Consider the following 121,896-nt stretch of genomic DNA (forward strand, 5'->3'; position numbering starts at 1 on the left):
TGGAAAATACATATGAACACAGAGTTCTTTAAGTAGGACACCAAAGGAGGGATCAGACTGATCACACCCTAGACTTATAATAAGCAGACCATGAGCACAACCTCATTCCTCAAAAGCACAATTTCCATGTTCTCAACACATTGGCAATCTTATTTTAATTTTCCAGGGTCAGAATTGTGGCTGGATCATTTTTGAATCTCTGGTGTCTAGTATATGGTATATGCATAAAAATATGTATTTCATGGAAGTGAAATAAAAATAACTAAGTCATCTAGAGGCAGATAGGTACCTGCTAGGTAGCCTCTTCCACCCAAAAAGCTGCTAATTCAAGGGTGGGGGTAGTGGTGAAGGGGAATATAACTAATCTTTCTATCTTTAAAATTGAACTGAATTGTTCATTTTTCATTTCATTATTTTAGTTTTATGGAAACTAAACCCTGTTCCTTCAAACTTATAAAATAATATGAAGCCAAGTGTGGTAGCTCATGCCTGTAATCCCAGCACGTTGAGAGGCCAAGATGGGAGGATTGCTTGGGCCCAGGAGTTTGAGATTAGCCTGGGCAACATAGTGAGACCCCATCTCTACAAAAAATAGAAAAATTAGCTGGGTATTGTGGCATGTTCCTGTAGTCCCAGCGGCTTGGGAGGCTGAAGCAGGAGGATTGCTTGAGCCCAGGAGTCTGAGGCTGCAGTAAGCTATGATCGTGCCACTGTATTCTATCTCTGCCAATAGAGAGACACTCTGTCTTAAAAAATAATAATAACAACAATAATCTGATATTCTACCAAAATAGTTAAGACAATCAAAAATGACGCATGTAAATAGGATGTCCTAGCCACTGTGACAACCGTGCAGGATATAACTCTGTATTTTCTTTCATGTTTCTATGTTGCCCTTCATGGTTTGGATCTAAAATATAACCCAGAACACTACTAAAATTATTCAAACCCCTGGAGAAAAGTAAACATTTTACTATAACTTTTTCCCTGACTGGTAGTATATCTTTTTTTCATTCATGTACAACAGTTTGTCCAACAAACCTATATTAAACTGAGTAAACAGGCACTTGTGGGGGAGAGAAAATTAGGCTAAATTATAATAATAGTAGCTACCATATAATGTTTTTAAGTCTCCACTTCTGCTCTAGTGTTTTACATGTATTATCTCACTAATGATCACAACAAACCTATGTGTTTGTTACTAGTCTTACTTCCACTTCACAGATGAGGAGAGTTAGAGAGGTTAAGTCATTTCCCAAAGCCACCTGTCTAATAAGTAGCAGAGCGGATGCTCAACCCAGGACTCTGATGTCAAAGACCAGTTCTTTCCTGTTCGTGCACAGAGATGGAAGCAAAGGAGATGTGCTGTCTTATTCTAACCATCAGTTTGGATGGTCAATGAGACCTGTGCCTAAAACAACTCGAAGCATTCTAAGGAAATATAAAAGAAAGTGTAAGATGGCCCAGGGGCAAAGGGCTACTCTCTAGTAAAGTAAATCAACTATACAAGCAAAGTAGAACTTTGTAAATCCCAGGCCGGAAAGAATCTGCAGTTTTTAGTCATCCCCACACTTCCTCCCTTTTTTGTGTGTTTTTGTTCTGCAGCTGGGCTGTCCCCCAGGGCATTCAGCTTTCCATAGATTTCTTGGCCTCTGTAGAAACTTATCCTTCTTCCCTCTTAGTTAGCTGAGTCTACGCTGGAATTTTTCAAAAAATATCCTAAGAAATGAAGGGGACCATGGACAAGAAGGAGGAAGAAGAGGAAGAGGAAGGGAGAAAAAAATTAAGACAGCAATAAGAAAGGACATTTGAAATTGTGGAAATTAATGTTTACAAATGCCAACTTTTTTTTTAGCAACTTGTTTTGTTGCTTTGTTTTTATTTGTTTTCTAGTCCTAAGGAAAGCTAACTCAGAGATCTGTCTATTCAATTTAGTAAATTTAAAGATCTCAAGTGTTTTTCTTTGCCTTTGGGGATGAAAGTAGGTGGTAGCTAAGGTTTCTTTGTGCCTATTGTGCATATATTATATTACTTAATTATGACCACATGATGAAAGTGGTTTTATCTCACCAGCTTTTTATGGAATAGAAAACTGAGATTTGGAAAAATGAAATACCTTTATTAAGGACCCTTAGGTTGTCAGAAGCAGAGATGAACAGGGTTTCTGACCAGTCTTTTCTCAGAATTCCACTTTGCAACCTTCAGAACTCTCCCTCTTTTTTTTTTTTTTTTTGGTCCTATGGCACTTCCTTCTACCATTCAGTCTTTTGCCTTCTCTCCTGCACCCATAGCTCTTCCAGCAATTGAAGCAAAAATCTCAGCTCTTGGGCAGTATACCTAAGATTTGAGGCTTAGAGGTTACATGTGTAAACTCTCAGAATTCTTGGGTTCAAATCCTTATGGATTCTGCATTTGTGTAACTGTATGACCTTGGGCAAATGCCTTAACCTTTCTGGGATGGAGTTTCCTCGTCTGTAAAATGGGGATAAATAACGGTACTACCACCTTACAGGCTGAGAACTAAATATGTAAGTACTGAAGTGAAGTGATTGGAGTGGTACCTGGCACAGATTAGCATTACATAATTATAAGTTGCCATTATTAGGGAAGTTGCTGTTATTAGGGAAGTTTTTGCATGAGAAGGAATAAGAAATTAACACTTTTTCTAAAACACAGCATATCAGTGTTCACTTAGTCATTCTGCTGCTGATGGGTCAACTCTGTGGCTTGAGATAATAATGGTAAACAGCAAGGAATATGGAGAAAAAAAGGAATATCTTAGAATTTCCAATGTCAATATACTCTATTATATTGCTCTTTGAAGTAATGTGTCATCTGGAAGAAAGCAAGTCCTGTGTTGGCCATTTTTTGAGTGTGTATATTTCTTTGAGCAAATTAGGAACTCTAGACAAACCATTATATCTCTTGGGGCTAGAACAACCTTCAGAGAGTTGATAATTAAATACTTTCATTATACATAACCATAGCCTTTCAAATACCTTTTTTTGAGACATGGTCTCACTCTGTTGCCTGGATTAATGTGGAGTGATATCATTGTAGCTCACTGTAACTTCAAACTCCTGGGCTCAAGCAATCCTCCCACCTCAGCCTCTAGAGTAGCTGGGACTAGAGGCATGAACCACTATGCCCGGCTAATTTTTTCTATTTTTTGTAGAAAGAGGGTCTCACTGTTGCTCAGGCTAATCTCAAACTCCTGGCCTCAAGCAATTCCCCCTCCCCACCCAAACTCCACCTCAGCCTCCCCGAGTGCTAGGATTATAAGTGTGAGTCACCACACCAGCCCCAACTACCTTTCAACTCAATACAAATGTTATGAAAGTACTTCCAGAAAGGGCAAATTGAAAAATAGCCCCAAATGTGAATTTTTACCCAAAATGGACTCTGCTCTTGGAAGACAGTGTTGTTCTTTTATTAAAGAGATAGACAGACAGAGATAATATATAGATAGATGATAAAACTATATATATTTATATATATATATATATTTAGAGAGAAAGAGGCAGAGAGTCAATTGTCTATCTAAAGAAAGAAAAGATAACATTAGAGGGTGGGGTAGAAGACTTTTTATAATGATGCTCACTTTAAAAAAAAACCTCATTATATGTGATATAGCTTCAAGTCAGGCCTGTTTTCAATGACCTGAAGGATTTAAATGGGCACTTTTGAAATAGACTGATTGTTTGGGAGATAGGCTGGCTAGGAAAAGTCAGCAAGTCTTTGACTTAATAATATTTTAAGCATAATTAATAATCCCAGTATACCATACACTGAGTTCACATGAAACCTAACTTCTCTCTTACCTATAGAACATTCCAGTTATTCTTAGAATATATTGGATGGGGAATGAACAATTTCGTTTTTTGTTTTTTTTTTGAGACAGAGTCTCGCTTTGTTGTCCAGGCTAGAGTGAGTGCCATGGCGTCAGCCTAGCTCACAGCAACCTCAAACTCCTGGGCTCGAGCGATCCTTCTGCCTCAGCCTCCCGAGTAGCTGGGACTACAGGCATGTGCCACCATGCCCGGCTAATTTTTTATATATATATCAGTTGGCCAATTAATTTCTTTCTATTTATAGTAGAGACGGGGTCTCGCTCTTGCTCAGGCTGGTTTTTTTTTTTTTTTTTTTTTTTTTGAGACAGAGTCTCGCTTTGTTGCCCAGGCTAGAGTGAGTGCCGTGGCGTCAGACTAGCTCACAGCAACCTCAAACTCCTGGGCTCGAGTGATCCTTCTGCCTCAGCCTCCCGAGTAGCTGGGACTACAGGCATGCGCCACCATGCCCGGCTAATTTTTTATATATATATCAGTTGGCCAATTAATTTCTTTCTATTTTTATAGTAGAGACGGGGTCTCGCTCAGGCTGGTTTTGAACTCCTGACCTTGAGCAATCCGCCCGCCTCGGCCTCCCAAGAGCTAGGATTACAGGCGTGAGCCACAGCGCCCGGCCTCAGGCTGGTTTTGAACTCCTGATGTCTAGTAATCTGCCCGCCTCAGCCTCCCAGAGAGCTAGGATTACAGGCGTGAGCCACCGCGCCCGGCCCAATTTCGTTTTTAAATTCATTCAAATTCCCCCGGTCAAAATTTGGAAATTTGAAAACCACTGACATAGTTTTTCATGGCTGTCTAGTAGTACATTATATAGACATGATACCATTTATTTAATCAGTCTCCTTTCCTTGGACATTTAGATTTAATCTAAGTGTTCACCATTACAAGTGCTGCTGTGATGATCATCTTTCCTTTGTGCCAGCCACTATGCAACATATTTATTTCCTCAGAACAAATTCTTAAGATGTGAGATAAATTTTGTGTTTTTTTGAGGTTTTTGGTTCCTATTACCAAGTCACCACTCTAGAAGGTTTGCTCCGTGGCCGTTTTTGAGACAGTTCCACACTTCTGTGATGGGAAAACATGGATGGCTATGTCACATGAAGGCTAGCATTCAGCTATCAGCCCAGCCAGCACCCTCGGACAGTGGCTCATTCAGGAGACTTAGAAAAGATACAGCACAATGTCCTGGCTCCTGCCTCGTATCTTAGCTGCTATTGTGGCTAAAAGTAGCCCTCCTGAGTGATTGCTTCCAGGAATGTCTATCCAAAAATCTAGCCAGGACTGTATGCTGCTTCTGGGAACTGACATATGTCACATACTGTCCCCTCTAGGGCCCATCAAGGCATAGCTGTGTCTGGTAGTCAAGGGAACACAGGGCAGTGCGGAAATGCTTGGTCCAAGATCATTTTTTTATAGAATTCAACATGAAAATGTTCTGATATCAGACAAAAAAAATGTACTGACCTATGTGCCCAGTAATAAAGAAATTAAAGCAGGACTAAAAAAACACCAAAAAAACCCCGAATCATATAAGGACACTGGAGTCATCCAGAGAGCAAAAAATAAATAAAGAAATAAAGAAATGAAAGAAATGCCTTTTCTTCCCCTCCCTCTTTTCTTGGATTTTCATGGAATGAAATGTGTGGAGAACTCTGAATAATATGCATTACACGCTCATAACATATTTTAGCCTTTTAATACAGGGAGGGACAGAAATCATATGAAGGGGTGGGATTTTTGCATGTAAGACCAACATAAGATGCTTTTTGGCTACCTAAATATTTTTATATGAGAGTAGCAACCCATACTGCTAGCATTAGTGCACAAAGTCACCTTGTTTTCAAAGAAATCTGGTTGACTTAGTGAATATTGCTAGATCATCTAGGATCTGTATAATGAATAGTAGTAAAATGCAGGGCTCTTCACCTGTGAGTAAAGCAGAGTAAAACCACTTGCTACCATGAAAGTGTAGAATTTTGAAATTGGAATTGATTTTATATTTAATTGGTTTCTCAAATCCTTTTAAGAACATAGTAAGAAAAGGGACTATAAGTATATTCAATAGAGATTTTGTCTCAACTCTTATTGCATAAATTAGAAAACTAAGGCACAAAGAAGTGAAGCGAATTTCTGAAGGTCACTTAGCTAGCAAATGGAAAGTGTGATGTCTGACTACAAAGTAAAACTCAATTTAGTGTCCATCCTTTTATTTTTTTTCCCTCTTGGCCTTCGCAAACAACTCCCAAGGAATTTGCAGTCTTTACATATATGTGTTCTTCTCTTGAGGCAAGGTAGTAAATAGGTATAATTAGTAGTAAAAGTATAATTAATAAATAAAGGTGTTTATTTTTTTCCTCTCCTCTTTCAATGTGCCTCCCATATGGTGCAAATATCCTTATCTTCTCAAAAGCCTTGAGTATGTTAAACGTGTCTCCTGACTGTGTGTCTATCACAGCAATCACTCTTCATGCAGATTTGAGAAAAGCTAACTAATGTCAAAATTAATTGGCAGGCGGGGAAGCAATGAAGAGACAGAAGGAATGGGACATTTCCTGACGTTTTTGACATGTAAGACTAGGGGCAGTGTTGAAAAAGGCAGCTCTTTAGTAGAAGACGGATCAGAAAACGAGCTGATGTGAGAAGCAATACAGTGAGGATAACAACTTCTTGCTGTTGTTTACCATGGTAACCAACCTGAACAACTGAAACCAGGTCCAGCACATAGTGAATGCCCAGTTAATGTCTGTGGAATAAAAGTACAAAGTCTGGAACTCAGGAGACCCGGGATCTGGTTCTGGCTTTCTCACTAGTCTTGGTCAATCCACCTTTCTGAGTCTCAGTTCCATCATTTATTACATGAAAGGTTTGAATTAAATTATTTCTATGGTAGATACAGATATTTTTTTCTGCCAGGCTCCGGCTTAGTGGGGGACCTGCCCCTGCAACTCCTTTATCTACATAGTTACCATGGGACCACACTACTGAACACCAAATTGGTAAAATCTGACCCTGTCCATGGTCAGTGTGGATGAGTCAAGGCACAGGCATTCCCAAGCTGGGCCAATACGAGTCTTTTCCAAGCAGTTTCAGAACCTGAGCTTTAAAAAGTAATACCAGCTTCTTTCTGGTGGCTGAAGCTGGGGATATACTAACCTGTAACCAGTTAGTGCCCATTTTCCCCCAAACTTGATCTGAGTAGTAGAAACAACCAACAGACAGCGAGAGACAAGAAAGAAGCATACACAGAAGTAGAAGAGACAGACAGGAACAACTTTTAAATCCATCATCCTGGTTGAACCTGAGGCCCAATGCATCCCTGTCCTTTATGTAATGAGACGCCTCAGAATCTTTGCATTAAATTCCCCATTAAAAAATAATAAATTAGCCATTTAGCCAATAAACTATTAATTGAGATGAAAATAGTTATATGCAATACATTCTAATATCTTTTTTCATTTCTAAAAATTGAAGATTTTAAGGATTGTGAAGGCTAGAGAGGTAGCCAGATAAGAACATTATGTTTACACAGGAAGCAAGTTACCTGGAACAGACTTGAAAACAGAAGATGTTCTGCTGAAGGGAGATTTCCTAGAGTGGAAATCAAAGGCATATTTGCACTCAGGATGTCAGGGAGTTAAACAAAGTATCATCTGACCTAAAGGTGAAGGTGAGTTATGGAGAATCCAGACGGAGTGGATACTATTTCCACAACCCCATATTTTTATAAGCATTGCATTAAAATATTATTTACCTTCATCACCGAAATTTTTTGTTGCCCTTTTCAATTTTGAGCTTGAGGTGAGTACCTCACCTCATCTTAGTCCCAGGTCTGAGACAGGGGATTCCATCTGCACAAAAGGTCAAAGCAAGGGTATTGGCAAAACATGAAATAGTAGAAAATTATAGAAACTTTAGTAACATGGTAAGCCAGATTAAATAAAGTATCAAAATGGTGTATTTATAGGCCTGATGCAATGTCTCAGGCCTATAATCCCAACACTTTAAGAGGCTAAAAGGGGAGGATCGCTCGAGCCCAGGAGTTTGAGATGGGCCTGGACAACATAATGAAACCCTGTCTCTACAAAAAATTTTTTAAAAATTAGCTGGGTGTGGTGGCATGCACCTGTAATTCCATCTACTTGGGAGGCTGGAGTGGGAGGATCACTTGAGCCGCGGGAGTTCAAGGTTACGGTGAGCCATGATCAGACTGTTGCATTCCAGTGTGGGTGACAGAGTGAGATCCTGTCTCTATTAAAAAAAAAAAGTTATATTTATAATTTGCCTTCTTGCACTTAATTCATGTCCTCAAGATGTCCTCACTCTGTAGTAGACTAGTTTTGCATTCTCAGTGGGTGACCTCAGTATATATTTTGAACAATTACTATGGAAGAAGTACTGGAAAGGATTGGAAGAATATATCCTAAAGGTTTTTATAATAAAATGCTGGAAAGTTTCAATCTTAACGCTGTGGGTCTCCCTTGTCACACCGCATTTTTACTGTGATTTACAAGGAAGAGGCAGAAGACCCCTCCTGCCATATTGCAGTATTATCATAGATGAGAGCCATATTCTCCTATTACTATTGTGTCATTTGGTTTTAAGTGTGGATCTGAACTGGGATTGATCTAATACTGATCTAACAAGAAGCCATTTCTAAAGGAGTCTCTGAAGAAGCACAGACAGACCAAGTCTCCCAGTCGGATGCAGACAGCAAAGAAAAACTAACCCCATTACTCCAGTGGTCCCTGAAGGAGGTGGAAGAACCCAAAGAGGTATACAAGATGATGATCCATTGAAGTATAAGGAGACAATATTAACACTTTTATTTTCACTTGTTTTTTATTGCATTCACTTTTGAAATTTTATTTTGGACTGTTTTATAATGAAAGCAATACGTTGATAATATATAGTAATATATTTAAATAATTTAACATTGATTTTATTTAAAGATGCATTAAAACAATTACCAGTAGGGATATATTCCGTTCTTTTAATGATCTTGGGAAGAAGGATAATGAGATTGACAGAATTATATTGTATAAATAATGCTAGATTTGGTTGGAGTTAGACAACATGAATTCTGATCCTAGTCTGCTTCTTACTAGTTTATGTAAACTTGGGAAAATAACTTGAGCCTTTAGTTTTGATTTCTGCTAAATGAGTATATGAGGCTTAAAGGAAATATGTATACAGGATTGAGCAGAGTATGGGGTACCTAAAATTTTAAATAGTATATCAATTTCAGATATTATTATTAAACACTTTGATTTTATTAGAATCTCCATATAAACATACTACATCCTATTACTAATAGGCTCATAAAAGGGGCAATATTCAAATCTGTAAATTAAGTTTTCTTAGATAAAAAAATATTCATCCAAGTCTCCTAATCTAATTATTGGATATATTAGTAATATTAAATATTACTAATATTCCTTAGGCAGTTTCAGCAAAATAAAGGTTTTCCTTTCTTTCCTTCTATTGTTATCCCAACAGCACCTGCTCAGTTTCATTTTAATCCATAGCTTTATAAAGAGACATCCAAATAATATTATTCACAAGATCCTTCTACAAAATATTTCATGACCTGACGTAGAAAACTCTGGCAAGAAATTACAACCAAATGTATTTGATTGGCTTGGATCTTTATACTACTTTAAAAAAAAAAATGAATGGGCTGGCCTTAGGACAGACAGAAAGGAGTTAGAAAGAAAAGTAGACTTTGGCTGGAAAGAGAAGTTCTACCTGTCCTTGTATCTTTATTAGGGAGCAAATTCCCATGCCACCCACCAGAAAGGAACCTTAACTGGAGCCTGTGTAGCACTGCTTCGTAGAACAGGGGGTTTCTCAACCTTAGAGCTATCAACATTTTGATCAGGTAATTTGTTGTGAACGCTGTCCTTCCTTAGTAGTATCCCTGGCCTCTATACTAGATGGCATTGGCATTCTCTTCCAAACCCCCCACCCCCAGCTGTGACAAATAAAAATGTCTCCAGACATCACCAAATGTCCTGTGGAGCGAAATAGCCCCAGGATGAAAACCACTGTCATGGAATGATCCTCATTATATGCTCAGGATGAAGTGAGTCTAATGAATTGGGGAGAACTTGAAACCCACATGCAAATATAACAATGTTTTTGCCATTAGTTTTTAAGAGTACTGTAAATATTTGGCAACCAGCGTGCATTATACCTAAAAGCACAAATCAGAGGGTGAGTATAGAGTCGATCCATCTTTCTTTTTGAGAGTTCATATATTTTACAATTTCTGTGGCATGGGGGGATGCCAGGATAGTGTTCCCAAGTTGGAAGATGTCTATATGTGGGTGTGAAGGCAGTGGCTGGGACAAAGACTAGGGAGGATGAGGAAGACCAAATTCAAAATTCAGTGGGGATATAAGCAAGCTCAGTGTAATTGGCCATTGGGTTGGTGGCATGAGAAAGTCAGAGGGTAATTTTCCCCTTTGTATCTCCTTCTTTTCTTTTTTCTTCTCTTATGCCTCACTTCTGTCTTTTCTCCCCTTGTCTGTGTCCTTCTTATGGTTCCTTTCCCCTCTGTTACTATTAATATTTTAGTCAAGCTCTGGTTCTGAAAGCCCAGTGTCGTGGCTGTGACTGGGGTTCCAGAACCAGATGGCCTGAGTTGGAGTCAGGGCTCTGCCACTTTCTTGCTGTGAAACCTACACAAGCATGTGTTTTCATTGCTTTACCACTAAAATGGGGATGATACTATTACCTCTCTCCTGTTGAGAATAGCATCAACATATGTAAAGCACATGGGAGGGAGCCTCAGGCATGCAGTAAGCACCTAATAAATGTTAGCTATCATGATTATCTTCACATCCTCCTCCAGGGAAGAACACATAGAGCATTTTTATATAAAAGAATCTAGCAACATTTATCCACTTGTATTTATTGAGAGAGTTTTATATATTACTGGTTTGGGAGAGGAGGAAGTTAGGTATCTGTTTCATAACAGTTTGAGCAATAAGGCTGGCTTAACACCTTTGTGCAGGGGAAGCCATGCTAAGGGAACACCGTGGACAAATGTACACTTTGTAGGAACAAAACAGAAGTATTTCCATTGAATTTCTCCCTGAAGTAATGTGTATTGTTATTGCTAGTCTGAATTCAAGGGACACACTATTTCTGTGTGACTGGAGAAAAAGCAAATTTTAAGATTACATAAATAAAAATAGAACATTAAATATAGGAAAGAAAATTTTGAAAAGATTTCCTAAACAATACCTTTATTTTTACCTATTATTTTTCTTAGAAAACACAGTGACCCACTGATAATACTGTTTAATAAATAGGCATTTTCTTGACGGTTATTTTACAGCAACAGCTAAGAAAAATGAGGCCAAGAAAAATTAATGAGAAACTGATAAATTAGGGAACACATTGAAGAAAAAATGTGAGTGAAATTAAACCTAATGATTAGAGAAATAAAAAATAAAACAACAGTAATATACAATGTCGGTGGGGTATCATACTGGCAAAAATTAAGAGATTATTAATATCTGCTTGGGTGCTGGCATAGAGAAAAAGTTATTCTTGTGCACTACTGGTTCAAAAAATGATCAAAAAAGAAACAATGTTTTTGAAGGATGATTTGGCATTGTCTTTCATTATTTAAAATTCTCATTCTCTTTGACCTAGCAATTTCACTTAAATATATATTCCTAAGAAAAATCTTTGCCCTTAAACCCAAAGATAAGTGTACAAAGATGTCCACTAAAGCATTGTTCCTAATGGAAAAAAACAAAACCTAGAAACAATCAATAACTGATGTCTGTTTATAGACAGAAACAAATAGCAAGAGATAAATAGCATATACCCACATAATAAAATACTACATAACTATTTAAAAGAATGAATACTAATATCAAAAATGTACATGGCATGTTAAAAAGTAGCAGAATAATATGTAATACTAGTATTTATTATGTGTGTATGTATAAATACGTAGAAAAGGATCTGAAATTGTATACTTGTATTCTAAACTGGTAATAGTGGTCACCTTTGAGAAAAGTGGGATTGGAGTCCTCACTTTTTCTCTGTGCTACTTTTTTTTTTTTTTTTTTTTTTTTACAGAGTTCTAAGTTTTTATAAGGAGCACTTGGTTTAATTTAAATATGAACAAAAAAGGCAGTTTAGCATTTTTGTCTTTGCACTTGGGGTTTACTGGGCTGATATATGGAACTTTCAATCCCAGTATATCTGATTTGAGGTAACTGACTAGGTCTTGGGATTTCTTCATCTTGACATTAATTATTTGGGGCTTTTAAAAATTATTATTAGGAATTACACATGATGATACAGGTACACACGAGCTTCCTTCAAATCTCTGGTAGGCAACAGGCATTTCTATCTATCAGTATTATTGAGGGTGCAATACTAGCCATTTTGGGAAGATTGAAGAGAGCCTAGAAATTAAGGCTACTGTTTTCTTAATCTGATATTCAGAACACACACTAAAAACCTAAGGAAACCTTTTGGAATAAAATGAACACAACAAAAATATAGATTTTTATGTGGATTCAAAAGAGACAAGAGAAATAGAAGGCCTAGTGAAAACTACATTAGGATGGATGAGAAGCTGGACAGGTGGCCTTGGGCATTTAGAATTAATACAAAAGGCAACCACTGTCAGTTCTTGAGCTGGAAATCAAAACAAAGTGCATTATGTAAAAGGTTATTTTTTCAGAGTATTTAGGTACAAAATTAGGAGATTGCTGAAATAAACCAGAAAGAGCCTGTATAATAAGTAACTGCCAAAACACATAATTGAAAACAAACAAGTCAGCTACATAAGCACCCATTGGGCCACTTGTGTGGCATCAAATAGATATTTTCCCAGGGAAAATGAAGACAGGTGCTGGTGAAAGGGGTGACACATTTTAATAGGCTGAAGGCTGGGGAGTGAGAGCTTCATCCTGATGAGGTTTCATCTTGAGCATTCTGGCTTTGTTGTTACGTAAAAGTGTACAAAAAAAAAGAATCAATCATTTATCAAATCTCTCTTAACTCTAATTGGCCCTTTGGAGGTTGAAGTTATAACAATATACAGCCATTAGCATTTTTTTCTGTTCACATTCTCCTTGACTATATAAGTGAAGTCAATTTCAAAGATGGTTTTTTCACTTCATTGTCATTATTTATGTTCTACAATAATGCTTTATGGTAACTCACCTATTGTTAATTCTATATTTTATGTGAAACAAAATCTGTTGCTCTCATAGCACTTTATTCATAACTTTTATAGAACATAAACTAGTAATTTACTAGTTTATATGTTCACTCGATTATAAGCTTCTAGAAGTCAAGGACTGCTTTCATTTCATCTCTATTACTGAGCCTGGCAAATAAAATAGTCAATAAACTAATGTTCCTGATATATTAATAGATATCTTCTGTGAGTTGATCAAAGATGGACCCTTTGAAAGTTGAACCTGAATACCACTCTCTAATGAATTCTAGATGGCTCTGATAGTTTTCTAAAGGTTCTCACTATCCTTTATTGATTGAGTACTGTTGGTTTTATAAAATAGGATAAATATCAGAAGCAAAGGTGATGAAAAAAATAACAAAACCAAGAAATACTAATTGTTAGAATCTAACAAGTTAGATTGCAAGTGATTTTCAAGGAAAGTTGATATTTTAGGTATATACAAAGTAAAAAGAAACTGGAGTCATACATAAATACAGTTTAAAAATTTGGATGAAAGCATGTCAAAATGTCTAATGCCATTTATACATCAGCATGGATAGGAGCTCCAGACATATAAATTCAAAATACAAACTAAAAGTCCTACTGGAGCAATAAATTACTATTACCATAATAAAATACCATTTAACAAGCACCCATCTGACACCTCACTTTACAAGTTATTGTACAGAATTAATTTGATACATATGAATACTGAGATTTTATAAAAATTTAGAATGCACGGTTAACTGAATATAAACATTAAACAAATACACAGTTAAGAATAGTATCAGAACAAGCCAAGAATAACCACATTTCTAAGATGTAGTCTGGACCAAATAATGTAAGATTGCAGCAAGCAATTTTATTTCTCAAATCCATTCTAAAATGCTTTATGAGAAATGCCAGGAGATACAGAGTCACGCGACATTTAAAGACAGGGATATGTTCTGAGAAAAATATTCTTAGGCAATTCTGTTGCTGTGTGAACATCATAGAGTGGACTTATACAAAGCTAGAGAGTATAGCCTAAAACACACCAAGGCTATATTGTTTAGCCTATTGCTCGTAGGCTATAAACCCAAACAGCATAGTACTGTACTGAATACTATAGGCCTGTAGTCCTCAACACCAGGGCAGCGGACTGGTATGGGTCTGAGACTTGTTAGGAACTGGGTTAGGAACTGGGCATTACAGCAACATGTGAGCAGCAGCTGCCAGCGAAGCGAGCTAGGGAAGCTTCATCTGTATTTACAGCCACTCCCATCACTCACATCATCGCCTAACCTCTGCCTCCTGGCAGATAAGCAGAGGCCTTAGATTCTCACAGGAGCGCAAACCCTACTGTAAACTGGATCTAGGTTGTGGCTCCTTATGAGAATCCAATGCCTGATGATCTGAGGTGGAGCTGAGGCGGTGATGCTAGCGCTGGGGAGCAGCTGCAAATACAGATTGTCATTAGCAGAGAGGTTTGACAGCACAGAGACCATAATAAATCAATTGCTTGCAGACTCATCAAAACCCTATCAGTTAGTGGCAAGTGACAATGTAATAATAGAAATAAAGTGCACAATAAATGTAATGTACTTGAATCATCCCAAAACCATCCCCTATTCTCCTATCCTCCCAACCCCCCTCCCCATCCACAGAAACATTATCTCCCATGAAACTGGTCCCTGGTGCCAAAAATGTTGGGGACCACTGATGTAGGCCATTGTAACACAATGGTAAGTGTTTGTGTATCTAAACATATCTAAGCATAGAAAAGAGTACTGTAAAAATACAGTACTATAGTCTTATGGGACCACCATTGCGTATGTGGTCTGTCATTGACTGAAATGTCATTATGTGGCACATGACTGTATTTAAATAGGCAAGAACAATAAGACAGGCAGGGAGAGATTGTTCGAAATGCATGGCAGCTTGGCAGGGACCCAGAAGGAAGTCTGGGATGATATAACAAAGGAAGGAAACTTAAATAAATAAAGATTGGCTAAAACCCATGAGGCAATAGGGGTGTGAAGTGTTTTAGGGCTTAGTGATAAAGAGCTTTAGAGTTGAAGGTGGCAGTCTCTAGGATGAAAAAAAGCCAGTGTCTATTTAGGATTTTAAATCTTAAGGAGAATGAAAGTATCTCTTTCTGGTGAGGTAAAGACTGGCCAGATGTCACTGAAACTAAAATTTTTCGCATTTTTGAAACAGAATTTTTCATTTTCATTTTGGTGGTTTTTTTAAATACAAAAGTATTAAAGATAATACCATAGGATTCCAAAATGGACACATTTGGGGATGCTAATAAGATTGGTGTCATTAGAGGAAAACAACAGCAGTTAATTTTATTACTTGTTATGGCATTTAGTCATATTGTACCTTGTATTAACTAAATGTTTCCTTTTGGTTCTATGTTTCCCCAGCTTGATTGTAAGTTTCTGGAAAGTAGGCTTCCTCCCTGTATCTAAAGTAGTCCTGTGGATTCTACCTCCTACGTATGTTTGCACTCATCTTCTCTCTAGCCCATGAGGAATGCCCTCATTTTTCTCTCCTGTAGATTATTGCAACAACCTTTTTGCTGGTCTCCAAAATCTTACAATATAGCTTGGGAGGCAAGGAAAACCAAATGGAAACATTTAGATAGTACAAAATGTTATACAAAAAACACAAAAATTATATTTTTAAAAAATAACTGCTATCTTTTTCTTTGAATACTGACATTTCCTTTAGCTCTCCTCCCACCTCTACCACCTATATCCTGACTTTGAATTATAACTAATTATAACTATTAAATTACACACACACACAGAGCCAACACAGATAGAGGGCTGGAGAGGCCAGTGTTGTATGTAAATGCAGGGTCTTTTTCCTTTTGCTCTTTAAAACTATAGTAGACTACACCAAATTTACAACAAAATGCAAAGTTTTAAGAATGTCTGAGTGGGTTGTATAAAAGCACTAGGCTTTACACATGCTTAATGAAGTGTGATAAAATCCTATCAAAGTGTGAAGTTGCAGTGGGAAGATGAGGAAACCTTCAGATAAGCCAGAAAGAGAGAGCTAGAAAAAAAGAAGAAATCTTTGTTGGGAAAGTTGAGAGATTTGAAAGAAAAGAGGGAAAGGGGGAATAGCCCTTGAGGACCCAGTCCCCTGACTAAGAGTCCCAGGACTGCAGGAACTAAAGGGGAGCAGAGGGTTTAATCCAGGGATGAGCAGAGACAAGGTGCTGAGTGGTCTAAGTCACATGCCAGAAAAAAAGAGGCTAAAAGGAAACAGAAACAAAAATCCTGTTGTTGGGAGAGGCGACGTGGGGGAACATAGAAAAAGAGTTGGAAATGGTGATGGGACTATCTTACTTCTGTATACTTGGAGGCTGGACAAGCCTGAAGAACCATACACCCAATCAACGTTATGAAGGGACACTATTATAGATTAAGTGATTATATACAACAGGGCTTCTTAAGCATTAATGCTTAGATGAATCATATGGGGATATTGCTAAAATACAGATTCTAGTTCAGTAATTAGAGCAAGCTGAGGTGGAGCCCAAAATCTTGCATTTCTAACAAGCTTCCAAGTGAAGCTTTTCAGCTTTGAGTAGCAAGGATTTACAATATTAAACATGAGCACTTAAAGCATTTTGAGAAAATAAATAAATGAATTTGTACTTCCCAATATAGGTATCTTCTGGGGAGTTAATCAAAGAATTTAATTATGAAATTGTCCTCCTGTTTACCCTTAGTTGATGGCAGTGAAGAGATAAACTGAGATCAAAGCAGGAAATACAGTGCCCCAGTTCAAACCCATAATAACATAACCAGGAGCATAATCACTGTTATATGTCTACATTAATATTATAATAAGATAACTACCTGTGTTATTTATAGCAACATAATTGTACATTAAATTGTCCCAGAAAATTTCCTGTGATGATTGAAATGTTTTATATCTGGACTGTCCAATATGGTAGCCACTAACCACTTGTGGCGATTGAGCACTTGAAGTATGGCTAGTACACCTAAGGCATAAATAGTCACATATGGTTAGTGGCTACCACAACCATCAATATCTGCTAGAATTGCCCAAAGACAATCAGATATTATCCAACTCCTGGCTGAAGTCATCTTCCTATCAATGGCCTAGATTTAGATACACATTTACACAAAGAGACTCCACATGTCTTCTACATGTGGAGAACTGATGTTATAAGGGAACTTAGTACCTGAGACCCACAGAAGGCAGCTGATAATAAGCAAGGAATTTAATTCCTCCCTTATTTAAAAAGTACGATTCTCCTGCCAAATTATAATCCAAAGTAATAATGTCTTGAAATAGAAAGTCTATCCTGACAAAGATCCTACCTTTGAGAAATTATATGTAATACTGAAACACACACACAAACACATGGGATTTTCAAGAAGATGATTTGGGTTTGAGCTCTAGCCACACCCTTGTAACCTCTGGCAAGCACCTAACCTCACTAATCTTCAGTTCCCAAGTCTCTGTAAAGTGGAGTTGATGATGCTACCTACTGGGCAAGGGTGTTAGGAAGGTCAATTCCTAAAAGGCATCATAAATTTTAAAGTCCTATACAATAGTTTATTAATACTCACTAAAAGGGAAGTCAAGGCCATATTTAAAGCAAAATCCAAGGAACTGCGTAGAATTTTTTGTTGTACTAAATTTGTGTTGCACATGGCCTTAAAGTCTTTTGTGGATAGTTCAATCCTTCATATTTGTTGTGGTGGGATATAACCTTTAAAGAATGAGCATGCCAAAGCCATTTGGGAGAATGATGGTAAGGGAAGAGAGCTTTATTTAGTAGCGTGGGGTCTGGTAAGCATCCTCCCTGCTAAGATTATATAGAAAATAAAGGAAATAGCAGACTGCTCATTTCCCTTGTACTTGTCCTAATCTCGTGGAAACTTCCTGTAAAAGGCAGTTATAGCATTAAAAGTAAACTGATTTCACACTCACCGGATACTACCAGACCAACAATTATAGTCCTTAGGGAGAAAAAGAAAACAGCATACTTATCCTTTATACTTTGTATTAGTTTGGAAGAACATGGAAACTCTAGTGATGGAGAAACAGATTCCTGCCAGAGGGGAGGAAACTATTTAGAAACATGGTTACCATTTAGTAATTCTACTGAGAGGCAGAATTCATTAGCCAAGAGACTGGTTACACTAAAAAGCAAACAAACAAACAAAAAATCATTAAACAGGTACAACATGAAAACAGAGAGTTCCTGTTGTTGTAGGCACATTTTAACAGTAGTTTTAAAATATAAAATTTTAATAACATCTGCTAAGAACTAATGTTAAGGGAATTTTTAAAATGGAAATGTGCACTTGTATTTTATGTGCTATTAGAAGTTCAAATGTTGGGATGGCTGTTTCCTCTTTTGGCTTTTCAAGTGTATAAATATCTGCTGAGAGCTTACAGTATAAAGGACAGTGTATATGAAATTCTGAACTGCAGTAGTGTTTAAGTCATAATAGGAGACTCCTGATTTCCATGGCAGTATCAATCAATACAGCTTCATTTTTATATAATAGACACGGCTTTGGCATAATATTTCACCTTAAAAGCATTGATTACTTAAAACCACTGCTAAAGAGAACACCAAAAGATATGAAGTGCAGCCTCTACCTTCAAGTCCCTTAAAATTTAATTGGTGAAAACAAACATAAACTTATAAAAAGCTAAAAAAAAAAAAAAAGACAATTATCAACACAAGGGCAAATTGCAAAGTCAAAAATAAAACAATCTGAGAAGACCAATTCTGAGTTCACAAGATAGGTGATCACTAATGGGCAAAGTAGTTTGGAAACAGGGAAGATGCTTTGATTTGCAGAAACATATGCCATTTGCCAGTGTCTTGGTGAAAACAGTGCAGGTAGTCCACCTTTTGCTGTCCTTGTGAACCCTGCTCTGAACTCAGAATCCACTTGTACCTTCTTAACTTAGATGATATCTTACACCAGAAAATAGTCAGCAATTGTGCTGTCGCTCCTCCTTTTTTGGCCCATGGATGCTATTCATAATTAATCACCTCCAACAGGTCATTAAGTGGCTGTGGCTAATTCCTAAAGCTGAGGACAACAGGACAGAGAGCAACCTGTGAGAACCAGCCATTGTGACCAGCTTCCTTCCCACAGGCCTACCACCTAAGGAAACACAAACAAGGCAATACAAGTGTCCCCTTTTTTGCTGACCCCTGACGTACCCAGAGAATCCTTCTTGATTTGTAATAACTAAATGGAGTTGGAATTTAAGGTGACACCATGATCTGTATTTAGCTTTTCATATAGATTTTCAAGTCAGGCTGGATTCACCTTCCCTAGCTGACATTATCCCTCTGGCCTTGAACAGTATTTACCTCAACCTATGATGTGTTTTGGGCCACCCTTTTTTTTTTTTTTTTTTTTTGGCTGGTTTCAATTAGGGATGTGCTGGGAGAGAGGATAACAAGAGTAGTTGTGAGGAAAGAAGAAGACAGTGAAGGACTACAGCAGCCAAGTATCTAGCATACTTCTGAAAAAGTAGACTTGTTGGCCCCATTAGAAACCTGCTGATCACCATTTCCAGACTTGAGTATAGGAATCTGCATTTTAAAGAAGTATTTGCAGTGTATTAAAAAGACACTTATGGAGGCCAGGCGTGGTGGCTCTTGCCTGTAATCCTAGCACTCTGGGAAGCTGAGGCCGGCGGATTGCTTGAGGTCAAGAGTTTGAAACCAGCCTGAGCCAGAGCGAGACCCCGTCTCTACTATATAAATAGAAAGAAATTAATTGGCCAACTAATATATATAGAAAAAAAAAAATTAGCCGGGCATGGTGGCACATGCCTGTAGTCCCAGCTACTCAGGAGGCTGAGGTAGGAGGATTGCCTGAGCCCAGGAGTTTGAGGTTGCTCTGAGCTAGGCTGATGCCATGGCACTCACTCTAGCCTGGGCAACAAAGCGAGACTCTGTCTCAAAACAAACAAACAAACAAACAAACAAAAAAACACTTATGGAAAATTTAAAATATATAAAATAGTAAAGAGTGCTCATCATCAATCTGCAACCAATCTTGTTTCATCCATATCCCTATTCACTTCTTCCTATTCTTCACCCTACTGGATTATTTTGAAGCGAATCTCAGAGATCATATAATTTCATCTGTAAATATTTCAGTATGTATCTCTAAAGTATTTCAGTATGTATTTCAGTATGTAACTCTAAAGGGTAAGGATTAAAAAAAAAACCCACAAACCAATACTTTAATACTTGTTCTCATCAAATCTCCAATGAGTGTTCAAATTGCCCCAATTGTCCCAAATTTTAAAATATTTGTTCAAATCAGGACCCAAATAAGGTCTCAGAAATTGTGTTGGGTTGCTATGTCTTTTATACCTCTTAAGATCCAGATACCAGGATAGACCAGGTGAAGCCTCTTGAGTTTAGGGCACCTGCTGATTGAAAGTCAGAGTCTGAGACTTTCTGTGCCTCATTGTAGCACCATTTATGACTGTTTCAGAGTAGAAGACTCAGCGTCCAGCTCAGACCAAGGCAATTTTTTAAAAAAAGTTGGTAAGATCTCCAAAAGCTGGGTGAGAGGAGAGAACCGCAAATGCACTGTTAAAAAAAAAAGGGCAGATCCTATCATAAAAGTGGCATGGAACCACCTAAGGCAATGAATGGTTTGGTGATTGTGTCTTGGTCATGAGGTTAAGAACAATTTCAAAAGCATTAATTTGAGTGGTTGATCACACCTTGCTCCTTTAGGTAAGCAATGCTGGTGAAAGTGGCTAGCACAATGCCTGGCACATGACAACCAAGATGGTTTCACATCTCTTCCCAAAGCCTGTATTGACAATTTCCTGATGCATTAGAACCTCACAAAGACACTCATCTTCAAAACAGAAAGAGGCCTTTGCAAGTGACCAACTTACCTTGTGCTTACTTAATCATAATGACTGTCATACTTATCAAAAGATAATTGATTAATGACTTTCTAAGGACCAGGCCATGTGTGGTAGCAAGGGTGGTACACAGAACATAATGGATAGTTATTTGTTGAACAAGAACACTGTATGCTTTACTTTTAACCTTCAGAGCAATTGCCACCAGTTAGACTTGAGTTATTATGTTTTATAAAATAATAGTAAGAGCTAGGACTTACTGAGCTCTCACTGTGAATTCTTAATCTAAGTACATTATGCATATTATTACCTCCTTAATCAGTACGACAGCTCTGTGAAATAGGTACTATTATCCCCATTTTATGCAGGCACACAGTTTCAGTAACTTGCCTAAGAACACAGATTATAACTGATGGGACTTGATTCAAATCTGAGCAGCCAAAGTGGTTAGCAGCAGTAGTCCTGCAAGGAGAAAAGGCCAGTACCAACACTCCCACTTACAGGTTCTGCACAAGAACAAGTTCAAAAACATAGGTTTAGAGGTCAGGCCTGACTATCACAGACCCCGCACTGTTTTCCATCACCACCATTGCCCCTTCCTGCTCTAGGTAAGGACAATGCTGCTACTGAAGCAAGAAGTAAGTTACATAAAGAAACCTCAGACATCAACACGGAACAGCTTTCTGGGCGCACTTCCTGGTTTAGCTCCTTCGTTGATTCATCAAACATGTATTAAGCACCTACTATGTGCAAAATACTGTTAACAGGCTAGTGCACACACTCATTTCCAGAACAGCAATCCTTAAGCTTCCTGGAGACGGATGGCCAAAGAGGAGAGCTGGCTTTTTGGGGAGTTCCTCCCACTTTCTTCTTCCTCAAGAATTGTTCTCCTCACTGTGGCAGGAGCAGCAACCTTCATTCTCAGGTCTGAAAATGAAAAGAAGAGCATTGCGCGCAGTGCTAGACTGATACCTGGGGAGATGTGACAGGAACTTGGGAGCACTTGGGATTCAGTCCCCCAGGCCAGATAGCGTATAAGGCTGGCTTTCTAGGTAGAGAAGAGATAATAAAATTTGCAAAGCCAGGATCTCTGAGTCCTCTGGTTGGGCAGACCCTAAGCTCCAGCCTGCAACCCCAGCAGGTTTTGGTGCAAAAATCTTTTGAGATGAATGCATACATTCTCCTCTAACAATGCAAACGTGACAGCTGTCGATCCAATACTCGGTCCGCCTCCGTTCGGAGCAGTTCTTGCCACAGAGGCATCTCCTGCGCTATAGTTATGCAACCTCACTCGCAGCGGGAGTTATTTCCTCTGCTTTCGGCTGCGCCAGATTCATGTAACACGCCTACCCCGGGCTTCAATGGAAGTCGTTCTCCATTAACAATCACTCCAGCTTTCAGAGATGAATGCTCGGCACAGCTTACCCCTTGCGCAGTAAGAATCTAGGCAGCGAGGTATTAAAACTCTCTCTCTCACTCTGTGTGTGTGTGTCTCTCTCACACACACACACACACTCTCCTGTCGTGCATGCAGCTAGGGGACTGCAGCAATGCAATCAGAGGGACAGCAGGCGGAGCTCTCTTTGCACAGTCCCTGCCTCTAACCCCCACTAACTAAAGATGAACTCGTGCCAGTTCCATTCTTTGCTCTGCAAGGAAAACACACACACGCGCACACACACACGGCAGAACACAGAAGCCTCCAGATTTCCCCTCTGAGCACACTGTCTTTCTGGCCTCTTCGTTCAAGCAACCCAGAGATTCCATGCCGAGTAACGGGGAGTAACGCGCCACAACAATGCAACCTCCCAAGCAGCTCCCCTGGCAGCTCCCACCCCCGCCCCCTTTTGCAGCGTGCCAAGAGTTTGGAGCGCGCGCACGCACACAGAGCTCGGTGCAGTCGATATCCCTCCGCCTCCCTCCTCCTTTCCCCGCTCAAGTGGCTCGACAACGATTTGGGAAATGAAGGGAGGAGGGGACTACTTTCCCGAAACTTGCTATGCTGCACACGACTTCGAGTAGCAGTGATTCGCCCGGAGGCCGCAGCTTTTAGTCCTACCCACACACCCTCACAGCCCGGGCACCGCGCTCGGCGGCCCCACCCCGCGCCTGCTCTGGCCTCGGGGGAAAGCGAGCGGCCGGGAGAAGTCGGGAGGGACTACTTCGCCTCCTCTCGCGGGCGCCCCCGGTTCGGGCAGCGGCGGCGGCGGCGGAAGGAGCGGGCGGCGTGAGCGCTTCCGCCGCCCCCCTCGCTGTTCCCCTCTCTCGGGCGTGAGGAGCTGGCCCGCCGAGCTGCTGGAGGGCACGGGCTGGCGGGGGACCTGCGGCCGCTCTCCCCCTCTCCCGCCGCTTCTCGGGACCCTGTCTCCCGCGGGCCTGCCCGCTCTTCTCCGGCCCGGGTGGGAGCTATCGGCTCGCCGTCCCCTCGCCTCACACGCGCCCCGCCGCCCCCTCCTCCCCCTTCAGGAGTCGTCCCGGCGGGAGCGTGTCTGGAGGAATCCGCCGCCGCGGGGCCCCTCGCCCGACGCTGCTGGTCCTGAGGACCGACCCGGGCGCCGCTGGGGCTTGAGCAGGCAGCCGGCGGCGAGGCGGGAGATGGTGGGGTGTGCTCCGGCAGGACCGCGCCGCCGCTGCCCGGAGCCTGGGCTCGGCACCCCCCCGCCGGCCCCCACCGAGCGCAGCTCTGCTTCCTCCTCGCCGCATCCCTGAGGGAAGCGCCGCCTCTGCTCCCGGGTTCTCCGCCCGCCCGCTCCTTCCTGGCCGGACCCCGCCGCGCTCCACCCCAGTGGCCAGAGGAGCAGCTCTCCAAGCCAGCCTTTGCAGCCCTCTTCTTTTTCCCTTTCCACCCGGCCGCCTCGGGTCTCTTGGCTGGGCGCTGAGGTGGGGGAAGAGGCTGGGGTCGCCACGGCGGAGGTTGCTGCCGCCACCCCCCTGCGGGGGTGGCCGGGGTTCCCGGCTGGGGGGGCACCGATCAGGGTGAGGCATCCACCATGGTGAGGCCCCTGAGCCGCTGCCCCCGCGCCCCCCCGGCCGCCGTTGCCTCCTGCCCCTCGGTGCTGCTGCCGCTGCTCCCCCGCCTGCTGTTGCTCCTCCATCTCCAGATCGGATCACGGTGAGGGAAAGATGAGCGAGGAGACGGCGACTTCTGACAACGAGTAAGCGCCTCATTGATCTTGATTACTAACCCCCCTCCCCCAGCCCTTTCTCGGCACTCCCCTGGACCCCGCCGAGACTTGGGTGCCGGAAAGCTTGCAACCCCAGAGAGTTCGGTGCATCTTGTTCTGGAGATGACTGATTTTCTTTAGCCATTTTTAGTGGCAGCACCCCTCCCCAGCCTCCCGCATTTTAGTTGCTTTCTGTTGAGGAAGGGTATTAAGTGTTGGGTTGGCAATTGTATGTCCAGAAGATGGAGTAATGTGGATGGATGGAAGTGGAGTAGAAAGTGTCCCTTTTGCCTGGAAGACCCCGGCCCGTCCTTTTTCACTAGCGTACCAACGAACACACCTTGAATGTCCATCCTGCTTGCTTTATAGCTATTTAACTTGGAAACTAATGTGTGGGAGCACCTCCTGCAGCAAACTGCCCTTGAATCTTAATTCGGTGAGTCAGTGACTCTTAAATGCCGATTAAGCCTTCACCCTCTCCCCTCCTCCTTTTAAACTTATGACCTATACGATTCTTGTAAAAAATAGGGTTAGGGAAACATTTTTAGAATTTAATAGGATTACGGACACCTGGAGTGTGGGAGATACTGAGCTAGTGTTTACCTTCGCGAATATTGGACGTGTGTTCCTCAGGAACATAGAAGTATTTTGAATGCTCATTTTTACCCTTTGGCTATATTAAAACACACCATTTACGTTAACTTAACCGAATTTACATTGCTGAACATGTGAGTGGCTTCATCAATTTCTAGAGCATTCTGGTTTAAGTATTTGCTTATTTGGGCTGTCCTTATGTTTTCCAAATGAAATACTTTGCCTTTGAAATATTTTGCTTTCACGTAACAGCTGCCTGGAGGAATAATTGTGTGGAAACAGTTTTCTGTTGAGAAGGAATATAATTCATGCAGAATAATGTTGGCATCCGTTGTCTTGTAATTAAGTTCAAGTTTTGTTTCGCTTTAGAGGGTTGGAAAGAGTTAAGTGAGTTGGGACCAGTCCTTAGGATGCATTCCTTTAAATAAAATGCATTCCTCAAGTCTGACCTTTTTGAGAGAACTTTAAAAGCCTAAAACGAAGGCCTGTTTAACATAAAATAGCTTGAGAAAGGCCAAACAACGTTTCCTTTCCCCCAACCACCCCCCCCTTCCAAAGCACCCGCTTCCGATGAGCGGGTGTAGAAGGAGGTAGATTGCTGCAGTGTCAGTGCAGTCTAGAAGCAGAAGTGGCCGCCATGTTCTCTCTCTTTTTGTGAATCGTCCTCATTTGCATAGCACACTCTTCATTCATAAAAAAATAATTAAACATCCATCACCTTGGACATCTTGAAAGGATTTTCTAAGAAAAAATTCAAAGCTTGTTTGTCTTCATGTAGATTTTTGAGTTAAGGAAGTAAGGAGAATTTGAAGTTTTAGGTTAAATTTAAAAACATACGCACACACAAACAACTACCCCTGTTCTCTGAATGTTGACACAGTTATGTGGGAAATATCAGTTCGGGGAGGTGCTGGGATCACGTGATCGCCTCCATTCATAAAATACCTGGCTGTCCATTCACAGTGCAGTACAATGTCTCGCTGCTTTCCGCAGATTAGATCTACTTTGAGGGAAATCAAGAAGTAACTCAGATAATGGTTGGTTAGGAGAAAAACTTTTATTGGTATCTTTCAACCAAGTAGCTTGGATCAAAAATGTTAAGTTTTGTTTCAGAGATGGGAAAAGACCAGCCTAATTTTCTTTTTAAGTGGTGAATATCTCCTTGTAGCTGCAGCTAATAGAAGAAAGCAGATGGTAGAGTGTAAATTGACACAAATGTAATATAAATTGTTTCTAAATTGGCCTTTCTTTGTTCTTGCTATGGATAAATTGAGAGAGCAGGGTTTTGTGTGTGTGTGCAGTGATATTAGTGAATGATACTGCTGTTATACTAAAATGAGAAGATATTCCCAGTGGTTTAATCCCCAGGATATTGGTATTTGAAACACCGAATGGCAGTCTTGACTGGGAGGATTGGTTTTTTATTTTTTTGAATTCTATATGTATGTGACAACTTGGAAATTACTTCACTCATCCAGACTTTTAAAATTATGTTTTCACAAATTTATCCTGCTTTATTAATGTTATTCCCTAGCAGTTTTGTAATACTGTTGGTTTTGGTATGTAATACTATTAGTTTTAGTATTTTTCAGCATATAATATATTGGTATGAGATGTTAACTCTTCATGGGGACAAAATCTTAGGGGTGTTTTACTTTAAAAAACTATTTTATGTTAGAAAGTGGTGTGTTCATCTGGTAATCAATTTTGCTAAAGCTGATGTTGTTTGCTTGTGCATTAGCTGAACCACAAATAGTGAACTTCTTTGGAATGTAGCTTTTAATATGATAATTTATGTCTCATCTTTGATATATGAAGTAATGTTTTGGAATGGAAATTTATTATTTATAATCATATATTATGAAGAAACAAAAGAGATATATTACGGCAAAAGCCATAATATAGTAGGCCATAGCATAGTTTAAAACTTCCCTATAATGTGGATTTTATATGGGCCTTACATATATTTTTTTCCCATTTTTTCCTCTGTTTTTTAAGCTACAGTTCATAGGAATCTAATTACAGTAGAAACTGTTCTTAACACGCTTTCTTTCTTTTTCACCTGATTTCAACCTTTAAAAAAAGTGAAAATCACCAGTTTCTTGGGAAACCATTAGTCTTTTCTAGGTAGCCATTGTAAAATCCAGTAAGGCCTTTAGAGACCTCTTTCTGAAATCCCCTAGGACATGCTCTGTGATTTGACATTAGAGTTCTGGGTAGAAATAGATAACTCCTAGAGGTTGATTGTGAGTATATATTTAATAAATAATTAGTGGAGGATCTATTGTGTGCAAGGCTTTGTCTTAATGCCAAACCAAATGAGGAAGAAAGGAGTTAGAATAGGATAAAACATTTGTGTTAGACTGTTTCAAATTCATGTTTAAAAATCTTTTCAAAAGAAATAAATAAATGTACTCTAGAGCAAAATGCTTTCTGTCATAAATAGTAGAGAAAATAGCCACACATGATTTTTTGTAGGTAATTTTTCAGTTCACAGAAATTGTTTAGTATTTCAGTCAAATGTTTCCAGTGGATGCAACCATACCTCATTTACATGTTGAATTCTCCTTTTTAATAGTGTTAAACATTTAAAGGCATAATATGTCATTCTTAGAGGGTCTTTGTCTTTTGATAGTAAGTGTATATAGCACTCCGCGTCCTTTTGCTAATTTGTCTAAAGCACATAGAGGAGTGAAATGGCTGAAATGTAAGCATTTTGCTTATTAGGCTCATAGTAGCTAGAAACACTTGCCATGTCAGTATTAGGCTTTCTAATAATAAATTGCTATTATATTAGATTTTGGAATTAGGTTAACTAGAATTAGGTCACTTATGATAAACTTGGTATCGTGTAATCTAGGTTTAAGCCATTTTCCATAAATAAAAAACAGATTTTTGTGGCTGCATCTGTGCTTCATAAAAAGTGTACCTAGTGGTGAGTTATGCTGAGGGTGTGTGTAAATAAATATATATTCGCCCCCATAACATCTTATGTATGTATAATTGGAAAACGTTCTAGAAATAAATATAAGCATTGGAAAGTTATGTAATATTAAATCAACTTATATTTATGGTGTATACATAATATAAACATACTTAAAATTCAATTGATCTATGTAAATATGAGCTAAATGATGGCTCACCTGCTTCAACTTCATTTCCCTCTGCTTTCCTATTTAAAATTTTTTTAAACACAATATACTACCCTGCTTAGAATAATCCCTTCCCTCACAAAACTTTTGTGAATCATTTTCCCCCAAAAGACCTTCTCACTTACACTTTATTCCTCCCCCAACATGCCCTCCTCTATATTGCCTCTGTGCTTGTTACATATTTATATTAGTTTTAAAAACATAATATTGTAAACTTATTTCTATGTTCCCTATTATATAATCCCCACTTTCACACAATGTTTGATGATAGATGCTCTATAAATGCAGTTAAATTAATTAAGTCATTACTTCATATTTGTGCTTTCTATGAATTTATGCATTTGAAATCATTAGCTGTGTTAGCAAAAGAGGCTAAAAAAGAGTATGGGAAAAGTAAATTATTACCCTTTAAAGAATGTTTACCTTATTTATTTTTTTAAGGCCAAAATTGGCCTAGTTTTTGATAGTTTTTTTTTCTGCAAGTTTTAGAAGTAACTTAGATAGGGCTTAAAACTGTTCTAGATGCCATTGGAATATTTGGATGTGCTTGGCCTCTGAGCTTTGTTGGTATATCTGAAGATCCAAATCATCAACCAGGAGGTAGACATTTGTGTCTCTGTCTTTTTTGGCATAGGAAGCTCCAAATTTAGGAATTTATAGCTTTGGCCATTTGTCAATTTTAAGTTCCTCAAATCTCTCCCCCGACCGCACCTCTTTTTTCCATAGTGCAAACTGTGAGGAAATGACTAGGGGATAAAGAATTTGATATTGATCAGGAAAGGATAAAAGGCAGTAGGTTCCATAATTTTATACTGCAGCTGTTGGTGACTGAGAAGCACCCAAGGGGAAAGGATAATAATCCAGCCTCTTCTACCGTGGTGTTGTTTAATTTGAACTTGACTAGTTGTTACCAAGTTTGGGGGAACAGTTGGTAAAGAAAAGTTTGCTTTTCTTCTCCAACTTTTATTAGGAATTAGATCTGCATTAAAAGTGCCAATTTAAAACATACGGTGTTTCCCCGAAAATAAGACAGGGTCTCATATTTATTTTTCCTCAAAAAGACACCCTAGGGCTTATTTTCAGGGGATGTGTCATTTTCCCCTCAAAGCCTCAGCTTGCAGCACGCACAGGATGGCCGGGACCTGACAGGGGGAGCAGACCTTGTTGGTGGGGCTGCCCGCACCTTTCTGGTCACCTCTGGGATAGTACCTGTCATGATGGGGCAGATGAGAAGGGCTGCTCATCTTCTTTACCGCTCACGAGGAAATGCATGGGGGAAACACAGTGCTTCACCCCATGCAGGAGTAGTAGTTTATTTCAGATAATTTACAAAATGATCTCTAAAGTTAAAGAATAATTTATTTGCAATTCTACCATTAGATAATAGGTGTTAATTTTTGGTGTATAAGCAAAGCTTTCTTTTCTTAAACAGTAATGAGGAGTCATATTCTTTCATTGTTTTTTTTTTTTTTTTTTACTATGTGTGAAGCACAGTGATAGATGCTTTATACAAGTATAGTTTTTCTGTATTAATATATACATGTATTCTCAGTGGAATGGAATTACACAGTGGACTATATAGTTTGTTTTGTGCATTTTCCTTATGTCATTAAATATTCTAGAACATAATTTTTAGTGGATACATAATGTTCAGTGTATGATATGCATTTGTTTTAATCAGTCTGCCATTATTGGATATTTTTATTTTTGAACATTGCTGCATTTGGTCCTGAATTCTGTCTTCATCCAAATCAGGGATAGAGTTAAAAGAGTTGCAAATATTAAATTTTATTCTTTCTGCTAAATTGTCCTTTAGAAAATAATTCAGTATATGAGAGTGCTTATGCTTTGAAAGTCTAATTCTCTAAAAATATTTAGCTAATTTTGAAGGTAGAAAATGAAGTCTTGTTTCTATTTTTAAAATGTGCTGGATGGTAAAATGAAATTGATTTTTTTTTTAAACAAAAAACTTGTTAGATTGTTTTGGAGTAACTAGAATGTTTTTAAATACTACATTATAAATAGAATTAAAGTGATCATGTAAAAGCCATTTGCAGAGCATTTATTTAACTCTTACCTTCTTTTATGCTGGACTTGAAATTGGGAGATGAGTTTCTCTTGTAGCTGTTTTTAATTTATTCTGTGATCCTGGATAAATGACAATTTCTATAGGCCTCAGTTTGCTCATTTGTAAATTAAGGAATTTGGACCAAATGTCACAATTGGCTCTCCTGCTAATGGTGTATAATCTCTCCTATAGTAATACAGCAGTAGACACATTGTAAGTCACTAGACTTTGTTAATTTTATTATATTGTTTTTGCTGACTTATTTAAGCAAATAAAGACTTCCAGTAGAGATGGCAGGATGATGAAGTCAAAGTATAAATTTTGAATAACCAAGATATAAAATTTGGAAACAATTGGTACATTTATAATCTTTTAAAACTTTGTTGGGCTTCATAGCCATGTGTCTTTGATGATATATTATACATGACAGATGGAGTATTTTGTACTGCTCTTTTTTTGATAAGTATAACTTCCGTTTGTGGATTAACAACTGAACAAAAGGCTATTGGACTTAAGCACCAACTTGGAGTAGTTCTACAAGGAATATACTAACAAGATACAAATCTTCATGCTTTACTTATTGAGCAAGAAATATCAAAAGTAAAAGTAAGTCTTTTTACTTGGTCATTTATGCAAATCATATTAATCTAACACTAAGGGATAATTGCACATTTAATTTAAGAAGCTAACAGAGGTAATGAATTTTGTTATTCTTTAATATGTAGATTTTGTTTGCTATTTGTGACAATTTTTGTGTCATAGCTGCATCTCATAGTCCAGAACCAAAGTTATTACAAATTTGTGAGGTTTAGTTTTTGTGACACTCAGAATGAAAAAAAATATATAAAACATAGTTTAATAATGGACTTAGGCCAATGTGTTGAATTGCCATAGACAAAGGGTTCTTAAAATTCAGAGTATTTGTGAACTTGAACAGGAAAAAGTGACATCATTTTTACTAATCTGTAAGTGAAATTTGTTTACATTCCTAACTGAAGGAAATGCTAACAAGCCATAGCATATTAGAGGTAGTTGTGACAGCAGTTGTATTAGTTTCGTAGGACTGCTATAACAAAGTACCACAAATTAGGTGGCTTAAAATAGTAGAAATTTATTGTCTCACAATTCTGCAGGCTAGACATAAAAAAATCAAGGTGTTAGCTGGGCTATGCTCCCTTTGAAAACCAGCTGGGGAAACTCTCTTTGCCTCTTCCTAGTTTCTGGTGATTGCTGGGAATCTTTGACATTTCTGTGGTTGCAGCTGCAAAACTCTGGTCTTTGCCTTCATCATCATATGGTGTTCTCTCTGTGTGTCTCTGTATCATTACGAGATCTTCATACATGGACACCAGTCATTGGATTAGGATCCAGTCATTGGATTAGGATCCCACTGTACTCCCGTGTGACCTCATCTTAACTAATTACATCTGCAACAACCCTGTTTCCAAATAAGGTCACATTCTGAAGTATTGGGGGTTAGGACTTTAACATATATTTTGGGGGGATGCGATTCAACCCATAACACCAATAGAAATTGCAGATTTTTTTCGTGTAGCCCAATTGCTGTTCAGTTGTTAATAGCTATTTTAAAATATTCGTCATCACCATGAAATTATAGGTATTAAACCCATTGTCAGAGCTTATATTTTAATATGTGAAAAAGAAACATGACTATATCAAAATGAAAAATACTTTGATAACTTTGTCAGTATAACTCATTTCTTTCGCAATCCTGAATATTTTGTTTTAGGCCTTTAGTATCATTCTAAGAAAGGGGGCCCTTAGCCTTCACCAGACTGGCAAAAGGTCCATGGCACAAAAGGTTAAAATCTCCTGTTTAAGACTGAAGCCCAGAAGTCTAAACTCAAAGATAGATGTAAAATAGGAAGAATAAGAAACATGAAAGATAAGATGAATAACTCCAACATACAGCTAATGGTTCCAAAAGAATAGAATAGAGATAATGGAGGAGAGGAAATATTAAGTAGCAAATCAAAACCCAATTCAGTGAACTAAAAACAAAGCCTCACAGTCAAATGGGGTTTATCTTGAGAATGCAAGAATGGATCAACGTGAGAAAATCAATGTAGTTTATTTATCACATTTGAAGATTAAGGGAGAGAAATGATGCAGTCCTCATAAATGCCAGAAATATTAATCTCTGCCCGTAATAAAGTAAATATTCATAGAGACATGTTTTTCTGTTCCCTAGATTTTTAATTTTTCCGATTTAAAATGAGAGTGTTGGGTTTGATTAACTTTGGGGTTTCCTTTATTTGAAGAGTTCTAGAATCCTAAGTGATTTTCTTTGTACTTCAGAAATCCACATTTAATGTATCATTTCTGTTACTCATGGAAATTGTCTTGCATCAGACATTTTGGAATTATCTTACAAGGCATTTCTTTCTGCATTTAAAGAGCAAAGAGTAAGCTTTAGTAAATTCAAGAATAATTGAGAATTTTGGTCTAATATCAAATAATATTAATATCTAATTTAATAATTCTGTTTCTAAATTTTATCTGTATATCAGGAGTTAGTATAGATAAAGGCCATTCTGACTTGGAATGTGGAACATGATTGTTTACCTGGTTGTATTTAGTGATATTGTTGCATATGATTAGACATATTGCCTGGACTGTTCACATGGTTAGGGATTACTTTCACAAATACACAGTATTTTTTTTTTTTTTTTTTTTTTTTTTTTTGAGACAGAGTCTCGCTTTGTTGCCCAGGCTAGAGTGAGTGCCGTGGCGTCAGCCTAGCTCACAGCAACCTCAAACTCCTGGGCTCAAGTGATCCTTCTGCCTCAGCCTCCCGGGTAGCTGGGACTACAGGCATGCGCCACCATGCCCAGCTAATTTTTATATATATATCAGTTGGCCAATTAATTTCTTTCTATTTATAGTAGAGACGGGGTCTCGCTCTTGCTCAGGCTGGTTTTGAACTCCTGACCTTGAGCAATCCGCCCGCCTCGGCCTCCCAAGAGCTAGGATTACAGGCGTGAGCCACAGCGCCCGGCCCACAGTATTTTTTAATGGCTTCTCTGTATTAGCATCCTATAGTAGGATTACCAAAAATTTAGATGAAATTTAGTGATTTGTGACTTTTCTGATGCCACTTTATTAAAGTTGCTGCAGTTTTACTAAGAATGTTTTATTAACCTCAGCACAAAGTCACCAAACTTTTTTTTTTATTATTGTTTTATTGTATTATTTTCATACTGCGAGATTGGAATTAGAGAGTCCTGGGGTTTCCTCCTTAATTTGTAAAAGTATCATTAAACATTTCAGAATTTTAGTTGCTGGATTATATGCATTGATTTCTTAAACTTTCATAATAGATTTGAATAGGCACCATTAGATATGATACTTTTTCCTGAAGAATTCTGGTTCAGTGACATTTGAGCCAGTGCTTAGTAGGCACTGTTTCCTTAGCTCTGAGATACAAAGATAAGCAAAACTTGGTAACTGCTTTCAGAATTCAACAAGGGAAATAGATTCTTCTGAAATGTCATGAGTGCCCTGCTTATGAAGTTCTTCAGGGCCCAAGGAGAAAGTGATTCTACCTGGGGGTGGATGGCAGGATGAAGGTTATATGTGAAGGAAGGCTTTAGAAAAGAGGTGGTATTTTAGTAGCCGGGCATGTAAAAGGGAAAGGGCATTACAACCAAGAAGATAGGGGGCAGAAAAGAAGCATAGAAGGAGAAAAGGAAAAACTTGAAGAAAAGTGGTAGCTTTTTAGACATACTTGTTTGGAGGAGTAGTGAGGGGATACGAAAAGTGTTGGGGGACCAGGTTGTGAGCAGTCTAGATTTGTGTTCACATTGCAACCTTGGGGCAAAGTGTAGTGGCTAGGCACAGAATATGAGACACAAGATGAATAAATACAGCAGGAGCTCCTGGAAGTACGTTTTTCTTGAAAGGTTGAGGAAACTTATTTAACTGATTAATAATAACATTAATTTTTAACAGAATTCTCTTGACTTTTACAGATGAAACACTCAAGAGTTCAAAAAATTTATTCTTTGAGCTACCCTCTCTCCTCACCATAACTCTCTTCAATCAGTAAGGCTACTTGATGAGAAGTACCAGATGTAGTCTTTATCATGTAGGCCATGAGGAACTAGTATTTTTTTTTTTTTTTTTTTTTTTTTTAGTTTTTTAATTCAGCTGGAGTTTGATTTGTGGTGTCATTCTAAACCATTTATTTCAGTTATTAGGAAACATTTACTAAATAGGAACCACTATTTTAAAGTGAAGGAATGATACACAGGTTGTGTAGAAAGCAGAACACTAGGGCTCATTAGGATAGTTGGTTGCAGAAGAAAATGAACTTCAGTTACTAAGGACGGTATAATAAGATAAAACAACAACAACAAAACAACTGAAAGTAGAGCTTTGGGAACTATTGAGGATACATTTGAGAGGGAATTCAGATGTCCGATAGATTACTTGACTGAATGTGAAGAAAGGAATAGGAAGAACACAGGATGACTTGAACTTTTAAAATTTGAGCTGCTGTGGTACTTTTAAGGAAGTGGGAATAGAGGTAGGGCAGGTTTTTAATGGGAAAATAACCCAATTTGATCTTTTTGAGGGTGGGTATTTATTTACTAGGTATCAAGGTAGAATATGCCCCACAAGATGTTTTAAACAGAGGCTTAGTTCCCAAAGAGAAGGTTAACAGGGTAGAATTATAGATGACAACTTCAGCATATGTAATATTGAAGCCAGTGGAAAATTGCTTGTGCAGAATATTAAGTATTAGTGGAAAGATGAGTAGTGAAAAACAGCAGTGTTTTTAAGGGAGAGTAGAAGAAAGAAGAGATACCAAAAGACAAGGAGAGTTCAGTGAGGAAGGTGTTTTAGAAGCCAAAGGGAAAAAATATTAAGAAAGGAGGTGCCCATCAGTGTTAGATGTTGAAGAAAGGTCGAATTGGTAAGATCTAAGAAAAGCATTTAACTGTTAAGATATCATTGACCTTTGTGGTAGCAATACTGGCGGCAGAAATCAGATTTTAGTATAGATTAAAGAGAAAATAAGTAATGAAGTGAAGAAGTCAAAGGTATCATAGATGCCAGTTATTCAGGGGGAAGTTAGGAGTTGAGAGTATGTGTTGGCTGAGGTGATATCAGTAGTGGAGAGGAATAGAACAACAACAACAAAAAAAGGTTTTAAGGAAAGCTGGATAATTGATGGAGGAAGGCCCAGGAGAAGAGGAGTTTATAAAACTGCCTTCCTGGCCAGGTGCTCACACTTGTACTCCCAGCACTTTGAGGGAGGGCAAGTCAGGAGGATTGCTTGAGCCCAGGAGTTCAAGACAAGCTTGAACAACATAGCAAGACCTTGTCTCTACGAAATATTTTTAAAAATTAGCCAGGCATACTGGCACATACCTGTAGTCCCAGCTACTTGGAAGGCTGAGGCAGGAGGATCGCTTGAGCCTAGGAGTTTGAAGTTGCAATGAGATATGATGATGCTACTGCACTCTAGCCTGGGCAACAGAGCAAGACCCTGTCTCAAAACAAACAAACAAACAAACAGGAAAACTGCTTTACTGTTTTTTAGACACTGCTAGATTTCTTCTAGGGACCACATAGCTGAGTATTATCCATAATTTACAGATGAGATAACTGGAATTCTAAAGAGAAGTTTAGTAACTTGCCCATAGCCACACAGGAGTAAGTAGCAGAACTGAGATCCAAATTCCGAAGTCTTTATACCACATTATATCTCATATACTCATTGGACAGACTAGATTTTAAAGAGAAAATAAGCTAGAAGTGTTAAGTTGACACAGAAGTTGACAGCTGTTTTGAGGGACTGAAAATTCCGGTAAAGTTAAAGAACATGGAATGTAAGTAGGAGAAATAGATGCAGAGATTTCAGTCAAAGAACAAAGGCTCCAGAGTGATGACATATGAAGGAAAATTAAAGCAGAAACAGAAATGAAGGTTGTTGGCATAGAGAAGCCAGGATCTGCTAATATGTTTTAAAAAAAAAAGTCAACAATATGGATGTTCAGATTGCTAGGATGGTATCAGGAGTTGAGGTGGAGAGGAGTCCTGAGCCAGTGCCAGCATATTTAATGTGAATGTGGGATGAGTGACTTAACCCTTTGCACTTGGATGTCGAGTGTGACTCGACATGGTTAGCAAAAATTATATAGATTAAAATTACTCTTTGAATGTATCAATAATTTGAAATATAAAAAATCCAAATAAGTTTGTATGAAAAGAAACTCCAGTTTTTTATTCTACTGCTGCGCTTTGTAAAATCTGGGTATTTAAAAAATTAAATCCTGAGTAGAATAAAGGAATTGAGAAAAAAGCAAGGGAGTGCAAAGGGTTAAGAGTGGGAGTATCATTGCCACCTGCCCCTACAACTTAAAGAGGCCAGAAGTAAGGATTTTGGAATTGGTGGTTGAAGAGAAGGGTGTTGGGGGGTTGGGACAGTGGACCAGGGAGGGGAGGTGGATGAGAAAAAGGAAGGGCTTAGCTAGAAAGGATTTGAGAGTATTGAAAATGATAGGATCCCATATAATAATGATCCTATCAGGAATGAAGGCTGCTGAGAATTAGAAAGTAGAGGGAAGATAGACATAAAGGAATTATCTATATTTGGGTTTTAAAGAACTTTAAGATTTTATGAGAGGAAAACCAAGATATTGGCTGATCTTGCAGGGTTTTATCCAAATAAATTGTTGACAGAGGATTTTGTAGTCTTTGGGTACTTTATTCTTAATGTGGTTAGAGAGGCCCTTTCAAAACAAAATTTACTAATTAAATGTTTACGGTTAACCTGGTATTCAAAATTAACATGATTGTGGGGTTACTGCTGACTGTAGCATTAAGACTTAGGCAAATAATATAACCCATGTCTGTGCTTGATTCTCCATCTGTAAAACCAGGATAATATGTCCCTACTTCAGAGGGATGTTAAGATAAATGTAACCTCTCTTCCCACAATAACATTTTTTGAGGTAAGAGAATATTAAAAAGAACTTTTAGTTCTTTAAAGGAAAGGTACTATGTTCATGAAATAATCAGTGCTCATTTTCATTTAGCCTGAAGGTGGGGTTACTTTTTTCTTAAAAATGATTATTAACCTGCTAGAAAGATTGTATTTCAGTTTAAATGTTAGAAAGCAGCTTTTCAGAAAAACTTAAAATCCAACAAGCAGAAAAAATCTCAACAAGCTGAAAATTAATATAAATTTATATTGTGAACATTTTTTTTCTGTGTTCTGGGCAAAGACTGAGTGAGGAGGTAGATATAACTAGTTTTGGGCAGGACAACAGGGCAAAGAACTAGCTCTAGCTCGTTTTTTGTTTTATTTGTTTAGCACAACTATTTATTTTAAAAGTATATTTCTAGAGCTTGTCACTGGAACAATTTTAATACTTAAGGGCATTTTGGAATTATAAGTAGATTTGATGTCTCTGTCTCATTTTCTATGGAAAAAGCCATCTTTCTTAGAGTTGTATGCAGGAACTTTCAAGTGTCATTATATGGAGGACAGAAATCTACTTCCATGGGAGAGAAAGAGAAAGGAAGATTTTTCAGTTTAGGGAAATTTAAATTTTTTTTTTTTTTTGAGACAGATTCTTGCTCTGTTGGCCAGGCCAGAGTGCAGTGATGTCATAACAGCTCACAGAAATCTCAAATTCCTAGCCTCAGACCATTCTCTTGTCTCTACCTCCTGAGTATCTGGGACTACAGGTGTGGACTACCACGCCTGGCTAATTTTTTTTTATTTTTTGTTGAGTTGGGGTCTCCTGGCCTCAAGTGATCCTCCCACCTCAGCCTCCCAGAGTGCTAGGATTATAGGCATAAGCTATGGCACCTGGCTGGAAATTTAAATTATTAAAGATGTAGACATTATTTTGTTGCATCAGTAATCAAACTAAGATCCCTATAAGATGGGCTTTAGTCTGTTTAATTTGGACAGCTGAGAGTCTTGTAAGCTCCAGTTCATGTTATGATCATTAACAACTAAAGCAAAAAAATCTGTATACATTTTGATTTAGCCTGAGGTTTAGTCCTTCTGTTCTGAAAAAAACTGTATAATTTGTTAATTCAAAAATAATCACCTTGCTTGGATACGTAATCACGAACTTGATTTAGGAATGAATTTGAAGTTATCTGTGAATCATGATCTTCAGTGAGCATAAATCAGGAACTTAAAAATATGATGAGCAATGTACATATTTTTTCTCTTGATGAGAGTTACTTGATTCAAAAAACCCAAACTTAGTAAAATTTAAGAATCTGTAACAAATTACTTCAAAAATATATGAAATTAGGATGTTCTTCAACTTTGTATTACCATTTTTAAAAAGAAAAGGGGAGTGATGAGAGATGAATGAATGTGACAAGCTAGCCTCCTAACCTTAGTTTTCCGCAGCATTTTTTCCGCTTTTTGATACTTCAGGCAGGGAGCAAGCTTGTGAGCCAAAAAGAAAAAGAATTTATCTTGTGTTAAATAGACCTTATTTCTTTTGAGTCTAAAGCTATGAAATGTATACTAGGCCCTAGCATACATTAGATAAATAGAATAAATTGAACTAAAATCACTAACATCAAATCATCCAGTTTTTGTATTTACCCCATCTCAAATTTAGTCAGGTAGTATGAGGAATACAGTGAAACTAAGCTAAATCCTTTGAGCTGACTTTCTTTGTTTTTGGAAGGACAAAGAGCAATAATTACATCAAGAAAGAAATCAACTAAAAACCCAATACAATTTTAATTTGCATTTAGTTTTATACATCTGTATTTTTACTTGTTTTAATAGTATACACACAAATATTTATTATTCATTTTCACCATATATACTTAATATACTTAATATAAAGACTTCATATAGTTTTTCAATAATTTCAATACCTGTGATATTTTTCAAGTTGTACCAAAAGTTTACATAGCTATTATCTCCTTAGCAAACACTACTTTTCCACCTCTTTGCTATTATATATAACATTGTAATGAGCACCTTTTTGCATATAACTGTTATTTCATGTTCAATTAATTTCTTAAGATAAATTTACAGGAGTGGGATAACTGTGAGAGTAGTAATTTTTTATTTTTGATATGAATTGCCACTTCCAACAATTTATATGTTTTTTCTATTGTGAATTATTTATCAAGGAAATTTATACTCAAATTTCTTAGATTCCATTTTTGTTCTTTGGTACCTTGTGGTTTTATATATAGCTCCCAGTACATAATTAATTGACAGCTTATATTTGAGTGCTTATCAGCATTGGCTTAAAATCATTTTATGGATTTAATCTTCATAACAACCATTTAAATGTTATTACTGTTACTACCCCCATTTACAAAGATGAGGAAACTGAGGCTTGGGAAAGTTAACTAACTTGGCAAAGATTACATAGCTGATAAAGGTCTTCTTCTGTCTCCAAAGCTTATGCCCTAAAACAGTGGCTTTTAGACTTTTTGACTGTGTCACAGTAACAAATACATTTTACCCTTTGACAAAGTGTATGTGCTTATGAATGCCATATGATACAAATATGTCAAGATTTAGTGGCTAAGAAGCTTTCAATTTTTTCCTAATACAAATAATTAAAAACATATTATTTTGTGAGAAGAATTGTATTATTGATTAGAATTCAGTGCTCACATAAATCTTCAAGATAATTTACTAGATTTTAAAATAATTATATATTTTTTAAATAATACTTTGGTATACATTGCCCTGTTATTTGGAGCACTTCAGTAAACAAATCTGAGAAAAGCAGTGATGTAACAATTTGTTATCTGTAGTCTAGCTACAGAAATTCAAATCTGAATTCCTCTGCAATCCCTCACAACCTGACCTTGAAGCCCAATCCCCTGAGGATTCTATACCTTTTAGTATTATCTCTTATTTTTATGAAATAATAAGCTGAAAAATAAATGTTAAATCTTCAGTACTAACAAGGAGATACAGCTTTAGAGGAGAAAAACATACCAAATACTGCATAGTAGTTTAGAGCAGAAGATTTTCAACTGCAGTGGATCTTGACCAGCATTATATTTTCATGTGGAATAGAATAGAATATAAAAGTTAGCCTTTGTGTCATCACAGTAAATCTAAGTTGTTTTATGAAAGGTTGTATAGTTATATATAACACAAATTATCCTACTGACTAACTTCCAATCATCCCTAAACAAATTCACAAGGATGTTGAGATCATGTAGGCCTCAGGGGTCCTCAAACTTTTTAAACGAGGGGCCAGTTCACTGTCCTTCGGACCATTGGAGGGTCCTTTGAGAGTGCAGCCCGCACATTCCACACATGCGCGCTGTGGGCCCAGGACAAGTAGGCTGCTAAGCAGGACAGGCAGTGGGGGTGGGCCGGATAAATGTCCTCTGGCTGGCCGCATGTGTCCTGCAGGCCGTAGTTTGAGGATGCCTGATGTAGGGGGTGGAAGTAGATCCTAAACATTTTAAAGTGATGAAAGTATAGTAAATAAGAAATCATTATATAGGACCTGTTATTTAAAATACATATACCTATACACATATATAGATATTCTGTCCATTATTTGAGGATTCTGTCCTTATTGTTTTATGTTAATAAAGGTAATTATAAGAGTTTTCATAGGCTATGTTGAAAGTGTTTGGTACACAGTAAGCATCAAATAAGTGTTTGTCATTATACATTCATATACAGCCTCAGTCTCTTAACCTTTTTTTCTAAGTTTTTAAGTCCATTCCTCAATTGCAGTAATAACCTTGTCATCTTAGTTGAAGAGGGATTCTTGTCTCCCTTAGTATATCTCCCACTTTCAGAAAGAATCATCTGGTTATAAAAGAATTATAGAAAAAGAAAATGTATTTTTACTATTAGCATTTAGTTCCTTGTCTCTCCGTTCTTTCCAAATGTTTCTTATTACTTTACCGAAAGATGTACTACCGTTTTTCTTGCTAAAATTTTCCTTTTTTCCCTTTGTTGCTAGTTGGACCTTATTAGAAGCCTTTGAGAATCTAAAGCAGTGAGCAGTAAAGCATCACCTTCTGTGGTGATGGAAATGTTCTATTTGTGGTGTTTAATATGGTAACTACAGTGTGGCTATTTGACTAATACTTGAAATGTGTTTTGAGTGACGAACTAAATTTTTATTTAATTTAAATAGCCACAGTTGGCTAGTGACTATTGGATAGCACAGGTCTGAAGGATTTCTATTCCTTCAAGCCCAACACATTTTTTGAAAACTTACATAATATGTTCTCTGTTCAATCTGTTGAAGAAAGTTTCTAATTTTTTTAATAGGGCGATAGCTTGAGGTAGTGTAGCTTTTTCCAAAATGTCTAATTTGCTATTGTTATGTTAAGATAATTTTAGTTATTTCACAGACATTGCATTACATTAAATTGAGAAATTATTCCTTTCTCAATACTTTTTGAATATTAAAAAATGTTTGTGTGTATATATATATGTGTGTGTGTATTTTAAAAGAGAAGTATCAGCTTCAGTCTCTGGTAGACAGATCAATACTGTTTGGCTTTTACTGTATAAATTTTATGATTATCATTTATTTATGGCTTGTGGTAGTTTTTGTTTTATTTTTTAATTGGCTAGTGATTAAAATCTTTTAAGAACAACATGTTTTGGATAATATAGGTGGTACATATAAGACAGACAATCGATGAGGGTAGTGAATGTCAGAACAAGTGGGACATATCCAGTGGAAAAAGCATTGGATTGGTAGGGAATCAGAAGCTTTGCTGTGCTACTTGTTTGCCTGGGGTAATCTCTTTATCATTATGAGGTATGGTTTCTGCTTTGGAAATACGGGAAAGAGGTTGGTGTTTAGCATGAGAAGAGATTTTTTTTTTTTTTTTTGAGACAGAGTCTCGCTTTGTTGTCCAGGCTAGAGTGAGTGCCGTGGCGTCAGCCTAGCTCATAGCAACCTCAAACTCCTGGGCTCAAGCGATCCTTCTGCCTCAGCTTCCCGAGTAGCTGGGACTACAGGCATGTGCCACCATGCCCGGCTAATTTTTTAGACATATATCAGTTGGCCAATTAATTTCGAGACGGGGTCTCGCTCTTGCTCAGGCTGGTTTTGAACTCCTGACCTTGAGCAATCCGCCCGCCTCGGCCTCCCAGAGAGCTAGGATTACAGACGTGAGCTACCTCGCCAGGCCCGAGAAGAGATTTTTATGTTTAAAATGTATTTTATTCTGTAATACTTTCTGGTAGATTATACCATTTTGGATAGCAGCTAACATGTATTAAGCACTTTACTGTATCAAATATACATTATTTCATTGAATCCTGCATACCAAAGCAGGTGACACTTAACCTTCAGTAACTTTCTAGATGTGCAGAATTGGATTAATCATTTCTTGCTTCATACTGTCAACATTGGTCTTATGTATGTACATCTATAGTTTATTATTTTAGCTCAGTTTTTATTTATTTGACTAATAATCACCCACAGCCTAATCTAAGAATAAGGACATTAGTGATAAATAACATCTACCTAATGTGCTTTTATCTTATTATCTTTTTTCAGGAGTACCTCTGTCCTGAATTGTATTTGCTACTGCCTGCCTTTAAAAATAGTTTTATCACATATATGTATGCCTAAATAGTGTCTCATTGTTGTTGAACTCCGTAATATGAATATATTTACTTACTTGTTGATTCTTGGAACTTGTTTTTTTTTAACTCAGTCATACAAAGATTTATCCTTTTTAAAATATAGTTTTCCATTCATCTGTATAACATTCCATTGTGTCAAGTTACCACAATTTAGACATTCTCTTGTCTAAGGGTATTTGAGTTATTTCCAAGTATTTGCTGTCATGAACATTACTACTACAAACATTCTTGCTTATGCTTCTGATATGTATGTGCTAAATATTCTCTTGAGTATATATTTAGGGTTAAAATAGATTGTAAGAGATGTCTTGAGTTTTCAAGTCTACCAGGTAATGCTCAATCATGTCCCCAAATATATCTAATTTTTATTAATATTTCCACTTAGTAATGTAAGAGAATTGGTGTAAAATTATACCTTATTGTCATCTTGATTTGCATTTTCTGTAACAGATAATGATTTTTGCTATAGTTTTTTAACTGCTTGCTATGTGTCAGACACTGAATTGATTAGTGAATTAGTTAATTTACATTAATTAATAAACTCATTTATTTTATTTATTTACTTATTTTTGAGACAGAGTCTCGCTTTGTTGCCCAGGCTAGAGTGAGTGCCATGGCTTCAGCCTAGCTCACAGCAACCTCAAACTCCTGGGCTCAGGCAATCATGCTGCCTCAGCCTCCCGAGTAGCTGGGACTACAGGCATGTGCCACCATGCCTGGCTAATTTTTTTCTATATACATATTAGTTGGCCAATTAATTTCTTTTTTTTAAATTTATAGTAGAAACGGGGTCTCACTCTTGCTCAGGCTAGTTTTGAACTCCTGACCTTGAGCAATTTGCCCTTCTCAGCCTCCCAGAGTGCTAGGATTACAGGCGTGAGCCGAGCCGCTGCACCCGGCCTAAACTCATTTAATCCCACAATAATCCTATTGGATAGGCACAGTTATATTCATTCTATAGATGAGGAAATTGATGCCTGGTGAGGTTGAGCTAGTAAATGATGGAGTTTGGGATTCAAACTTGGTCAGGTCAGGCTCCAGCTTCTTACCTGATTAAGATATGATATTTTACCACTCTCCAAATATTAATATTTATGCATTTATAGTTTCTTTCTCTTCTGCCCCATCAGTCTCTTGGCCTTTATGTGCTTGTGATGGTGAGTGTTGATTATTCATTCTATCTTTATATTATTGTGGGTTAAATATTGCCCAGTGTGTAATCTTCCTTTAAAAAGAAACTTACTGCAAAACCTCAGTTTCCTCATTGCTAGAATGAATAAGATGGCTCAGATGATTTCTAGTACTTTTGGTTCTAATATTTTGTAATTTGACTTAATCTTTACAGCCATCATTAATTTCAAAGTAATCTGTTATTTGCATTATCCTTTTTAGTATTAAAATCTAAGGCAATTTTAATACTAATATTTTATATGATATTGATATAAATACAGAAACACAATGAATAAATACTAAAATAAACTATGCTTATTATATAATTTTATCCAAAGTTAATTATTTTTAATAGAATATTTTAATGTATTAAGTAGTTAAAAAACCTAGAGTGGTAGGAGGCTAAGGCAGGAGGATCACCTGAGCCTCAGGAGTTTGAGGCTATAGTGAGCTATGATCATACCCACTGTACTCTAGCCTGGGTGGCAGAACAAGACTCTGTCTCAGGGGAAAAAATAATAATTCTGGAGTGGACTTGAATGTATACTAATCTTCATATAACTTTTGTATGTAACATCCCTTGAATTGAGTGAATTGTTTCCTTTAACATTTCTTGGTGGTGATATCTTTGAGGTAGTTCTTTATGAAACCAGTCAACTTTTACAATCTGCTGGATGATCAGTAGATACTTTGTTTTTATCTTTTAGGTATTGACTTTTTTTAAGGTATTGAATTTTTAAAGATAAATATTATTTTAAAATGATAATTCTAGTGATATGAGAATTTACTTAGTAATTATTGAGTGACAATAATAAACACCTGATTCTATAGCACACCAAAGTAGGGTATTATCAAAACATCAGATGTTAAAGTGTTTAGATCCTGTAAAAATAGTGTTTAAGCCAGTTTCTGCAAGGAAATATTTTTTAATTCAAAGCCATTATGTGTATACTACATATTTTAGTAGTAATTAAGTGTTTCAGTGCAGCAGGCCCAAAAGGATCAATCACACATATGTGTTGGAATGGTAGGTCTGATAGAAGCAGCCAAACAGATGGAGATCAGGATGTAGTAGCATTTCTTATTAGTCAAATTTAGTCCATCTCCTGGATTTTTCATTGCTCTTAGGTTTGGCACAGCCATTAATGTTGATAATGAATGAAATAGCTACAACATTTATTATATGCCACAGAAAGTATAGGAACTAACATTTTGAGGATTACTGTGTTCAGGTGTACTGTGTTTCAGGTGTTAGGACTCTAGGCTTTGGGGAAGTCGATGAATAATATCTGGATTTTTCCCTGAAGCAGTTCTGAATCTATTAGAAATAAATCATTAGAAATAAATGATTGGATCTTTGGTAATAAAGGACTTAGAGATACTGATTCACTGCTGGGGAAAATACAGATTTTCCGTAAGAGTGAGAAAAACTGTTGAAAGTAAAAATAACTTCATTTTGCTGAGGCATCTTTATATCTTATGCTTAACTTTATAGTTCAGTAGTCTTGTGATTTAGATAGCTACAGTCTTAATTAACTGTCTTTGATTCACTCTGAAGTTTGTATGGCAAGACAGATTGTGTGAGAAGGGTTAAAGATTTAATGACTGTTAAGCTAAGGATGAAATGAATATTGTGAATGTAGTCTTTTTGTAACTTTCGCTTTAATTTATATTTTAGGAATTGCAAGTAAAATTTTTTTTACATATGAATATTACTTTATTCTAACCTTTTTGGCACCAGGGACCGGTTTCGTGAAAGACAATTTTACCACGGGAGGGGTAGGGGAAGGCTGAGCTCAGGCAGTGAGGCCAGCTGAAAGCGATGGGGGGTAGCTGTAAATACCGCCTCTCGGCTCACCTCCTGCTGTGCGCGGTGGGGGCGGGGTCTTGTTCCGCCCCCACCGCCCCCAGTTTCGAGGAAGAGTTTTTCTGATGACCTGGAGGACTTAGGGAGAGGGCGGCAGAGCTCTGTGGCTCGGTCCTTAACAGGCTAGGGTTGGGGACTGCAGGTCTATACGATGTGTAGGACTTTAATCTTTTTAAGATATCATTTTCTTAGCTTGCAAAAGCTTGGGAATGAATGCTTTATAAGTATGATAATTAGCCCAATTGGGTCAGGCTTTATTGTAAGTGCATGTGATGTGTTATTCTAAGTCTAAACAGCCGAGATTTCTGATTGGAAGACTGAGGGATATTTTAGGTGAAGAACATGGTTGTTGTTCCAGACTCCTCAAATAACTTGTCTTGAATAACTATCAATATTTTTATTCTCCCTTTCCACTCAATTATTTACACTAAAAACTTGAAGGTTTTGTGGTGAAAGATAAAGGTAGAAATAGGGAAGGGATTATGTAAACATGTTTGTGTCATTGCCTCTCTTGATAGCATAGGTAATCTTGAGAATATTTTCACTATTATATACTATAGAGTTAGCACTCAGATACGTGGCAGTTATTGACAGTTCTGAGCTAGTCCTCCTCATAGTGCTGTGTTCCTTTAGAAAGTTTTTGTGCTTAGAATCTACGTTAAGGTCAATGGGGACAGGGAGAGGGGATTCATATTTAAGTGGTGAGACTGCATTTTTAGAATTTTTTTCCCTTTAGAGTAGAAATCTAAGCACTGATAGATACCCTTGTTTAGGGACAAAATTCTGCATGTAGTTCCAGTTAACCATTCCAGTTCTTTTCATAGATTTGAAGGGATATTTGGGAATTGCAAAGAGGAAGTGTCAGGTATCTTACAGCACCAGAGGTGGAAATGATAATGAAAGCTGCTAACGTTTGTATACTGTTTTAGAATTTACAGACCACGTTTACACCCATTATCTCCTCTGATTCTCGGAGTAATTCTGTGAGGTTGGTGGCACTACATGTATATTCATTCTCACTTTGAAATAATTTTAGACCTACTAAAAAGTAGGAAAAAACATACAAAGAATATCTATACTTCCTTCAGGCAGCTTCCTAAAACATTAACATCTTACATAGCCAAATCAGGAAATTAACATCTGTACAATATTATTACCAACTGATAATATTTGTATCTGTTGATATTTGTTTGTTCTTCCACTAATATTCTTTTTCCAGTTTAGGATACAATCCATGATCTCATTGCATTAAGTTGTCAGGTCTCCTTAGTCTCCTTTAATATGAAACAGATCTTCAGTCTTTCTTTTATAACCTTGACAATTTTTTCAATTTATGCATTTTGGCAGCAATACTACAGAGTGATGGTGTCCCCATGCATCAGCTCAGGAGGTCAGTGATGTTGATATATATCCCATTACTGGTTAACTTTGATCATTTGGTCAAGATGGTGTTTGCCAGGTTTCTCAACTGTTAAATTCTCTTGATAATAAACGTCTTCTAGGGACATACTTTGGGACTAAGTAAATATCCTGTTTTCTATTAATATATTTACTATTTTTAGCATCTGCTGCTGATTCTTGCCTGCAACAGTTAGTTGTGATGTTTGCCAAATGGTGATTGTTTTTTGTTACTATCATTCCTCTATTAATTGTAATTCTATAGAAGAGCTTTCACTTCTCACATTTACTTAAGTACTTCTGTTAGTATCAGTTATAATCCATTGCTATCATAATTTTTATGCTCTGTTATTTCAGTTTGGCCATGGGGAAGCCTATTAAGTTGGTTGCTGTGTCCTTTTGACATGTTTCTTCATTTTTTTTAGCACTTCCTGTCTGGTATCACAAGATTTTCCATGCTCATCTTATGCTTTCCCTGCCCCAGGTTTGGTATCTGTTTCTCAGAGGAGCTCTGGTTCTTTTTTGGAGAATTATATTTAGAAATAATTATATGGATTCTAGATGTGTTCATTGGCTTTGGGATGAGGTTGGTTGCAAAAAGGAAGTGTCAGGCATCTTACAGCACCAGAGTTGGAAATGATAATGAAAGCTGCTAACGTTTGTATCTTGTTTTAGAATTTACAGACCATGTTTACATGCATTATCTCCTCTGATTTTCAGAGTAATTCTGTGAGGTTGGTGGCACTACACCATACTTAAAGTTGGTAATATGGTGGCACTTAACCATATTTACAGTTTGAGAAAATTAAGCTGAAGTTAAAAGTCTGGTTTATAACACCTAGGTAAAGTGATAGAGTTGGGATGTAGACTCAGGGCTTCTTACTACTGAGTCTGGGTTCTTTCTATGTACTCTCCCTTGTTACCATAGTATTCCTTCCTTATACTTGCTTTTCCATTAATTTTGCTATGCCTTTCCCGACAAGGACAAAATACAATCTAATTGAAATACATTCAAAATTACTTGCTAATAATAAGTATAGTTATTTTAAAACAATATAGTCATTGCAATTCCAAAAATATTTACTATATGCTTGCTATGACTAAGACATTGTGCCAGCCATTGCTGGTATTTGAGTATGTGCATATGTATTGGGGGACATTGTGGCTAGAGTGTGTTTTGTTTGTTTACTGTGGCTTCCCCCCCCCTTGATACGTATTTTAGGTATAGAGGGTGGGTGGTATGATAATTGTAAATTATTTCATTATCTATGAATTCAAATGGCTTAGGATTTAAATATGTAATATTTAGATTTACTTATATCTATATGTATTTCCTTTTATTATACTGTTAGTTCATAATTGTAATATTATACACCAATTGAATAGTATCATTTTTATAACTGTAGTAATAATACTCATTAAATGACACCAATTTGTTAAATAGGGTTAAGCACTTTTTTTGCTACATTTAATTCTCACAATAGATTCATGAGTTGGTATTTTTTTGATGTTTCAAGTGAACAAACAAGACTTAAATTAGTGACTTGCACAAGGTCATGGCTTAATATTATAAGGTGGTTTTAAATTTTTATACTACCTACTATGTGAAGTACTATTTCTATTGTATATAAATTTTTTGTTTAGGTTTTCAGAATATCTCTTAGTTCTAAAGCTGAGGATTTTCTCAGTCTAATTCTGTTTCAAACATTTTTTGACTTGCACATTTTGATCCTGTTTTTTCTTAGCTTATACCTGATTTATAGAACATAATGTAGTTTTTCCTTAAATCTTATTTCAGAATCATTTAACTTTTATGAAACATTCTGGTCTGTAAAGTTTTGTTGGAATAGTGATCAGTATAGTATCCACATTACAGAGTGAGGATACATTTTTGTGCTAGTTCCTAATACCAGGCTAGTACTTGCTGGGCATTGCTTTTCTGGGTTGCTATGATAGTTTGGGGGTCTGACTTCATAAAAAAGAATAATAATATTTATAAAGCTCATCTTTGTGCCTCTACATTAAAAGAAAGAAATGTATTTGAAATTTCTGGTGTCAATATAAGGAAATATTAATGGCAGTGGCAAGTAATATAGAATTATGCCTCTGATATTCCATAGTAAATTTTAAAAATGAAAACAGATATGAAATAAAACTCTGTGTGTATGTTTACTCACTAGTATAGAAAAATCTTGAGACAAAAATTCATGTTCATTATTAACTCTTAGAAGTTATTACTCATTGTATACATCAAGGTTCGAGTAAAATATAAATGTACACTGCAGTCTCCCTTGATACCGTGCGGCAGTGGTTCCAGGACTCCCGCCCAAATGCAAAATCTGTGGATGCCCAAATCTCTTGTATAAAATGATGTATTTGCATACAACCTACACACATCCTCCCATATACTTTAAATCATCCCTGGATTACTTATAATACCTAATACAATGTAAATTTTGTGTAAATAGTCATTATACTGTGCTTTTTAAAGGAATAGTGACAAAAAAATCCATACTTGTTCAGTACAGATGCAAACCATTGTAGCCTAACTACATTTTTGATCTGAGGTTGGTTGAATCTGGTGATGTGGAACCTACAAATATGACACCCACACATATGACTGTATTGCATCATGATACAGTTCTTTGAATGTTGGTGAGTGACCAGTAAGAATTCTACCACTTTTTCTTATTGTTGTCCTTTAAATTATGGGTTGATTTCTCTGTTTAGAGCAATTTGCCAGTGAGGCTAAAGCCATGATTTATGTAGGCTGTAGCTCTGTAATTCAGATTAAGTTTATGAGAATTTAGTTTTAAGAGTAGATGCAGAATATTGTTTCTTGTTTTTTAATCTTATTCTAAATTAGCATCTTGATCCAAAGAGGATATGTGTGGTTTTGTGTCAAACAGTGCTATCTTAATCTAATCACAGCCTCTGAAGTACACTTCCATTCATACTTTTGAGTTCCTTCTGCCCATGTTCATGGCCCAGCTCTGTCAGTTACCAGTTGTGTAGTGGACTTCTGTATCCTTGGTTTCCTCATCTTTAAAATGAATATAACCATCATACCTCTTTTAGAAGGTTATCATGAGGGTTAAATATAATCCATGTAAAGCATTGAACTGTGTCTGCATATAACAAATACTGAGGTGTCAGCTGCCTATTAATACTGTCATTAGTGGTGGCAGTAGTGATAGGGAAAAGCCCCTGCCCGGGGCCCTGAGGCAAAAATCTATTGCTGATTGGATACATGTGAAGTTTACGGCTGATCCTACTAATCCCACAGTTAATTGGATATTGGTTGTGTGTAACCCCAAGAAATGTATAAAACTGGAGAGAAATAAGGAAGTGGTGCTCAGAATTTGGTGGTATGCCCCTCTGAGCCTGCTGGCGAAATAAAAGCTGATTCTCCAACCCTCTGTGTGCCACTCGGTTCTTTCCCTGGTCCATTGCTGGTCACTTGCTGTAACAGTAGTAGTAATTAATTTGTCGCAAAGAAATAGTAAAAGTTCTTATTGTAGCACTAAGTAATTGTAAAAGCACTAAAAGTTCTTATTGTAGCACTAAGCACTTATTAAGCACTAAGTAATACGTGACAAACATTTATGGGGACTATCTAGGATAATTTTACAAGTCTTGGGTGTTTCTTGGAACCAAAGAAATTTGGAATGGGAAAAATTTTGATTAAGTAGCATCTTTTCTCCCTTATTTTTATAGATGAGGATACTAAATCCTAGAATGAAAAAATAACTTGCCCAAAATATTACAGTTGCATTGTGTTACTTTGTCTTCATGATTGTCAGTTCAATGTTGTTTCCACTGAAGAATGTGGCCTCTGTTGATATTTTTCCTATGATATGTCTCTTGCAATCCTAATCTCTGTTAAGGGAAGATAATTTATTTAGGGAAGTCGTCTTTATTTTTAGGAAGCACTGATACCAATAATCACCACTTATTCTTAAAGTATAGGTAATATCAGTTGGAAGAGAAATACCTAATTTGCCTCTTTAAAGGAATATGCCAGTATATCATAATGCTTTTTATCAGAGTCTCTTCATTAATCCCTACAACAAGTTAATGAAAAAAACTTCTCTAAAAAGCACTGTTCTGATTTTCATGGTAGCTAGCAGGATCTTGGCAAGAAATAGATTGATCATTTAGCTTTTGGGTGAATTGCTTGTTTACTTTTTAGAAATTTAAAAAATACAGAAATGTACGAAAAAGATAACAGTCATCTATATCCTTATCCCAAATCAACTACTGTCATCACCTTTTTCCCAGATTTTTTTTTTTAATCCATTGCTTTGGTGATGAGTCTAGCTCATCATCTAACATCCATATCTGAAAGGTTATCAGTTTTTTTCCCAATACATATGTAACCATTATGATACATTCATAATCCACCAGTTTGATGAGATACTTTTTAGAAACTAGATTAGATGAGGCAAGTTGTAGGAACTGGTCAGGTTGAGCTTGTAGAAGAGTCGATCAGTGAAAAATATTAGCTGTCTTCAAATAATTGGAAAGCTCATGAAATAATGGCAGTCAACTTATTTGTCTTTGAGAGTAAATCTACAATCAGTGGATAGAAGTCAAAAGTGTATGGGATAGGTTTTTGTTATATATAAAAGAGAATTTCCTAATGATGTGATTTGTCTGATAGTGGAATGGACTGTCCTATGCAGAAAGGATTGATTGTCAATAAGCATCTTTTCAGAAGGAGTGTTGTGTTGTTGTGTGTCAGGTTATTCTAGATCTTTCAGATTCCTTATGACTGCTTAACTATGCTTTTAATTTTTGTGCACTTAATACTATACACTGCTCTGTTTCTTACATTTCCACCCCATGAAAAATATGTTTTTCTATAAAAGTAAATAATATAAAATGCATAGCTTTAGAGAAGTACTCTACAATGTGAGATTTACAGATGAAGGAAAAATTATCAGCCTCCATTAATCTTTGTGTTTTTTTTGTATAGAAGTGTTTTTTTAGAGACAGCGTCTCACTCTGTTGCCCTTTCTGAAGTGTAGTGGCCTGATCATAGTTTACTGTAACCTCAAATTCCTGGTCTCAAGTGATCCTCCTGCCTCTGCCACCTGAGTAGCTAGGACTGCAGGCATGCACCACCCCACTTGGCTGATTTTTTTTCCTTTTTTTTTTGTAGAGAAGGGTCTCATGTTGCTCAGGCTACTCTCAAACTCCTGGCCTCAAGCAATCCTCCAGCTTTGGCCTCCTGCAGTGCTGGGATTACAGGCAGGAACCACCACGCTGGGCCCCCATTAATCTTTTGGTTTAAAGGAAAACACACATACTCAATTAATGTTCACTTACAGAAGTTCCTAAAAATTCTAAATGTAAAGTTGATATTTAGTTCAGTATGAGTTCTTACAGGGTAAAGCTTATTTTGTTACTAAAGAATGTTTTTGTGGCTCTCTGTGGACTGAAAAAGCTCTTCTTGTTTTAAGAAATTAACTTAATACTTTCTAAATTGTCATAGTCCAGCAGACACCAGCATTATTACTGAGTTCATATATGGTCCTATTACATTCATATTCCATAAATATATCTTTTTAGGAATGGGTGTTGGTTTACATCAATTAAGCATTTCTTATTCTGTTCAAGAAGCTATGGATAGTGTGTTTGATTCATTCCAGTTGTATCTGATATAAAAGCTACTGACCGAGGGGGTAAGTGGTGTTAGGAAGGTTTGAGTTTTGGGATCTTGGAAACACTTGTAAATTGTTATCTATGCCTATTTCCTAATATCTGTACCTATGTATTCTGTACCTTTTTACTGTAATTTCTTACTCATTATAACTTTTGAAATGAAAAGTTTGTAGTTGTCTGATAATGGCTGTTTTGATTTTGCCATTGCCTGTTTTTTCTTTCATGTAAGGACTGTGGTTTATATTAATAGGTTAATAAGTGCCTCACTGTGATGCTGTTTTTTGTTTTTAACCACTGTTCTCATGCTGCTTCATATGAGGACTCAAATACTAATTTGAATCTAGTACTGCTCATAGTTAAAAAGCTTCTCCTAAGTTCTAATGTATTTTGATTAGGTACCAGGTTGCTGAACGTAAGGGGCATAATGTGAAAAGATATGTAGACAAGGTAGGTATGTTTACTTCGTGAAATAGGATTATAGATTTTGAGATTTGTTTCTTTGTGAGGGTGAAGGGGGGATGATTTTGGAATCCTGCTTTTTCAGTAGGTGCTAGGAGCTTACATTTAGACTTATAAAATCATAGAAAATAAAAAATGTAATTAGAGAGTGTTTATCCCAAATACTCTTTCTTTTATGTAAGTGGAGCTGAGGGTAAAGAGTAACTGTTTTTCATTTCTAGTTATACCTATTTAAGTTGCAGGGTAGGACTAGAACAGCAGAGATCTAAGTAAATCCTTGCTCAGTCACTTACAAGTGATGTGATCTTGTGAAAGTCATTTACCCTCTTGAAGCTTTAGTTTCCTTATCTGTAATATGGAAATAGCACCACTCTCCAGGGTTATTGTCAGAATTAAAGATAATGCCTGAAACCAAATATCCAAAATAGACTGAGCAGATAGTAAGAGCTGGGCTAATGCTTGCTATTGGGTGTTTTCTATTAAATATTTATTATTAGAGCTTGGATTGCTTTGTTTTATTTTAGGTAGCTTTATTGATTTTTGTGATTATAAAAGAGGAAAATAAAGGTAATCTTGACTTCTAAGGGGTAATCATGATGACATTTTGTTGTAAATTTTTTCAGATTTTTCTTTTAGGCATATTTATATATATATTTTTTTCTCCAAAACTGATAACTGTTTATAGTGTTTTAAAGTCTATTTTTTTTAACTTACTGTGTCAGCTTATAAAAATTTAAATTTTAATGACTGAAAATTTACTTTGTCTCTTACCGAGGGGTCCTTAGCCACTTTCTAGTTTTTTTTACTATGCTATACAACGTTAAGATATAGAGCTTTGTGAATATTCTCCTGAGTATACTTCTCTGTTAGTTTAGAATAAATTTCTGGTTGTAAAATTTCTGGGTCTAAAGGTATGTATATTTTAAATTTGTCAAATTACTCTCTGGAAATATTTTAGCGATTTGGAGTCCCATAAGCAGTATGGAAGACTACTGGCTATGAATACTGGCTATGAATAGACTTTTAAGTCTTTACCAGTTTGGTAGATAAAAAGTGTTATCTTATTATTATTGTAATTTGCATTTTATTGATTACTAGTGAGGTTGAACAACCTGCATTTCTTATTCTATAAATTGCCTTTTCATATTTTTCTGTTTATTTTTACATTCTTTTTCAAATTAATTTATAAGATTTTATTTAATAATATGCTAATCTTTGCCATGCATGATACTTGTTTTCCCCAAGTTCATCATCTATCTATCTGCTAATATTCTGGTGTTTTTAGCCATACAGAGACTTCCCATTTTTATGCATTTGGGTCTACAGCAGTCTTTTTTCTCTTATAATTTCTGACTTTGGTGGAAGTTCAAAAAGGCATTGTCTACTCTAAAATTACAAAAATTATTAAAATATTTAATAATTATGTAGTTTTAATTTTAGTGTAATGTGGAGATTCAAGTTTTAATTTTTTTTTTCAGATAGCTAGACTTTTACTCCAACACCATTCATTGAATAAGCTGTCTTCTACAAATTTACTGTGCGTTATTGTTATCATACACTAAAATGGTTGCATGCATTTGGGTGTTTTCTGGACTCTTCCTGTGATTTTCAAACTATGTTGTACATAAGTGTCACTTTATCTGGGATTTTTAAAATTAGATTCATGGGCTTTGCCTTCAGAAATTATGATTCAAAAGTTTAGGTGGGATCTAGGAATTAGTTCTATAACAAACACATTAGATTATTATGATACATGAGTTTTATGAACCACACATTGAGAAACTTGCTGTGTTTCATTTGTACTACACTATTTTAAATACTGTACCTTTTTTAATGTATAATTTTTTACTCCCAGTGGCTCCTGTTGCCTCACAGGACTGACCATTGCTCCTGCTGCCTCTCCCTCTTTTCAAATACTATATTTTTATAATACACTCTGATAACAACTAGGCAAAGCACCCCTCCCCTTCCAATTAAATGTTTATTTATTTAGTAGATATTTTCAGTGCTTATTCTGTGCCAGACACTCTTTTAGTTTAAGGATGTATTTAACAATAAAACAAAGGTCTTTGGCTTACAAGGGATCACAGAAAATATTAATCCTAAATAAACTATAGTGCGGTTGTAGCACAAAATACATGGAATGCTGAATAGAATAGAGGTGATCGCAGCAGGAGTACCTCATTGAGAAGGTGACATTTGAGCAAAGTTAGGAGGTAAGAGAATGGGCATATAGACTGTCTTGGAAATGCTTTAGGTAGAGAGCACAATCAAGGTAAAGGCACTATGCTTGGCATGTTTGAGGAAGAGAAAGAACATTATGGCTGGGACAGTGAGTGAGTGAGGTTGGAGATAAGGTCATAAAGGTAACAAGAGCCAAATTGTGTAGGGTAAGGGTCCTCAAACTTTTTACACAGGGGGCCGGTTCACTGTCCCTCAGACCGTTGGAGGGCCAGACTATAGTTAAAAAAAAAAACTGTGAAAAAATTCCTATGCGCACTGCACATATCTTATTTTGAAGTAAAAAAACAAACGGGCAAAAATGTCTGCATGTGGCCCATGGGCCATAGTTTGAGGACGCCTGGTGTAGGGTGTTTAGAGGTTGGACTGTTTCCATCAGTGAAATATGTAGCTCTTGCAGGTTTAGGAGCAGGAGTCATATGACCTGACCCATGTTTAAAAGATCACTCAGATGTTCTTGGCTTCAATGTATGCTTAAGACTCTTTTTTTTTTTCCAAGTTACTGCCTTCTTTCCAAAAAAGTCCGTTGGTATTTCTAACTGGATTTCCAATTAGAATTTACAGATAAACAGGAAATTAAGACACAATTGTCATCTTTAAAATACTGAGCTTTGCTTCCAGAAGACATATAATATCTTTTTATTTATTCAAGTCTTTTACATTTTTATTAAAATTTTGCAGATTTCTTCATATTGGTCCTGCACATTATTATTGTGAAGTGACTCTTTTTGTACGTGTTGCAAATTCTAATTGATAAATAAGACAGCCAATTAATTGTTTTATTTCCTTTATCCATACACTATACTGCATTTTCCTGTTTTCCTAATAGGAAATTTGCTTGTGTTTTCTGGGTAAGCAAACATATAATCTGCAAATAAGGATAATTTTTAAATCAATATTTATGTTTCATTTATCTTTTCCTCATTCTCCCTCTTCTGATCATTACTTATACCTTTTCTTTTTTTAAATCTCCCTAGTAATATCCTATGTCTAACTTTATTAGAAATTCATCAAGGTATTTCACTTTTTAGATATGGTACTAATTATTGAGTTTATTATTGTTGTAACTTGCATTTTATTGATTAAGCCTTTTACTGTGTCAAGGAACTACTTCTTTATCATTAATATTTTAAAGAATGACTGTTGAATTTTTTTGGTTTTTTAGCATCATTCAGGGTAGTAAAGTTTCTATGACACAGTGTCTCTTGATTTTCAGTTTAGTTCCCTTTTCCAATGTTTGAATTGTAGAGTGCAAACTATGTAAGGATATTCTTGTCCCACTTTATCAACTTTATGTTTGAGATCCTGCTTCTCCTTTCTGTTTCTATATATCTTTATTTTTCCTACACATTCTTATAGGGCTACTTGTATTATATCTATAATGCTATTTAGATGGATGAGGTCTTTTTAATATTTGTATTCTATCACAGATGTTTTGTGTAATAATGCAGTTGCCATCACTGTTTAGTTGAATTGCATTATTCCATTAACACTTTGTTTAAAATATGTCATAATCCTTTATTCTAGTGGTTGGAAACAATTGAAAAGGCACAAAAATGCAACAGAGAGATCAGAGCTTTAGGACCACACTGGTTACCTCCAAAAAATAATCTTAGTTCCTTCAGTTTTCTCATCCATTTGTCTAGTTAGCATCCTAGTCTATATTTCTCACCTGGATTACTAAAATACCTTCTCTGTCAACTGTTGACTCTCTCTCCCCCTACCCATCTTTTCCTTAATCTGTAAGGCAGCATGATTTTTATTAAAAAATGAAGATATCATATTATTTCCCTGCTCAAAATCTGTTATTTCTTAAGGCAAATAACAGAACCCTTAATTGGCTCTGTATGAGCTGGTCCATATATCTCATTACTGCACCCTCTCACCTCCTTTTAAATGTCTATTTGGATCTTGCAGCATATCATTTTCTATAATGCTCTTTCTTGCCTTGTGGCCTTGGTGTAAAATTCAGTTGGCCCTCCATGGTTCTGCATCTGTGGATTCAACTAAGTGCTGATCATCGAAAATATTTGAAAAAACTTTGTGGCTATACTGAACATGCACAGACTTTTTTATCTTGTCATTATTCTCTGAACAACATAGAATAGCAACTATTCACATAGTGTTTACATTGTATTAGGTATTATAAGTAATCTAGAGATGATTTGAAGTATACAGGAGGATGTGCATATGTAGATACTACACTATTTTATATTAGGGACTTGAGCATCTGAGGATTTTGATATCCGAGGGAGGTCCTAGAACTAATCCCTGAAGGATACTGAGGGACGACTGTAGTCTTCCATCAGAAAAGCCCTTTTCCCCCTTCCTTCACCTCTCTTCTTTCTAATTTACCTCTACTCATCCTTCCATTCTCAGGATCCAGAGGCACCTGATTCCTGGAAAGACTTGCATCATGAATCACTCTGAGATATGAGATGGTCTTCTCTGACTGACACATAATTGAGAAAAGGTTTATATCTTATGGTTTGTGCTTGGATTGTAAGAATGTACCTGCGTGCACTCCTGTATGTTACTTCTGGAGTCATGTTTACCTAAGTCAAAATTACTTGGCCACAAGGGCAAAGAGTGAATAACTGTTGCTAGAGGAAAGGAAGCTTAGAGGAAGAAGGTAGTGGAGGCTGGGATACTGAAAATTTTCTACTTCAGTCTTCCTTATGACTAAAATTTTATAAAATATTTTATTGTCTTCATAGAGACTCATGAATATGGCATGTTAATGAGTTGAGAAGAAGGCTGGGATTTTGTATGCTTTTCCATTCATTTATTCAGCAATTACATATTGAATACCTTCTGTAGCCCATATGACATTATTATAGTAGTGAGCAAGGAAAACAAAGTCCCTGCTCACATGGAGCATAAATCCTATTAATAGGAGACAGATAATGAACATTTAAGAACTTCAGATAGTCATAAACATTATGAGGGGAATAAAATCAAAAAAGAAATAAGAGTGTAATGGAGTGAGATGGAAGGAAAGTGAATGCTGGTGCTATTCTGAGGAGGACTCATGTTATTTGATACTTGAAAAGGAGCCAGCCACTGGAATATCTCATGAGTATCCAAGTAAAGGAAAGATAACTAAGGAGTAGCAAGCATGTTGTTGTTGTTGTTGGAGTATAGTGAGTGAGCAGTGGGAGAGGTGGTCAGAGAGGGGTAGCTTTCAAAATTAATGGTAAGGAGCTATTAAGAGATTTTAGATTGCCATGCTATGGTAAATCAGTATTTTTGCTTTGAATATTGAGCCCTTGTGTTTGTGCTTTCCTTTGGAACTTAATTCTTTTTTTTTTTTTTTTTTTTTTTGAGACAGAGTCTCACTTTGTTGTCCAGGCTAGAGTGAGTGCCGTGGCGTCAGCCTAGCTCACAGCAACCTCAAACTCCTGGGCTTGAGTGATCCTTCTGCCTCAGCCTCCCGAGTAGCTGGGACTACAGGCATGCGCCACCATGCCTGGCTAATTTTTTTTTTTATATATATATCAGTTGGCCAATTAATTTCTTTCTATTTATAGTAGAGACGGGGTCTCGCTCTTGCTCAGGCTGGTTTTGAACTCCTGACCTTGAGCAATCCGCCCGCCTCAGCCTCCCAAGAGCTAGGATTACAGGCGTGAGCCACAGCGCCCGGCCTGGAACTTAATTCTTAAGGTTATCTAAAGCCCAAGACTGGAATAACTGTCTGGCTATATTACCTGAAGTGATAGGAAATAAGTTACTGTGGATAAAACTTTACCATGACAAATTTTTAGTTAGCTTATTCAAAATTAAGATTAGCTTTACTAATTTCTAATTTAGTAATATTCTGAATAAGTAGTTATTTGCAAATATTATACCATAACTACTTCAGGAATTTAAAATACAGGTTTCCCAAGCCTCATCTCTTAGGAATCAGAGAGAGTGGACCTTGGGAATCTATGTCTTTAAAAAGTTATCCGGATCCTCCGACACGAGTTTAGGAACCTCTGAACCAATGGAGTTTTTCATTAGAACAAGTTTTGCTGTGATTCTTGGTCATTAGTATGGTCATTTCTAGATGAATTTATTGGGGATTTATAGGTTTTATATTTCATGTTTAAGAGCAAAGTATATTTAACACTTTGAAATGAAAAAATGCATTAAAATGACATTTAATTTAAGTATTTAAGGGTATAGTATAGTTGCTTTCTTGTTGCTTGCATTGTTTGGTGAATCCCCAAATAGATTATGTTTATTTGTATAATTTTTATTGTATAGTTTTCTAGTTTTAAAAAAGATAAATGCAGTGGAAAAAATGAATAAAACAACTTATATTTCTACATAGAGTCATTACTTATTAGTTAAGATAGGAGGTGAAAACTGGAGTTGAAATCAGTCCACATTTAAATAAGCCAACATTTAAGAAGTCAGATTTCACATAAGTAGAGTTTCCAGCTTCTCTAAAAAAAAGCAAAACATTCTCTTAATACTAAGCCAGCATTCTTATAAGGCAGTTGCTGGAGTGGAGTGTTAAGTGTTCCCTTTAGATGGCCATAGCCCCTACCACTACAAGTTATTATAATCCCTTAAAGTAGGTTTTTTTGCTCATCTATGTATGTTTTTGACCTCTGCATTAAGACCTATGATGCTATTACAGGTATCAGTATAGGCCAGTTTGAGTCTTCTGTGAAATAAGAAGAGATAGAAAATTCAAATATTTATAGCTGTTAAATCCTTTCTGAAAAATAGACTATCTTAAAGTGATTTGACTTAACCAAAAGATACATTAATAGAATCTGAATTTATAACTTTACTCATTATTCTATATTAACTGGAGAAATCAGTAGTTTACGTTTATTGTACCAATCTATTAGTACTTTTGCATTCAAATTATGCTCCCAGTAAACATTCGCATAAGACAAAGCTATCATCTTGGCTTTCATTACACTTTACTCTTCAATTTTCCCACCTATCTTAGGTAACTGATTCCTGTCACTGTCTTCTCTCTTCCTTTAAACAAGGAATATTTCTCCCAAAGCTCACTCTCAGTTCTATATATAAATTCTACTTTTATTTTATACAGGCTTTTGATTTACTTTCACAGTTCCATTACCAGACTTAATCACTTGTTCCTGTGAATTGCAATGGGAATTTATAAGAATTATTGCCCTTATTGTATTTTTTATTTATGTTAGTTGTATTGTGAATACTTTGAGAAAAGGAGCTGTGTCTTACTTGTCTTTGGATACTTTCTGTTTATTGCATTGTTGGTCTTGTAAAAAACATAAAATAAATTCATTTATCCATCTATTTGATTTGTTATCAAACATTTATTATGTGCTAGGTGTTGTTCAATTTAGGTTCTCCATGGAGTTTTAGTTACTTCATTTGAATGTTCTTACTATACTTCACAACTGAACTCTTATTCTAGATTGAAAATTTCTTTTCTGTATCCTTTACACTGTATGTAATCCCACTGGACTTAATCCTGCAAGTTTATAGTCTTGGTGATTATCTTTGCCTCCTGTATTTTGGCACCCCCTTTTCCTTACTCTCATATTCTGTGTGTTTTGTTAAAAGGAATAGATCGAGGATTCTTCCTTCTCTAGATCTATCTATAAAGACACTGCTGTATTCCTATGCTACATTATTCAAATAGCATCTGGATATAAATAGTATCTTCGTAGATGCCTTACTTTCTCTGCTGGCTATTCCAAGGTTTTCTGATCCTATTTTTCAATGTAAGTATTCTTAGATACCAATTTAATCATATCTACCCTGCACAAAAGCCTAGAACAATTCCCTTTTTAATATGCCAGGCCTTCCACCAGTAGGATTCCTATTTAACTCATTTTTGTTGTCATCAGTGATCTTCCAGTTCAAGCAGTGATAATGTATATATTATATACTCTTGCATCTTTCATGATTCGACACCTACTTTAAACAGTTCTTTTTTGCCTTCTTTTAAAAACATGCCCATATTACTCCCTTCAATATTGTAATGACTGTCTATTGTTTTAGTCTGTCAAGCATACCTTGACTCTTCTGTTAAGAGGTCCCTACTTTTCTTTGGGGAATCATCCCTTCTTCACTTTCAGACCTTTTTTTTTTGAGTGGGTTAGCCTCAGATGTATGATTGGTTTAGGGATTAGCAAGCAGATAACCCAAGCCAGATAAATCAGAAACGGTGAGGCTCAATTCTAGGATTTAAGAGCTCTGAGAAAGTACTGTAAGGATTTTATGAATATAGAGCTAATGGGGAAAGATAAATGAGGAACCCTTAACCAAAGTCAACTTTAATATGAATTTTTATTTTTAATTAAAACCCCTTTGGTTTGAAGTCTTGTTAGTACACTTCAGATAACTCAGTAGCAGAGATCCTGTTAAATTTCCCATTCTGGCAGTCATATTATGTCCACATTGCAGGCAGGTGTTTGTGTGTGCATGAATGAATTCAAGAGAGATTCATTTTAACTTACCCTACAGGAATTCAGCAGCTCTTTGAAACCAAGAATGAGATAAAATTATTTATTTCCGATTGGCTGAGTACATATTAGCATCAATACTAATTTTTAAAAAGTTATAACAACCACGCATTTGCTTGGTTGACAGTGATAAAATGCAAAAAGCATGGGCTTTCTATTCAGACCTTTGTTTGAATCCCTGCCGTACCACTTAATATCTGTGTAATTTGGTACGGAAAAATTGAGGAGTTAAGGAAATCTCACTGTAAGAAAAACTAACTCTGGAACTAAATCTTACTTGGTTATTTTAGTTTAACTGGGGAAATGTTATCAGAGGGAGTGTCTTTGTTTTGATTCCCCAAAGGGATCCCTGTTCTTTTGGTTAATTAGCAGCTGCCAAGCTTTCTTCTCAAAAGGCTTGATTCAGAGGAGTGTATGTCCTGACTTTCCACTCTTAAGACCTACCCTGTGCCAGCACAAATTGGCTGGTGGAGCTGGTAAACTCCCTGACCTGATTTCTGTCCCCAAAACTCCAGATACATATTTGATGTTATTTCAAAATATTATCCCATGGTTCTCTTTTCTTTTTTTATAATATGTTACCAGAATTTTTTTCTACCTTGGTCAGTGATATTTTTTTTTTTTTTTTTTTTTTGAGACAGAGTCTCGCTTTGTTGCCCAGGCTAGAGTGAGTGCCGTGGCATCAGCCTAGCTCATAGCAACCTCAAACTCCTGGGCTCGAGCGATCCTTCTGCCTCAGCCTCCTGAGTAGCTGGGACTACAGGCATGCACCACCATGCCCGGCTAATTTTTTACATATATATCAGTTGGCCAATTAATATCTTTCTTTTTATAGTAGAGACGGGGTCTCGCTCTTGCTCAGGCTGGTTTCAAACTCCTGACCTTGAGCAATCCGCCCGCCTCGGCCTCCCAGAGAGCTAGGATTACAGGCGTGAGCCACCACGCCCGGCCGGTCAGTGATATTTTTGATGGTATATTGTTGGAAGTTATGTTATTTGTTGTAAATCTGTTACAACTCAGATCATTTAAAAAATCTGTATGTGTAAGAAATAACTAAAGTCATTTCTTGTTGATTTTTATTCATATACAGATAGATTATTATCAAGTTACGTATAATCAGGCAATAGTCTTATTCAGATAGCTGATATTAAAGTAATTACAGTGATCAAGCACCTCCTTAAATAAGGTATGTATGTAAGTTTGTCCCCACCTATTTTAGCAGTTATGTTTTGGATAGTAATAAAGAGCTTACCAAATCTGTTCTTTATGAAAAAATGACTTTGATTAACTTTTTAATTCTGATCATCTGGAATCCTGATGAAAATGGAATGTCAGCTGTGTTATAAGGTAGCATTGTTGATTGATAAATAGTGTCTGGACTAGGAGAATTGTGAATGAACCATGCCTGGTGGAAAGCCAGAGTTTTGGTCTTTTCTTGCAGGGACTGTATAGAGATAGTCAAGCCAGGAGTAATTCATGCATTCACCTTTGGGGAGTCATTCCTTTATTACTGAATTTTCATTTAAGAAGCAAGAGTAGCCTCCTGAATTGTTGTGAGGATTCCTGCTGAAGAGAAGTCTTGAAGCTGCCCTGATGTGTTTCCTAGCCTATATTGTAAACTAAGAATGCTAAATATTGTCCTGTTCAAGTTCATAGAAACTGAGATTATTTGGTTCTGCTGAAAACAACCCATTGAGAGTGGACATTGCAGATGTCCTTTGGTATTATCATTACCTGCATATGAAATAATTTTTCATTGTTGTAGGGAGAGAAGGTTGTAATGGAACAGGAAAATGTTGAATGTCAAATTTAGCCCTTCTTCTACATGAGGAACTATGGGTGGTATAGGGAAGTGTAAGATGTGGTAAATGGGAGAAGTTTAAAACGTTAAATAATAGCTGTTAGAGGAATCATAAGGGTAGTAACTAATGAAAGATATAGATGATAAATACATTGGATTCACAAGAAGGAATAGCCTTTACATTCCCCAGCAATGTAGAACCTTCCAATTTTCCATATCCTCGTCAACACGTTTTCTGTTTTTTAAATTAATCACAATCCTGGTGGATGTGAAGTGGCATCTCATTATGCTTTGAGTTGTATTTTACTGATAACTGATGATGTTCAACATCTTTTCAAGTGCTTTTTGGCCATTTGTATATCTTCTCTGGAGAAATGTCTATTAAAGTTCTTTGCTCATCTTTTAATAGGTTTGTCTTTTTGTTGAGTTATAAGAATTCTTCACATATTCTGGATACCAGATTCTTACCAGATATATGATTTGCAAATACTTTTTCTTATTCTGTAGGTTGTCTTTTCACTTTTTTTTTTTTCATGATTAGGGTATCCTTAGATGTCTTTTCACTTTGATAATATCCTTTGCTATTAAAGGATTCAAGTTAGTTATTTAAGTTATTACTTATTCATAATTATAATTATTAAGTTAATCATGATGTCTAATTTTTTTTTGTTTAGTGCTTATGCTTTGGTGTTATCTATAAATCCATTGTCAAATCCATATATTTTTTCTAAAGGATATATAGTTTAGCTCTTATATTTAAGTCTTTAGTCCATTTTGAATTAATTTTTGTACATGGTGTAAGGCAAGAGTCCAACTTCATTCTTGTACATGTGGATATCCATTTGTCCCAGTATCTTTTTTTTTAAAGAGACTGTTCTTTTTCCCCCCATTGAAAAATCTTGCCATCCTTCTCAAAAATCAATTGACTATAAATAAATGAGTTTATTTATGGATCTGTTCTAATGCCAGTACCATAGTGTTTTGATGACTGTAACTTTGTAGTAGGTTTCAAAATCAGGACGTGTAAGTCCTGAAGTCTATGTTCCTTTGGCGTGTGGTCATCTTGTGTTTTGACGGATTTCCTTCAATACTCGGGGCTTAAAAAAGAAAAGAAAGAAATAAAAACCCAGTCTTTGCAGATTGTCTCTGCATGATGGCATAGTTCCTTTACTTCCTTATCCTTTACTTCTGCTTGTGCCAATCCTAGAGATTGTCAAAACTTAAGAGTCTCTCAGGTCTTCTGAACATGTATCTAAATTCCCCAGTATGCAGGGTCAATCTTGATTGCTTTAATTCCTTAACCCCTTCGGTATGGCACTCACTGGCTGCGAAACCTTGCCCACAGCCTGCACTCAGTTCTCATGATAGTTTGTGCTGTGCATTGACGACTAATCTGTTTTGCTCTTGTGTGATGAGGAAAGCTTTAAAGCACTGAAAGCTTGTTACTTTACAGGCAGCTTTACTTGTAATGTAAATCAGAATAGGTAACATATACATAAATGTTTTCATTACGTTATTTTTAAATGTTCACAATTTTATTTTGATAAATGAAAAATTAGAAAAGTCGTATTACGGCTGTCGGCTAAAGGCTAAAGTCGCTATGCACGTTCATCTGTTTCTATCAACTATAGTCAATGCTTGTAAATGGTTAAAGAAACTTTCTCCCCAGCTTTTTCTCCTAGACTCTTTAGTGCATCGATATTGCTGGCCTAATGTATATGTAATATTTTGTCCCCTCTGCCTGGCAGCTGGTTGTTTTTTGCCTTAAAATGTGTTTGAGGGGCCGGGCGCTGTGGCTCACGCCTGTAATCCTAGCTCTTGGGAGGCCGAGGCGGGCGGATTGCTCAAGGTCAGGAGTTCAAAACCAGCCTGAGCAAGAGCGAGACCCCGTCTCTACTATAAATAGAAAGAAATCAATTGGCCAACTGATATATATATAAAAAAAATTAGCCGGGCATGGTGGCGCATGCCTGTAGTCCCAGCTACTCGGGAGGCTGAGGCAGAAGGATCACTCAAGCCCAGGAGTTTGAGGTTGCTGTGAGCTAGGCTGACGCCACGGCACTCACTCTAGCCTGGACAACAAAGTGAGACTCTGTCTCAAAAAAAAAAAAAAAAAAATGTGTTTGAGGAATGCAAATACTTTGTGTCAGTCCTTACTGTACATCACTGGCTAGTTAGAACAGACAACATATTTCTTTGAGACTAAGGTCTGTTCTATTCCTGTTGGAACCTAGGGACCAGGCATCTACACTGGGTATGTGGGCTGCCATCTTCAAGATCAGTGCTAAGGAGGGGGCTGGGGACAGTTAGGCCAAAGACAAGTTACCTTTTTCTTGATTCAGGCTTTGTTTATCACTTTAAATCTTTGACCATTTTCTGGAGTTCTGACAATTTAATTCTGACAAATTTTACTCAGTCTTTCAGTGTTTCTTTCAAGGGGTGGGCCATCGGAGCTACTTACTATGCCATTTTTATTGCCATCCTCTTTTTATTTTTTTTAATGTAACTACTAGCAAATTTAAAATTATATGTGTGGCTTGCATTATATTTCTATTGGACAGCACTGCTGTAAGATGTTAAATTTTCAGTGAAAATTGAGTCAATTTATGTTGCATTTGGAAGGAACAAATGTCTAAAATTTTTAAAGGTCCTATAATTGTGCAATCAAATTAGGATTAGTAATTTGCTATTGTATGTTTATTTCTGTACAGGGGAGAATAATAAATTTTGAATAGGTGTAGGTGTGGACAGAGTTCTGTTGTTTCTTTCAAGTTGATGGAAGGAGTGTATTGTGCAGGGTTTTGACATTAGGAAGAGAAACAGAGCTGTTAAAATCAATCTTTACATCACTGAAAATTCACCTGTGTATTAAAAGGGTAGATGTATAAAATTTCTAACTCCTTTTACAGAGACAAGTGTTATTTTGAGTTCATAGCCCTTGAGTTCATATTTTGAGGGATTGTGTGTGTTTAGGTATACAAATTTAGTGAATTGATTTTTGAATGAGTAATATGTACACATGATAAAAAATTAAAAAAGTATAAAAAGGATATTTAATGAAAAGAAAATTATATTGTACCTCTGTCCTATTTCCTTTCACTAGAGAGACAGTTACCAGTTTTGTGTAAAGATTTTCTTCATATACAAGCATATGTGTGTATGTTTTTCCCTCACAAATGGTGGCATAATAAACATGTAACTTCTTTTTTAGTTCAAACTCATGTTGTTCAACTAAACATATAATTAAAAAAACAAAATAGAACTTGCAGATCAGCTCACTTGACAATATAAATAGCCCCCTCATTTTGTCATCACTATATAGTACTCCATTAAATAGGTAGGTGTTTTATAATTAATTAGTTTCTTGTTTTCTTATTTAGGTTGCTTTTATTCTTTTGAAACAATGCTTGTCTTTAAACTATGCTAATAGAGGTATAATTTAGTACATGTAAAAGGAAAAGAATATAAGTACAGTTTGTTGAGACAGAATTTGTACAAAATAAATTTTGATAGATATTTCCAAAATACCCTTCAAACATGTTCTAATTGATACCTATACACCATCACCAACTCCTGTGTTTAACAAATGTCGTGGTATTAGGTCACCTTTTTAAAATTTGCATTCCTTTTATTGTGAATAAAATTAAATTTCTTTTTATTATATATATTTCATGGCATTTATATTTTTCTTGTGTGGATTTTATTCATGAATTTTGCCAGTTTTTCCTTTGGATTTATTTGTTTTTTCTTACTGATTTTTGGAGTTATTGTTATGGTAATATCTTTTTTTCTGTTATATGTTATTTGTGGTAGAATAATGTGTCCGGCCACTTCCCAAAGATGCCCTTACCCTAATCCCCGGAACCTGTGAATATATTAGGACTTCGCAAGTGTGATTAAAGTTATGGACTTTGATGTAGGGAGATTATCCTTGGATTATCTGCATGGGTCTGGTCTAATCACATGAGTCCTTAAAAGTGTAGAATTTTTTCTGGTTGTAGGACTGTGGTCAGAGAAAGATAAGACTACAGAAAAACGTTCAGAGAGAAGTAAGTAATTTACCTGGTGTTGAAGGTGGAGGAAGGGGGCCATGAACCTAGAAATGTGGATGGCCTAAAGGCAAAGAAACGTTTCTCCTTTAGAGCCTCTTGAAAGAAATGGCAGTGCTGCCAACACCTTGATTTAAACCCAATGAAACTTTGGGCTTTCAACGCCATTGTTTTAAGCCACTAAGTGTGTGGTAATTTGTTATGACAGCAATAGAAAACTAATACATACATTATGCATTTTTTCCCTTAATTTGTTACTTTTGTCATTTGTCTTTATTGTTTATGGTGTTTTTCTATGTAGGAATGTGAATATAGTTGAATTTATCCTTTTATATTTTAATGGCCTCTGGATCTTTGGCCTTTCCCACTATAAGATTATTTTTAAACTTCCCATATTTTATTCTAATGTTTTTATCTAATCATGAACTCTAGTATTAATGTTGGCTTCCTCTCTTCTATGTTGTGTTTTCTTGTTGACAATGAATACTGTTCATAATTCAATTCTTCTGACATAAACTTAGCTTCAAAATGAAGTCTAGTATCAGTATCGTATCAATGCTAATAATTAAGGAGTCATGGGGAATGGACTGTAGTGGTGCCAGAAGGCAGGGAACATACAAAGTAGTTATAGTTTGAACTACTTGGGCAGATTGATGTTATTGTCTAGTAGAACCTAGAATGATTGATGATTGATTCTAAAGGCATAGGGTGAAAACCTCTATTCAACCTTCAGATTTTAGTTTTAGTTCTCCTTCCAGAAGACCTCCCAGATACCTATGACTTCGTTAAATGTATGTGCTTCCATCATGTAAGCACTTTGTAGGATTCTTAGATAAATAATATTTGATATTTGGCTGCGGTTAATAATTCTTAAAGTAAAAAGTTCTGAGAGAGGGCAGTCTTCTGGGTGTGTTATATACAAAACCATAAATACAGAAAAAGACATATTTGGACAATTTGAGAATATAGATACTGTAACATGAAGTTGACTTACTATATATCAAGTCATTATAATAATGTTTATTTGGCACCTAACTATGAGCCAGGCACAATGCTAAGCACTTTATATGCTATAAGGACTTATATGCATGTCCTCATTTACTTCTTATAACACTGCAATATATAGTTATTATCCCCATTTTATAGACCAGGAAAATGGGGGCACACAAAGCTTAAGTACTTTGCCCAAGATTATAACTATTACGTGGTAGCACTGCCTTTGAAACCTAGGAGATCTGTTTTTCAACAGAATGCCATGTGATGCTATAGATTGATGATTACTACATGGAAAATAATATTTGCTCCAGTTTTTAAAGTTGCCAGTGCTAAAGGAGTATTTCAGATCTTCATCTTTCTAATCAAACTCAGTTCTTAATTTCTTTATCTCTAAGATAGAAAAGTACCTACCTCGTTAGAGTTAATGCAGTACAGTTCTCTTATTCTCATTCTTAGATCTTTTGAAGTACTAATCATTATATTCTGCTCCCTTGCTTATTATCATCCTGTGGTCTCTGTATTAAGAGAATACTAACCATGATTGTAGTATGCAAGTTCTTTTCCTCCTCTTCTTATGCCTACCATTACCCTATGAACTTAATATTGGTTCTTAAATATGACATACTTGTGTCATGCTCCCTCCAAGGCATGTCCTTAGCCTTTTTTCTACCTGATATACTGCTATTCAAACTCACATCAAATATGAATATTAGTAGTCTCCTGTATTTCCATTTTGTAGTAATATATCTTTGTTCACTAGATTATGAGGTTCTACAAGGAAGATACCATAAATTTGCAGTTTTGTTTATGTAGCTTATAAATTCTCACTGGTTAAGTGAATAGATGAATGAGTAGTAATATGGTTATCTTCCAAACGTCGAAATTCTATGTAGTCTAGAACAGGGGTCTTCAAACTTTTTAAACAGGGGGCCAGTTCACTGTCCCTCAGACTGTTGGAGAGCGCGCACTGTGGGCCCTGGACGAGTCGGCTGCTAAGCAGGACAGGCAGCCGCAGCAAATCACCTGGCCAGCCAGATAAATGAGCTAGGCGGCCCACATGTGGCCTGCGGGCCGTAGTTTGAGGATGCCTGGTCTAGAAAGTAAGTACTTAAACTGTGAAGTGCTATATCACCCTAAACTACTTTTATTAAATGCTTACCTTTTTCCTATATTCAATCTTTTTAATAATGTTTAATATTTGAATGGTAAATGTTTACTCAAAATATACTATAGAGAGCAAAAGGATATTTTGTCATTATAAACATCCATCACTGGAAAAATAATTCTTGTACTGTACAGATCTTAAGGGATTCTAAGAATTTTCTCAGTTAGAGGGGGCATTTTGTTTTGGTACTGTTATAGTTAGAAATGGAAAACATTTATCTTTGTTTCATGTGTATAGATTGCTTTCATATCCTCAAGCAAGTTTTCCCTCATCTTTTGTATCTTATTGCTTATGTAACAAATTACCATAAACTTAGTGGCTTAAAACAGTGTATATCATAATGCAGTAGAGGTCAGAAATCCAAATGGGTTTCACTGGGCTAGAATTAAGGCGTTGATTGGGTATATAACAGAAAAGAGAGAGGTATAGAGAGAAGAGAAAGGCAAAAGACAGAATGTATTTTAGAAATGTTAAGCTTAAGAACAGTCAGCCAAAAACATTATAGATGACCAGGAAGCAAATTAGAAATGTATCCAAATTTAAGAAACAGATCTGAGGAAGAGCCAGAGCTGTATAAGTCATTTTGTTTGTTTTGTATAACCATGGTTTTAAATTGGCAGGCCAGGGTAAATCATCGATAACTATTGAAATAGTGATTGAAGCTATGTACTATCTCCAATGAAGAAAATACACATATGGCTAAAAACTCACATTTGAATACAATTTTGGGGATTCACAATCCCTTCCAAGAGATTCATAAAGCTGAGATAAAGCATTTTTGGTCTAAAGGGCAAAGATCCTCTTCTGTAGATTTTTAGGTCCTATGATTTATAGATTCATCAAGATATCTTTTTGTTGCAAATTAGTTACTTGAGTGCTAGATTAGTGGAGTTATGGCATCCTCTCTCAAGTAAACCATAAATTATTACACTTCCAAGGGAACAAAAATATGTCAAGTAATAGTCATGTGTTAATGATGGGTATACATTCTGAGAAGTGCATTGTTGGGCAATTTTGTTGTGTGAACAGCAAAGTGTGTATTTACACAAACCTAGGTACTGTAGCTTACTACACAACCTAGGCTATAAGTGTAGCCTCTTGCTCCTAGGCTATAAACTTATATAGCATGTTAATGTGCTTTAGGTACCTGTAGCACAATGGTAATTAATTGTGTATCTAAATATATAAAGATAGAAAAGGTACAATAAAAATATAGTACTATAATCTTATGGGACTACCATTGTATATGGGGGTCCATTGTTCATCTAAATATGGTTATGCAGCACATGACTGTATTTCAAAAATGAAGCCAGTATAACATCAATTATCAATAGAATTCCATAGTAGTAAATATTGTGCCTTAGTGCTTGGTAACTTTTTTTTCCCACTTAGTTGAATGGAATACATGTTATTCTTAACATAATAGTTGGTAACAATAAGGATAGGGGACAGATAGAATTTTAATTTGTAAACATCATGAACAAATATTATTTTACCTCATACTAGCAAAATTGAACTGGTTAATAAAAGTATTATAAGTTTGCAAAAATATTTAGTGCATTATAATGCATGTGTAAGTCTGGAGTACAGTATCGTGGTCACATTATCTGGCTTCTTGGTATATTCTGGTCTCTCCCTGGAGTCTGTATGTTCTTTAAGGAGCTTAACAATTAAACATCTCAAGTGTTTTAAACCTGATTTTTCCTTATAATGGACACATAAAACAAGGAGAAAACATTTGATAAAATCTCCAAACTGTGTCTTCCTTGGGCATTCTACTTTTCCAGCAGTTCAGAGGTTATACAGTAGGTTCGGTAATCACAAAGCAAGAGTATGCCACAGGGGAGAAAAGAACTAGAAGAGGAAGAAGGCCATGGACACTTTGCATTTTAGACAGTTAAAACTATATTAGGGCTTGTAAAATTTTCTATGACTAGACCCTTAATTTGATAAGTACTATTTTACCAATATGCACATTTGAAAATACTGCCATAATATACATTTGTATGCAAAATGTAGTAAAGTATTACTTTAGAGTTATTCTGGCTCATATATAATGCAGTACTGATATTTCAAAAGAAACTACATTGATCAGTACGACTGAAGCAAAATTTGGTCATGTTTGGTTGTCTTCTTTTGCCTTTACCTTTATTGAAATACCAGTTGAAATTTTTTAAAAATGAAGCTAAAGATGCATATTGTGTTTATTTATTGTAGAGGTACGTACTTCAGCCTATCCTGGAAGAAGGATTCCAGTTTGAAGTCTACAGCAACCCAGCCTTATGCACCCTTACCTCCTCCTCTGACCACTTCTTTGAGTTGACCATTGGCAAGAATTGGGCCCAGATAAGAATCAGAGCCTCTGAATAACTGAATAATTTAAAAGCTCAGAATAGTTACCTGTAAAGCTAAAACCTTTTAGAGCTTCTATGTGAAAGTTATTGTGACCCCAGTCATAGAGAATTATGGTTTACCATGTAAATTCGATTATTTCCCAGGTCCTAGCTGGCTTTGAATTACCAGGATGGCATCTTCTTTAATTTCCAATACTTTGTTATCATAATAATAATAATTACTACCTACATGGGGTATATTGTGTGGGTATATTGTGTCAGGCCTTGTTCACATTTATTAAAGGTGAGTGCTGTCATTTCACAGATTAGACTGAGACATAATGACTTAGTAACCTCAAGGTCACACAGCTAATAAGTTGTTGAGCCAAGATCCAACTTATGAAAGTTTGACTCTAGAATCTTCACTCTTAACCACAACACAGTGCAACTTTAAAAGTATATTCTCCGACAAAAGACTTGTGTCCGGAATATATAATTTCTAAAAACCAATAATAAAAAGACAGCATAATAAAAAGAGTCAAAAGACTGGAAAAAATATAAATTAAGTAACCAATAAGCACATGAGAAGATGTTCAGCATCATGAGCCGTCAGGCAAATAGACATTTAGACCACAATGAGATACCACTGTGTATTCACTAAAATAAGTAAAATTAAAGACTAAAAACACAACATATTAGTGAGGGATGTGGAGGACGTGAAACTATGGTACATTATTGATGGGAATGTGTAACAGTTGCAACCACTTTGGGAAAGAGTTTGTTAGTTTCTCATATAGTTTAACATGCATCTATCTTGTAACCCATAAATTCCATTTCGAGGTGATTATGAGAAATCATGTTTACAAAAAACATGTATAAGAATTTTATAACAGCTCTGTTCATAATAGCCAACAACTAGGAATAATCCAAATGCCCATCAGTGTAAGAAAGAATAAATAAATTGTGATATATTTATTCAATTAGAGTACTACTTAAAAAAAAAAAGAAAGATATTCTGATACCCAAAACAACATGAGAAAGGGTACACGTGGTAATTCTGTTTAATTCCATTTATATGAAAGCCCAAAACAAGCAAAACTGATCTCTGTGTTTAGCATAAGCGAATTTTCTGGAGTGATGAAAAGGTTCCATGTTTTGATTTTTCATGTTGGTTATACATGTGTCTTTGTTCAGGCAGCTATAGCAAAATACTATAAACTGGCTAGCTTATAAACAACAAAAATTTATAGGCTGGGAGGTCCAAGATAAGGTGCCAGTAGATTAAGTGTCTTTTGAGGGCTTATTTCCTGGCTCATGGATGGTGCTTTCTAGCTGTGTCTTCACATGGTGGAAGGGTCAGCTAGGATTTCTGGGATCTTTTTTTATAAGGGCACTAAAAATGCTCTAATCATCACCTAAAAATCCCACCTCCTAATACCATCACCTTGGGGATAAGGATTTCAATGTATGAGTTTTTTTTTTTGGGGGGGGGTGGCACAAACATTTGGATCATAGCAACAAATATATTACATTTGTCAGAATTTGTTCAATTTTGCATGTTTAAAATCGATACTTTATTTTACATATGTTATTATATGTAAAGTATTCCTCAATAAATATAAATATGTAAAGTTAAAAAAAAGCAGAGGAGAGCTTTCAGATAAGTACAATAACAGCAGAAGTGGCAATTGGCAATTTAAAGCAGATGTATGTTAAGAAGCACAGAATTGTTACATAGAACCTCTATTGATATTCATACTAACCAAGGCATGATTAAGTTATATTCAGTATAATTTTCTAAGATAGAAAGAAATTAATTGGCCAACTAAAAATGTATAGAAAAAATTAGCCGGGCATGGTGGCGCATGCCTGTAGTCCCAGGTACTTGAGAGGCTGAGGCAGAAGGATTGCTTGAGCCCAGGAGTTTGAGGTTGCTGTGAGCTAGGCTGATGCCACGGCACTCTAGCCCGGGCAACAGAGTGAGAGTCTGTCTCAAAAAAAAAAGAAAAAGAGTAGAGTCTGCCAAAAAAAAAAAAAAATGTCTGAAAGGTTTCAGTACACCAGTTTGCCTTTTAATTAATTTAAACAGAACATTTGTCTAAGTGGTTTAGATTCCCAGTTGGTAGAAGAAATAAAAACTGTGGCATCTAAGCTAAGCATGTTTGTTTCAGCATTTTATTTATAATGTATTCCAGAACTGTTAAGAAACTTTGAGATGCCACAATTAAATGTGCTAAAATACAGCAGTAATTTGTCTTAGTACATAAGTACGGCAAAAGTACATACATAGACAAATTTGAGGGTAACCTATATAGTTTGATAATATTTGTCTCTGGAGTTCTTTACAACTTGTTCCATGGCAGTCAGATGTGCTTGAACTACTGAAATGATGAATTGAAATGAGGTCTCTAGTCTTTATGAAGTTAGTCTTCAAAATAAAGGATAATCTATAAAGTTAGTTTGTGGGCTTTGACCTCTTTCAAGTAGGTTACTTTCTGTGGACTGTCATGGAAATAGTAAATACTTTAGTCACCACACATTAACTAATGTGGTCTTTGGTTTCTCAAATAAGACTGACACTAGGCTGTTTTTTGTTTATGGAAAAGCTAATTCCTGATCTTTGCATCTATTTTAGTAATAGTTATGCACGAGTGCGAGCTGTGGTGATGACCCGAGATGACTCAAGTGGTGGATGGTTACCACTTGGAGGGAGTGGACTAAGCAGCGTCACTGTCTTCAAAGTCCCTCATCAGGAAGAGAATGGCTGTGCTGACTTTTTCATCCGTGGAGAGCGACTCAGGGACAAAATGGTAATGAATTATGTATCTATTGCTATAATATTAGAATATTTTCTGCAATATGATTCTGCAGAACTAAAATTATGATTAGGCCGGGCGCGGTGGCTCACGCCTGTAATCCTAGCTCTCTGGGAGGCCGAGGCGGGCGGATTGCTTGAGGTCGGGAGTTCGAAACCAGCCTGAGCAAGAGCGAGACCCGTCTCTACTATAAATAGAAAGAAACTAATTGGCCAACTAATATATATAGAAAAAATTAGCCGGGCATGGTGGCTCATGCCTGTAGTCCCAGCTACTTGGGAGGCTAAGATAGAAGGATCGCTTGAGCCCAGGAGTTTGAGGTTGCTGTGAGCTAGGCTGACGCCACGGCACTCACTCTAGCCTAGGCAACAAAGTGAGACTCTGTCTCAAAAAAAATAAATAAATAAAATAAAATAAAATTATGATTAGTATATTGTTATGAGAATTATATTTGTCCATGAATCATTAAGTTTTTAGAGCTGTTTTTATGTTAAAGACAGTGAAATATGACATTTTCCTTTTTACTGAGACCGACATTAATGCATACTTGTTGGAGGTGGGGTTCTGCATTTCCCTTTAGGTTTAATGCAGGCACATTCATGAATAGTCCCCTTAGTTATTAAACTAGTTACATCCTGCCTTCTCTTCTCCCCACTATTCCTTAGACCAGAGATTGGCAAACTATAATCCATAGGACAAATTCAGGCCTGCCACATGTTTTTATATTGCCTGTGAGCTAAGAATGGTTTTTATATTTTTAAATGGCTGGAAAAAAAATCAAAAAATAATAATTTTGTGAAACATAAGAAGTATATAAAGTTAAAATTTCAGTATCTGTAAATTAAGTTTTATTGGAACATAGCCAAAGTCATTCCCACATATTAATTTACTTATTCTAGGCTCATAAAACTACCTGGTGCGCAGTGTAATTTTTAGCACTATTATCTTCCACTCAGATGTCTCTTTTCTTTCATGTATGTATTTTAAATTTTCAGTCTAACCTTTGATAATGTTAATTATTTGTTCTCTTTTAATTAGTTTGGAAATCTCTTTCACTTTATTTCATTTGTGAGCCAAAAACAATTATATCAGAAAAAGCTGAGTTATATTAGTGTCTTTTCTACATTAAGGAAAGGAGAACATACACTTAGAAGCAAAATCAAAATAAAGTGTCAAAAATTTCTAAGACCCTTGGAAATAACTAGAATTCTCTTTAAATATATATTTGTGAACCACTTTATTTAGCACCTGTGGTGTTCCTATTGGAAATGTGTTTTAAGTTCCAAATAATTCTTTCATACATGAACATTTTGAATACAACTTACTTTTAGTTTTAAATCTTGGTTTCTTGATATTTTTTTTTATGACTGAGTCATTTCAGTAATTTAGAAAGTTGCTTAACTTGACTGTACCCCAATTTCCCCTTCAGTTAAAGGGAGTTATCCCAAATAAAAAGCTTTTCAACTCTGTTTTATGAGGTTATGATTCACCTGTGTTACACCTTATATAATGTTTCTCAATTATCTGGAATGTGCTTTTAGTATTGTAGGAAACCCCAGTTGAAGTCAGAAGTGAATATTTAATAATACATTTAATATGTCTCTTTAAAAAGTTTAAATATTCAAAGGTGGTTCTGGCCTTGAGTAAAATGGTATCTGGCATATGCTAATACTTTTTTGAGCTGGGAGACATCTAAGAAAGGGCCTATGGTGGCCTGTCCTAGAGTATAATGCTTCTAGTCTGAGCTAATGATAACTGGAGAATGTTGTTAGAGAAGAAGTTGTAAATTTTAGAAACTGAGTGAAAGAGTGAAGATCTAAGTCATCGTTTTAAAGTGAAACTTATTTTAAGTAAGAATAGAAGAGTTGAAGAAAGAAGTTAAATATGGAGTAAGGGTTGGAGGAAAACAAGCTTGCAAGAAATACAAGAACAAGGAACAGATGACTAGATGTGAAATAAAGAAAAAAAATCAGTGAAACAGAATAATGGATATAATGAAGATGAACAGTTTACTTTAGGATGATAAGGGACCAAATCTATATAACTGGGAGTGAGGCTGATCAGAAATAGTTCAGTTTGATAGATTAGGTGTGTGTTCAGGGTGTGGTTTTAACATAAAGCTAGTGAAAATCAACCTGGAATTCAAACAGAACACAAATTTATTCCCTACAACAGGGCTTAAAAATAAAGAGCACTTAACCTAGGCCCAGGGCAGAGAATCATGATAGACTAACAAGAAAATAGATTGTTCTGCTAGAAGTACTGACCAAGAATCAGAACACCTGTTGTTTCACCTATCCATTTCTCCTTGAGGAAGCTTGTTATTTGTGAAACAGGGATAATAAACATATTTTAGTGTAGGCATAATGAAAAAATTCCTTTCAGTTGGAGAGTTGCCATTATTTCTTATAGGAGTTAGCTATAGTAAAACATTCTAGGTTGTGGGGACTTGTATGATCAAGGGCAGAGACATTACTCATGGCAATAAAGTAAAATAGCAAAGTTTTGTGGAGTCTAAAGACAGATGATACAGTGACATTGAAATAAGCAGATTAATTAGCCCCTTCTGACCAAGACTGGTTCTGAAGAGCCCAATAATAGAATTGAAGTATCATTATTATTGCATTTGGGGGATCATTAATGTCCATTTCTGTAGGTGTTTTTATTGATTGGTTTTATTTTAATCCATTTTTCTGGGTTCTAGTTTCTTGAATTTTTTTTTTAAAGAAGTACTCTGTGATTACTGAGTCTGTAAATCTATAAAGTTCCTCCTAAATTAATGATTGCTTACTTTTAAAAGCCTTCTCAATGAATAAACAGTGCATTCTAATAGTTTCTGTGTAATAGTTACTTATATAAAAGATAACTTGCTAAACACTGTTCTGTGCCTGTTTTTCCTGTTGGTCACATCTTAGAATCCACTACCTTAGATGAATTCTAGAAGTGAGATTCTTGTCCCTCATACCCATGAATAAAACCTGTACCCTTTAAGAAAGAATAAATATTATAGTAAGAAGAGGAGCATATGGCCACTTGTGTGGCTATTAAATATGAGATAATATTCTAAAGAATGTTCCTAAGTTAGAATACTGGTAATACTAATGAAGAAGGAAGATGGCTTTTCTCAATGATGAGAGAACCACTTGGGCAGAAGATTTTCCCAGCCTTTGATTTACAATTACTTATACTAAAAATCAGTCTTGTTGTACTTCACAAAGATTATATTTCTCTCTTACAAGAAAAGGGAAACAAATAAAGAGCAGGCTGCCCGGGACTTTTTCAAGAAGACATCATTTTGTGTAATTAGATCAGTGCTCATTCATTTCATTCATTCATTCTCTCAAAGTGATTAGAAATGATTATTTCCTGTGTTGCTTACCTGTAACTTATTTTGCTTTATGATGCCTAAAAAGGTAGAGTTTATTTTCTGTGTTATCCTTTTGATACTCTAAATTAGAGCTTCTCAGCCTGTGTGCCAGGAATAGGATAAAGTAGTTGTATAGCCTCCATACTGCCTGCCTTATAAATGTTACTTCTCTCTGTGTGTCCAAGGGAAAAAAGGTTGGAAAGCACTGCTCTACATAATTGGCTTTCATACTTTATTGATGATTGAGAAAAAATTTGAAAGAAACACCAGGCTTTGGTGTTGTAGCCTAGGAAAATGAAAGTATTACCTTTCTCGCAGACATTTGGGGCTGGAGTTGTCTTTACAAAGAACAGATTCTTAGAGCTTCTTTCTTGATGTCTATAAACTGTATCCTCCATTTTATTCTAAATCTTTAAAACCTTAAAGCCTTAATTCAGCTGTTGATTTGTGTAGGTGATTTTTACAGAGAGCTCCACAACCCCTATGATAGAAACAGTGCTGCTTCTTTGTGAGAAGAAGACTAATATCTTACAGATATTAGATTGTTATTTGACCATTTTTAGTTAATGTATGTGATGTGCAAATTTAAAACACTGGATTATACACTTTTAGATTCTTTATAAGTACTCAAATTAATGGTCAGTAATATAATAACATAAAAAGTTTGCTAAAATATCTATTTACTGCTAGCCACAGTTTTTAATTACCATGGGGATCTAAAATCGCTTTTTAAAAAGTTTATATAGTGGACAAGAAAATAGTCTAAATTTGCTAATTTTATTAAAATTTGCTAAAGTTATGCTTTTTAAAGTATATTCTGTGCTAAGATATGATAAAAGATGGACTAGGCTAAGTAGAAGGATATATAGTTAGGACTCTTTTAAAACACCCGAATCACTGAAGATGCTCTGTGCAAACAAGAAAATGCAAGGTTATAAAACAGCTACCATTATAAACTTAGAGTGACAAGGGTAATACTGAAATGGAGAAATGAAAATCAAGAAATAGTTCCAGTTTAGGAAGTTGCCAAGGAGATTAAGGAATTGTTTCTAGGATTAATAAGTAATTAGGTTGTGGATAAATTTTTTATATAGAAATTAAAGTGCCTTTAAAATGAATGGGTCTATTGTTTAAAAATAACACATTTTAAAAATGGGGTTTCTTTCCCATTATTGGAACTTAAAACAAAATTAGAATATTTGTTTTCTAGGAAGAAAATAAAGTAGTTATAATATATCAGTGGCTTTATTAAAAATGAGACTCACCCCCTTTCTGTTATGGGGAAATCTTAAAAGACCAGGGAAACATCTTTCTGCCTTGGGTTGAACTTTTATATAAAAGTACAGAACAAGAAATTCCTGCTAAGCTTTTCCACTGTGCCTCTGTGAATTATTCCATTGTGAAACCTCAATCCTTCTATAGAAGTGCTCCTCCACTAAAACCCAATTGCCTTAACTAGCTTTTCCTTAGGATTCAGCCTTCCTAGCAGTTTTGTCTCTTGAAAGATACTAGGTTCTTTAAAAAAAAAAGAGAGAGATACTAGGTTCTCTTATTCACTGTAATACCACACAGTTAGAAATAGAGATGGTACAGCATTTTTATTGTTCCTTCTTCCCCTTACAAGTTATTACTCTATCACCCACATACATAAATTCTGTTATTGACTCTGTGTCCCATTCAGATCACCATCTTCCAGGTTTCATTTTCAGCTACTGACCTTAGTAGTTCCTTCCCATAGTCAGCTTTTCCACATCTGAGCCTCATCATCATTCTTGGCTTCTTTTCTTTGCAGTCTTGACCTTCTGTTCTTCATTTCAGCAAGCTACTTTCCTGGATCTGGTTGTTACCCAAACTGTTCCATTTGAGGAATTTTATAATTTCCTGTCATTTATTTTTTATTCTCTTCTTGCTGCTCTTCGATTCCATATCTTCTCTATTACTTTGTGCCCCAATTTTCTAATTTCACTAGATTCCTCTCGCTTCAGTATCTTTTTTATTATTTTCTTTTTAAATTCAATCTAAATTTCTCCTGTCAGTCTCTTAGACCACTCTTTCATTCATTCCAGTAGAGACAGTATGTCTACTGAAGTTCATTGAATCTTACAGTTAAAAAAAGAGAATACTTTCCCTTTTAATACTCCCTTTTTAAAGGTGAGTCTTTCATTCATTCATGCAACAAATATTGTTGAGCAGCTACTGTGTGCTAGATACTAGGCACTGGAAATATATAAACAAAGATAGAAGTCTCAGTTCTTGGGCTGGACTATATATTGTAGTGAGGGATAAATAAATATTAAAGTAAGTAAAATAGATAATATGCTAGACATTGCTAAGGGTTAAAAACAAATTAGGGAAAGGAGTATAGGGAATTTTATGGGGAGTGGTGAGGAAAGCTTGGTTCAAATATATAGAGAGTGGCCAAGGAAGACTTTACTGAGAAGGGTGAGTAACATTTGTGTAAAAATGATTTATGTTATGAATAAGGCATTATATTTTAGTTTTTATGTTCAGATCTTAAATCTTGAGGAGTATTAAAGTAGAATGAATTTATCTTCTTGATTCAGTTCTTATGCTATACTATGTAAGATCTTGTACTTTCTGCTTTGGTGAATGTATCAAAATGTGTGTCAGTAACAGTTAAAAACGTAGGAATTATCAGTGCTTCCTTCACTTATTCAAACAGATCTTTATTTTCCCCCTACCCCCTAACCAGGTCTAGCTTTGACTTTACAGATCTTTATTCTTGGTTTTATTTCATTCTTTTCATCTCTGCCTTTCCCGTATCTTGCCCGTGTTACTGCAAATAAGCTTCCTCATTATTTTCATTGCTCAGTTTTACTTAGCTCCTTCTAGCTACCATAAGGAAGCTTCTAAAGCTTGGGTCTAATATTCCTTTAGTATTCCCCAATAATTTGCTAAAGATAATTTCATCTCTTTATCTCAACATAGAAAATATTTATAATCTGGCCCTTATGTCCTTTGTCTTTAATCTATCTTTTTCTCAAAGGCAATCATTTTCATGTGTTTGCCTTACTGAGTTACTCCTAGTTCATCAGAAGCAACATGCATTGAACTTAAGACAGTGCACTCCCCTCTTTTACATTAATAAATATGGAACTATAAAGAATAGTATTTTTTTTTTGAGACAGAGTCTCGCTTTGTTGCCCAGGCTAGAGTGAGTGCCATGGCGTCAGCCTAGCTCACAGCAACCTCAAACTCCTGGGCTCAAGCGATCCTTCTGCCTCAGCCTCCCAAGTAGCTGGGACTACAGGCATGTGCCACCATGTCCGGCTAATTTTTTTTCTATATATATTAGTTGGCCAATTAATTTCTTTCTACTCAGAGTAGAGACGGGGTCTCGCTCAGGCTGGTTTTGAACTCCTGACCTTGAGCAATCCGCCCGCCTCGGCCTCCCAGAGTGCTAGGATTACAGGCGTGAGCCACCACGCCCGGCCCAAGAATAGTATATTAAGAGTTTCCATGGAATAGAGAATGTAGGTAGACATCTTGTTAGTCTTCAGGAAACAATAATGGCAGGGAAGAGTTTCCTTTTTATTGTCACAGATAGGAAAATTGGATTAAAGAAAGTAGCTTAGGCAAACCAATTTTGCTGTGAAAAATTGGAATTGTGAGAAATGCTAATAATAACATTCAACCAGTTCAAAATTACCTGTTCATTCCAGGGTCATTCTATTGCAAATGTACTCAATTGTGCTATTACTAATGACTTTCTGCACAAAAATGAATTTTGTGACTTTCTCTGAGCAGTTGTTTTGCAACAGTTAATTCTTTAACATTGTTCAGTATTTTTTGAAGAGGAAAAAAAATGCCTGTTGTATTTCTATACCCTTTCTTTTGGAACCTTATGATGCCTGGGTCCTGAAAATTAAGATTTAGAATATGTCCCAAATTACCTCCCTGGTTGCCTTTATTTTCTCTTTTCAGACAATTTCAGCTTAATACATTCACCTTTCTTATGCACACTTTTTATTGACTGTTACATTTCCTCTTTACTATTCATTTTAAACTAACCTCATTCTATTATTTAGTTATGCATTGATTTATATTGGTTGATTTGGTCTGTTAAGCTCATCAAGATTATCTTGTCTTCATCTTTCTTTTTAAAAGATTAAAAAAATTTTAATTATAGGTATGTAATTGTTGCATATATTTATCATCTTTCTCTTTTATTGCTTTATTGTGATATATCTCATAATATATTTCACATACTTTCCATTAATTCCAATTGCCATTAAACTATAAAAGCCTCCCCAATAGCTAAATTAAAGCCCAAACTCTGACCTCAAATTATTCATCTTATTAGCTTTCAAATGTTGCCTTATTACTTTTATTAGAATCTAAATTATAATTTGAATGTGTCATGCTTTTAATTGATTGGTTGATTGTATTATTCCTTTGTTTAATCAACCACAGTTTGAGTCCTTTCTATGTACTAAACTTTATTAGTCTACTTGGGCTGCCATAACAAAATATAATAGACTGAGTGGCTTAAACAGCAGAAATTTATTTTTTCACAGTTCTGGATGCTGGGAAGTCCAAGATCAAGGTATCGGCTGAGTTTCTGTTTCTTCCTGGCTTGCAGAGTATCACCTTCTGAAGATATCCTCACATAGCCTAGAGAGGGAGAACTCTGTTGTCTCTTCCTCTTAGAAGGGCACTAGCCCTGTCAGTTTAGGGCCCTGCCTTTATGACCTCATTTAAGGCTTTATAACCTCCTCATCAGGCCCAGTGTCCAAATATAGTCACAATGAATGGGTGTTAGGACTTCAACATATGAACTTGGTAGGGTGGGGGACACAGTTCAGTCCATAGCACCTCCTATTTAGTGTCACTGTTTTGTCAGTTGATTGAGGTGACTAGTATTCTGTTATTTTTATGTACACTTTTTAAATTATTGTAACTTTATGTAGAGTTTAGTTAATCTGCCAGCACGAGTTCTCCTCATTAGTCTTCTTTAACTTTTTTAGAGTAGAGTATATTTTTTGCTTATTCTTTCAGAACTGTAGACAATTTATCTTTTGTCCCATATAGATACATTCACTTGAGTTTTTTCTTAGATATATAAAAATGTAGGGTACTGTTGTAAATGATACTTTTTTTAGAAAAATCATTTCTGGTATCTTTTGAAGGTCTTCCTACAACTTTTCCTTTTTTCCGGTGCTAGCTAGAACTTCCAGAATAATGTTATACAATATTGGTGATTGAGGATCTCTTTATCGTCTTTGTGAATTTAGTAGAATTTCTAATGTTGCACAGAGAAGTATGATCATGGCTGTTGTTTTGAGGTATCCTTTATCGTGATAAGGAAGTGTTATGTTCCCCACCCCCTCACCAGAATTTGATACTAATTTTTATGAAATCTGGTTTTGCAAGTGTTCCACAGACTTTTTTAATGGGAATTTTTGAGATAATTTAGATGATTAATTGCTATTGTAAAAAATTATATAGAAATCTTCTGGATACCCTCTACCCAGTTTTTCCAGTGACATTTTACAAAACTATACTGTACACAACCAGGATACAATCCACCATATTCAGATTTCCTCAGTTTTAGGTTTATCACATGTATCTACACCACAGACAAGATACACAACAGTTCAGTGACAGTAGAATCTCTTCTTCCTGTTGCTTTTTTTATAACCACATCCGCTTCCCTCTTAGTCTGGCAACCACCAATCTGTTCTCTCAATTGTTTCTATGATTTAGTCATTTCAAAAATGTTATACAAATGGAATCATAAGTATGTAATCTTTTTTTTCATTTAGCATGTTTCCCTTAGGATTCATCCAAATGGTTGAATGTCTCAGGAGTTTGTTCCTTTTTCTTGTTGAGTGGTATTCTATTATATGTATGTACAGAGTTTGTTTAGCCATTGACTCATTGAAGGGCATCTAGGCTGTTTCTAGGCTATTATTAATACAAATAGGGTTGCTGTGAACATTTTCATGTATAAGTTTTCCTGTGACTAAGTTTTCTCTGGGGTAAATGACCAAGTGTGCATTTGCTAGGCGTTACATGTTTACTTTTATAAAAGACTGCCAAACTTTTTTCTATAGTGGCCATGTCATGTTACATTGCCAGCAGCGGTGTGTGAGCAATTCATTTTCTAAGCACCCTCACCAGTATTTGAAATATTCACTATTTTTTTATTTTAGTCATTCTGATAGTTGTGTAGTGATAACAACTCACTGTGGTTTTTTTTTTTTTTTTTTTTGAGACAGAGTCTCGCTTGTTGACCAGGCTAGAGTGAGTGCCGTGGTGTCAGCCTGGCTCACAGCAACCTCAAACTCCTGGGCTCAAGCGATCCTTCTGCCTCAGCCTCCCAAGTAGCTGGGACTACAGGCATGCGCCACCATGCCCGGCTAATTTTCTATATATATTAGTTGGCCAATTAATTTCTTTCTATTTATAGTAGAGACAGGGTCTTGCTCTTGCTCAGGCTGGTTTTGAACTCCTGACCTCGAGCAATCCGCCCGCCTCAGCCTCCCAGAGTGCTAGGATTACAGGCGTGAGCCACCGCGCCCGGCTTCACTGTGGTTTTCATTTGCATTTCCCTAATGGCTAATGATGAATATCTTTTCATTTTATTATTTGTACCTTTTATAAAATGTTGGTTCTTTTGCCCATTTTCTCATTGAATTGTTTGCTTTTTTACTCTTGAGTTTTGAGAAATTTTTTATATATTCTAGATATTAGTCCTTTTTTAAAATATGTAGTTTGAAAATATTTTCTCCCAATCTGTGGCTTGTCTGTTCATCCTCTTAACGTGGTCTTCCACAGAGCAAAGGTTTAAATTTTAATAAGGTTCAATTTATTAGTTTTCCCTTTCAGGGATCATGCTTTTGCTTTCAAGTCCAAGAACTCTCTGCCTAGCTGTAAGTCCTGAAGATTTATCTTATGTTTTTTCCCTAACAGTATTATAGTTTTATTAAGGCGTAATATTTAGATCAAGGGGGTGGACTGTACAGAAGCTTTTTAATTTGGTCAGGTCCCATTTATTTTTTTGTTTGTTTGTTTCCTGTGATTGCTTTGGGGGTCTTCTTCAAAATTTCTTTGCCAAGGCTGATGTCCATAAGAGTTTTTCCAACATTTTCTTCTAGAATTCTTATGGTTTCATGCCATAGGTTTAAGTCTGTTATCCATTATGAGTTGATTTTTGTGGGTAGTGAGATGTACAGATCCTGTTTCAGTCTTCTACATGTGGCTATCCAATTTTCCCAGCACCATTTATTGAATAGGGATTCTTTTCCCCAGTGTATGTTTTTGTCTGCTTTGTCAAAGATCACATGGTAATATGAGTATGGTTTTATATCTGGGTTCTCTGTTCTCATCCATTGGTCTATGTCTTTGTTCTTGTACTATGCTGTTTTGGTTACTATAGCCTTGTAGTATAGCTTGAACTCTGGTAAATTGATGTCTCCAAATTTGTTCTTTTTGCTTAAGGTTGCTTTGATTATACAGAGTCTTCTCTGGTTCCATATGAAGCATAGAATTATTTTTTCTAGATTTGTAAAAAATGATGTTGGCATCAAGGGTATCCAAATGGGGGCAGAAGAGGCCAAACTATTGCTGTTTGCTGATGTTATGATCTTGTATCTAGAAAACCCCAAATATTCTGCCAAGAGATAACTGGAATTGATAGATAAATTCGGCAAAGTCTCAGGTTACAAAATCAGTGTACACAAATCAGTAGCATTCATATATGCCAAAAATAGGCTGAGAACCAAATCAAAGACTCAGTACCTTTCATAATAGCAACCAAGAAAATAACATACCTAGGAATATATTTAACTAAGGAGGTGAAAGACCTCTATAGGGAGAACTACAAAACAGTGAGGAAGAAAATAGCAGAGGAAGTAAACAGATGGAAAAACATGCCATGCATATGGATCTGCAGAATCAGCATTATTAAAATGTCTATACTACCCAAAGTGTTCCATAGATTCAGTGCAATCCCTGTTAAAATATTGATGCAGAATGTTCTAGGAGGCATATGCTCAAAATTATCTACATAGATGTTGGGTGATTGTGCCAGTAGATTACCTGCCTTTCTTCTGTTCCACTACTTATTCCTAAATCCATGCTAGATACTGTCATAGAAGCCTTTTCTTAAATTTTTTATGTTACATTATATGAAATATATACTATCAACAACAAAATATATATATATATTTTTTGACAGAGCCGTGCTCTGTCACCCTGACCAGAGTGCAGTGGCATCATTGTAGCTCACTGCAGCCTCAAACTCTTGGGCTCAAGTGATCCTTCTGCCTCAGCCTCCCAAGTAGCTGAGACTACAGGTGAATTCACCATGCCCTGCTAGTTTTTCTATTTTTTGTAGAGATGGGGTTTCACTCTTGCTGGGGCTGGTCTTGAACTCCTGACATCAAATCATCCTCCCACATTGGCCTCCCAGAGTGCTAGTCCCAGGCTACTGCAAGTGGCTTTCTTTCTGATATTTTATAGATAAAAGTAAACAACAAAAATTTGGTATGAGGTTTAAACATAATATCTTCATGACTTTTAGGTGGAACGTAGGTTATTTGTATGAGTCAGTGAGCTAGTTCATTATCCTTCCCATTTCCTTAGTGCATTTTAAAGCTCATTTTTAAAACTAATTTTTCAGTGAGTTTTGGGAGATTCTATAAATGTATGACATTTGAAAACAAGAGGTGGAGATCAGTGTAGATTATGTTGAAATTTTATCTATCTGAGAATAAACGGTTGATTAATATTATTTGAAAATTGAAGAGGGACTTATTCAGTAATATTTTCATGTATTAAAAATGAAGTTTGTGATTTTTTTATATAATAAAAACTATAGGATCAAACTCAGTTTTTTAATGACCTCTCCTTTTTAAAATAATGCCAGTTTAGCATTGTTTTATAAAACATAGCTTTTCCCCACTGTTTATGAATATGCTAAAAATGTTACAGCAGCCCATTACACCAATATTTACTTCTCCTTGAATTCCAGAACTTAATCATGAATTATTATGGTGGTTGTTGCTGTAAAATGATTGTTGTGTATAATATGCCTGAGCAAAGTGCTGACTCATAAAAGCCCTGAATATATATGTTCATTCTTTTCTAATACATGGAGAGTCATCAAATTATAGAAAGCCAAACTCTTGAGACAATTTTATTACATTGCCTATAAACAGGTAAGACTGAATCTTAGTCACTTTCTTGACTATTTATTCCTGAATTAATAAGACTTACTATCAAGAATCATTGTATTCAGTGGCATGCTGACAAATTTTTAACAATCAGCTTTCAAGAAGGGACAAAAGGCAATGATTTATAGCATTTGCATACTCCCACTTTGACTGCTTTCATTCAATATGACATCATAACATGTGGCATTGGCAAGAAATGAGCAACAGTACCACATTATATAGTGTTTCCATCATACAGATATGCTAGACATAAACTCCTTCAAGAACATAGGTAATTGTAAAGTATAGTAAAATAATTAGGAAGTAATGAGTTTTGAGAATTTATTACTTTATTTTAAAAGTAATTTATTTCATTGTAAAGTTACATAATTTCGCTTTTAATAATGACTTGCAAAATTTCTGAAAATTTATTATCTGGCTGATAGGCGCCAGTATAAACAGGCTCTAGCAAACCAATGCCTGTATTGAGCTTGAATTACTGTAAAGTATTAATGAGATTCCCACTCCATGATCTATGGGTGAGTTTCGAGGGAGTGCATAAAATCTGAAAATTTATACATATATGCATTTTTCTGAGGAGAAATACCTGTTGAGTACCGAGTGTATGTCCGCTACTATAGTTTATGGACTGGGATTGGGCAACAGTGATGGCCAAATGGAGCATACTTGTTGCCCTCGCCCTGTTTACAGACATGGGGGAGACAGGCATTAATCAAATAATCGTCCAAATTTGAAAATTACAGATATATAAAGGCCTTCTTTAGGAAGTTATATATGAGTTGAGATCTTAAAGATAAGTAGAAGGTATTTATGAGGTAAAGATGAAGAAAGGGATTCCACAGAAAGGGAATAGTACTGCAAGGGCACTGAAAGGTATGAAGGAAGATAGATCAGTGCAATTTGAGCATTAGAGAGTCAAGGGGAGAATGGGAAGTGAGAATGGAACTCAGAGAGGCAAAGACCAGCTCATGCACTGCCTAGTAGATCTTAAAAGCATTCAGAAGACCTTCAAGACATTGAAACAAGAGAGTGGTCTAATGAAGTTTATATTTTTTAGAAAGATTACTATTCCACCTGCAGAGTAGTGAAATTATTTGAGGAGATTATGAGCAGATGCATGAAAAAGACATGCAAGTGGTAATGGTGATTGGAATAGAGTGGAAGTTGTGAAAAGATATTCAATCTTTTACTATTTATTGAGCATTTATTATGTTCACATGCTGTTCAGGGTACAGGAATTATGCAGCAAACCAATCCCTACTTTCCTAGCATTTATATTCTAGCAGTAGGGGTAAACAGCAAACAAAAATAAATGATTTGAGATTATTATGAGTGCAGTGCTATGAAGCAATAAAGTAGAATAATGGGGTCTGGGTTTTATTTGGATTATTTTTAATTCTTTTCCTCCTGCTTTCTTATAGGGTATTCTTAAAATAAGGTGTATAATTTTAATTTTTGATTAATTATATTAATTGCAAGAATCACTAGTAGACCCACTTTTGTTTTATATAGTAATAATTACATCTAACATTTATTAAAAGTATATGATGAATGTCATGAAAGACAGGCTGAGGAGCTATTCCAGATGGACTGAAGAGACATAACTAAATATAATGTGTGATCCTGGAATGAATCCTGCACTGGAAATTTTTTAGAATGTTATGGAAGATGTTATTAGCACAGTGTAGAAAAGTGGAATATGGACTGTAGATTAGATAAGTGTTGTGTTAGTTTTAAATTTCCTGAATTAGATTACTGTACTGTGATTACATAAGAGAACACTCTTGCTTTTAGGAAATACACTCAAGTATGTATTAAAGAGCAATGGAGCAGAATATATGTAACCTCCTTTGAAATAGTTCAGAGTATAATAAATGGTTGTACATGGAAATATACAAAGAGAATGTTAAAAATTAATGTGAAAATACAGGTAAAGGGCACACAGGAATTTTCTATATTATTCTTGTCACTTTTCTATAAATTTGAAATAATTTCAAAATAAAAATGAATTAAAAACAAAGGTATATAGTCCCAAACATTACATGAAACTTTTTACATGAATGCACATTCAGTAATCCCATATAAACTATGAGATATATTGCTATTCCTATTTTAGAGATGAGGAAACTAGAGGTCAGGTAAGTGCATATTCTGAGAAAGTGGGAAAATCAGTATTTGATCTTCTGTGACCATTAAATCCTCAAACAAAATACTAATCTTTTAAGAAATGTAGGAAAGTGACTTTAAAAAGTTAAATTTCTGTTATCATCACCTCCTTGCCTCTTTCCCAGAAGTAATTCCTGGTATATTCTTCTGGAAATTTTGAATAGGAGTGTGTATGTGTGTGTGTGTGTGCGCGTGTGCGCGCGCTCGCATGCACACACACACACATTCTTTAAACTGGGAGTATAATAAATATGCTGCTTACAATATGCATGATTTTTTTTAAGAGACAAGGTCTTGCTCTGTTGTCCAGGCTGGAGTGCAGTGGCTTGATCATAGCTCACTGCAGCCTTGAACTCCTGGGTTCTTGTGATCCTTCTGTGTCAGTGTCTAGTAGCTAGGGCTACAGGTGGCCACCACCATATGACTGCATCTGATCTTCCCATTTTAGCCTCCCAAAGTGCTGGGATTACAGGCGTGTGAACCACTGTGCCTAGCCTGCATGATCTTTTTTATTTCATCTTAATCTCTTTCTTGAGTGACTTTGTGAAGTAAATTAAATAGCAAGAACTTTTTATTAATTTATTTAAAATTTTTATTAAATTATTCAATTATTAAAATAATAGCTTTTCTTATCTCAGTTTGTATCTAAGAGCTACATTAAATGCATTTGATATATGTGTGTTAATTTTTGGTGTTTGGCTTTTGGCAGGTGGTTTTGGAATGTATGCTTAAAAAAGACCTCATTTATAATAAGGTCACTCCAACATTTCATCACTGGAAGATTGATGACAAGAAGTTTGGCCTTACCTTTCAAAGTCCTGCTGATGCTAGGGCTTTTGATAGAGGCATTCGAAGAGCTATAGAGGATATTTCTCAAGGTAGGTATTCTTGACTATTTTCTTAATTTGTTATATAGAGTGGAGGTTATCTTTTTAAAAGTTGACCCAAAGTAGTTCTTGAACTTGAAGCAAATCAGCTTTTGTGATATGTGAACAGACTTTGAAAGCTCACACAATAAGTGAAGATAAAAAATAATCTCCTTAAACTGATTTATATTTGTCACATCACAGTCTATACCAATGGTATGTATTTCTTGAGCCCGTCAGCAGCAGCCTTCAGATAATTCAAATGTTCTAAAATAAGAGCTTGCAGAAGAGGGGAATGGTAAGGTAGACTGTAAATCCCAGTTATGTATACTTACATGTGTGTTCTAATACCAGTCACAGCCTTTTTTTGGTAATTAAATAAAAAGAGAACTTAAAATATTCAAATATATGTAGACTCTAGCTATTCTATGACAAAATCCTTTACTTGATTGATTTCATTATTGAGGATCAACAGAGACCATAAACCTATCTATTTTATTCTTTTGTATATCTTGCCAGTCTATTAGGGTGATTAACTCTAAAGCATATAGGTTTTGAGTGGAAGAAGAATGTTTTTTCATGTAAGACTGGCTTGTGTTTATTTAAACAAGAACCACATTAAAACCCATTTCTTCTCAAAAAGGAAGAAATAACTAAGACTTGATTTTTTTTCTACTTAAATTAGGAAAATTATCTCTATTAATAACTTTCTAAATAAAGTAACTGGATTAAATTGTGTTAGACCACATTGTAATATGTGTATTTTGAAGATGTTATTTTAATTGGAAAAATTGAAGAAATGAACTAATTACCAGACCAACCAAAGGCAAGAACATGGAAATGTTTAGTACAAATCTGTTTTGATAGTGCATAAAACTGTGGTTAAGTAATTTGTTTAGCTGCATTAAAAGATTAGAGTTTGGTAAATAAGCAGTTTTTGATTTCTGATCCAGAAAAAATTACCATGAAATGATAGTAATCATTTTATCTCTATTGTAAGAACCCATAAATTGTCCCTAGATTAGTGTTCTCACCTTGGCTGCACATTAGAATCACTTGGGAAGCTTTTGAAGACTAGAGTGACTAGTCCCCATTTTAAAGCTATTGAATCTATATGGGGGTAGAGCTGAGGCATCCCTTATTTTTCAAAAGCTCCAAGCGAGAAAGTTCACATGTGATGAGGAATTGTTGCTCTAGTAAAATGATTATAATTTGAATTTGGAAAAAAATGATAAGAAATTTAGATATTAAAAAAATGCATGATGTCCTGGGCATCACCCCACAGAAATTGTGACAGTTTTTGGCTTGCTGCTATACTCTGGCATCAGTATATATTTTTTTTTTTTTTTTGAGACAGAGTCTCGCTTTGTTTTCCAGGCTAGAGTGAGTGCCGTGGCGTCAGCCTAGCTCACAGCAACCTCAAACTCCTGGGCTCAAGCGATCCTCCTGCCTCAGCCTCCCGAGTAGCTGGGACTACAGGCATGCGCCACCATGCCTGGCTAATTTTTTTTATATATATATCAGTTGGCCAATTAATTTCTTTCTATTTATAGTAGAGACGGGGTCTCGCTCTTGCTCAGGCTGGTTTTGAACTCCTGACCTTGAGCAATCCGCCCGCCTCGGCCTCCCAAGAGCTAGGATTACAGGCGTGAGCCACAGCGCCCGGCCTAGTATATTTTTTTAACAGTTCCCAGTTGATTCTAATCTTTAGCCAGGTTTGAAGAACCAGTGCTTTAAAAAAAAAGATCATTATCTATGACTGCTGGAATTTATATGATTTATTTTAAAGTTTTGAATTACTTTTAAGCCCATGCTCATGTCCCATGAGAGTATACTTTCTTCTTTCACTAGGATCAAATAGGTTGGGTTTAATGTTTTAGGAAGGAATTTGTAAAGAGGAGCTTACAAACTCTAGGTCAGGTAGAATAGTCTGCAGTACTCAGACTGTCTTGTTATTTTTGAACATGTTTTTAACATGTTGGCATTATTATCAGTTGCTATGTGGACTTTTAGCAGTCTCATTAATTTTCTTTTACTTAGCTTTTCATGACAATAAAAATAAGCTATGCTACTCTTTCCAAAGGACAAATTTTTTATCTCATGCCTACTCCATGCTGGCTATGTCTTCTGGAAGGTAGCATAAACTCAGAATACTTTGCTAGAACAAATCCTGTCTTACTAATTTATTGGAATTAAAGATACTCTTGAGCCCTATGAAAACCTATGCAGAGACATTGATGCACAAAAGTCAACAGCAACAATTGGCCATTAGCTATTAATAGTAGAATAAGACTCATTTGTTTTCTTTCTTAATTAAAACAGCTGTAATCCTGATTTTGGGCACTAAATACTGTTTCCTGGATCGGAGCATTTAGGAAAATTGCATAAATCACATGTTACTGTCACCTAAATAAACTGAGGAGTGTGTGATCATATTAATCTGCCTACCAGTTTGAGTATTTGGGAGAAATCTAGGGTAGGGCTTGCTGGGGATAGTATACTTTCAGAGAAAATATCTGTTTAGTAACTGGAAATTTACCTGTAGAAGGGAGAAATAATCCCTTTGTTCTCTGTTATTCTAACACAGGGGCAAATACAGGTGGCCATTATCTGACTGGTTGCCAGGCAGTCCAGAATCATCTTTGATAAATCTTACATAGTGTTGTAATGACATAATCAGTTATTAATACTGAAATCTAAGACCAGAATCTTGTGCTTAATTAACTATCACCTGTTTCCTTAGGATGTCCCGAATCAAAAAATGAAGCTGAGGGAGCAGATGACTTACAAGTAAGTATTTTGGCTTGAAAGGAATTTCTAAACAAAGGTTGTGAAGGAAATCAGTAGCCTTAATAAATAAACTCATAAATTATAATACTAAGAAAATTTTGAAGACACTGTATTTGTCAGGGTTCTCCAGAGAAAAGTACAAATAGGTTGAGTAACATCCCTAATCTGAAAATTTGAAATCAGAAATGCTTCAAAGTTTGAAACTTTTTGAGTGCTGACACCATGGTGGAAAATTCCACACCTAACCTCATGTGACATGTTGAGTCACAGTCAAAACTCGGTGAAAATTTTATTTCACAAAATTATTAAAAATAGTGTATGAAATTACCTTCAGTCTATGTATATAAAGTGAATATGAAACATAAGAAATCTGTGTGTAAACTTGGATACCCTTTTAAGATATGTCGTTATACAGATATTTAAAAATCTGAAATTTGAAATAGTCTAGTTCCTAGTATTTTGCATACTTAGCCTGTATATAGAAAGAGAAGTTCTTGTTTGTTTGTTTGTTTACTTGTGTTTTAAAGGAATTGGCTCACAAGATTGTGGGGTTGGCAGGGCAGGCAGGTATGCTGGAAATTGGCATGAGTTGATGCTGCTGCCTTGTACCAGAAGGCAATCTCTGGCCAAAAATCCATTCTCTTCAGAGGACCTCAGTCTGTTCTCTTTACGGCCTTAAACTGATTGAATAAGGCTACCCATATTATGGAAGATAATCTCCTGTACTCAGTGTCTATTAATTTAAATGTTAGTCACATCTAAAAATTACCTTTACAGCAACATCTAGACTAGTGTTTGACCAGACAACTGAGCCTAACAGCTTAGCCAAATTAACACCTAAAATTAACCATTCCAGATACATCATTTCCCAGAAGAAAATAGACAAGGTTCTTATATAAAAAATTCATAGGAAAGGATTGCAAATTGCTAGTAAGCTTATGGACACTGTTATGTTTTAACTGATTGGTGATCAGTAGGTAGTATAAATTAAAGTAAATGTAACATTTTTAGTTACCAGATGACCAAAGGTTTAAAAAAATTATATTCCCCCTCCTGTGTTTGTAAGATTGACAGATTGATGCCCTGCTGAAGAAATTGTAGATTGGTACATTTTTTTCTAGAAAGCAATTTGACAGTATGTATTAAGAAGCCATAAAGGCAGAAACATTCATGGCTGTCGATCTAATGAAGAGATACACAAAAATTTGTACACATCGATTTTGTTATATAGATATATATTTTTAAATATTATTTGGTAATGAATGAGAAAGTATCTAAATAGCTAACAATAAGATAATGGGAATGATTGAATAAGGTATGTCTGTCATGCAAGCACTAAAAATTATATTGTTTATGAATTTGCAATATATTGAGCAACAGAAGCAAAAAAAATTATATGGTGTTATCTTCATTACTCAACTAAAATGATAAATGTTTTGTTGGTTACCTTTGGATTTCAGGAATCTGAGCTATATTGCTTTCTTTTTAATATTTCTCTGTACTTTTTTAGTTTGCTTAATATCCGTACATGTTATGTTAATATTCTAATATTCATATTATTTTAAAATAGTTGATTAAAGACATGGCAAAATATGTACACAGTTTAATACTTTTAAAATCAGAAAATAGAAATATAGTTGTTTTAGGAAATTTGAGCTATATAGCACAATTTAAGGATAAAACATAAATTTGCTACCATCCATGATAACTTCCATACATGTTTTAAAATATGATCTTCGGTATTTTTTCTGTAAATGCATAAACATAATAAGTAATATGGTGTCATTATACCATAATCTGCTTTTTTTCACTTAAATACATAGTAATATTTCTGTGTCCTTAAATACTTCTCAAGTTTATAATTTTTCACTTGTGTTTTTTTTAATAGATATAATCTAATTACCCATCCTCTATTGTATATTTGAGAGTTCTAGATGTGCATATTTATTCACTTGATGGTTAATTATTATTTTAAAAATACAATGAGTTGCAGTTGATTAGGTATCAGAACTGTGTAATACAATCCAAAAATAAGTGTATTTTTTAGTTAAGTATTTTCCAAAGTTCCATCAATCAAAATATGGGGCTGGTGGAAACATTTTTGTAATATGTCCTTTGTGGTGAAAGTAATTTGTTTAAAATTCAATTTTTACAAAAGAGTTTTCACATATTAACACTGTGTCCCTTAATGATTATTCATTTTTATATTCTTCTGATTTGGTTTCACTTAATTTCTACAGATAACATTGTATTTTTAAAAAGTACTATAGGACATAATTGTTTGCAAGACTTTGTGCATATAGTAGTCAGTGAGTTTTGTAAAACCCATTGTTTATTTTCATAATCACGTTCACTAGTAGTACCATATATGTCAGGGCTTTGGTATGTAAAAGTAAACCAGTGGGTAAAGTAGAAACAGTGGGAAGATATGAATGAGGAATAATGGCTTCACAGAGGCAGGCAAAATAGTAAAAAAGTTAGAAACCGGGAGAAGAAGGCTAGTAAAGAAGATTACTGTATCACAAAAGCGGCAAGAGAACTATTCTGTTGTTATCTCCTTGGGAAACTTGTTTCATAGTAAGATATCTCCAGTTCCATCAGTCCAACAGTTTATGCACACACACACACACACAACCCCTCTACAGTAGTTGTTATATCTTAGCTTCATTAGACATTAAAGTATTTGTTTAGTTTTTATTTTCATAATAAAATAGAAAATATGCAATGTCATTGGAGTCTCTCATTATAGGCTTCTATTTAATTGTAATTTCAATAGGAGCAATTTTTTTTTTTTTTTTTTTTGAGACAGAGTCTCGCTTTGTTGTCCAGGCTAGAGTGAGTGCCGTGGCGTCAGCCTAGCTCACAGCAACCTCAAACTCCTGGGCTCAAGCGATCCTCCTGCCTCAGCCTCCCGAGTAGCTGGGACTACAGGCATGCGCCACCATGCCCGGCTAATTTTTTATATATATATCAGTTGGCCAATTAATTTCTTTCTATTTATAGTAGAGACGGGGTCTCGCTCTTGCTCAGGCTGGTTTTGAACTCCTGACCTTGAGCAATCCGCCCGCCTCGGCCTCCCAAGAGCTAGGATTACAGGCGTGAGCCACAGCGCCCGGCCTTAAGTTTTAATTCTTGTTTTTTTCATACTGTGATGTTTTTAAAGTAGATTCACAAATTTTTTAAATATTTTCTCTTTTAGTGGAATATAATCCTCTTTCCCCTCCACTACTTTGATTGTACAATACTTAGTTGTTATCTTAACAAAGAGAATGTGGTAGAAATGACAAGAGTGTTGACTCCAAGGGCAAGTCTGAAGACATTGTAGCTTCTGTCTGATTCTCTCTCATCTATCACTAGTTTTGAGGGATGTGTGCTTGTCATATTATGAGGACATGCAAGCAACCCTATGTAGATGTCCACTAAAGCCTTCAGACAATTGCCATATTAGTCATGCACCTAGGAAATAGGTCAATTCTGCTCCAAACAAGCCCTTCAGATGACCACAGCCATAGCTGATACGTTGACTGCAACCTTACAAGGAATACTAAGCCAAAACCACTTAGCAAGTGGTTCTTGAGTTCCTGAAGAAACTGTGAAATAAATGTTTGCCGTTAATCTTGAGAATAATTTATTACTAATACAGATTTTGGTATCCATAAATGGGGTGCTACCATAATAAATACTTTAAATGTAAGAGTGACTTTGGACTTGGACAGTAAATGGAAACTGGAAGATCTTTGAGGAGAGTTTTAGTACAGTCCTGAAGAGACTGTTACTAGAAGCTTAAAGGCTTTGGGGCAAACTGCCAGTGAGGGCTTAAATGAAAATTAAGAAAACTAAATTGAAAAATGGAAGAAAGGGAATCTTTGTTGTGTAGTGGCAGAAAGTTTAGCAACAATGTCACCTACAGTAATGTGGGAAGCAGAAAATGTACCTAATGAACGAGCTGGGTGATTCAGCTGAGGAGATTATCAAGTAAAACATTAAAGCTATTGCCTGATGTCTTCTTACTGCTTGTGGTAAACAGCAGAGGAGAGAAATAATCTAAGGAAGGGCTCTTAACAAAAAGAAAATTCTCAGTATGTCAAACTGCTAAAACTAAGAAGTGGCTTCCAGGCAAAGATCAGATCCAGGGCCCTCTCAGAAAAGCAGTGTGTAAGAATAAAGCCAAGGATGTGACTGTAAATTCCTTCATTAAGACCTCAGAAAGATCTAAGGGTGGTGCCTCAGAGAACCTTTCAATCAAAGTAATTGGGTTTAGAAGAAGCTTGTAAGGGCATATCCCTTACCAGAAGTTTAAGAAGAGTTTCTCTCAGAGAGATTTGTAAGTGTGCTTTTTATCTAATGGAGTAAACTCCAATAAGATTCACAAGAGACCTATAAAGTTTTCCAAAGAATTATATTGGCAGAAATGCCACCAACTTGGACTGAAGAGAGGCCCTTTGGATCTCCAGAATTCCACAAGTGTGGCCTACCTTTTATGAAAATGGAAAAATGACTCAGAAATTAGAACCAAGATCTCAAATAGCAGAGCAAAGAGCCATGGAAAATTATTCCCAGGTCCTAAGTTATACTCCAGGAACTTCTGATGTTCCCATCTTGATTTCAGACTTGCTCTGGACTGATGACTATGTTGTTTTTCTCATTTTCTCCATTTTTGAACAAGAAGGTCATACAGCATTTATCCTCTGCCTGTCCTACCATTGTCTTTTAGGCATGTGTTGAGTAGATAATTTGTCTCTTTAGTTAACAGATTTTCAGATTGAGAAGAACTATATGCAAAAACCTTCACTTGAGTCATTGCACCCAAGAAGTTTCACCTGTATATGGACCTTTAGATTACATCTTAAATATGAAATTTTTACTGTAAAAGGATGAGACTTTGGGGAATCTTGGAAGGGAGTGAGTGTATTTTGCATTTGAGAAAAAAATATAAATAATTTGTGTCCAAAGAGTAGTGAATTGTAGTGGTTTTAATAAAATATATAAACAAATTCATTTATACTCACTTCACTGGAGTCTAATTCTCCTCTCCTTGAGTGTGTGATTAGAATGCTAGCTAAATTTTTCAGAGTCCATGTCCAGAATTACAACCACAAAGGAAAACTATTCAGTTTACCTTAGTACCATTAATTCATGATGTGCCAAAATTTTAAAAGGTCATTCTTCTTTTGGAATACACTGGAAGCTATAATGTATGCTAATTTATTTAGCCACTTCACTAGTAATAAAATACATGATATTAAGTTTCATAATTCACCTTGTGGGTTTTGCATAAATAAACATTTTGAGGTTTTGAATGCATTCTAACTGATTTAAGGTCGTGGTTTATTATCAGGTTTACTTTTTTGGTGATCATTTGCAAAGACAACTAATATAATTTAAAAGAATAACCCATTATCTAAGTTTTTTTTTAACCTAGAGGAAGTAATAATTATGTTATATTTAGATCATAAATGTCTTGAAGGCACTAAAAGTCATTGGAAATCTTCTCTGTTTTGAATACCCATTAATTCATTCAACGAATATTTGAGTACCTATTCTATGCCAATAACTGTGCTCATCGTTTGGTTATTTGTTAGTGGGCAGCTTTTTGTTTTCAGCAATTCATTGTCTTCATCAGTCATCATTAAGTCAACAGAAAGAAATTTACCTTTCTATTTCATATCTGTCTTTGAAGGGTTTCATCATTTGAATTTAAAATCCTATCTTGGTCATCTTTTATCCTTGATGTATTAATAGCCCTGATCACATACTTGGTACTCAAGACAAGTTTTTGAGGAAAAATCTTAATAATTAGGATCCTTTAAAAAAAAAACAAAACCTAACCAATATTAAAGTATGAATGTCCTTTTCATTTGGGTTTTTTGTGTGTGTGTGTGACAATTTTATTTAGGCAGTTAAGGTTTTGTGGTTTTTTTTTAAAATGCTACTTATGCTTGTTTTAAGATCATTTTTAGTGTTGACAGCCAGAGTTGTCAGTTATAACATTTACAGCTCTTATTCAGATATGCTGAATTAATAACAAACCCCACAAAACTCACTTTACAACTGGTATGGGGTTATAGGAGGAAAAGATCTTAGATATCATGCTTTTGGGCAGAAGAAATGTGAGGCCTGACTGATCTGAGGTGAAAAGTTATCATGTTTTTCTCCCTCGGCTATTGAGAGTAGTTGACTAATTTAATCTTTTTAAGGAGCAGATAATGTCATTTCTGAACCAAAATGATTAAGAGACTAATTTATATTTATTATCTGAAGTAGTTTTGCTTTAGGCAGGGGGGCTATAAATTGTTCATGTACTGATTTTCAAAGGTGGTAATATTTTAACAGGGCTCTATATCTGAAAACTAAGTTAATGGATTGGCTTTATTTAGCTAGTAAAAAGTTCTTTATGATACTATACTCTATCACAATTCTCCCTAGCACTATCCTACAATTAAGTTCCAAAAGCCCTGAAATGAATGAATGAATGTTTGTATGTGTATGTATTTTTAAAGACAGGTTCTCTCTCTGTCACCCAGACTGGAAACCCTGGTATATTTTAGGTTGAGTTTTATTTATTATCCAATAAGGGAGCAAAAAAACCTCTGTATAGCTTTTTGAATAAATGTTTTGTTTATTATTTAATTTTTTTCTTCACTTTCAACCTAATACATCTTTATGTATTTGGAAATTTAGAAAATTATAAGGGAAAAAATATCAGGAATCATTCATCCCTACCCAAAGATAACTGCTCCCAATATTTTGGGTGCTTCTGCCTAGGTTTTTTTTCTTGTGTACTGTCTACAGATGCATACTTCCTTTTAAAAGTACCATTGGGATCACATTTTAAAATGCAGTCAGTGTAAAATCTCTTCTCCATTTTAATTATATTTTGAGGGGATTTTTATTTATAGTGGTGGTGGTGGTGATGTTCTTGGTTGGAATTTAAATAATTAGCTTAAATCATAAAATTTGAACCTGCACAATCTACCTTCAGACTCTTTGATCTTAGCCGTTATATTGTATAGCTGTACTAGAATTTATTTAGCCATTCACATTTGATTGAACATTTACTTAATTTCCCACAGCCTTTTGTATAAATTTTTGTTTGCATCTTCGAGTGCAACCTTAAGATAAAAATCCTAGAAATAGATTTACCATTTAAAGGGTTATTTGAAGATTTATATAGTTAGCAGAACTATATAACTACTACTTATTAACTCAAAAATAGTTCCACAGATAGTAAGCAGTCTCTGAAAACCTAGTATCACATTAAGCCAAACTATTAATAACTCTTCATTAGAAAGGTAGTTTAGTTCTTCTGTTGAGTAAGCCAAAGTAGAGCACTTGTTTTCCTTTGCTATTGTTGCCAGGCATCGTGTTTGGTACATTTTTCATATTCCTTCTATATTGTTTCATCACAGATTACTGTGTTCAAATTTCTTAAAATACTATAAGCTATCGAGGTTTTCAGACAAAGCTCATAGACAAATATAAAATTGAAAACTGAAGGGCTAGTTTATTTTTATCCTTAAACTAATCAAAAATAACTAAAGAAATCTAATGAATAAAATAGGAGGCAATTGTGGCCAAATCTAAAATGAATTGCTTCCTGAAGCACTACACCAAAATGTTAATGAATTTTGTTGAGCTTAAGGAATTACGAGTAATTTTTTTCTCCTTTTCTGTGCTTTCTAAATTGGCATAATTTATGCATATAATTTTAAATACCAAAAGAATAGATGCTTTGGTAGCATTTTTAATATATGCAATTTTAAATTAATAAACTTTATTTTTTAGAGTAGTTTTATGTTTATAGCAAAATTGGAAAGTAGAGGGCATAAATTTTCAACTTCTTTGGGTAATAACAAGGAATACTATTGCTGGATCATATGATAAGGGTATGTTTAGATTTGTAAGAAACAGCTAAAACTGTCTTCAGAAGTGGCTGTACAATTTTGCATTTGCACCGGCAAAGAATAAGAATTCCTTTTGTTCTATATCCTAGCCAGCATTTAGTGCTGTCATTGTTCTGGAGTTTTAACATTCTAATATTTGCGAAGTGGTAGTCCATTGTTTTAATTTGTAATTCTCTAAGTACATATGATATTGAACATCTTTTCATAAACTTTGCCATCTGTATATCTTCTTTGGTGAGGTTTCTGTTAAAGTCTTGGCCCATGCTTTAATTGGGTTGTTAATTTTCTTATTGTTGAGTTTTAAGAGTTCTTTGTATATCTTGGAAAGTAGTTGTTTATTAGATGTGTCTTTTGTAAATATTTTCTCCCAGTCAGTGGCTTATCTTCTCATTCTCTTGACATTGTCTTTTAATATATGTAATACTAAAATATAAGAGTTCTTTACTAAAGGAAATTTCTAACTACTTCTATCATTGAATAAACCAATAGCATAATTATTAAAAGCTTCTCTTAGTTGGGTATAACCCATCCACACATTTTTCAAACCTGTAGTTTAGTGATAAAGAACTATAAGAATGAAGTTCTGGAGCCGCAGTATGTCAATATCCCTTTTTTCTACACTTGTTTTATTTATTGGTAATCATACATTTTAAAAGGATGACAGAACAAAATTAAATTTTCTCTGTCTCAGAATTAATAGTAGGAGAAGGCAAAGGGAGGTAGAAGCAAAGTCTGTTTTTATTTTCTCTAGAGCTGTCATCTGGCCTTATGTGCTGATTGAGAGCTACAGCTGGAATTATTTTATTGCTTTGCTCCATATCTTTTTGCCTCCATGCTCAAAATTGCTATAGTACTCTTCAGGAAAAGAAAAAGCTAAGCAATCTCATAGCAACCATAGGATAATAATTATTATACCAACAGCTGAGAGTAAAACAGACTTCCATTGTGCATTAATTATTATTACTTTATAGATAAATACAGATGAGCCTATGCCTGCAAACAATACTAAAAGCATTGAATATGGGTGTGTATAACTGTTGGAGATGTTTTTTTAAACCTAGAGATCATGCTAATGTATATACAGTCTTTGTGTAGTTCCTATATTAAACTTTCTGCTCTTGTGGAAGATTTTTGGCATTTCTTACCTCCTAACTTTAAGTTATGTCCATGTTTCCATAGTAATCATTACTTTTCAGGGATTATAATCCAGTGAAAATTATAGAAATTTGACTTAGCCTGAACACTTTTTGCTCAAGTGTATAAAAATTGAGAAAGTGTTTTGGTTGTTATTACAGGTTGAGCACCGCTAATTAGAATAGAAATGCTTCAAAATCCAAAACGTTTTGAGCACCAACATGTCACTCAAAGGAGATTCTCAGGTTCTGAATTTTTGGATTAGGGATGTTGAACCTAAGTATAAATAAATATTCCAAAGTCTGAACAAATTTGAAACATTGTGGTCCCAAGCATTTTGGGTAAGGTATACTCAGCCTGTGATTTTAATTACAGAAATGGTACAGATAGTTTTTTAGAAAATAACAAAATATTTTTCTTATTAGATTGTTATTTTTCTTACTAGATTGGCAAAGATTGGTAAGTGATAAGGCTCATTGTGAGCAGAGATGTGAGGAAATGGTCCCTGTGTCATAAATTACTAAGGGGTTTTTAGTTGATACGTAAGTTTGCCAGAGGGTAGTTTGTTTAATATAATTGAGTATATATACATATATGCTTTATTCAACAACTCCATTTATGGGAATTAATCCTAGGGAAGTAATATTACAAGTGCACCAAGATGTATATGTAAAGAGATGCATTGCAATGTACGTAACAAAAATTTGGAAACAATCTGAATGCCCATAATTAGAGTATTGGCTAAGTAATATAGTACATATGCAAACATTAGACTTCTTTGCAGCCATTTCAAGGGTAAATCCTTATAGGATTAGGATAGGATTAGAATCCTTATAGGAAAAGGTCCATGGAATGTTATGAAGTGAAAAAAACACTGTATGGATAAACTGTTTATAATATAAATGGAATCAAATTATACATAATATATAAACATATGCATGCATTAGGAAGTTGGAAATGATACTTGTCAAATAGTAGTAGGGGCTATTCCATTGGGATGGGATTTGGGAATAATTTTTATTTTTTGTGTAGTTTGAACTTTGAACAGTTATTAAAAGGTAATTTTTCTGTGAAGATTTATTGTCTAAGAAGCTCTCTTTCTGCATATTTTTCTATTATACCACATTTACTCCTTAGATATATATTAATGTTATCTGATTTGTGGATATTTGCATATCAGACTATGTATAGGGTTCTTAGTGAATATCAGGCATAGTTAGTTCTGAGCTCTAGGGATACAACATGGGCAGAATCCCTCCTTATAGGCTATCTTAGTCTGCTCTGGCTGCTATAACAAAGTGCCATAGACTGGGTAGCTTATAAACAACAAATTTATTTCTCGTAGTCAACAATCCAAGGCACCAGCAGATTCAGTGTCTGATGAGAGCCACTTTCAAGTTCATAAATAGTACCTCTGGCTGTGTCCTCGTATGACAGAAAGGACAAGACGTTATCTCTGGGGCCTCTTTTATAAAGGAACTAATCACAATTATGAAGGCTCCACATTCATAATCTTATCACAGCCCCACTGCCTAATACCATCATTGGTGATTAAGTTTCCACATATGAATTTTGAGGGGACACATACATTCAGATCATATGACTGGTTCATGGGAAAAATAAAAATAAAAAATCTTTAGATTATAGGGAGATATATATATATGTATTTTTAAGGAAATTCAAAGGAGGGAGTGGTTAGCTTGGGAGTGGATCAACAAAGGCTTTTTGAGTTTGTGGCTGAGGTTAAGCATAAAGCACGTTTTTTAGTGGAAAATTTGAAGAAAGCCATTGTGGGTAGAGGAAGTGACAGGTACCAAAAAAGCAGAAGTATGAAATGTCAGATGGTAACAGAGAAACAAGCTCATCAATTTTTGAAAGAAAAAGATGAGAATGAAAGAGTAGAATGAGCCATAGTTTCAAAGTATGTTGCCTTTTTTTTTTCTTTTAAAGTAACAGACTGTGCATTCATTTGCTAGTTTTTAATTCTCAGACTTTCTTGTTCACCTAAGGGAAGCTATGTAATTTTACTATGTAATTTTTAGTAAGACATCTATTATCATAGAAAGTAATAGCATATACACATGTAAGAGTGACTGTTATGATAATGCCTACTCTTGGTAAGTGTGGAATATTGTTTATCACCTTGGAAAATTGTTCTTACTATGTAAATGGGAATGTATGTGTATCCCATAATCCAGCATTTTCACACTTAGATGTGTACCAGAGAAACCCTTGTACATGAGTACCATGAGGCCTATACAATATTGTTCATAGCAACATTTTTTGAAATAGCAAGAAGTTAGAACGACCCAATCATCCATAGAGAATAGATGGATAAATTGTAGTGTTTTATCCTAGCTTTTCCACTAAGTAACTTTTATTTTAGGCAAGTTACTTAATCCCTCTGAACTTTAGTTGTTCATATGGAGTAGAAAGATAATAGTACCATCTACCTCAAAGTAGGTAGTACTGTGGGAATTAAATGAGTTAACCCATGCAAAGTGTTTGGGACGATACCTGATACATAGAAGATGTTCAATATATTTTAGCTACCATTGCTACACAGGTGAAAATGACTGAAATATTGCTATACATATCAACATGAATGAACTTCAGTGAAAAAAACTGAACAAAAACAAATCTATCCCATGTACCATGTTATTAGTAAAAAAAAAAAAGCTGTGTAGCTAAATATTATTTAGGAATGATACTTGTGGCAAAACTAAAGAAGACTAAGAAGGTGGAAAAAAATGACTTCAGGATAGTGTTTACTTGCTGGACATCTAGATGGTAGTGGATGATAATATGGAGAAACAGTTATTAGTTGTATTGGTTATGTTCACTTTTCTTAAGTTGAGTGACAGGTGCACACATTTGTTTTATTCTTTGTGTCATTACATATATAGACCTTTATATATAAAATATTTCTTTAGAAAACCCATGAGTCCCTTGATTCTAGCCTCAACTCCCTAGAACTATATCAGTGGTTTGGTGTGTACTTCCTGGTATTTTAAAAATATAAATTTAAATCTATTCATCCTCCAGGAGTCCTCAAGCTTTTTAAACAGGGGGCTAGTTCACTGTCCCTCAGACCATGGGAGGGCTGGACTATAGTTTTAAAAAAACTATGAACAAATTCCTATGCACACTGCACATATCTTATTTTGAAGTAAAAAAACAGGCAAAAACACCACCAGCATGTGGCCAGCGGGCCATAGTTTGAGGACGCCTGAGTGATCATGCCTGACTATTCTGTACCCAGCTATTTTCACTTAATATCTTGTGAGTACTATAAACATCTTTTTAATAGCTGCATAGAATGCTACCATATGTGATATTTCATGATTTTTAAATCAATCCCCCTACTGACGGAGTGATACTTTTTTTCCTGTTTTCTCTTTTTTTGTTAAAAATAGTGCTACTATGAGTGAGTGAGAGTGTGTGTGTCTGTCTCTATATATAGTCAGTTTGTCAAAGTAGAAATGCTAGGTACAAAGGTATGGATTTTTTTTCTAAGGCATTGTCACATTGCATTCTTACCAACAGTGCAAAAATTATTTCTGTTTCTTCACACCCTTGTTAACATTGAGTATTAATTACCTATTTTTTTACATCTTTCCTAGTTATTATGTAATAATGGCATGATATTTGACATGCCTTTCATTGAATGAAGTTCAGTGTATTTTTATATATTTAATTGCCCATTTCTTTTTCTTATGAAATAAAATTTAGCTTTATCTTGTAAGTTTGTGGTTCCAGAGTAGAGAGGGCTCATTCCTATGGACTGTGTAAATTATGTATCTTATGCAGGGGTTCTTTAGGCAATACTGACTCTTTTTCCTGTCCTCTTCAGTATGTGCCCAGTCTCCCAACAAAGCTTTGGTAATTGGAAACCTTAGAAGGGTTTAAAATAGAATAAACAACAGATTTGCATGAGGAATGAGGGGATAAAGACTGGAAACAAGGAGATCACTTAGAAACTTACTGAAATAAGGCAGGCAAAAAAAGATAATGAGGGTTTGCATTGCAACAGTGAATAGTGGGTATTGAGAAGAGGAAATTAATTTGAAAAACTCAGAAGATTAGCTTGTTTGGAAAATTATTTTATTGACATAAGGAGATACTCTGCATGAGTCCAGAGGGGTTTGGGCAAGGGTGTAGTATGTCTCAGTTCATTATTTCAGACGAAGAGGAAAAAAGTATTTAAGCTAAAAAGTGACTGTATTGTGTTTTAAAATATGATTTGGGTGGAGCATGTCGCTAGTCCCAGCTACTCCAGATCCTAAGACAGGAGGATCACTTGAAGCCAGGAGCTTAAGGACAGCCTGGGCAACATAATGAGACCCCATCTCTTAAAGACAAAAAGCCAAAAAAATAGGAATAGAATTGTTGCTAAACTTGTATCATTCTAGCAATAATTATATTCATTCATGGACATATGAATTAGTTGAAAAAAAATAAATGTTTAGTCTTGTTAAGAGTTACACCTCCAACAAAATTTAACATAATACATTATGATTCTGTAATATATCAAAAGTAAGGGGTAAAGTATTAATATATATGGTAATTAGATTTTAAAATAAATTGATCATTTATAAGTAAATAAGCTTAAAAATTGGAAAATTATTCATACCATAAGAAGGAATGTTAACTCATTTTATTTTCTTCCAACCTTTTATCTTTTTATGACTATGATAATACTGTAAATATAATTTTGTATACTGACTTTTTAACACTAAACAGTTCCCACATAGTTGATATGATTCACAAACCTGATTTCAGATGACCACACGATATTCCATTTAGTAAGCATATGATAATATACTTACCTGTTCCCTTATTATGGCACATTTGGGTCATTTCTTCCTTTTTACTACTAAAAACAATATTTTTAGAAAAACATTCTGTGCCTAAAGCATCTTCCATTTTAGTACTTTTTTCTTTGATAAATTCAAGAAGTGATCAAAATGTGTGAAAGTTTTAAAAGCTTTTGATAAATTTTATTAAAATTGCTTTTCAGAAATGGTTGGTCCATATTCCTGTGTGTGTAGAATTAGCAATGAATGAACATGCCCGTTTACTTTATCACTACTTTTTAAAAAACTCTTGTCAATCTAATGTATCTAAATTTTTAACTTTGCTGAAAGACATATAATTAAATAGTAGAAAAATGCATTTTTCTAGTTTGGGATTCTCTAAAATGTTAGTTTTCACAATTCGTGAATAACATGTGCCTTATTGCAGATGTATACTTTGCATTTTTAGTGTTTTGTTTTGTTTTGTTTGCCATATCAGACCTTTGAATGATGCTTCAGTAATTTTATTATCTGGGACCCATTTAGGTGTGTAGTTGTAAATTCACTGTTTGCTATGAACCATTCCTAGCTAATAGGTTAATTCAAGCTATTTTGATAAACATTTTAAAATCATTTGTTACCCATATATTACACACATTTTTATTCAATAATGAAACAACATATACTTTGGATATCTACCTTTAAAAATAAGTAAATGCATTTATTATTAATCAATATAAATATGTTATTGTTTAATTTTACAGAATATAAGTAAAGCAACCTAAGTCTGTTACATAAAAATTGGGTTTGTTCAGATACAGATTTTTTTCAAAGTAAGCTTTATTTTAATTTATAACTCTTAAATGACTTCTCAATTAGATTGTAATTTGGTAAAAGACAATCCAATTCAAAAACATTGTCACAATTAAAATCATAATTACTTTATAATTACCACTGATACTACTATATAATTCATGCTTGTTTATAGTTTTTAATCTCTTGAGTATCCCAATTAACTCCAAGATTGTTGATACAGATATTATATCCAATTTGTAATTAAGAACTGTGATTCAGAGAAATGAATTTCCTACGTTTTATTTCCTAATTGGATGAGACAAAATTCTAACTTAGACCATTTCTCTCAACCCTTTTTTCCCCCTAATGTTTTCTTCTATTCAGTTTACTTCTGATTTCTGACAATTACTTGAGTCATTTATTTTTAAAAAAATATCTGGAACAGGTAAATATATTTCTTGAATTTTTTTACTCCTCCCAATTTTGATTATTTATTTTGAAAGAATATTTGCTGGATACCAGTGTTTAGCCAACTCCCTTCCAGTAATTTAGCATTAACTGTCACAACACATTGGGACAACTGTTATCAAAATTAGGTAAAAATAATGATTGGTTTTGACATAGTTAGCTTTAAGTGACAGTAGATTCTCATTCCTTTTAAAAGTTTCTCTACTCCTGATACAATAACAGCTTTTCGTTTTCAGAATGTATTCACTTATATTATTATCTCACTAGATTCTTATGACAATCCAGTGTCATAAAACAGCATAAGTATTATAATTATTTTGTAATTGAGAAAACTGAATGCTAGAAATTAAATGTCAAAGGCTATTTTTTGTTCCAGAGCAAGAACTAGAACTTGCATTTATAAATTTAAAATATCTTAGTCATTTTATGAATTACAAATTTTATTGGTTCATTTTAGAAGTAGCACCAACAAAAGTTTTTAGATCTTTTTTTAATTAAATAAAAGAAAACTTATAAAGATCTAAACTCGTTAGCCCTATAGTGATTACTCTGAATTATTTTAAAATAAGACAGTGAAAGTATTTTAGCCATTTTTACTTGGCTGTCAACATTTCTTCTCAAGTAAATGTATAAAAATGGGCAAAGAAATAGCAAATAGTTATTCTATTTCTTTATAAAACTAAATGAAATGAAACCCTTCCAAGACTTTCTGTTTTGTAGTATGCTAAATTTCATTTTCTTGACATTTATTTCATAGAAATTATTGTTTATGGCATTTTAAAAGCATACCTTTAGTGACTGTCATTGATTATGTACCTAAGTTTCTTGTACATAATTTAAATCCTTCTCAGTAATGGGCAAGTTTAGAATAATTTATTCATTCACTTATTCAACAAATGTATAGGCTACTATTATTTTCCTTCTTTCAATCCACTATCAACAACGTTGTTCTTGGTATATACTTTTTTTTTTAACTTGCAAAATTGGAGTTACTGATTGATATTTTCTTCCTAATAATGTCTTCATTTTCTATGTACATGCATTACTTTTGTTATAGTTAAAAGGTTACTAGATATCTGTTTGGTATGGCATGGTTAGCTTTTCAGTTCTTCAAGATGTTTTCATTAAGAAAGCCTATTGTTTTTATTCTGGCAACTAATGAGTTGAGGTTTGTTCCCATTAGGCAACCGAAGAGGATACTTCCAGTTCTCTAGTGAAGGATCACCTTTTCCAGCAAGAGACGGTTGTTACCAGTGAGCCTTATAGAAGCTCAAATGTAAGACTTTCTCCCTTTGAAGATCTGAATCCCAGAAGAGTCTACATGCAAAGCCAAGCTAATCAGGTGAGAGTATTTTTCATCATGTTATTTGTGTCTGTAGAAATTGGATGATGTGTTAAACAAGGTCATTAAAACTATCTGCCCTTCACCAGGCAAAATAAATAACAACATAAAAAGTAAAACCAGGGGAGTAGAATTTATAATGAATCAGATGCAGAGTAAGACAACAAACATATAGACCATGACATCCTATATACAAACATCCTTGAAAAGAAAAGATAGTCTGAAACAAAATACAGTGCTTGTGTTGACTATATCTGCAGACATGAGACACTCATAGAGAATTTCCACTTAAATGCTAGTTTAGGTTTTTCTCTCCTGTAATGTTTAACAGGCATTGTCAGTGTTTGTCTTTGACTCAGTTTAATGTCTCCATGTGCTAGCTCTTATTCTTGATTTCTCTTACTTTCAAGTTCCTGGAGGTCATTTCACTATAGACAAATAAGGCAACATGTTTCATTGAGCTCATGATCAAAGATTTATGGCATATTTAATACATAGAAAGGAATATATGCACTGAACACTTAAGAAACCACCAAAAACTTAAAAAAATATATACCCCTTATCTATCCCTTTACCTTCATCCTAGAGGTAACTATTACCTTGCATTTTATTTGCTTAGCATTCTCATGCTTTTCTTGATAGTTTACTACTTATTTCTTTTTATTCTGCCAGTGGGTGTTTCAGTTGTTTTTAGGTTTTTGTCATTATTAGGCATACTGCCAGTACAAACTGTCTTGTCCCCATTTATTCACACACAAGAGTTTCCTTAGGGTAAGGGTGGGCTCTTGATGTTGATGTGCTCCATGAAGGCTCTTGGACGAATTAGACTATAGGATTGATGTATGCCGTGTGACCAAGGGATGTGTATTGAAAATTTGAGGACAATAGAAATAATTGTGGTTTTTCCTTTACAAATTGTTTTAAACTACATACTCCTAGATTACCTTGTTACTGAGTAATATAATTTTCAGTGTCACTTCTCAGTGTATTCTAGGTACACATCCTTTTTGAGTTTTATTTGTGGCCAGCATCTCCTAGTTTGTGATTGTTTTTTACTCTGATATTTTGGTGAACAGACATTCTAAATTTTATTGCAATTAAATTTATCATTCTTCTCCTTGTATTGTTTTTACAAACTCCTCTCTATATGTTTGGGTCTATTTCTGGTCCCTCTTCTGCTCTCTTGGTTTATTTGTCTATCCTTGCACCAGTGGGATATTGTCTTCTTTACATTAGAATCACTGTAGCTCCATAACAAGTCTTAATATCTGTAAGAGCAAGTGTCCTAACTTTGTTTTTCCTCTTGGGTCTTTTTTTTTTTTTTTTTTTTTTTTTGGATGGCGGGGCGCTGTTTGATGAAAAATTCTTTTATGGTTTATCTTTGAATTGCACTGAATCTATTTATTAGTTTGGAGGATAATTTAGTCTTATTCATGAATATAATATATCTCTTTATGTAGCTCTTTTTCTATATTTCTCAATGAAACATCACATTTTCTTGCTGAAAAATCCTTTTATAGGATTATTCCTTTCTACCATTTTGTGTATCGTCATAAGTGGAATCCTTTTAAAATTTAATTTGTGACCAACTTTTAAGAAACATCTTCAGCTGATAAATTCTCCTAAAGACTATAACAATAGTACCAAATTCCCAGAGTGTTAAAAAGTGGTAATTAATTTGGGTGTATAACCTCTGTGTTTAGTAAGTACAAAAAGATAAACATTGTCCATTTGTCTTTTTACTTAGGGATTGTGTGAGAAAACTAATATTTATAGACTATTGACTCAGGTAGTTTTCCAAAGTGTGTATGCATTTAAGTAGTATATGTCTTTTTTGGGGGGGCAGTAAAATTGGGATAATAAATGAGGTTATTGTACTCTATCAGGAAAAAAATTTTTTCTCTCTACTTTTCCATAATGCTGTTCTGGGGTTTGTTTGTTTGTTTGTTTGTTTTGGGATGTTTTCCTTTTACTTAGCCAAATACTTAGCTCTCATTCTGTGTTTATGTGAGGTGTCCCTTCCTTTTTGAAGCCTTCTCAGACCATTTAATCCATAAGGATTTATTCCCCTATTAATTTCTGAATTCTTATTCCCCTATTAATTTCTGAATTCTTACATATTCTACCTATTAGCATAGAAAACTATCCATAATGTATCATTAAGTACAAAAACAAGGGTACAGTACAAAGCATCCCATTTTAAAGATCCACATATTTACTTTTGTGTGTGTATGTAAGTTTTTTTTTTTTTTTAAGATACGGGGTCTCACTGTCACCCAGGCTGGAATGCAGTAGTATGATCATAGCTCACTGTAACCTCGAACTCCTGAGTTCCTCAAGTGATCTTCCTGCCTCATCCATTCGAGTAGCTGAGACTACAGGTGCACACACCACCATGCCCAGCTCTTTTTAAAATATTTTGTAGAAAGGGGGTCTTCTGTTGCCCAGGCTGGTTCCAAACTCCAGGCCTCAAGCAATCCTCCCACCTAAGCATCTGAAAGTGATGGGTGCCACCATGCCCAGCTAATTTTTTCTATTTGTTGTAGAGATGGGGCCTTGCTTTTGCTTAGGCTGATCTCCAATTCCTGACTTCATGCAGTCCTCCTGCTTTGGTCTCTCAAAGTGCTAGGATTACAGGCATGAGCCACCACACCCAGCCTAAAATTTTTTAATGATAGTTAACTTGTAGGACTGGGACTGAAGTTCTGAGATGAAGATTTTTACTTTCTGTGCTTTTGTACAGTTAAATTTTTGCCATGTACATATATTACTTTTTATGTTCAAGGTTATGGTTTTATTTTATTAAGTTGTAACAGTGAGATTTGGATCAAAATGCTCCAGAAAAATAATCAAGAAGAAAACAAGATTGTCAAAATATTGAAGCTAGATGATAAACATGTGAGGATTCATTATATTATTCTCTCTTTTTTTTAAGGTGGGGGGATGATTCAATGCTTTTTATCAAAACCATTTTGAAAAACTTCACTACCAAGAGGTTATGAAGTTTTGGAATGTCCACTGTATATGGTTTCACTGAAAGTAAGAAATTGTTTGTATTTTAGATAACATTCAGTCAGCCAGGACTAGATACTCAGAGCAGAAATATGGAATATGTACAGCGGCAAATATCCAAGGAATGTGGAAGCCTAAAGTCCCAAAATAGGGTAAGTAATGTTAGTTTATCTTCTGATTTAGTATATAGGTGAAATTTTCTAGTCCTTCTAATTCTCCATATAGTTGAATTATATACTAGAAAAATTTTCATTATAAAAATGTTCTGCATATTTGTTTATAAACCCTGTTACTTAAACTCCATCCAAACTTCTCATTTGAATCTGAGGGGTTGGACAGCTGTATTTTTTTACCACATAGAACCAAAAGGAATTGTACATTGTTAATTTAAATGACTGCATCTATCATCCTGCTTTTAGCCCAGACCTAGAATTTTTTAGCTCTAATTCCAGATATCTGGGGAATAGAAGGAAGTTTGCCCCCAACCTGGTTCAGGTGCTTACTTGTAGACTAGTCACTATGTTTAGGGACTGGAACTAGGAGATACAAATTTGCCTACTAGCAGCCTATCTTTATGATGATGGAAAGTTTCAAAAGACTTAATTTTGTTCCTTGGTCTCAAGGAGGCAGTCTATCCAGAAAGATTAAAGGGGAGGTGGAGGAGTAATTTTTGAGGGACTTTCTGTATAACCAAGCTATAAATATATCTGTCCTTATATCAATTTGCTAGGGCTCCCATAACAAAATACCACAGATTGGGTGGCTTAAGAACAGAAATTTATTTTCTCACATTCTGGAGGCTAGAGTTTCAAAATCCAGGGTATCAGCAGGTTTGGATTCTTCTGGGGCCTTTCTACTTGGCATGTAGATGGCCACCTTCTCACTGTGTCCTCACATGGCCTTTGCCCTGCGCATATGTCCCTGGTGTCTCTCTGTGTCCAAATTTCCTCCTAAAGGATACCAGCCAGATTGCATTAAGGTCTACCCTAGGGGCCACATTAGTCATCTCTTTTAGGGCCCTATCTCCAAATACAGTCACATTCTGAGGTACTAGGGGTTAGGCCTCAACAGTATGAATTTGAAGAGGACCCAATTCAGCCCATAACGTTCTGCCCTCTGGCTGCAAAATTCCTTCCCTTCTCACATGCAAAATACATTTCACCATCATCCCAGCAGCCCCAGAGTCTTACCCTACTTCATCATCAGTTAAATCCCAAATCTCATCCAAATATCATCTCTCAAGCACGCTTGGGTGGGACTTGGGGTACGATTCAACTTGAGGCAAAATTTCCTCCCTAGCTGTGAACATATGAAACCAGACAAGTTAGTTACTGGTTATAAAATACAGTGGTAGGAAAAGCTTTCAAAAGTGAAAAATTTAAATGAAGAAAGGTGTCATGGGTCCCAAGCAATTTCAAAACCTAACAGAGAAAATTTCATTCGATTTTAAGCCTTTAAAAAAGATGTTAGGATTTTTTAAAATTTTAGGATTACGAATAATCCCCTTTGGCTTAATGCTCTGTCCTCTGGGCCCACTGGCATGGTAGCCTCAGCCTCTCAGCCCGAGGTGCCAGCATCGCCCCTGAGGCTCTGGCCCACTGAAACTGAGGAGTTGGCCCCACTCTTTGGGACTGAGGAGACAGCCTGCCTTCAGGTCATTCTTCCCTTTTTTCTGCAGTATAACATGTGTTCACATCCACATAGCTTCCTTGGCCCATCATGTAGAATTCCAGAAGTCTGACAGCCTTTCCTTCATTTTGTCCTTCCTCTGTCTCCTTCAGTCCAAGTTGGCAGCATTTCACTTTATCGTATGATTGTCCAGCTACACCTAGGTGTTCTCTCTAGAACTGAGGTCTAGAGCTGGGGCTACAGACCAGTACCAGGAGTCCCTGGCCTGTTACAAACTGGGCTGCAGAGCTGTGCCTCTCTGCCCTTCCACCTGTGGAAAAATTGTCTTCCATGAAACTTAGAAACCAGGCCACACAGCAGGAGGTGAATGGCAGGTAAGCGAGCAAAGCCTCATCTGTAATTATAGCCGCTGGCTGTGGCTCACTCGGATCACTGCCTGAGCTTCACCTCCCCCCCACCCCCTACCTTCATCCCACCCCCATTTATGGAAAAATCGTCTTCCGTGAAACTGGTCTTTGGTGCCAAAAAGATCAGGGACCACTGCTCTAGAACATGCTTTCTCATCTTTTGCAATTTGGATAGACTGAGAATTTTCCAAATCTTTAAGTTTGGTTCCTTTTTGCTTAACAAATCCTTGTTCAATTTTTCTCTCTCCTCTCACATTTTACTGTAGGCAGCAATGAGAAAGTAGGCTACAGTTCAACATTTTGCTTAGAAAGCTCTGCTAAATATCCAGGTTCATTCACAAGTTCTACCTTCCAAAAAGCACCAAAACACAACTTAGCCTAGTTCTTTACCACTTTTTTATAACAAGGATTGCCTTTCTTCCAGTGTCCAATACATATTCCTTATTTCCATCTTGAGACCATACCACAGGCACCTTTAAAGTTCAAATTTCTACCAACAGTCTCCTCAAGGCTTATTCTAACATGCATCTCAAAACTCTCTCGGCCTCTACCCATTACTCAGTTCTTAAGCCACTTCCACATTTTTAGATATTTGTTATAGTGGCAAACCACTTCTTGGCAACAAAATCTATATTTGTCAAGGCCCTCCAGGGAAATAGAACCAACAGCATATGTATATAGGTAAGATACATAGTTTTATAATATTTTAAGGAATTGGCTCCTGTGGTAGTAGAGATACAAATCCAAAATCTGTAAGGTATGCTGGCTGAAGACCCAGGAAAGGGTTGCCATCTGAGTCCAAATGCAGCCTGCTAGCAGAATTCCTTCTGTGCTTTGCCCATAGTCCACCAGTTAAAATGTTGATCTCATCCAAAAAACACATCACAGAAACATCCAAAATAATATTTGAACAAATATCTGGGCACTGTGGCCCACCAAGGTGACACACAAAATTAACCATCATAATCCTTATTGCAGTTTTCATTTCTTTCCATAGGTCCCTTTGAAATCAATCAGACATGTCAGCTTTCAAGATGAGGATGAGATTGTCAGAATAAACCCTCGAGATATATTAATACGGCGTTATGCAGACTACAGACATCCTGACATGTGGAAAAATGACTTGGAGAGAGATGATACTGACTCCAATATTCACTTTCCTAAACCAGACAGTAAAAAATCAGACTATCTGTACTCTTGTGGGGATGAGACTAAGTTAAGTTCACTCAAAGACTCTGTGGTATTTAAGACACAACCTTCCTCATTAAAATTTAAGAAGTCAAAACGAAGAAAAGAGGACGGTGAACGTTCTCGCTGCGTTTACTGCCAGGAGAGGTTTAATCATGAAGAAAATGGCAGGGGAAAATGTCAGGATGCTCCAGACCCTATTAAAAGATGCATATATCAAGTTAGTTGCATGCTCTGTGCAGAGAGCATGTTGTATCATTGTATGTCAGACTCAGAGGGAGATTTTTCTGATCCCTGTTCATGTGACACTAGTGATGACAAGTTCTGCTTACGATGGTTAGCCCTGGTAGCTTTGTCTTTCATTGTACCATGTATGTGCTGCTACGTCCCTTTGAGAATGTGCCATTGCTGTGGCGAGGCATGTGGTTGCTGTGGTGGGAAACATAAAGCTGCTGGATGAAATGATCCAGTGCCAAAATGAGCTTAAAATCTTTGTTTCCAGGAATTAGCTAACTTGGATTTGTGGAAGCTTTTGGCAAGCAATATGGAATCTTGCCTGGTATCATTGGGGCCACACGTGGAGGAAGCAGAATTCGTCAGTTCTTGGCATTTCACAAATGCTCGCCATGCCTAACTTTTTCCCTTGAGTGCGTGGCATGTTTTGTTACAGGTTGTAGTATTTGCAGAAGGAAACCATTTCTGGTTATTGGCTATATAAAGTCAGGATAAAATATGATCCAACTAAAAGGGATTAACTTTTTGGCATTTTTGTATATTTATGCATTAGGTGATGGGACTTTTAAAGGTTCGAATTTATTAGGACATGAACTAAAAATAAAAATGCACTAGGGGACAGTTGATTTCAGTCTAAGAAAAGTTAACACTTGGGAATTATAAGAAGTAAAACAAATGCAACTAAATCATTTATTAGTTGTTTTTTGAAAGCAGTTTTATGTATAAATAACAAATGTTTATATTTAACTAAATGTAAGGTACGAATTATTACATATTAAACCTTTCTTCCCCTTCCTAGTTCTGAAGTAGATATACATCTATCTACTGTCACATTCCATATATTTTGAATATTTAACTCATCTAGTTAACATTTTTATTCCATGTGAATGATTTGATATTTTCATCCTCATTTCTCTTTGGCTACAATTTATATTGAGTTATATCTGTACATTCTGGTAATCTAAAGTCCTTAAAAATATTCTAATAGCCTTGAGTGACCAACTTTTTTTAAAGCACAGATGTAATTGTCTAATGTTCTGATGGGAACGTAACACTTATTTTTATATAAAAAGAGACTGAGTAAACATAGAAAAAAGTGAGGTTTTTTAGTTGTTTGTTTTTTGTGGTATTCAACCAGCAAGTTGTTTTCTTTCAGAGTTTCCTCCTTCAAAAAATCATACTGCATTTACAAATGTTTTACAAGGCAAAAAGTGTAACTGGATAGTTATTGTAAAAGTTTCCTCTTGAGATCTCCATTTATCATTCTGCTAACCCAGAGTATGTTCAGCTGTGTTACTAATTTTTTAACTTAATCCTCAGTGCTTATTATTTACATAACAATGATAGCTTTTCTCAGTTGCATTTTATTTTTATTTAAACTGGCCAAAAGCAGAATTATTTTATGTTAAAATGTGTGCTAAACTATCCCAGGAAAGTATTTAATCCAACATTGTGAATGAAATATTTTGTACATATAAATTTATTTCTTTTGCAGAGCATTATATTACTGGATGTTTAATTTACAAAGTAGTTGGATAAATGTTCCAACAAACTGTTTTAAGTACCTTGAGGTCATTTTTTTTTTAAGTGTTACATTAAAACTCTAACCAAGGAAAGAGTTCTTTAAGAACATTCCCTTAGAGGGATAAAGTTGAGAAGTGTGCCTTTTTTTTTTTTTTTTTTTTAATGGCTTGAAGTTGATGTTTCAGAGGTGATAAAAATTAAAATCACACTACCATTGGAAGCTCATTTTCTATGCAGGTTTTTAAATGTCATTTATGTATCATTCTTTTTATATATCACACTTAAGCCTGTGTTATCTTTTTTCTTTTGCCCCAGATCAAACTGAACAATGTATATAACACTATCTGTCTGTAAAATACTTTTTTTTTAAGAAAGCATTTATATTTATATGACAGCTTGAACTGACAACATTGTGTATATAGATCATCTTGAAGTATTATTTCACATTGAAAAGAAGAAAAATATATTGATAACTATAGATGTTATGAAGAAGAGGGTATTTCTAGTTTTGTACTAAAAATCAATTGGATGAACTAAATCCAAAACATGACATTGTAGCAGCAATTTTAAGTCTTATTTTTACTGTTTGTATATTTGAATGCTGCTATACCAGATGATCTTCATCCCTGAAGTTTTCAGCTAAACTTGGTTTCCTAGAATAGACTGTTAACTTACAAAATTAATTTTTATTGGTGAAGCGGAAATATTGGTTTTCCTTGTGAATGAATTTTCATATTTGTAAGTGCTGAGTTTATAATTCAGGTTTGAGCAAGGTGTGAATAACTGAAGAAAATAACTTGCTGGCTATATAGGAAAATGCTGTGGAAGTGAACTGTGTATATACTTCTGGGAAGAACAAATTTAATCATTTCTTCTGTTAAGCACTAATCAGTATAGTGCAACTCCTGGTTCTGTACTGTATTTTATATGCGACATATATGCTTTAATATTTTAATGTTTGTGCATTAATATTTTCAATTTGTTTAACCACTTTGCTGCTAAGATTTTGCCGTCCCATTCCCATTTTTTCCTTTACAATTTTAAACAAATTTCTTCATTAAAAACTATGGTGATGAAATGGTTTTTATTTCACCTTGGATCTTTATAGTTAAAACACCCAGTTTCCAAATCAGTCTAGAAGACTAACTGGTGATATACTGTTATCTGAATCCCTGTGTGGAAATTTTCTCTTCAGTGAATTAGAATTCGTATTGAAAACAAATGGATAGTTTAAATCTCTGATTTTTAAACATGTGTTATAGGTACATTCAGGAAGATTTTCTCATTCTCTCTACAAATTTGGCATTGCCTGCCAATTGGCTTTTCCTCTAAAACTTTTCTTTGTTTTTAATCTTAGTATAAGCAAATGGCTCAACAAAACTGCTTGAGTAGTAGTAAATATTGAAGAAGAAATCATCTAGATGGCATAAGAAGAAAAACTTTGGTCTGATTAGCTTATTTTGTTTAGTGTAATGATATTTCTTCTGTCTCGAAAAGAGGAAATTTTTGATTTGTGAAGAAATACGTGATGTGGAGCTTCAGCACCACCTACTGGATGGTTTCCAGACCAGAGACATGAGATGGCAATAGGGATCTCACAGGGATCATCACTACCACCAAAGGGCTATTTGAGTGGTGGCCACCTCCTACCAGCGAAACCAGCAGTAAGAAATATTTCAAAGGAACTTTAAAATGATTCTTTTTCCCTAATGTGTCTTGTTGGCTCACTGAAAGATTTTAAGCACTTTTGTCTTACATATCCTGTTTTAAAATATTTATTGATGTTTGGGACTGGCAGTCAGTCTTAATGGATGTGCTGAGACATTTATAGAACCAGTTCCTTTAACTCTGAAAAGCCATTACCAAAATGATATTCTTATTTTTTCCTTCCATTGCCAGTCAGGGAGAATGAAAAACAAAAACAAAAAAACCATAATCACCTGTATTTCATTTTGAATTTCAGAGAGAGTGTGTGTATGTTTCTGAGATAATGATGGGGCAGGGGGTAGAAATTTAAAGGGAAAGACTCGAAACTACCTATTTTCATTGGTTGTTCAGCAGTGCCTAAAATGAGCTTTTGAAACAATACAAATGCACTTTCAATTCATGTGTATAGTGCCATCTGATATCTTGGGTAAGTCTGGCTATTTCTTTTTCCTCCCTCCTCCTCCTTAATTGAATGGCACAGAGATGTTTCTTTAATATCCATGTAAGTCTACAGAGTACAGGAAACATGTACTTCTAGATGGGCAATGTAAAGAACTTTAAGGATATTTCTCTTGTTGAAACTTACTTTAGGTTTTGTGATTACACTTGGAAATATATGTTTAAGATTGGGTTTTTAGTTGTAGCCCAAAGGTGCATTAAGCAAGTGTAGCAATTTTCTACGTGAAACTTAAAAAACGTTAGTTACCTGAAACACACGGATTCTTTACTAAGTAATCTCATTCTTGATTTGATCTCTATGATCACATTTCTAAATATAAGAGAAAGCACTAGAAACTTGGATTATTGTTGCACTAAAAAAATTAGACTATAAATCATGATAATAATAGCACCACAAGGTGTTTCACAGTGAGTCAAACATTAAAAAAAAAAAAAGAATGTTTAAGAAAAGAAACACAACCTGAGGTAATTGATATAAACCAAAAACAAAACAAAAGGGCTTTAAGGTACTGTTTGCCTAGCAGCCAGGTGGTTACAAAACTTTCATATGCTTTGGTACACTGATAAATGTTAGCCTTTGTTCCTGAAAGCTTCTTAAATTGCATAAATTGTTTTGAAAATTTTCAAGAATAATCTAGTTGAAAAGCCTTTGTATGAAAAATACACACAGATTTTTGTGAACATTTCCAATGTGTAGTATCATTTGCTTTCTATTCCTGATCTCAAAAGTGCCTCACTTGTATATTATTTCCATTAAAAGCTTGACTGCATTCTTTCTAATAAGCAACGAAAAACTGTTTAACTCATGTCATGATGTATCTCCTCAGATATAGTTAACTAGCTTGATAGTTTTGAGTACATAATGTAAATATGCATATATAAATTTGTAACCATTTTTGTTACATCATACCCATGTAATTGGACATATCAGATGATATCATAAGAATTTGTTTTAATGGTTTCCCCCACCCCGGAATTACCTGATTAAACCTATCATGAAATATAAAAGGACTTTTTCTTACTCTTCTAGAGCATATCAAGTTATCACATAAGACATACTTACTGAAGAAGAAAGTCATAAAAAATAGAAGCTTTTGATCGTAATTTTTTGTTCCATTCTTTAAAGGTATATTTTTTAACTGCAAGTTTATGTATAGTTCATATTAATGAATTATTTATTCATCTTTGATTATATTCAGATTTTTTTTTTAGTCTTTTACCTAATACATTATATTTATTGGTTTGGTAACATGTTGCAGCTAAGTTGGGATTAAACACTTTGATATGTGGCAAATGCTTAACCCAAGACTACTACTGATTTTTTTATTCTAGTCAGTTTCACAGTTTCACTTAACTTGCAATATAAACAAAAATAATAACCTAAATGAAAAACGATTATGATAGTACTCTGATTAAAAATCAGTGTGTATCTTAATACCAGAATAACTTTTGGATTACTACATTATAGTTGTATTTATTTGAAAAACCAAGACATAACTATACCTTTACCATGAATTATGAAATACAGGTTTTCAGAAAATTGCTTTATATTCTTCACAAATGATTAATACCCACAAGTTAGAATAGTTTTTACATCAGAGAAATTGAAACGAGGCCTCCTGCTTGGCCATCAATATAATGCTATGCGCACAGTGCTCCTTAAAGAAAAAAGTCAATAGTATGAAAGCTATAGCCAATTCCTTTAAAATTTACTGCTGTTAAGTTTTGTAGTTTTAGCAAGATCTGAAACGATGGCTCGAAAAAATACATTCATAATAAAAGTCTAACAAAATCATAGTTGAAATGGTGTTTTCTTTTATCACTTTTTGTTATGTAATGTATTTTATACAAAATCACTTTTAATCCTCAATCCTATAATGTAAGTATTATCCTTCTCATTTTGCCAAGGAAGATATTTAGGCTTCAAGAAGTTAAA

The 121,896-nt window shown here is 35.4% G+C and overlaps 1 protein-coding gene across 2 annotated transcripts; it reads left to right on the forward strand.

Moving 5' to 3' along the window:
- Nucleotides 1-23,065: 23,065 nt before the first annotated feature.
- Nucleotides 23,066-120,968, forward strand: SPRED1 (sprouty related EVH1 domain containing 1). Of its 2 annotated transcripts, XM_076004236.1 has the most exons (8): nucleotides 23,067-24,116; nucleotides 57,737-57,830; nucleotides 74,792-74,966; nucleotides 90,415-90,583; nucleotides 93,315-93,361; nucleotides 109,642-109,800; nucleotides 112,863-112,964; nucleotides 115,846-120,968. In XM_076004236.1, the coding sequence occupies exons 3-8, from the start codon at nucleotides 74,823-74,825 to the stop codon at nucleotides 116,494-116,496; spliced, it is 1,272 nt and encodes a 423-aa protein (XP_075860351.1). In that variant the 5' UTR covers nucleotides 23,067-24,116; nucleotides 57,737-57,830; nucleotides 74,792-74,822; the 3' UTR covers nucleotides 116,497-120,968. The 2 variants fall into 2 exon arrangements, with proteins under 2 accessions (XP_075860350.1, XP_075860351.1); XM_076004235.1 differs by lacking the exon at nucleotides 57,737-57,830 and having other exon boundaries at nucleotides 23,066-24,116.
- Nucleotides 120,969-121,896: the final 928 nt, after the last annotated feature.

This window comes from Microcebus murinus, chromosome 6 (assembly GCF_040939455.1).
Source record: "Microcebus murinus isolate Inina chromosome 6, M.murinus_Inina_mat1.0, whole genome shotgun sequence".
NCBI classification, from domain to species: domain Eukaryota; kingdom Metazoa; phylum Chordata; class Mammalia; order Primates; family Cheirogaleidae; genus Microcebus; species Microcebus murinus.

Bases quoted from the DNA above. Each gene is read 5' to 3' on its own strand.
- SPRED1 (XM_076004235.1), top strand. From the start codon at position 24,085: ATGAGCGAGGAGACGGCGACTTCTGACAACGA. The intron at 93,362-109,641 runs GTAAGTATTTTG...TGTTCCCATTAG, and splicing joins AGGGAGCAGATGACTTACAA to GCAACCGAAGAGGATACTTC. The intron at 112,965-115,845 runs GTAAGTAATGTT...TTCTTTCCATAG, and splicing joins GCCTAAAGTCCCAAAATAGG to GTCCCTTTGAAATCAATCAG.